Source organism: Nycticebus coucang, chromosome 24 (genome assembly GCF_027406575.1).
Source record: "Nycticebus coucang isolate mNycCou1 chromosome 24, mNycCou1.pri, whole genome shotgun sequence".
NCBI lineage: Eukaryota > Metazoa > Chordata > Mammalia > Primates > Lorisidae > Nycticebus > Nycticebus coucang.
In genome coordinates, this window is record NC_069803.1 from 117,190 (window position 1) to 261,368 (window position 144,179).

At 41.6% G+C, this 144,179-nt stretch overlaps 4 pseudogenes across 1 annotated transcript; 2 read left to right on the plus strand and 2 right to left on the minus strand.

Moving 5' to 3' along the window:
* Window positions 1-42,086: 42,086 nt before the first annotated feature.
* Window positions 42,087-43,349, minus strand: LOC128576578 (cyclin-dependent kinase 16-like; annotated as a pseudogene). The gene has a single exon (XR_008377434.1). The product of XR_008377434.1 is annotated as a cyclin-dependent kinase 16-like (transcript).
* A 3,805-nt stretch (window positions 43,350-47,154) lies between these two features.
* Window positions 47,155-48,803, plus strand: LOC128576579 (serine/threonine-protein kinase RIO2-like; annotated as a pseudogene).
* Window positions 48,804-66,378: 17,575 nt separating this feature from the next.
* LOC128576580 (forkhead box protein K2-like) lies at window positions 66,379-108,079 on the minus strand (annotated as a pseudogene).
* Window positions 108,080-131,621: 23,542 nt separating this feature from the next.
* LOC128576418 (pantothenate kinase 3-like) lies at window positions 131,622-132,858 on the plus strand (annotated as a pseudogene).
* Window positions 132,859-144,179: the final 11,321 nt, after the last annotated feature.

The following is a 144,179-nucleotide window of genomic DNA, read 5'->3' on the forward strand; positions in this document are numbered from 1 at the left end:
CGTGAGCTTTGATGTCTGAAAGTTTCCAAGAAACAGTAAATAGGAGCGTTTCATATTCTTTGTTGTTTCCTTTAAAATGGGAACAAATTGATACATAAATGGGAAAAAGTGTTTCTTTACAACAAGTAGATAAACTCTACTTAGCAAAATAAAATATTTTGACCTGGTTGCTTATACCCTCACATTAACCTGAAATAAATTTACTTTAAAAAATTAAAAAGTAAAAAAAAAAAATTAAAAAGTAATAAATTCTATATTGTCTGATTATAAAAAAATACTTTATACCCCCAAATTGTAGTTAATTAGTATAAAAATAGCATCAAAATTATTTAAAGAGGGATTGTGTTTTTCTAAGCAATGCATGTTAATTTGGAGGGGCCACAAATATCAAGCACAAATACATATTTTTATTTCTTTCCTGTTGCTTTCATTTTGCCTTCATAAAAATGTATTTTCATTTTTAATTATTTTTAATAAGGCTTTGGTTGTGTTCATATGGTTGTGCAAGGTTGTAGTTGTGTGATTGATATGGATATGGACTATCTATGTGTATGGTCATTTAAAGTATAGTTGCCATCATCACCACCACGTTATTAACCCAACAATAGTTCCTGTGGGAGACAGAAGAAAGACAGCATGCAATGGCATTATGAACACCGAAGAGATTCTCTTTGCTTACCACTAAGCCATGCTTCAGCTAGAAATTGGCAAAGAAATAAAATATGGGTCTTCATATATTTATCACCAAATATAATGGGCATAAAAGCCACAGTGCTTTTTATATGACACATTTCTTCCAGTTGGTACAAAATCAGAAAAGCTAAAAGAGCATCTTACCTCTTACACACTTACAAAATTTTGTCAGCAGTATGATTTCTTTGTGAAAAGCTTTAGTAAAGGCTTACTTTACTAAGCCTTGGAGTTAATTCAATATAAAGTTCTTATCTTAAAACATTCCATAAGGAAACTTTTCACATTGAGAAGCATGATCAGAGAACTCTTGATAAAGTCATGCATCACAGAAATGGTTATCTTACATGATGACTTGGGTAAGAGGGAGAAAACTGAAACTATAGCCCTGTCCTGGAGACTTTCCTCCCCATTGGGTGTGTCATCGGCAATTTTGAAGCAGGCCATAGAGACACTGCACCATTTTCCCTACACAGACAACTGGATGGAATTGCTGATAAAGTTCAGGTTTGGTTTTCATCTGTCATATACACGTACACATGCTCAGAGACAGATTCCTCTTTTGTTTTCACCTTTTAGCAAATTGGTAAAAACATTGATACCTTCAAAATGATATTAAATGTATTTCCAAAACAGTTCTTATGTATAGAAAGTATACTTATAATAATTAACAACATATCTGATTTTGCTCCTTTGGATGGAAAACTCATAGAGACTCATTGTCTTTTGCATTTGGCATATATTAATATTTAAGATTCTGCGGACAAATCTGAAAGAAGCCTTGCCAACTACTAAAAGAATTACTGTCAACTTCATCAGACCTAGGGGCTGGGCCATCAGAGAGCAAACAGAAAACTGAAACTACTTTGGCCACAACCCTACTGTGGAAAAAAGAGATTAAAGAAAATCAATTGTAATTATCAAGAGGGCAGTTCACAAATGTTTGTTTTTTCCAAAAATGTAAAATTGTGACTCCCCTTCTTGTGGAACTGTTGGGCTTTGCCCATTAAATATCATCAGTGCCTTTATGATCCTTGGCATACTTCACCACCTTCTATTTCTTTCTCGCATGAAAGTTGCTAGTCCTGGAATCTGCCAGCATGATGCGGTTGTCCAGCAGACTCCCCCATACATCCAAGATGGACAAGAGCAAAAAAGAAACCTTTATTCCCATTATCACAGCATAATCTAGCTTTTCCTGACTGATACAAGGATGATGCCAGCTTTTTTTTTTTTTTTACTAAAGGAAGTCCTTATACAAGGAGAACTCTGAAGACAATCAGAAATGTCACGGAACTCTTTTTAATAAGGTCCTTCAACTCAATAACCCTGCAAACAGAAATGTAGATTTGTAATCATGGTCTTGATGCCATAGAAAGTACCAATGATAACAATCTTGCCATGATGAACTCTCTGCTTTAAGAACAAAGGAAGCAATACAACATCAACGGAATGTAAGAGGCTTTGAGAAACCGAGGATTTTTTTTTTGTTGTTGTTGTTGGGGATTCATTGAGGGTACAATAAGCCAGGTTACACTGATTGCAATTGTTAGGTAAAGTCCCTCTTGCAATCATGTCTTGCCCCCATAAAGTGTGACACACACCAAGGCCCCACCCCCATCCCTCCTTCCTGCTATCTGCTTCCCTCCAATAACCATAATTGTCATTAATTGTCCTCATATCAAAATTGAGTACATAGGATTCATGCTTCTCCATTCTTGTGATGCTTTACTAAGAATAATGTCTTCCACTTCCATCCAGGTTAATACGAAGGATGTAAAGTCTCCATTTTTTTTTAATGGCTGAATAGTATTCCATGGTATACATATACCACAGCTTGTTAATCCATTCCTGGGTTGGTGGGCATTTAGGCTGTTTCCACATTTTGGCGATTGTAAATTGAGCTGCAATAAACAGTCTAGTACAAGTGTCCTTATGATAAAAGGATTTTTTTCCTTCTGGGTAGATGCCCAGGTATGGGATTGCAGGATCAAATGGGAGGTCTAGCTTGAGTGCTTTGAGGTTTCTCCATACTTCCTTCCAGAAAGGTTGTACTAGTTTGCAGTCCCACCAGCAGTGTAAAAGTATTCCCTTCTCTCCACCTCCACGCCAGCATCTGCAGTTTTGAGATTTTGTGATGTGGGCCATTCTCACTGGGGTTAGATGCTATCTCAGGGTTGTTTTGATTTGCATTTCTCTAATATATAGAGATGATGAACATTTTTTCATGTGTTTGTTAGCCATTCGTCTGTCGCCTTTAGAGAAAGTTCTATTCATGTCTCTTGCCCATTGATATATGGGATTGTTGGCTTTTTTCATGTGGATTAATTTGAGTTCTCTATAGATCCTAGTTATCAAGCTTTTGTCTGATTGAAAATATGCAAATATCCTTTCCCATTGTGTAGGTTGTCTCTTTGCTTTGGTTATTGTCTCCTTAGCTGTACAGAAGCTTTTCAGTTTAGTGAAGTCCCATTTGTTTATTTTTGTTGTTGCAATTGCCGTGGCAGTCTTCTTCATGAAGTCTTTCCCAAGGCCAATATCTTCCAGTGTTTTTCCTATGCTTTCTTTGAGGATTTTTATTGTTTCATGCCTTAAATTTAAGTCCTTTATCCATCTTGAATCAATTTTTGTGAGTGGGGAAAGGTGTGGGTCCAGTTTCAGTCTTTTACATGTAGACATCCAGTTCTCTCAACACCATTTATTGAATAGAGAGTCTTTCCCCAAGGTATGTTCTTGTTTGGTTTATCGAAGATTAGGTGGTTGTAAAATGTTAGTGTCATTTCTTGGTTTTCAATTCAATTCCAAGTGTCTATGTCTCTGTTTTTGTGCCAGTACCATACTGTCTTGAGCACTATGGCTTTGTAGTACAGACTAAAATCTGGTATGCTGATGCCCCCAGCTTTATTTTTGTTACAGAGAACTGCCTTAGATATACGGGGTTTTTTTCCAGTTCCATACAAAATGCAGAATCATTTTTTCCAAATCTTGAAAGTACGATGTTGGTATTTTGATAGGAATGGCATTGAATAGGTAGATTGCTTTGGGAAGTATACACTTTTTTTTTTTAATTTTTTTATTAAATCATAAGTGTATACAATGATATGATTATGGGGCATCATACACTCACTTCATAAACCATTTGACACATTTTTATCCCAGTGGTTAACATAGCCTTTCCGGCGTTATCTCAGTTACTGTGCCAAAACATTTATATTCTACATTTACCAAGTTTCGCAAATACCCCTGTAATATGCACCACAGGTGTGATCCCACCGATTCCCCTCCCTCTACCCACCCCCCCTTTCCCACTTCCCCCTATTGTTAAGTTGTAGCTGGGTTATAGCTTTCATGTGAGAGTCCCAAATTAGTTTCATAGTAGGGCTGTGTACATTGGGTATTTTTTCTTCCATTCTTGGGATACTTTACTAAGAAGAATATGTTCCAGCTCCATCCATGTAAACACGAAAGAGGTAAAGTCTCCATCTTTCTTTAAGGCTGCATAGTATTCCATGGTATACATATACCACAATTTATTAATCCATTCGTGGATCGATGGGCACTTCGGCTTTTTCCATGACTTAGCAATTATGAATTGGGCTGCAATAAACATTCTGGTACAAATATCTTTGTTATGTTGTGATTTTTGGTCTTCTGGGTATATGCCCAGCAGAGGAATTACAGGATTGAATGGCAGATCTATTTTTAGATCTCTGAGTGTTCTCCATATATCCCTCCAAAAGGAATGTATTAATTTGCATTCCCACCAGCAGTGCAGAAGTGTTCCCTTTTCTCCGCATCCACGCCAACATCTCTGGTCTTGAGATTTTGTGATATAGGCTAGTCTCATTGGAGTTAGATGATATCTCAAAGTAGTTTTGATTTGCATTTCTCTGATGATTAAAGATGATGAGCATTTTTTCATATGTCTGAAGGCCGCGCGCCTGTCTTCTTCAGAGAAGTTTCTCTTCAAATCCCTTGCCCAGCCTGCGATGGGATCCCTTGTTTTTTTCTTGCTGATGCGTTTGAGTTCTCTGTGGATTCTGGTTATTAAACCTTTGTCAGAGTTATACCCTGCAAATATCTTCTCCCATTCTGAGGGCTGTCTGCTTGCTCTGCTTACTGTGTTCTTAGCTGTGCAGAAGCTTTTTAGTTTGATCAAGTCCCAGTAGTGTATTTTTGAAGCTGCTTCAATTGCCCGGGGGGTTCTCCTCATGAAATACTCACCCAGACCAATTTCTTCAAGGGTTTTCCCTGCATTCTCCTCTAGTATTTTTATAGTTTCATGTCTTAAGTTTAAATCTTTAATCCAATGAGAGTCTATCTTAGTTAATGGTGAAAGGTGTGGGTCTAATTTCAGTCTTCTGCAGGTTGCCAGCCAGTTCACCCAGCACCATTTGTTAAATAGGGAATCTTTTCCCCACTGAATGTTTTTAATTGGCTTGTCAAAAATCAAATAGCGGTAAGTAGCTGGATTCATCTCTTGGTTCTCTATTCTATTCCAGATATCTACTTCTCTGTTTTTGTGCCAATACCATGCTGTTTTGATCACTATCGATTTGTAGTAAAGTCTGAGGTCTGGTAGTGTGATTCCTCCTGTTTTGTTTTTATTTCTGAGTAATGTCTTGGCTATTCGAGGTTTTTTCTGATTCCATATAAAACGAAGTAATGTTTTTTCAAGATCTTTAAAATATGACAGTGGAGCTTTAATAGGGAGTGCGTTGAAAGTATATATTGCTTTGGGTAGTATGGACATTTTGATAATGTTGATTCTTCCTAGCCATGAGCATGGTATGTTTTTCCATTTGTTAACATTTTCAGCTATTTCTTTTCTTAGAGTTTCATAGTTCTCTTTATAGAGATCTTTCACGTCTTTTGTTAGGTAAATTCCCAAATATTTCATCTTCTTTGGCACTACTGTGAATGGGATAGAGTCCTTAACTGCTTTTTCAATTTGACTGTTGTTGGTGTATATAAAGGCTACCGATTTATGAATGTTGATTTTGTAACCTGAGACGCTGCTGTATTCCTTGATCACTTCTAGGAGTTTTGTAGTAGAGTCCCTAGTGTTTTCCAGATACACAATCATATCATCTGCGAAGAGCGAGAGTTTGATCTCTTCTGACCCTATATGGATACCCTTGATCGCCTTTTCTTCCCTAATTGCGGTGGCTAAAACTTCCATTACAATGTTGAAAAGCAATGGAGACAATGGGCAGCCTTGTCTGGTTCCTGATCTGAGTGGAAATGATTCCAATTTAACTCCATTCAATATGATATTGGCTGTGGGTTTGCTGTAGATAGCCTCTATCAGTTTAAGAAAAGTCCCTTCTAGACCAATTTTCTTGAGTGTTCTGATCATGAAGGGATGCTGGATATTATCAAAAGCTTTTTCTGCATCAATTGAGAGAATCATATGGTCTTTGTTTTTTAATTTGTTTATGTGCTGAATTACATTTATAGATTTACGTATATTGAACCAGCCTTGAGACCCTGGGATAAAACCAACTTGGTCAGGATGTATAAGTTGTTTGATGTGTTGCTGGATTCTGTTTGTTAGGATCTTGTTGAATATTTTTGCATCTATATTCATTAGTGATATTGGTCTATAATTTTCTTTTCTTGTTGGGTCTTTTCCTGGTTTGGGGATCAGGGTGATATTTGCTTCATAGATCGTGTTGGGTAGTCTTCCTTCTTTTTCTACATTTTGGAACAGGTTGAGTAATATAGGTACTAATTCCTCTTTAAAGGTTTGGTAGAATTCTGACGTGAAACCATCTGGTCCCGGGCTTTTCTTTTTAGGGAGGTTTTGTATAGTTGATGCTATTTCTGAACTTGATATGGGTCTGTTCAACATTTCCACTTGATTCTGGTTAAGTCTTGGAAGGTGGCGTGCTTCCAAGTATCGGTCTATTTCCTTCAGATTTTCATATTTCTGAGAATAAAGTTTCTTGTAATATTCATTAAGGATTTTTTGGATTTCTGATGAGTCTGTGGTTATTTTGTCTTTGTTGTTTCTGATTGATGATATTAGAGATTTTACTCTTTTTTTCCTGATTAGGTTGGCCAGAGGTTTATCTATTTTATTGACCTTTTCAAAAAACCAGCTGTTTGATTTATTGATCTGTTGTATTATTCTTTTGTTTTCAATTTCATTTAATTCTGCTCTAATTTTGGTTATTTCTTTTCTTCTACTGGGTTTGGGGTTGGAATGTTCTTCCTTTTCCAGTTGCGTGAGATGTCCCATTAAGTTGTTAACTTCCTCTCTTTCCGTTCTCTTGAGGAAGGCTTGCAGTGCTATAAATTTCCCTCTTAGAACTGCCTTTGCAGTGTCCCAGAGGTTCTGATAGCTTGTGTCTTCATTGTCATTTTGTTCCAAAAAATTGGTGATTTCTTTCTTAATCTCATCTCTGACCCAGCTATCATTCAGCATAAGGTTATTTAACTTCCATGTTTTTGTATGGGTATGCAGATTCCTGTTGTTACTCAATTCAAGTTTTATTCCATGATGGTCCGAGAAGATGCATGGAATAATTTCTATTCCTTTAAATTGACTGAGGTTAGACTTGTGACCTAAAATGTGATCAATTTTGGAGTAAGTTCCGTGGGCTGATGAGAAGTATGTGTATTCAGTTTTGTTGGGATGAAATGTTCTGTAGATGTCTGCTAAATCTAAATACTGGATGGTTAGGTTTAAATCTAAGATTTCTTTGCTCTCTTCTGACCCTATATGGATACCCTTGATCGCCTTTTCTTCCCTAATTGCGGTGGCTAAAACTTCCATTACAATGTTGAAAAGCAATGGAGACAATGGGCAGCCTTGTCTGGTTCCTGATCTGAGTGGAAATGATTCCAATTTAACTCCATTCAATATGATATTGGCTGTGGGTTTGCTGTAGATAGCCTCTATCAGTTTAAGAAAAGTCCCTTCTAGACCAATTTTCTTGAGTGTTCTGATCATGAAGGGATGCTGGATATTATCAAAAGCTTTTTCTGCATCAATTGAGAGAATCATATGGTCTTTGTTTTTTAATTTGTTTATGTGCTGAATTACATTTCTAGATTTACGTATATTGAACCAGCCTTGAGACCCTGGGATAAAACCAACTTGGTCATGATGTATAATTTGTTTGATGTGTTGCTGGATTCTGTTTGTTAGGATCTTCTTGAATATTTTTGCATCTATATTCATTAGTGATATTGGTCTATAATTTTCTTTTCTTGTTGGGTCTTTTCCTGGTTTGGGGATCAGGGTGATATTTGCTTCATAGAACGTGTTGGGTAGTCTTCCTTCTTTTTCTACATTTTGGAACAGTTTGAGTAATATAGGTACTAATTCCTCTTTAAAGGTTTGGTAGAATTCTGACGTGAAACCATCTGGTCCCGGGCTTTTCTTTTTAGGGAGGTTTTGTATAGTTGATGCTATTTCTGAACTTGATATGGGTCTGTTCAACATTTCCACTTGATTCTGGTTAAGTCTTGGAAGGTGGCGTGCTTCCAAGTATCGGTCTATTTCCTTCAGATTTTCATATTTCTGAGAATAAAGTTTCTTGTAATATTCATTAAGGATTTTTTGGATTTCTGATGAGTCTGTGGTTATTTTGTCTTTGTTGTTTCTGATTGATGATATTAGAGATTTTACTCTTTTTTTCCTGATTAGGTTGGCCAGAGGTTTATCTATTTTATTGACCTTTTCAAAAAACCAGCTTTTTGATTTATTGATCTGTTGTATTATTCTTTTGTTTTCAATTTCATTTAATTCTGCTCTAATTTTGGTTATTTCTTTTCTTCTACTGGGTTTGGGGTTGGAATGTTCTTCCTTTTCCAGTTGCGTGAGATGTCCCATTAAGTTGTTAACTTCCTCTCTTTCCGTTCTCTTGAGGAAGGCTTGCAGTGCTATAAATTTCCCTCTTAGAACTGCCTTTGCAGTGTCCCAGAGGTTCTGATAGCTTGTGTCTTCATTGTCATTTTGTTCCAAAAAATTGGTGATTTCTTTCTTAATCTCATCTCTGACCCAGCTATCATTCAGCATAAGGTTATTTAACTTCCATGTTTTTGTATGGGTATGCAGATTCCTGTTGTTACTCAATTCAAGTTTTATTCCATGATGGTCCGAGAAGATGCATGGAATAATTTCTATTCCTTTAAATTGACTGAGGTTAGACTTGTGACCTAAAATGTGATCAATTTTGGAGTAAGTTCCGTGGGCTGATGAGAAGTATGTGTATTCAGTTTTGTTGGGATGAAATGTTCTGTAGATGTCTGCTAAATCTAAATACTGGATGGTTAGGTTTAAATCTAAGATTTCTTTGCTCAGCTTCTTTCTGGAGGATCGATCCAACACTGCCAAGGGAGTGTTGAAATCTCCAACGATTATGGAGCTGGAGGAAATCAAGTTACTCATGTCTGTTAGAGTTTCTCTTATAAATTGAGGTGCATTCTGGTTGGGTGCATAGATATTAATAATTGAGATCTCGTCATATTGAGTATTACCCTTAACAAATATGAAGTGACCATTCTTGTCCTTCCTTACTTTTGATGGTTTAAAGCCTACTGTATCTGCAAATAAAATTGCAACACCTGCTTTTTTCTGATTACCATTTGCCTGAAATATGGATGACCATCCTTTCACCCTGAGTCTGTATTTGTCTTTTAAGTTGAGATGTGACTCTTGTATGCAACAAATATCTGGCTTGAGTTTTTGTATCCAGTCAGCTAACCTATGCCTCTTTAGAGAACTGTTTAAGCCATTCACATTGATGGAGAGTAAGGATAAGTCTGGTGGAATTTTGGGTATCGAGTTTTTCAAAGGTCCAGTGGACATTTTTAATCCTTTCGCCAGTGTGGAAGTTGGAGTTTGATCCGAAGTTTCTGAGTGAGTTTACTTTTGTGGTATAGGATTGGGTTGGTCATTGTGGAGGATAGGTCTGAGAACATCCTGAAGAGCTGGTTTACTTATGGCAAATTTTTTCAACATATGAATGTCATTGAAGTATTTAATTTCTCCATCATAGATGAAACTCAGTTTAGCTGGATAGAAGATCCTGGGTTGAAAGTTTTTTTGCTTTAGGAGATTAAAAGTTGATGACCAGCCTCTTCTTGCTTGAAAAGTTTCAGCAGAGAGATCTGCAGTTATTCTAATATTCTTACCTTTGTACGTTATAGTTTTCTTTCGCCGGGCTGCTTTGAGAATCTTCTCTTTCATGTTAACTTTAGTGAAGCTAATTATGATATGTCTGGGAGATGGCTTTTTGGGGTTGAATCGTGCTGGGGTTCTGAAGCTGTCTGCTATCTGAATTTCAGATTCTCTAGGCATGTCTGGAAAATTTTCTTTCATAATTTCATGTAGAAGGGCCTCTGTGCCCTTGGCTGCCACGTCATCAGCCTCCGAAATTCCTATAACCCTTATGTTATTTTTTTTCGAATTATCTGAGAGCTCTCTGAGTGAGTGATCCGTTTTTGCTCTCCATTTCTCTTCCTCTTTGAGAGATTGGGAGCGTTCGAAGACTTTATCTTCAATGTCAGAAATCCTTTCTTCTGCTTGCTCCATTCTGTTACTGAGGGATTCTACTGTATTTTTCATATCTTTGAGGGCTGTAAGTTCTTGTTTCAGTGTGTCTAAGTCTTTGGTGGTTTTGTCTTTAAATTCGTTAAATTCTTGAGACAGTTTTTGAATTTCTCCTCGAATTCCTAATTCCATTTTATTAATCTTGTCTGCAAACCAAATTCTGAATTCGACTTCTGACATCTCAGCCAGTTGTTTATGAATGGGATCTTCAATCACATCTGCCGTATCTTTTCTTGGGGGGGGTTGATCTATTCTGGTTATTCATGTTACCAGAGTTTTTCCGCTGATTCCGCCCCATGGTTTACTCCCTTTGGTTTTTCCCCTGGGGTTTTATCGAGGGCCCGTACAGTGTTGTGGCCTGAGAAACTGGGGCCCTGTCTGGTGTGGTGGAGCAAAGTGGTTCTGTCTTGTTTTCAGCTGGTTTCTGTTCGATCCTATTGCAACTTCTACTCTGGCTTGAAGTCTCAGCTGTGTGAAAAAATCAGCAATTAAGTCACCCCGCCTGCCCACCTCTGGCCCCAGTTGGAAAAGGAGAATCAAACCTTCCTACAATCGCACACCCAGGGCACCACCTGAAAAGTCCTCAGTCTATTAGCCCAGTTCAGAAGGTCCGAATCAACTGTCTCATTCGGCACTTGTCTCAGGTGGAAGGGTTCAAGAGGTCTCTGGGAACTGGATCACAGGGGCCTGGTGACTCCTCTGAGACAGCTCACCCCAGTGCAGCGTGGAGTCAGGAGGAGCCACCCCGCAAACAGAGCAGTCTGGAAAGGTTGACGTCTCCTTCCCCACTTTGCCCCTCCGTTGGACCCAGTCACTGGTATCTCTGCAGATGGCTAACCCAGTTGCCTGCAGTGAACAGACACTCCAGGGGTTTGCACCTGCCTGAATCGCGAGGAAGTCTGCCAGGCCCCCGCAGACTGCCGCTATCTAGCAGGAGGAGATGGGGCCTGACATCTTTGAGTGTTTGATGCAGGTGATGGGAAGGAGGTGTTCACTCAGGCTTAGCCCCGTCCCTGATGGATGCTGCTAACAGAACAGAACAGAACAGACAACTTTGTGAGGTTCTGTCTCTGTTCCTGTCGTCGCCTACAGGAGACGGGCTGTTTTGAGTTCAAACGTCTTTGCTGCTGGAGAATTGCGTCTGAACACCTCTCTGGGTCGGCCCCGCCCTGGAGGCTTCTGGGTTTGTGAGCCGTGACACCGGTGGCCTCCTCTGGTTGCCCAGGGAGACAGGGGGTGTGGCCTCAGAATATCCAGAAGTGAGCGTTCTGCCGTTAAAGAAAATACGGCTGTTGATCTACCTCCAGGGAACTGCTGCTCTGGTGTGGGCACTCAGGTGACCCTTTACTCCTCTGTCCCGCGCCCCAGAGTCAGCACTGAGCGGCCGCAGTTTGTGCTGGGTCCACACCCCTTAAGAGATCCCCCAAGAATCAGAACTCTTGGGGGATGGGCCCCCAGACCCGGATTGGGAGTGGGGCGGGGGGAAGCTAGAGTTTCATTCAGTTTCACGCAATACTACGGTCCGGGGAGGGCTCCTGCACTGCACCGCAGGGAAGTGCCGCCAAGGCTTGATTTTCCCTCAGCAGAGTGCCCTCTCCTCGCTCACGTATCCCAGAGTCAGCGCTGACCTGACGCAGCTCAGGCACTGTGCACTCCCCTCGAGAAATCACCCAAGGAGCCGAACTCCTGGGGGATAGGCCCTCAGACCCCGAGTGAGAGTAGGGGTTCTCAGCTCTCAGGGGGGAGGCCAGAGTCTTATTCAGTCTTGGGCCCCGTATGCCCGGGGAGGGTTGGTGCACTGCACCGCAGGGAAGTGCCGCGAGGCGTGACTCCCCCTCAGCCCGGTGCCCTCTCCTCACTCGGCGCGCCTCAGAGTCAATGCTGACCAGTCGCAACTCGGGGACTGTCCACTCCCCTTGAGAAATCACCCAAGGATCCGAAGTCCTGGGGGACAGGCCTCCAGACCTCAGTGGGCGGGAGGGGAGCGCCGGGGATTCAGGGTTGCCGGCAAAGGATTCCCAAAGTTTTATTCAGCCCTATGTCCGGCAGGAGAACGCCACGGCACCCCAGTAGGGGAGGTAGGTCCAGTTTTTAGAAGGTCTCTCCCGTGGAGTGTAGTGGGAGGGCCTTTAATTTCTGCCCGCTTGTTCAATTGTGGGGCTCCAGAGCCGGTCTCATGGGGGAGGGGGACTCCCGTCCGCTTGGTGGTGGATTTTGTACCTTTTGTTTGCGTCCTTGTGATCACAACTTGCCTCAGCGGTGTTGATGTGCGTTCTTCAGCCTTCTCTCTTGGTGAGGCTCAAGTCCACCAGGATACTTACTAAATTCCTGTCCCTTAACTCTCCTTCTGGACGGGAGCCTTTGTTGAAAGCTGGCTTCAGTCCGCCATCTTGTCTCCCCTTTATCATTTCTGATTGAGGTTACTAGAGATTTTACTTTTCTATTCCTCGTTAGTCTGGCCAATGGTTTATCTATTTTATTTATTTTTTCAAAGAACCAACTCCTTCTTTCATTGATTTTCTGAATGATTCTTTTGTTTTCAATTTCATTGATCTCTGATTTGATTTTGGATATTTCTTTTCTTCTACTGAGTTTAGGCTTAGATTGTTCTTCTTTTTCCAATTACATAAGATCTTTTGTGAGTTTGTTGATGTGCTCTCTTTCTGTTTTTCGAATGTAGGCAACTAAAGTGATAAATTTTCCTCTCAAAACTGCTTTTGCAGTATTCCACAGGTTTTGGTAGCTTGTGTCTTCATTGTTGTTATGCTCAAGGAAGTTAATGATTTCCTGTGTTATTTCTTCCTTCACCCATCTGTTATTCAACAGAAGATTGTTTAATTTCCATGCCTTTGGGTGGGGTCGAGCATTTTTGTTAGAGATGAGTTCCACCTTTAGTGCCTTATGGTCTGAGAAGATACAAGGTAAAATTTCAATTCTTTTGATTCTTTTGATATTTGTTTTGTGTCCCAGGATATGATCAATTTTGGAGAATGTTCCATGGGGTGATGAGAAGAATGTATATTCTTTATTTTTGGGATGGAGTGTTCTATATGCATCTATCAAGCACAGTTGTTCTAGCGTCTCATTTAAATCTCTGATATCTTTGTTTAATTTCTGTTTAGAGGATCTGTCCAGCTCTGTAAGACGAGTGTTAAAGTCCCCTGTTATTATGGTATTATCAGATATCATGTTGCTCAGACTGAGTAAGGTCTGTTTCAAGAATCTGGGAGCATTTAAATTGGGTGCATAAATATTTAGAATTGAAATGTCTTCTTGTTGTATTTTTCCCTTGACCAATATAAAGTGACCATCTTTGTCTTTTTTGGCTTTAGTTGCTTTAAATCCACATGTATCTGAAAATAAGATCGCAACTCCTCATTTCTTCTGAATTCCATTTGCCTGAAAAATTGTCTTCCAACCCTTGACTTGGAGCTTTAATTTGTCTTTTGAAGCCAGGTGTATTTCTTGCAGACAGCAAATGGATGGCTTGTGTTTTTTAATCCAGTCAACCAATCTATGTCTCTTCCGTGGGGAATTCAAGCCATTAACATTTATTGAGATAATTGATAAGTGTGGTAGTATTCTTTTTTTTTAAAATAAATATAGGATTTTATTATTATGTATTAGTAGGAAAATAGTGTTCAAGCTTCGTTGTAAATATTTGCTTGTTTTCTTTACTGATTTGGTCTAGCAAACATTTATCATAATAATACTATTTGAAGAATCTTCATTTCCTGGTTAACCTACCCCTGAGAAGAGAAGATGTTACTTATTATTTTATATACATTTTAATTATATCCTGAAATAATTTTATTTTTCTTGAAACATTTATCATTTCATGGTACATTGCAAGGATCAGAAAATATTGGAATAGTAAATTTTGCTGAGAGAGATTTTTCAATGGCTGTTTTTGTTCTTTGTTTTTTTTTTTTTTTTTTTTTTTTTTATTAAACCATAGCTGTGTACATTAGTATGATCGTGGGGCACCATACACTTGGTTCATAGATTGTGAGACACATTTTCATCACATTAGTTAACATAGCTTTTGTAGCATTTTCTTAGTTATTTTGCTAAGACCTTTACATTCCACATTTACTAGGATTCACATATACCCTTGTAAGATGCACCGCAGGTGTAATGCCATTAATCCCCCTCCTTCCCCCTCTGTCCCTCCTCCCTCCCCTCCCTTTCCCCTTTCTCCCTATTCTGAGGTTATAACTGGGATATAGCTTTCATGTGAAGGTCCTACATTAGTTTCATAATAAGGGTGAGTACATTGGGTAGTTTTTCTTCCATTCTTGAGACACTTTACTAAGAAGAATATGTTCCAGCTCCATCCATGTAAATGTGAAAGACGTAAAGTCTCCATCTTTCTTTAAGGCTGCATAATATTCCATGGTTTACATATACCACAATTTATTGATCCATTCGTGGATCGATGGGCACTTGGGCTTTTTCCATAACTTAGCAATTATGAATAGGGCTGCAATAAATATTCTGATACAAATATCTTTGTTATGGTGTGATTTTTGGTCTTGTGGGTATATGCCCCGTAGGGGGATTACAGGATTGAATGGCAGATCTATTTTTAGATCTCTAAGTGTTCTCCATATCTCTTTCCAAAAGGAATGTATTAATTTGCATTCCCACCAGCAGTGCAAAAGTGTTCCCTTTTCTTCACATCCACGCCAACATCTCTGGTCTTTGGATTTTGTGATATAGGCTAGTCTCACTGGAGTTAGATGATATCTCAAAGTAGTTTTGATATGCATTTCTCTGATGATTAAAGATGATGAGCATTTTTTCATATGTCTGAAGGCCATGCGCCTGTCTTCTTCAGAGAAGTTTCTCTTCAAGTCCCTTGCCCAGCCTGCAATGGGATCCCTTGTTCTTTTCTTGCTAATGCGTTTGAGTTCTCTGTGGATTCTGGTTATTACACCTTTGTCGGAGACATAACCTGCAAATATATTCTCCCATTCTGTGGGCTGTTTGCTTGCTTTACTTACTGTGTTCTTGGCTGTGCAGAAGCTTTTTAGTTTGATCAAGTCCCAATAGTGTATTTTTGAAGCAGCTTCAATTGCCCAGGGGGTCCTTCTCATAAAAAACTCGTCCAACCCAATTTCTTCAAGGGTTTTCCCTACACTCTCTTCTAGTATTTTTATAGTTTCATGTCTTAGGTTTAAATCTTTAATCCAGTGAGAGTCTATCTTGGTTAATGGTGAGAGGTGTGGGTCCAGTTTCAGTCTTCTACAGGTTGCCAGCCAGTTCACCCAGCACCATTTGTTAAATAGGGAATCTTTTCCCCACTGAATGTTTTTAATTGGCTTGTCAAAGATTAAATAACGGCAAGTAGCTGGATTCATCTCTTGGTTCTCTATTCTGTTCCACACATCTACTTCTCTGTTTTTGTGCCAGTACCATGCTGTTTTGATCACTATTGATTTGTAGTATAGTCTGAGGTCTGTTAGTGTGATTTCTCCTGCTTTGTTTTTATTTTTGAGTAATGTCTTGGCTAGTGGAGGTTTTTTCTGATTCCATATAAAACGAAGAATTATTTTTTCAAGATCTTTAAAGTATGACAGTGGAGCTTTAATAGGGATTGCATTAAAATTGTATATTGCTTTGGGTAGTATGGACATTTTAACCATGTTGATTCTTCCCAGCCATGAGCATGGTACGTTTTTCCATTTGTTGATATTTTCAGCTATTTCTTAGAGTTTCATAGTTCGCTTTATAGAGATCTTTCACGTCCTTGGTTAGATAAACTCCCAAATATTTCATCTTCTTTGGCACTACTGTGAATGGGATAGAGTCCTTAACTCTTTTTCCAACTTGACTGTTGTTGGTATATATAAAGGCTACCGATTTATGAATGTTGATTTTGTAACCTGAGACACTGCTGTATTCCTTGATCACTTCTAAGAGTTTTGTAGTACAGTCCCTAGTGTTTTCCAGATATACTATCACATCATCTGCGAAGAGCAAAAGTTTGATCTCTTCTGACCCTATATGGATACCCTTGATTGCCTTTTCTTCCCTAATTGCAGTGGCTAAAACTTCCATTACAATGTTAAAAAGCAATGGAGACAATGGGCAGCCTTGTCTGGTTCCAGATCTAAGTGGAAATGATTCCAGTTTAACTCCATTCAATATGATATTGGCTGTGGGTTTGCTGTAGATGGCCTGTATCAGTTTAAGAAATGTCCCTTCTAGACCAATTTTCTTAAGTGTTCTGATCATGAAGGATGTTGGATGTTATCAAAAGCTTTTTCTGCATCGATTGAGAGAATCATATGGTCTTTGTTTTTTAATTTGTTTGTGTGCTGTATTACATTTATAGATTTACGTGTATTGAACCAGTCTTGAGACCCTGGGATAAAACCGACTTGGTCATGATGTATGATTTGTTTGATATGTTGCTGGATTATGTTTGTTAGAATCTTGTTGAATATTTTTGCATCTATATTCATTAGTGATATTGGTCTATAATTTTCTTTTCTTGTTGGGTCTTTTCCTGGTTTGGGGATCAGGGTGATGTTTGCTTCATAGAAGTAGTCTTCCTTCTTTTTCTACCTTTTGGAACAGGTTGAGTAGTATAGGTATTAATTCCTCTTTAAAGGTTTGGTAGAATTCTGACGTGAAACCATCTGGTCCCGGGCTTTTCTTTTTGGGGAGATTTTGTATGGTTGATGATATTTCTGAACTTGATATGGGCCTGTTCAGCATTTCCACTTGTCTTTGATTAAGTCTTGGAAGGTGACGTGCTTCCAAGTAATGGTCAATTTCCTGTAGATTTTCGTATTTCTGAGAGTAAAGTTTCTTGTAATATTCATTAAGGATTTTTTGGATTTCTGAGGAGTCTGTTGTTATTTCGTCTTTGTTATTTCTGATTGATGATATTAGAGATTTTACTCTTTTTTTCCTGATTAGGTTGGCGAAAGGTTTATCTATTTTGTTGACGTTTTCAAAAAACCAGCTTTTTGATTTATTGATCTGTTGTATTATTCTTTTGTTTTCAATTTCATTTAGTTCTGCTCTGATTTTGGTTATTTCTTTTCTTTTACTGGATTTGGGGTTGGAGTGTTCTTCCATTTCCAGTCTCTTGAGATGTCCCATTAAGTTGCTTACTTCCTCTCTTTCTGTTCTCCTGAGGAAGGCTTGCAGTGCTATAAATTTCCCTCTTAGAACTGCCTTTACTGTGTCCCAGAGGTTCTGATAGTTCGTGTCTTCATTGTCGTTTTGTTCCAGAAATTTGGCAATTTCCTTCTTGATCTCATCTCTGACCCAGCTATCATTCAGCATAAGGTTATTTAACTTCCATGTTTTTGTATGTGTATGCAGATTCCTGTTGTTACTCATCTCAAGTTTTATTCCATGATGGTCCGAGAAGATGCATGGAATAATTTCTATTCCTTTAAATTTACTGAGGTTAGACTTGTGACCTAAGATGTGATCGATTCTGGAGTAAGTTCCGTGGGCTGATGAGAAGTATGTGTATTCCGTTTTGTTGGGATGAAATGTTCTGTAGATGTCTGCTAAATCTAAATGCTGGATGGTTAGATTTAAATCTAGAATTTTTTTACTCAGCTTTTTGTTGGAGGATCGATCCATCACTGCCAAAGGAGTGTTAAAATCTCCGACTGTTATAGAGTTGGAGGAAATGAAGTTGCTCATGTCTGTTAGAGTTTCTCTTATAAATTGAGGTGCATTCTGGTTGGGTGCATAGATATTAATAATTGAAATCTCATTATATTGAGTCTTACCCTTAACAAATATGAAGTGACCATTCTTGTCCATTTTTACTTTTGTTGGTTTAAAGCCTATTGTGTCTGCAAATAAAATTGCAACTCCTGTTTTTTCTGGTTACCATTTTCCTGAAATATGGATGACCATCTTTTCACCCTGAGTCTGTATTTGTCTTTTAAGTTAAGATGTGACTCTTGTATGCAAAAAATGTCTGGCTTGAGTTTTTGTATCCAGTCAGCTAACCTATGTCTCTTTAGAGGGCAGTTTAAGCCATTCACATTAATGGAGAGTATTGATAAGTTTGATGAAATTTGGGGTATTGAGTTTTTTGAAAGTCCAGTGGGCATTTTTAATCCTTTTGCCATTGTGGAAGTTGGAGTTTGATCAGAAGTTTCTGAGTGAGTTTACTTTTGTAGTAGAGGATTGGGTTGGTTACTATGGCGGATACGTCCGAGAATATCCTGAAGAGCTGGTTTGGTTATGGCAAATTTCTTTACCATATGTATGTCATTAAAGTATTTAATTTCTCCGTCATAAATGAAACTCAGTTTAGCTGGGTACAAGATCTGGGGTTGAAAGTTATTTTGCTTGAGGAGATTAAACGTTGATGACCACCCTCTTCTGGCTTGAAAAGTTTCAGCAGAGAGATCTGCAGTCATTCTAATGTTCTTCCCTTTGAAGGTAATAGATTTCTTTTGCCTGGCCGCTTTGGGAATTTTCTCCTTCATATTAACTTTAGTGAAGTTAATTATGATATGCCTGGGGGATGTCTTATTGGGGTTGAGTCGTGCTGGGGTTCTGAAGCTATCTGCTATCTGAATTTCAGGTTCTCTAGGCATGTCTGGAAAATTCTCTTTCATGATTTCATGCAGAAGGGCCTCTGCGCCCAGTGAGGCCACTTCATCTGTTTCAGGAATTCCTATGAGACGGATATTTGCCTTCTTTGAGTTATCCCAGAGCTCTCTGAGTGAGTGATCCATTTTTGCTCTCCATTTCTCTTCCTCTTTGAGAGTTTGGGAGTGTTCAAAGGCTTTATCTTCGATGTCGGAGATCCTTTCTTCTTCTTGGTGCATTCTGTTTCTAAGGGATTCTACTGTATTTTTCATATCTTTGAGGGCTGCAAATTCTTGTTTCAGTGTGTCTAAGTCTTTCGTGGTTTTGTCTTTAAATTCGTTAAATTCTTGAGACAGCTTTTGAATTTCTCCACGAATTCCTAATTCCATTTTGTTAATCTTGTTTGCCATCCAAATTCTGAATTTGATTTCTGACATCTCAGCCAGTTGTTTGTGAATGGGATCTTCAATTACATCTGCCGTATCTTTCCTTGGGGGTGTTGATCTATTCTGGTTATTCATGTTACCAGAGTTTTTCCGCTGATTCCGCCCCATGATTGTTTTACTCCCTTTGATTTTCCTCTGGTGTTCTGTCAAGGATCCGTACAGTGCTGTGGCCTGAGAAACTGGGGCCCTGTTTGGTGTAGAGGGGCTAAGTGGTTCTGACTTGATTTCAGCTGGTTTCTATGTGACCCTAGTGAGACAGCTACTCTGGGTGGAAGTCTCAGCTGTGGAGAAATATCAGCAATTAAGTCACCCCACCCACCACAGGCAATAAATGGAAAAGGAAAATCAAACCTTCCTACAACCACACACCCAGGGCACCACCTGGATAGTCCCCAGGTGAGTGACTCAGTTCAAAAGGTCCAAGTCAATTGTCTCAGTCAGCAGCTGCCTCAGTTGGGAGAGTTCAAGAGGTCCCTGGGAACTGGATCACAGGGGTCTGGTGACTGCTCTAAAATGGCTTGCTCCAGTGCTGCATATAATCAGGAAGAACCATCAGTAAATAGATCAGTCTGGGAAGATTGATGCCTCCTTCCCCACCTTGCAGCTCTGTCACACCCAGTCGCTGCTAGCCCCACAGGGCTGTGACCCAGTCAGTTGTCTGCAGTAAGCAGATACTCCAGAGGTTTGCACCTACCTAAGTCACAGGGGAATTTTTGTCTGCTCAACTAGGCCGCTATTCTCTGTCTTTATCCTGCAGGGAGTGGTGTGGCCTGTCAACCTCGGGCACTTGATGGAGGCTGGAGGTGTTCACTCAGTTCCAGCCCCACCCTTAGTTTATGTTACTGGGTGAAGGGAACAACCGTGTGGGAGTTTGTTTCTGACCTTGCCAGATACCTCTGCAGAGGAGAGGCTGATTTGAGTTCCCAGAACCTGTGTCTCAGGCCCTGTCTTTAGTCCTGCGGGTTTGTATTCACAGCACGATCAATTGTTGACTGTAGCCTATTGGCCTCCTTTGTCTATAGGCTGGTGATCCCCTAAGGGCATGATTGCCCTTAAAAAAAAAATCTCTGGACAAAGAGATTCTGTGCTTTGGAAGAAAAGTGTGAAAATATCCAGGAAACACTTAGAAAAAAAAGAGAAAATAGCCAGTCGTTGTGGCGGGCACCTGTATTCCCAGCTACGTGAGAGGGTGAGGTAAGAGAATCGCTTAATCCCAAGAATTTGAGGTTGCTGTGAGACTCTGTCTAAAGTCAAAATAATAATAAAATAAATAAATAAATATAAGGAAAGAAAAAAGAACAAAAAAGAAACAAGAAGGAAACGATGCAACAAATAGAAAATAGCAAAATGGCAGCTTTTAATACAACTATATCAGTACTCATTTTAAATATGGTCTTTCAACAAATCAGTTGAAAGTTATAGACTATTAAATCTGATCAAGCAAAACCAACTATTTGCTGTCTACCAAAAATATTTACTCGAAATAGAAAAAGTTAGGCCAAAAGTGGTGATGGAACATATATCATATAAATAGCAATCAAAGGAAAGCTGGAATACCTGTCTTACTTAATTTCAGACAGAGCAGACTTCAGAATATGAACAATGTCAGAAATAAAAAGGAATTTTTTGTGTATGTGTGGAGACAGTCTCACTTAGTTGCCCTTGGTAGAGTGCCGTGGCATCATATCTCACAGCAACCTCAAATTCTTGGGCTCAAGCGATCCTCTTGCCTCAGCCTCCCAAGTAGCTGGGACTCCGGGTACCAGCCACAATGCATGACTATTTATAGGGATGGGGTCTCACTTTTTCTCAGGCTGGTCTCTAACCAGTGAGCTCAGGCAATCCACCCACCTCAGCCTCCCATGGTGCTGGGATTATAGGCATGAGCCACCACACCTGGCCGAATAAAAAGGAATTTTATATAATTGTCTCTCTTGGAGACCTACCTCCCCTACTGGGGTGCCGTGGCGTTCTCCTGCCAGGCATAAAACTGAATAAAACTTTAAAAATCCTTTGCCGGCAACCCTGAATCCCCAACACTCCCCTCCCGCCCACTGAGGTCTGGAGGCCTGTCCCCCAGGAGTTCGGATTCTTGAGTGATTTCTCAAGGGGAGTGGACAGTCCCCGAGTTGCGACTGGTCAGCATTGACTCTGAGGCACGCGAGTGAGGAGAGGGCACCAGGCTGAGGGGGAGGCACGCCTCGGCGGCACTTCCCTGTCGTGCGGTGCAGCAGCCCTCCCCGTGCAGCCAGGCATAAAACTGAATGAAACTCTAGTTTCCCCCCACTCTCACTCGGGGTCTGGGGGCCTGTCCCCCAGGAGTTTGGATCCTTGGGTGATTTCTCGAGGGGAGTGCACAGTGCCCGAGCTGCGACTGGTCAGTGCTGACTCTGAGACACACGAGCGAGGAGAGGGCACCGGGCTGAGGGGGAGTCACGCCTCAGCGGCACTTCCCTGCGATGCGGTGCAGTAGCCCTCCCCAGGCAACATTAAAACTGAATAAAACTCCAGCTTCCCCGCTGAGTTTCCCTACTCTCACTCGGGGTCTGGAGGCCTATCCCCCAGGAGTTCGGATCCTTGGGTGATTTCTCGAGGGGAGTGCACAGTGCCTGAGCTGCGTCAGGTCAGCACTGACTGTGAGACACGTGAGCGAGGAGAGGGCACTCTGCTGAGGGGAAATCAAGCCTTAGTGGCACTTCCCTGCGGTGCGGTGCAGGAGCCGTCCCCGGGTGGGCAACAGTACGGCCGGGCATAAAACTGAATGAAACTCTAGCTTCCCCCCCACTCCCACTCGGGGTCTGGGGGCCTGTCCCCCAAGAGGTCGGATTCTTGGGGGATCTCTCGAGGAGTGTGGACCCAGCATAAACTGCGGCTGCTCAGTGCTGACTCTGGGGCACGAGACAGAGGAGAAAAGGGTCGGCTGAGTGCCCACACCAGAGCGGCAGTTCACTGGAGGCAGAGTAACAGCCGTTTTTTCTTTAACAGCAGAACGGCTCACTTCTGGATATTCTGAGGCCACACCCCCTGTCTCCCTGGGCAACCAGAGGAGGCCACCAGTGAGCGGGGGATTTCCTGACACTGCTCACAAACTCGGGAAGCTTCAAGGGCGGGGCCAACCCAGAGAGGTGATCGGATGCAAGCTTTCAGCAGCAAAGAGGACACAAACCTCCAGCAGCAAAGACGTTTGAACTCAGAACAGCCCGTCTTCTGTAGGCGATTTTGGCAGGAACAGAGACAGAACCCCGCAAAGTTGTCTGTTCTGTTCTGTTAACAGCACCCATCAGGAACGGGGCTAAGCCTGAATGAACACCTCCTTCCCATCACCTGCATCAAGCACTCAAAGATGTCAGGCCCCATCTCTTCCTGCTAAATAGCGGCAGCCTGCGGGGTCCTGGCAGACTTCCTTGCGATTCAGGCAGGTGCAAACCCCTGGAGTGTCTGTTCACTGCAGGCAACTGGGTTAGCCATCTGCAGAGATACCAGTGACTGGATCCGACGGAGGGGCAAAGTGGGGAAGGAGACGTCAACCTTCCCAGACTGCTCTGTTTGCTGGGTGGCTTCTCCTGACTCCACGCTGCACTGGGGTGAGCCGTGTCAGAGGAGTCACCAGGCCCCTGTGATCCAGTTCCCAGAGACCTCTTGAAATCTCCCACCCGAGACAGGTGCCGATTGAGACAGTTCATTTGGACCTTTTGAACTGGGCTAATAGACTGAGGACTTTTCAGGCGGTGCCCTGGGTGTGCGGATGTAGGAAGGTTTGATTCTCCTTTTCCAACTGGGGCCAAAGGGGGGCAGGCGGGGTGACTTAATTGCTGATTTTTCCACACAGCTTAGACTTCAAGCCAGAGTAGAAGTTGCAAAAGGATCGAACAGAAACCAGCTGAAAACAAGACAGAACCACTTTGCTCCACCACACCAGACAGGGCCCCAGTTTCTCAGGCCACAACCCTGTATGGGCCCTTGATAAAGCCCCAGGGGAAAAATCAAAGGGAGTAAAATAACCATGGGGCGGAATCAGTGGAAAAACTCTGGTAACATGAATAACCAGAATAGATCAACCCCCCCAAGAAAAGATACAGTAGATGTGATTGAAGATTCCATTCATAAACAACTGGCTGAGATGTCAGAAATCGAATTCAGAATTTGGATTGCAGACAAGATTAATAAAATGGAATTAGGAATTCGAGGAGAAATTCAAAAGTTGTCTCAAGAATTTAACGAATTTAAAGACAAAACCACCAAAGACTTAGACACACTGAAGCAAGAATTTACAGCCCTCAAAGATATGAAAAATACAGTAGAATCCCTCAGCAACAGAATGGAGCAAGCAGAAGAAAGGATTTCTGACATTGAAGATAAAGTCTTCAAACGCTCCCAATCCCTCAAAGAGGAAGAGAAATGGAGAGCAAAAATGGATCACTCACTCAGAGAGCTCTCAGATAATTTGAAAAAGAGCAATATATGAATTATTGGGATTTTTGAGAATGATGAAGTGACCTCGAAGGGCACAGAGGCCCTTCTGCATGAAATTATGAAAGAAAATTTTCCAGAGAAAATTGCCTAGACAATCTGAAATTCAGATAGCAGACAGCTTCAGAACCCCAGCACGATTCAACCCCAATAAGTCATCCCCCAGACATATCATAATTAGCTTCACTAAAGTTAACATGAAAGAGAAGATTCTCAAAGCAGCCTGGCGAAAGAAAACTATTACGTACAAAGGTAAGAATATTAGAATAACTGCAGATCTCTCTGCTGAAACTTTTCAAGCCAGAAGAGAGTGGTCATCAACTTTTAATCTCCTAAAGCAAAATAACTTTCAACCCAGGATCTTGTATCCAGCTAAACTGAGTTTCATCTATGATGGAGAAATTAAATACTTCAATGACATTCATATGTTGAAAAAATTTGCCATAAGTAAACCAGCTCTTCAGGATATTCTCAGACCTATCCTCCACAATGACCAACCCAATCCTATACCACAAAAGTAAACTCACTCAGAAACTTCGGATCACACTCCAACTTCCACACTGGCAAAAGGATTAAAAATGTCCACTGGACCTTTGAAAAACTCGATACCCAAAATTCCACCAGACTTATCAATACTCTCCATCAGTGTGAATGGTTTAAACTGTCCTCTAAAGAGGCATAGGTTAGCTGACTGGATACAAAAACTCAAGCCAGATATTTGTTGCATACAAGAGTCACATCTTAACTTAAAAGACAAATACAGACTCAGGGTGAAAGGATGGTCATCCATATTTCAGGCAAATGGTAATCAGAAAAAAGCAGGTGTTTCAATTTTATTTGCAGATACAGTAGGCTTTAAACCATCAAAAGTAAGGAAGGACAAGAATGGTCACTTCATATTTGTTAAGGGTAATACTCAACATGATGAGATCTCAATTATTAATATCTATGCACCCAACCAGAATGCACCTCAATTTATAAGAGAAACTCTAACAGACATGAGCAACTTGATTTCCTCCAGCTCCATAATTGTCGGAGATTTCAACACTCCTTTGGCAATGTCGGATGGATGCTCCAGCAAGAAGTTGAGCAAAGAAATCTTAGATTTAAACCTAACCATCCAATATTTAGATTTAGCAGACATCTACAGAACATTTCATCCCAACAAAACTGAATACACATACTTCTCATCAGCCCACGGAACTTAGTCCAAAATTGACCACATTTTAGGTCACAAGTCTAACCTCAGTAAATTTAAAGAAATAGAAATTCTTCCATGCATCTTCTCGGACCATCATGGAATAAAACTTGAATTGAGTAACAACAGGCATCTGCATACTCATACAAAAACATGGAAGTTAAATAACCTTATGCTGAATGATAGCTGGGTCAGAGATGAGATTAAGAAAGAAATCGCCAATTTTTTGGAATAAAACGACAATGAAGACACAAAATATCAGAACCTCTGGGACACCGCAAAGGGACTTCTAAGAGGGAAATTTATAGCACTGCAAGCCTTCCTCAAGAGAACAGAAAGAGAGGAAGTTAACAACTTAATGGGACATCTCAAGCAACTGGAAAAGGAAGAACATTCCAACCCCAAACCCAGTAGAAGAAAAGAAATAACCAAAATTAGAGCAGGATTAAATGAAATTGAAAACAAAAGAATAATACAACAGATCAATAAATCAAAAAGCTGGTTTTTTGAAAAGGTCAATAAAATAGATAAACCTCTGGCCAACCTAATCAGAAAAAAAAGAGTAAAATCTCTAATATCATCAATCAGAAACAACAAAGACGAAATAATAACAAACTCATCAGAAATCCAAAAAATCCTTAATAAATATTACAAGAAACTTTATTCTCAGAAATATGAAAATCTGAAGGAAATAGACCGATACTTGGAAGCACGCCACCTTCCAAGACTTAACCAGAATCAAGTGGAAATGTTGAACAGACCCATATCAAGTTCAGAAATAGCATGAACTATACAAAACCTCCCTAAAAAGAAAAGCCGGGGACCAGATGCTGTCACGTCACAATTCTACGAAACCTTTAAAGAGGAATTAGTACCTATATTACTCAACCTGATCCAAAATGTAGAAAAAGGAAGACTACCCAACACGTTCTAGGAAGCAAACATCACCCTGATCCCCAAACCAGGAAAAAACCCAACAAGTAAAGAAAATTATAGACCAATATCACTAATGAATATAGATGCAAAAATATTCAACAAGATCCTAACAAACAGAATCCAGCAACACATCAAACAAATTATACATCATGACCAAGTTGGTTTTATCCCAGGGTGTCAAGGCTGGTTCAATATACGTAAATCTATAAATGTAATTCAGCACATAAACAAATTAAAAAACAAAGACCATATGATTCTCTCAATTGATGCAGAAAAAGCTTTTGATAATATCCAGCATCCCTTCATGATCAGAACACTCAAGAAAATTGGTCTAGAAGGGACTTTTCTTAAACTGATAGAGGCCATCTACAGCAAACCCACAGCCAATATCATATTGAATGGAGTTAAATTGGAATCATTTCCACTCAGATCAGGAACCAGACAAGGCTGCCCATTGTCTCCATTGCTTTTCAACATTGTAATGGAAGTTTTAGCCACCGCAATTAGGGAAGAAAAGGCGATCAAGGGTATCCATATAGGGTCAGAAGAGATCAAACTTTCGCTCTTCGCAGATGATTAGATTGTGTATCTGGAAAACACTAGGGACTCTACTACAAAACTCCTAGAAGTGATCAAGGAATACAGCAGCATTTCAGGTTACAAAATCAACATCCATAAATTGGTAGCCTTTATATACACCAACAACAGTCAAGTTGAAAAAGCAGTTAAGGACTCTATCCCATTCACAGTAGTGCCAAAGAAGATGAAATATTTGGGAATTTACCTAACAAAAGACGTGAAAGATCTCTATAAAGAGAACTATGAAACTCTAAGAAAAGAAATAGCTGAAAATGTTAGCAAATGGAAAAACATACCATGCTCATGGCTGGGAAGAATCAACATTGTCAAAATGTCCATACTACCCAAAGCAATATATAATTTCAATGCGCTCCCTATTAAAGTTCCACTGTCATATTTTATAGATCTTGAAAAAACAATACTTCGTTTTATATGGAATCAGAAAAAACCTCGAATAGCCAAGACATTACTCAGAAATAAAAACAAAACAGGAGGAATCACACTACCAGACCTCAGACTTTACTACAAATTGATAGTGATCAAAACAGCATGGTATTGGCACAAAAACAGAGAAGTAGATATCTGGAACAGAATAGAGAACCAAGAGATGAATCCAGCTACTTACCGCTATTTGATTTTTGACAAGCCAATTAAAAACATTCAATGGGGAAAAGATTCCCTATTTAACAAATGGTGCTGGGTGAACTGGCTGGCAACCTGCAGAAGACTGAAATTGGACCCACACCTTTCACCATTAACTAAGATAGACTCTCATTGGATTAAAGATTTAAACTTAGGACATGAAAGTATAAAAATACTAGAGGAGAATGCAGGGAAAACCCTTGAAGAAATTGGTCTGGGTGAGTATTTCATGAGGAGAACCCCCCGGGCAATTGAAGCAGCTTCAAAAATACACTACTGGGACTTGATCAAACTAAAAAGCTTCTGCACAGCTAAGAACACAGTAAGTAAAGCAAGCAAAGAGCCCTCAGAATGGGAGAAGATATTTGCAGGGTACATCTCTGACAAAGGTTTAGTAACCAGAATCCACAGAGAACTCAAACGCATCAGCAAGAAAAAAACAAGGGATCCCATCGCAGGCTGGGCAAGGGATTTGAAGAGAAACTTCTCTGAAGAAGGCAGGTGCACGGCCTTCAGACATATGAAAAAATGCTCATCATCTTTAATCATCAGAGAAATGCAAATCAAAACTACTTTGAGATATCATCTAACTCCAATGAGACTAGCCTATATCACAAAATCTCAAGACCAGAGATATTGGCGTGGATGCGGAGAAAAGGGAACACTTCTGCACTGCTGGTGGGAATGCAAATTAATACATTCCTTTTGGAAAGATATATGGAGAACACTCAGAGATCTAAAAATAGATCTGCCATTCAATCCTGTAATCCCTCTGCTGGGCATATACCCAGAAGACCAAAAATCACAACATAACAAAGATATTTGTACCAGAATGTTTATTGCAGCCCAATTCATAATAGCTAAGTCATGGAAAAAGCCCAAGTGCCCATCAATCCATGAATGGATTTATAAATTGTGGTATATGTACACCATGGAATACTATGCAGTCTTAAAGAAAGATGGAGACTTTACCTCTTTCATGTTTACATGAATGGAGCTGGAACATATTCTTCTTAGTAAAGTATCTCAAGAATGGAAGAAAAAGTACCCAATGTACACAGCCCTACTATGAAACTAATTTGGGGTTCTCACATGAAAGCTATAACCCAGTTACAACCTAACAATAGGGGGAAGTGGTAAAGGGAGGGGTGGATAGAGGGAGGGGGATTGGTGGGATCACACCTGTGGTGCATCTTACAGGGGTATTTGCGAAACTTGGTAAATGTAGAATGTAAATATTTTGGCACAGTAACTGAGATAACGCCGGAAAGGCTATGTTAACCATTGTGATAAAAATGTGTCAAATGGTTTATGAAGTGAGTGTATGATGCCCCATGATCATATCAATGTATACAGTTATGATTTAATAACAAAGAGGAAGAAAAATACCTATGTATTCAACTATTTATAAGATTTAAATTGTCTTTGTTCAAATAATAATGTGCAACTTTATGATGTTGTTACTATAATAAAATATGTTCTCTATATTTAGCCAATTTATTAATTTGCTTTGTTCATTAAATATTTACTAAGAAAAAAAAAAAGAAAAATAGCTGGGAGTTGTGGCGGGCGCCTGTAGTCCCAGCTGCTTGGGAGGCTGAGGGAAGAGAATCGCTTAAGCCCAAGAGTTAGGGCACTCTACCTGACGGCAGTACAGTGAGACTCTGTCTCTACAAAAAAAAAAAAAGAATAATGGCTGTAAAAGGTTAAAACATATCAAATATATTAAAGCTGATCGATTTGTACAAATTTCATAGGCTTCCTTTGAGTCATGCTATGTAAGCAATGCGTTCCTCTGAAAACTTGTCAATAAAGAGGAACAATATAGCACCCAGCCATTTGTCCTGAAGGAACCATATCTTGGTTCAACAGGGTAATTAACAGAGATTATACGGTAATCTTGGTTACCATAAATTCTCAACTAATAAAATGAAGAAGAAATGATAGAATTAAAATATCAGTATTTTGCAATCCCTAACGAAATAAGCCCTGTGGATATTAATGACTGCTTAAACCAGTTGATCAAAAGCTAACAGTGAACACTATAATTAATAGGGTAACCATAACTGAACCCACTGATTTTTTCTTTTTGAGACAGAGTCTCACTTTATCACCCTCAGTAAAGTGCTGTGACATCATAGCTCACAGCAACCTCAAACACTTGTGCTCAAGTGATTCTCTTGCCTCAGCCTCCCAAGTAGCTGGGACTACAGGTGCTTGCCACAATGTCCAGGTATTTTTAGAGATGGGGTCTCACTTTTGTTCAGGCTGGTCTTGAACCCAGGCGATCCACCCACCTCAGGCTCCCAGAGCGCTAGGATTACAGGTGTGAGCCACTGCACCTGGCTGAACCCACTGATTAATTTGACACAAGCAGACATTATGTGCTTTCAGTACCACCCATGAAATATTCTTGCTAAAATATTGAACCTGAATTAGATCAAGCTTTTCGATATAACCAGAAGATATGAGGCTGGGTACAGTGGCATGTACCTGCAGTCTAAGCTACTGAGGAGGCTGAGGAAGGAGGACTGCTCAAGCCCAGGAGTTTGAGGCTGCAGTGAGTTATGATTATGCCATTGCATTTCAGCCTGGGCAACAGAGCAAGATCCTATCTCAAACAACAGAAGAAGAAAATACAGCATAGAGATGCAATTGACTACATCCAGAATTTAAGATATTCAATAGAGACCTGGTTTCTTCAACAAAAAAAAAGTTTCCTTTAATTTTTTTTTTTTTTTTTTTTTTTAGGTAGAGTTACACTTCATAATGCTTATTAGGCTGCCCGTGGCATCATACCTCACAGCAACCTCAAACTCTTGGCTTCAAGTGATCCACTTGCCTCAGCCTCCCAAGTAGCTGGGACTACAGGTGCCTTCCACAACTCCTGGCTACTTTTTAGAGATGGGGTTTCACTCTGGCTCAGGCTGGTCTCGAACCTTTGAACTCAGGCAATCCACCCACCTCGGTCTCTCAAGTGCTAGGATTTTAGGCTTCAGCCACCACATCTGGCCAACAATAAAAGTTTTTTAAAGAGAAAAAATATTAGGAAAGATACCTATAGATCAAGAGAGACTTTTTTAAAAAGAGAGAGAGACTGAAGACTAGAAGGTGTTAAGTCCTAGTTTGCCTGAGAAGATCCTTGTTGTGTTGGGCCCCTTTCACTCTAAAATGTTTGGATGACAAACTAGTCAGCTACTTAAGACTTAACAATCAAATCTAGTGATGAATTCTGGTTCAAACAAACCAAATTAACACACATTTGAGACAATCAGTTAACCTTGAACACTGACTAGGCAATTGACATGAAGGAATCAGTGTGAAAAGTTTTAGATGTGATAGTGGTCTCTTTTGTGTGTGTGTGTGGAGACAGAGTCTCACTTGGTTACCCTCAGTACAGTGCTATGGCATCACAGCTCACAGCAACCTCCAGCTCTTGGGCTTAGGCAATTCTCTTGCCTAAGCCTCCCGAGTAACTGGGACTACAGGCACCCGCCACAATGCCCTTTTTGTTGTTGCTGTTTGGCCAGGGCCTGGTTCGAACCCGGCACCCTCGGTATATGGTGTCAGTGCCCTACTCACCGAGCTGTAGGCACCGCTTGGTCTCTTTCTTTCTTTCTTTTTCTTTTTTTTTTTTTGAGACAGAATCTCAAGCTGTGGCCCTGGGCAGAGTGCTGTGGAGTCGCAGCTCACGGCAACCTCAAACTCTTGGGCTTAAGGCTTAAGTGATTGTCTTGCCTCTGCCTCCCAAGTCACTGGGACTACAGGTGCCCACCACAATGCCTGGCTACTTTTTTATTGTACTTGTCACTGTTGTTTGGCAGGCCTGGGCTGGATTCGAACTCACCAGCTCCAGTGTGTGTTGCTAGTGCCCTAGCCTCTGAGCTACAGGTGCCAAGCCAATAATGGTCTTCAATGCTCTTAACTCTAAGAGATATATGCTGAAGTGAATGGAAATGAAATGATATTGGATTTACTTCCAACTAATACTGGGTCTGAGGAGGAAGTGGCCAATCTGGTTTGATTTGTACCCTACATGTTGGTAAATGTGCTGGGTAAAACAAGGGGCTGATTATACTGTTCTCTTTACTTTTGTATGTGTTTTTAAAATTTTTATTAGGGAAAATTCCAAAGTAAAGAAAAATGACATTTACAAAATTGTTTTGTGGAGACAGAGTCTCACTCCTTTGCCCATGCTCAGATTCCACCATTTCAGCCTAGCTCATAGCAACCTTAACCTCCTGGGTTCAAGCATTCTTCCAAGTAGCTGGGACTACAGGTGTCCACCACAATGCCCAGCTAATTTTTCTTTTCCTATTTCTTTCTTTCTTTCTTTCTTTTTTTTTTTTTTTTGAGTTATGGTCTGACTCTGTCTCCCTGGGTAGAGTGCTGTGGCATTATCATAGCTCATAGCATCCTTAAGCTCTTGGGCCTAAGTGATCCTCTTGCCTCAGCCTCCAAGTGGCTATGACTATAGGGGCCTGCCATGACGGCCCACTAGGTTTTCTATTTTATTTTATTTTATTTTTTTTTTTTTGAGACAGAATCTCACTATGTTACCCTCAGTAGAGTAGCATCACAACTCACAGCAACCTCAAACTCTTGGGTTCAAGTGATTCTCTTGCCTCAGCCTCCCACGTAGCTGGGACTACAGGCACCAGCCACAGTGCCTGGCTATTTTTGTTGTTGTTGTTGTTATTGTTGCTTAACTGGCCCAGGCTGGGCTCGAACCCACCAGCCTCAGTTCATGTGGCTGGCACCATAACCACTGTGCTATGGGTGCTAAGCCCAGTTTTTCTATTTTTAGTAGAGACAGGGTCTTACTGTTGCTCAGGCTGGTCTTGAACTCCTTAGCTCAAGCAATCTGCCTGCCTTGGCTTTCCATAGTGCTTGGATTACAAGTATGAGCTACCACGCCTGGCCAAAAAATCACATATTGAATAAAGCATCGACGACTTTTAGTACTGAGAAAACTTAATGTATCACAAAATCTAGCACTTAATGAAACTATAAAAGTTGAGATGGTTTGACTAGGCTTAATTGCTTTTTGCAACAGGATCTGAAAGTGGATATTTCAACAAGTACTTTAAAAGGGAAATAAAATTGTTAAATTTTTTGAAGTTCAATTTAACCCTGTACAGCATTGATTTTCAACTGGTGCGCTATGGCACACCATTGGGCACAAGATCTTCGGTGTGCCACAAAAAAATTTTGAAGATCATTAGTAAAATTATTGTCAAAAGAAATTCAAAGCACAGTAAGTATAATCGTCTTATTATTATTTTTTGATCAACATAAGTGTGCCTCAAAAGTTTAACTATAGGCTCAAGTGTGCTATGAGATAAAAAAGTTTGGAGAACGCTGCTGGACAGTGTCAGATGTTCCGACAAAGTAGGTCCTGATGCTGCCTGATGGAAATTTGCCATCTCATTATGTAATCACTCAAATATGAAAATATGGGAACCCCAAAATAGTTTAAATCAAGATTAGGTGTAACAATAGAAGTGATAATGTACTCCTAGAAATGTAGACTTTACAATTCAGTTAAATTTCATAAACATTTACAGCACTGACTTCGTTAAGAAAGAACATTTTCAAAACAAAAACTGACCATCTGCCCAACGCGGTCTGTAACAGGGCATTTTATTTTTTATTTTATTTTGTATTTGTTTGAGACAGAGTTTTTGTCACCCTCGGTAGAGTGCCATGGCATTATAGCTCACAGCGACCTCAAACTCTTAGTCTCCTGAGTAGCTGGGACTACAGGTGCCTGCCACAACGCCTGGCTATTTTTAGAGATGGATTCTCACTCTTACTCAGGCTGGTCTCAAACTCCTGAACTCAAGCAGTCCACGAGGATGAGCCTCTCATGGTGCTTAGGATTACAAGCAGGAGTCACCTCACCCAGACTCTGTAATAGGGCTTTTTAGTGCCAAAAATGTTGGAAGGATATAATTGACTAAATGTAGTGTAATGAAAAGTTTACCACATTGTGTCCCTCTCATTTTGTTGTGGACATTTACAAATCACTAATTTGAGCAATCTGTACATGGTACAGATGAGGATAGGCCATGATGATTGAGGAAAGTTTTCATGAAAGACGCTGTTTTACACAGAATGAATAATTGGGTTTGCCATCGGATTGTGGTGATAGTTGGATACTTTGTAAATTCACGAAAAATTATTGATTTGTACTCGCAAAATGAGTGAATTTAAATTATACTTCAAATCTTTTTTTTTTTTTTTTTTTTTGCATTTTTTGGCTGGGGCTGGGTTTGAACCCACCACCTCCAGTATATGGGGCTGGCACCCTACTCCTTGAGCCACAGGCACTGCCCAAATCTGTTTTCTTTTAAAAGCAATTATTAAAAGGAGATAGTACTACAGAATGCTTCATTTTTTCCAAGAGACGTATAGGAGTTATTGTCCTCTTTTAAATGAAATTGGCAATATAAATGTTGATTGAAAAGGGAAATCCTTATAAATTATTAAAGCTTGAGTTCATGTTAAAGAAATTAAACTGATTTAACCACCCAACCATATTTATAGTGAAATAATTACTCCTATCAAAGTAAGCATATTAGGAAATCTCTACTCATCCCAGTTATAACACATCTTTTGTACATTTTCAGAGATGGAAAACTTCATGTTTAGGGAATAGGCTGGATGTTGAAAATAGCCAAGTCTATTTAAGGTCAGATTAGAGAATACAGGATATCCCAAAGGTCTCTAATAAAGTCACCATATATAGGAAAAATGGGAAATGTAACAGGTAACAAGACTAATTCTTGTATATAGTAATTGTTATATTTCTGGAAGACATTTGTAAATACAAGTTTTAACATTAAAAAATTCTTAATTATATCCCAGATTAATCTTTCCCACTTAACTAATGTCTACTAAAGGTACAACACCACAGAGGAAAAATTACTTCTACCCATCAACACTGGTGAGAACAGAACCACGTGAACATCTTCTTGGTCAGTTGTAAAGGAAACAGCCTGAACTGTTAATGATGCTAAACTGTTAAGGAAACTACAAAGAAGAGACCAGTCAGGTAAAATTTAAAGCAGCATAATTTTATAACTCTCCTGTTATTATTTTTGTTTTACTCCATTGCCCCGGGTAGAGTGCCTAGGCCTCATAGCTCACAGCAACCTCAAACTCCTAGCCTTGAGCGATCCTCTTATCTCAGCCTCCCGAGTAGCTGGGACTACACATGCCCACAACATTGCCTCGCTCTCTCTCTTGCTCAGGCTGGTCTCAAATTTCTGAGCTAAGCAATCTACCTGCCTCGGCCTCCCAGAGTGCTAGGATTACAGGTGTGAGCCACTGTACCTGGCATCACCTATACATTTTTGACATGGTCAATTTTATGTGAAGAATATTTAACTGTCTGACCTTCAGTCTTACTTTCCCTCTCATTTATTGTTGCCTATACTTAGGTTTGTTTATTCTAATATTATCAGTTTTTCAATGATTAGACTAGTAGATAATTAGTCATGTTTACATTGTGCTCATCACTATTCTAGAATAACTGAAATGTTATCTTATTAACATTTTACAGAGTAGAAGAATTGTTTGTAGATTTTCTGCTCCTTTTGTTGAGGTTTAACTTTTATATGTTATATTAAAGAAGAAAACTTCCTTGAGGGAAATTTATAGCACTGCAATCCTTCCTCAAGAGAACGGAAAGAGGGGAAGGAGCAAGATGGCGGCCGAGTAACAGCTTCTTTGCAACTGGGCCTGGTGAGACTGAGGAGAGAAGACTCCAGACATTTCTGGTTGGTGGGATCTGCCCAGAAACACCCCCTTTCAGGACACAGGGAGTCAGTGAGAGACTTCTGGACCGCATGAGGAGAACAAAGGCAGTGGAGAACTGGCAAGTGGTTGCATGTGTTCATTTGGTCTTATCCACCCAGCAGCTGTAAGTACAGTGGCAGTAAGATTGCAAACTGGAAAGGCCTTACCTGTGAGCTGGTTTTGTTTTCTGTTTTTTTTTTTTTCTTTTTTTAGGACTTGGCACTCAGTTGTATCATCTTGGGAGAACTTGGGCAAGATTGCAGAGGACTTTAGCATTGTTTTAGGTCCCCAGACTGAGCAGTGAGCCATCCGGAGCTAATACTGTTTGGCTATGGGCCGCGCGGAGCCATTGTGGGAGAACTTCACCGACAAGCTCTTCCCTCAGGGTCACAGAGCAAGGATCGGGCAGGAAACCTTAGGTGAGTAATCTAATGACTGAGCAGCCTAAAGGAGGGGACTAAAACGCCTTACAGCCTTGGCCCTCAGGGGCATAGAGTGAGACCCTTTTGACACACTGGGTAAGTGGACAGCCACTTCAGGAGTGATCCCAGCGACAAGTGCTTTCCTGGGAAAGCTTTTGCTTAGCCCAGGTTAAGCAGTTTAAAGCAGGCTGAGGAGAGATTTATGCTCTCCACCCTGCAGGTTTCAGAAATCAGCTGTGGCCTCCAGTCTCCCTCTCATATAGCCGTGTCAGCATTGTGATTGACATCTCATACCCCAGAAGATCACCTGTTGCCCAGATAATATTCAGCAAGATATATATACTGCTTTGTTTATGTTTATGTTTTTTTTAATTTCAACATTTTCCCTCTAGATTTTTCCCATTCATTTTTCTTTCTTTTCTTTCTTCATTTTTCTAGTTTAAATATAATTTTCCATTGTTGCCTTCTTTACCAATTAGAACTTCATTTTTGCTAGTGTTTCTACCCATATTATTTGGTTTTCCCCCCAATTTTATCCCATAAAATTTTCTGTTTGCTTGTTATGGTTTGATTTGTAGCATTTTTGTCTTTCCGGTCTACTTGCTGGAGGTGGGTTGCTGTGTCCAGTCTAGCAAAGAGCTGCTGACTTCAAGGGAACTACCAAACCCAGCACCCCCTGAGGTTGGAGGGTTTTAAGGTTTGTTCAAAGTACCCTACTGTACACCTATACTGCTCCTGTCTCCCTCTTTCTGTGCCTCTCTTATTTTGTCAATATTCCCTTTTACTCAACCCCTTCTTTTTCTCCTGTCTTTTTTTCTTCTCTTTTTTCCCTTCTTGGTCTTCAATCTTCTCATCCTTCTGGTCCTGAAAGCCACAGTGCAAACCCCCCAGCCCTCACTTTTCCCATGTGAAGAAATTGACATGGACATTCAAATAGCCTTCCAGACCTGCTTAGTGGATATACTGATCAAATGTCTGTCAGGGGGACTGAGAAAGACCAAAAGACTAAAGCCAGGCTAGAAGGCCATGGGCTTGGGCTGAGTTATTGCACTGGGGCCAGAAGATCACACCACAGGAATCTCTCAACTAACGTCCCTCACCTGCAGCCTAAACTGACTTGTTTGTCTGCCCTTCCGAGAAATCAGGACATTACCAAAATTCAGCCCTTGTCCTCCAGGCTACCACATCACGATTAAGAAGTCAAGTGGTTTGAGTAGAAGGAAACAGGACCTTAGGAATTAATTTCTTCATTTGAGGAGGATGGAGACCACTGTCTAAATGCCATCATTGTCCACATAAGCAGGAAGATAGAGCTTTCAAAGGGAGAGCTTAACAGTTCCAGGCTGTTGACATTTGACTATACAATTAATAATTGTATCATCCTGAGGAAGGAGAAATAAATAAATAAATCTTATACTTCTTAATGATCCTGAGAAAGCAGGAGGCAGCTTCAGAAAAACTCCTCCTCCAAAGATAAGAAGAAACTTTATACTGAGCTAAAATAATCTTAGAAAAAAACTGTGGAACAACAGCACCTTGGTTTCTTGAGAATTACAATCATTAACTCTTTGTACCCTTTGTTGTAACTGTAACTATGAAGCTGATACTGAGCTGTATAAAAAAGTCATGAGTTGGAGACTAGCCTGAGCCAGAGCCAGACCACATGTCTAAAGTTAAAGCCAGGCGTTGTGGTGGGCACCCATAGTCCCAACTACTTGGGAGGCTGAGGCAAGCGAATCACTCGAGCCCAAGAGTTGGAGGTTGCTATGAGTTGTGATACCACGACACTTTACTGAGGGTCATAAAGTGAGACTCTGTTTAAATAAATAAATAAATAGAAAAAATAGTAAATAAATAGAAAAAAGAAAGAACTTTTTCCCTGGAACTCATCATTTTATGCCCTGAGGCACCTGAGTTCACCCCAGCAGTTAAAGGTTCCTTCCTCTATACTGTTGGTATAAGTGTCTGCCAGATTTAATTCACCATTTTTCCAGCAACAACAATACCATCTCCATGAGCTATAACCCCGTGACCTCCACCCACCAGAGAGGCCCAGACCTTTGCCCATCTGGCCTCCATGCAGACAGTTCAGATGAGCACTTCAGCTGCTGTGAGCTTTAAGTACACGACACTCTACCAAAGACGACAATGTGAGACTCTGCCTCAGAAAAGAAAAAGAAAAAAATAACAAGAAAATAAATATATACGATGAATCATAAACAAAGTCTGTTAAGAAAAAGACATACATATATTATCTGTAATATACATATGCCCAACACTTTGATTGAACCTTACATTGACTTAAAGTGTATATATAGAGTTACACATTCTTACCTAACAATCTAAAACATAGATAAAGCAGATACACAATAAACTGATGTTAAGGAAACAGACCTAACAAGAACCACAATAATAAGGAGTTATAAAACAAGAATATTAGAAACTTTAGCCCGTGAATTCTGTATGGAAATTAATATAACACTAAAAAAGAATGTTTTTCTAGATAAGTAGAAGGTTCAACTATGACCTATGATCCCTATGTATCTATAGAGAGCAGATATTTTCAATCACTGGCACATGGTGTATGAAAATACAATTTCACAGAAAATACATTATAATCAATAATAAAAGCCTCAGGTAAGAATATTTTAATGCATAGCACTTAAAAGGCTTTAAAAATAACAGGTTTTGCCTGGATGCTGTGGCTCATGCCTGTAATCTCAGCACTCTGGGAGGATGGGGTGAGTGGACTGACTGACCTCAGGAGCTCAAGATCAGCCAGAGACAGAGTGAGACCCCAATCTCTACAAATGGCCAGGCATTGTGGAGGGCACCTTTAGTCCCAGCTACTTAGGAGGCTGAGGCAAGAGAATCACTTGAGCCCAAGAGTTTTACATTGCTGTGAGCTTTGACACTACTGCACTCTACTGTGAGTGACAAAGGGAGACTGTCTCAAAAAAAAAAAAAAAGAAAAGAAAAAAGAAAAACCACAAAGTAGCTGGGACTACAGGCATGTATCCATTGAGAATTTTCACTCTCCAGAAGCTGCTCTGGTGAACATATGGCCCCTCTCACCCCCACTAAATTACTCAGTGAACACCCAGCTATTTACATACACTTGGAAAAAGAAATTCCTCCTTGAATTCACAGAGCTTGAGCTAGAACTAAGGACACAGTAATACATGTAAATATGATGAAAGTGCGGTTTGTTAAATATTTTCTTAACTATGACATTTTATAATTAAATATCTGTAACTACTGTATTTTATCTAATCCTGAGCAATATTCTCTTCTTGATTCTAGAAATATTTGATGATGCAGAAACAGTAGAAATATCCAGTGACGTATTTCAAATCAAGAATGGAACCTCTGCTTGTTGTCAACAGATCAGTTTTGTATCTTTTTCATTTCGGGGTACACCATGTCTCTCCTATGACTTATTTTAAGAAACAGAGAATACAATGTGGGGGATTGGGGTTTAGTTTTTCAGATAAACTACTTCAACTTCGATGACACTTTTGCACATGTGAAAGCCCACTTGCCTGCAGAGCAGCAGTTGGACCTCACAGTGTGGATTGTGCCTTCACTGGGAAGGTTCTGTGACGCCCATCACCGTGGTGACGTGAGAGTATATATGTTGGCCCCACCTGCTGCCACTTGCCATTCAATATGGGAAACCTGAAAAGCCAATTCAAAGGTATGTTCATACTGACCTGTGGGATGCTCTGCTCTTTCACAGTGACTAGTCAGAGTATTTCTCACAATATTTTACTTACAAAATTATCCTCTGCATTTTCCCATGGGTGGTTATAGTGTGTTTCTGGTTTTGTTTGATTCCCCAATTTATAGTTGATACTCCTGTCAAGCAGGTTGCCCTAAAGTTTATCTCCTCCTTTCAAAAATAGATTCTTTTTTCTTATATCCTGTGATCCTCAAACATTGCTCAATTAGATGTCCCCTAAATTGGAAAATATGGGAACATCTATTTCCATGTCATTTTAACTTAACTGAGTACCTGCTAAAACCATTCATTTCAAAAATTTGGAGGAAATCCAGAAGGCAGGAGATGACTTTGTGGGTTTTTACATGTTAAACTCTATGTTTCACACGTCTTTTCTTTTTCCTGAAATGTGTGCTGAGTTCAGTCAACTTCTGGCCTGTCATTTCTGTTCATATGTAAATTTAGAAAAACAACAAATCTCAGTGTGTGCTCCCTGGTGTCACTATATAAAACAAAACACGCATTGACTTTAATTCTATTGAGGCTGTTCAGATAAGTAGACAAGGAGGCTACTAGTTTATCTCAATAAACTACCAAACCACCAGCCCAGATGGCTACTCTTCCAGTGAATTCTCCCTACCTGCTTACTCGGGTTTAATGAGTGGTAGGAAAGGTTATTGTTTGTGAAAACATTATGAGGCAGCTTTTCACAATGTCCTACAGTCTGAGCACACTTGGGGGACAAGCAGACACTGGTCATTCAGTGTGGTCACATGAGGGGCAGCTCACAGCATGACAGTACTGGGGGAGAAAGGCCACAGATGTGATGCCAAGACCCTCAGAGGATTTCCTTCAGAGGAAACAGGACCACATTAGGGACGGAAGATGTGTATGGTAGAGGAGAGAGGATGTGTCGTGATCAGGGCATGGCACCTCCTTATCCAGGAATGTCCTCCGGGGCATCAACTTGGATTCCCCTTGAACAATGGGTAGGAATGTTGGAGAAAGAGTCAGGGGAGCTCTTGAATCAGGAGTCCAGGATATGGTGGAGAGGTCCCAGTCATCAGAGTTCTGTGCCTCCCCATGGAACCATGTACCCTTCCCATGCCAGATCCATCACTCATTCATAATGTGATGCTAAAAGCCACTTAGCTTCCCTCAATGTCACAACCACTCAGTAGAGAACAGGAGGTACAGCACCTGCTCTGCCCACCCAGGGGCCGATGTGGGGATCACAGGTCATAATGCCAGACGTTCCCTGACAGCTGCAGAGCATCATACCCACAGAAGGGATGAGGAATCACCCTCCTGCCCTGCAGTGGTGCAAGCACACTACCTGGTGTCCTGTTTGTTCCCCCTGCCATTTAGGAAACACGGAAGACGACTAAGAGACCAGTCCTCTTCCTCACGATTCACCTGGATTGAGTCATTTCAGTCTCCTCATGTCGTAACAACAAATAAGCCTATTACCATTGTCATATGACAGTGCAGAGAACTGAGGACAGAGGGACCTCATGACCTCAGGTGTGGGTGCCCGTCAATGGACTTGGACCCCGTCCCTAACTCTGCACCACCAGCACCCTGCTGTCTGTCTCTCTGCTCTGCTGTTTTTCTGTGTGGTCTCATCTCCATGAAGGCACAGCCCTCACAGGCTCCCTGAACCCCACAATGTCCCTGAAACCCAGCTTTCATCAGATGGCTCTGCTTGGAACTCAGTAAACAATGGGATCAGATGTTCAAACTCAGAATCCAATTTTACTAGTTCTCTCTGGACTTCTGTCAGGAAGATGCTTACAGTCGTCCCTACTGGGAAGGCACTAACCATGTTCTTTGCTGACAGCGCTGACCCCTATGCCACCCCCCAAGAGCAGAGCATTGTACTGCATCACTTTTGGTCACCTGAAAAACTTACTGTGACCGTGAAGGTTATTTAGAATAGTGACTGGGTATTACTTGGTGTCCCAGATGTAATACAAACCTATGAAGAGTGTAAGCTGTGTTTTTCATGCAGCAATATTTTAATTTTCCTAGTCATAAGTGCTGCTGCAACCACAGAATTCAACATACATTTTCAAGTCAGGATTGGTTCACATTCGATGGCAGACAATAATTTAAGCTCGTGTCTAGATACTACCTGGTTATTGACCATTGGCATAAAAATATCTCACTGGAGCATGCTTGGTGGGTGAGGACTGTCATTCTTGCCCTTTGGAAGGCTGATGCAGGAGGATCACTGGAGCACAGGATTTTGAGGTTGCAGTGAGCTATGATGACACCACCCACACTCTAGCTTTCAATCCAGGGAGGCAGAGTGAGACCCTGTCCTGCCCCGACCCCTGAAAATATCTGCCTGAAAGAATGGTGCTAAATGATGATTTTTAATAAAGGCATCATCTCATCTAGAAGAGTTTGGGGTTGACATAAAAATGGATCCATGTTCCCCTATCAATCATTCCTCTCTCCCTCATGTCCTATTTGCAACGATCAATAACATCTTCACTTACTGGGATACATTTGTTACAATTAATCTAAAACTTAGCATCTGAGTCTCTAAAGTTAGTCATTTCCATTCAGGTTCACTCTTTCCACTGGGCATTTCTGTCAGTTGTGACACCTTCAAAGCCGTGTTGCCCATTGTGTCCTCACGTGGTGCCCTCTCCCTGCCCTCAAAGGCCCCTTACCCTTTGTTGGTCCACAAACCCTGGCAACTATTGAGATTTGCACTGTTTTTATATTTTCACGTTTCCAGAATGTCATGCAGTTGGAATGATAAATAATGGAGTTGTTTTATTATTATCTTTTTTTGAAGGAGTGATGAGAGCTTTGTTAGCACCCAGCAGACGGGCCAATGGGTGGGTTGACAGGCCAATGTTCGGGTGTTCAGGTGGGCAGCAGGGGACAAGTGGGCAGGTGAACATGGCTCAGGCAGGTAGGCAGGCAGAAAGCAGGGAGGATGCAGTTGGGGGCTGTCCTGTGAGGGGTGTGGCATCCCTTCAGCTGCTGCCTGCTGGGGCCTTGGTCTGTGGCTTAGAACTCACAACTCGGTGTCCACCACGTGGAAAGCTGGTCTGCCTGAGTCAGGCATTGATGAAGACCAAAGGCTGGCCTCCTTTTGTAGCTGAATATGGAAGCTGAATATGGAAGTAGTGTCAGGAAGTTTGTGGATACACTCCCCCAGACTGAAGAAGAATGGATGTTTCATGGCATCCTCTGCAGAGATCCCATTTCGACCTCTGTAGCAGAGGAGGTCAAACTGTAGCAGCTTAGAGAGGAGGTCAGCCCCGTTGGGGTGCATGGCTCAAAAGGGCCTCGGCTCGGTACTTGGGATAGTTGTATGTCTTAAACTCCTCATTGGACAGGATGCCTGGCCACGTGTCCTCAGTTGGGGTTCCTAAGATGCCGAAGATGAAGTGCAGCTGTTCTTCCACTGTGGAGCCCATGAAGAGGGGTCGGCCATCTCATAGAAGATGCAGCCCACACCCAACATGTCAATCTGAGTGGAGTAGTCTGTGGACCCAAGCAGGATGTCAGGTGGCCGGTACCACAGTGTCACCACCTCATTAGAGTATGTCTTTGTTGGGATTGACTTGGCCCGGGGCCAGGCCAAAGTCAGCTAGCTTGAGCTCTCGCCTCTCGTTGATAAGCAGGTTCTGGGGCTTGAGGTCTCGGTGTAGCACCTTCTGCCGGTGGCAGTAGGCCAGGCCACGGAGCAGCTGGAACAGGAACAGTTTCACGTTGTGCATGTTGATTACATTCCCACAGTCATCCAGGTACTGCTTCAGGTCCTTGTCCAGGTACTCAAAGACAAGGGTGAGGGATTTCTCCGTGTGCATAATGTCATGTAGCCTAACAATGTTGGCATGTTTGAGGTCCTTGAGCAGAGACACTTCCCGGATGGCAGTGCAGGGTGCCCCCTCTTCGTGTTCCAGTCTGATCTCCTTGAGTGCTACAAGGTTGTCTGTAAGCTTGCTTTTGCCTTTGTATACCGTGGCATAGGTACCCTCGCCCAGTTTGTCCATCTTGATGTAGGTCTCTAGTTTTCCAAAGCCAATCTGGGACAGGCTGACACGACGGAGGCGGAGGCTGAGGGGCTTGTCAAAAATGGGACTATTTAGGGTCAGCTTCTCAAGGTAACCCTCAGGCAGACGGATGTCAGCTGGTAGTGACAGGCGCTTGTTAATGTCCTCAGAGAAGATCTTGTGTGGGGGATGGTTGCGCATGCCGCACCCTCACTGGAGACTGCACCTCATCCTAGGATGTGGCTGAAGCCTGGTCACTCTCCCCATCAGACCCCATCTTCAAGGACTGCTGGGACCTGTGCCTGCGGCGAACAGGAGGAGAAAGAGGTCGCGCGGCCTCAGCCTGGGCTGCCGCGCCAGCCCCGCGGCTCTGAGGCAGCTCGCGCGCCCCCGCCGGTCGCCATGGATCGGATGAAGAAGATCAAACGGCAGCTGTCCATGGCACTCTGAGGTGGCCGAGGCATAGATAAAACCAATGGTGCCTCTGAGCAGATAGGCCTGGATGAGACTGGCTGTGGTGGTGGCAGTGTCCCTGGGCAACCTCGATCTATATGCGGCCCACTCAGCTCTGCACCAGAGATTGTGCAGGAGGACTTGAAAATGGAGTTGTTTTAGACTAACATTTCACTCATCCGTATATATTGAATGTTCCTTCATCTCTGTGATGGCTTGTGTAGATCTAACATTTCATCTGGCTTTTTATCCCTTTTGTTTCAGCAAAGCAATGTTTCTCCCGCTCCTGCTGCCCTTCAGTCATCCCACGTGTCTCACCCGTCCCTCTCTATCCCCAGCTTGTACCCCGGACCCCACTTATGCCACCTCCTCACCTCTGGTGCCCCCTGGACCTATTTAGGTCATCAACCCCTTCTCGGACATGGTCCCTGCCTGCCCCTGCCACTTCATGTCCCCTTTCTCGCCCCCGGTCCCTACCCACCCTCACTGTTGCATGGTCCCTCCCCAGCCCCCTGTTTTTGCCTGGTCACCTCCATCCACAGTCCCCTCCCAGCCCCCTGTTCCTGCCTGGTCACCCTCCTCCACAGCCTCCTCCCAACCCCCTGTTCTTGGCGGGCCATGCCCCACCACAGCCCTCTCCAAGTCCCGAGCCCCTGCCCACCTGCAATTGTCTTCGGTCCCTCTTCTGCTGGAGATCCAACAGAATTGCCCCAGAGTGACCAGCCAGGCAACCCTCGCCACCTGCACACTGCCCACTTCGCAGGCTTCGTTGGTGGCGGTAGCCCCGTTACAAGTCCAGGAAGAACCAGGATGTGGGGCCACCAGTCATTGCCTGGAGTGGACTGGCCATGGACTAGAAGCACAGGCAAGGACTTTACTCTGCAGCATGCCTTTTTCTCAGTTGAAGTGAAAGATACCCCTCAACAAAATGGGTCTTTTTCCCTGGGACCCAACATCATGGGTTTCTGTGGCCTCTGATGCTGCTGTGACAAGAGGCCTGTCCCTAGCCCAGGTCGACTTCCCCATGAACTTGTGCCTCCTCCTCTGAGGTATTCTTTCTCTTTGGAAGGTGGACTGCAGGCTAGCATCACTACCTTGTTTACGTTATAACCTTGTCAATGGCCACCACACCCAGCCATTGAAAAGGTTATAACATAAATTTTGAGGGGACAGAAACAGTGTGACTATAGGAGAAGTAATGGTAGAAAGACTCACCTTCACATTATTTGTTCTCCAGGAATTTGTTTTGGTGTTTCTCTTACCATTAGTGTGAAATTGACTTTTGGTCAGCCCTACAAATGCTATGGAGTCATTTCCATTCTCGTTAGCATTTTCTGCGCTGCATACGGAAGAGGGAACACAGAGCAGTAAAGCAACGCTGTTGAAAGAGTAAGGACATGAACTCTAGGAGCAGACACGGTGGGTGCATCTGACAAACGTGACAGTGGAGGTGCTGGTGTTTTATGCACATCAGTTCTCACTTACCATTGATAGGTCCTTGGAAACTGCATCTTTAAGCAAAATGACATTCTTTATTCCATGGAAATTTAGCACTTTTTTCAATTCACCTATGGTAAAATTGCTTTCCTTAATAAGTACATCATTTTGCTTGAAGTCACAGTTGCTTTGAACGTATCAATGACATTAAATCAGGACTTACTACGTGTGTATATATGCATATAAGAATTTAATATATACGCATACACATTATATTTGTTATTTGGCTTAAATAATGCTGATGCAGTGTGTGTGTGTGTGTGTGTGTGTGTGTGTGCGCGCGCGCATACCTGCATACAATGAGTATATACACTGAGGCATTATATCGGGTGTCCATAATGTTTGGCTGTAATTGCGCACAAAATTTATAGACACCGTGTATACTGAGGCATCATATCAGTAAATACCTATATAATGCTAAAACTGTATATTTTTAAAACAATGTTATTGAATATTTATTTAAACAAGTGAAATAAACATCTGTGATAATAAAGATTTTAAATTTGAAATAGAAAAATAAAAATTAATACATTAGGATAATTCTATTTGATGACTATTTTCACGTGTGGGTAATAATTTTAAAATGACACATTTTGTGTCAAAATATACATACCATTTATGGTCTCAATTTCCATCGTAATGTATAAAAAAGAATTCAAACTTGAATCCCTTAATTAAAAGCCATATTTTTTATATTCTTTTTTATTTCATAATTGAAAACAGCTGGTTTTAAATTTCATAAGTCCTTAACCCCAAATAATACTTAAAAAATAATTTTTCTATTTCATGCAATCACACACTGGATATTTATGGAAATATAAAATTCTTTTTTTGGAACTGAAAATTCCATTAATGAAATCAAATACATTGTGCAAGTGGGATAAAAATGTACATACCACATCAGCCTTCCCTGTGCAGCTGTATTTTAATCATTTCTATCACATAGGAAGAGTTAATCATGGAGAGAAAAAAGCCTTATGGTGGTGATAATTTTGACTATAAAAGAACACTGATAATGTCTGTTGATGTTTTCAGATATACAACTATTTTGCCTTTAGTACAACAATGAACTTATTTTTCATTTATGCTACCATCTAAAACTGTATATTTTTACAAACTGGTATTGGAATCTCAGCCAACACCTTTCTCCTCCTCTTCTGCATCTGATCACAGGGTGAAACCCACGGACCTGACCATCTGACACTCGGCCTTTGTTCATGTGTGAAGTTCACCATGCTATTATTGGGGTCTCCAGAACTCTTTGGGTCATTGAACTTTCAGAATGACCTTAAATGCGAGGCATTTTTCTACTTGAGCAGAGGAATCAAGGATCTCTCCATCTGCACCACCAGCCTCCTGAGCATGCTCCAGGACATCACTGTCAGCCCCAGCACCTCCTGGCTGGCCAGATTTAAACGTGAGTCCACAGATTACATCATCCATGTTTTATTCTTTTTGTGGTCCTGCACCTTGTCTTTTAATCATAGCATGATATTCTACACCGTAGCTACTTATAATTTCACCAGACAAATCTACTGAAGATAAACACTTCTCACTTTCTCCCATGAATCCCATCATCAGGGGACTTCTTTTTGCTCTGTCATCTTCTTTTGCTCTATCCAGGCGTGTCTCCTCTGTAGGAATCACGCTGCTCTCAAGTGCTTACGTGGTGATCCTCCTGCTCGGGGAGCAGAGACGCTCCCAGCACCTTCACAGCGCCAGACTCTCCTCTAAAGCCTTCCCAGAGAAGAGGGCCACTCAGACCATCCTGCTGCTAGTGAGTTGCTTTGCGGTTATGTAGTGGGTGGATTTTATTATTTCATTCTCCTCAACCTTGTTTTGGGCATATGGCTCAGTCATCCGGAATGTCCAGAAGATGCCACATTTGATCCTTTGGTGCTAGTCAGTTCAAACAAAAGAATAATGTTCGCCAAAATATACAAAATAAGTGGCATAAAATAAAATTAATTCTCTGAAGAGTAGGTTTTTCTCTCCTCAGTTAACTTTTCACATAGAAGATACTTTGTTTGATTTAATTACCATGTATAAAAATTATACTCTTATTATATATCAGTTATTTAAGAACTGATGCTGCTTAAAAGCTTCATGATTGGACTTCCATCTGCTGCCTCCATGGGGAAGGTGAATGTGGCCAAGTTGCGCTACCTGAGCCGGGATGGCTTCAGGGTTTTGACCGGGGTTGAAATGGACATGAAGAACCATGAGATAGTTCCCTGCAATTTGATCACCTCTATAGCTGGCTGTAATGAAGTTTTAAGAGAATTAGTGAAACATAAACTCATAGCTTGGGAGCGTACCAAGACTGTCCGGGGCTATTGATTGACAAATGCAGGCTATGATTATGGCTTTGAAAACACTTTGTTCCTGACAAGTAGTTGAGTCTGTTGGAAACCAGGTGGGTGTTGGCAAAGAATCAGATATTTACATTGTTGCAAATAAAGAAGGACAGCAATTTGCATTAAAGGTTCACAGACTAGGAAGAACCTCCTTTTGAAATCTGAAAAACAAGCATGATTACCATAAACACAGGCATGATGTGTCTTAGCTTTATTTATCTCCTCTCTCTGTGGTGAAGGAATTTACCTATATGAAGGTGTTATATGAGAGGAAATTTCCAGTTCCAAAGATAGTTGATTACAATCGCCATGCAGTGGTCATGGAGATCATAAATGGTTATCCTCTATGTCAGATACACCATGTTGAAGATCCTGCCTCAGTCTATGATGAAGCTATGGAACTAACTGTAAGACTTGGGAATCATGGGCTGATTCATGGAGATTTCAATGAATTCAATCTCATTTTGGATGGAAATGATCGTATCACCATGGATCGATTTCCCACAGATGATCTCAACTTCTCATCCCAGTGCTGAAGGGTATTTCGACAGAGATGTCAAGAGCATTAAAGATTTCTTCATGAAGTGTTTTGGCTATGAAAGTGAGCTTTATCCAACCTTTAGTGATATTAGGACGGAAGGCTCTCTTGATGTGGAGGTTTCTTCAAGCAGCTACACAAGGGAGCTGCAGGCTGGTGACCACCTGCTGCAGCCAGTGGGCCCAGATGAGAGGGACACTGAGACAGAAGAGGGACCTCGGTTTTCGTTTTCTGATGGAAAAGTGTCAGAAAAATCAGAGGTTTGTAGTTCCAAAGATGAAAGAGAACAGAACTGTGTGGACCAGTCGGGTGGCTACAGATCATTCGAAGACCTGGAACAGATCAAGGAGGACAGTTCATCAGAGCAGAGTGCTGGCGTGCACCACTTTGAAATGACTGACTTCAGCCAGATTTAGAAGAAATGAAAGGGCAGGTGGTTGACAAAAATTCCATACCTGAATTTTCTGAGGAGAAAAACAGAAATGAAAATTACCTGAGACAGGGTGGTCAGACACATCCAGGAGAAGCCTCTGTTGGCTCTGAGGAGTGTGTGGACGAATGCTCTCATCTAACTGCCTGTCGTCACTGAGTAAAGAATCCCTGCCTCTCAGAGATGAAAAACATATGGGAGACATTAATTGGTGTAGAACAAGAACTCTGAGTATTACTTCTTCTACAGGCAGTGTTGAGAGCTGTTCAACAATTCCTCCCGAACTCGTGAAACAGAAGGTGAAACGTCAGTTGACAAAACAGCAAAAATCAACAGTCACACAGTGATTACAGAAAACAGAAGCGAATGTGTTTACCAAGCAATGAAGGGAAAACATGTAAAGTATTAAATCAAGTTGGAAGCAGCTAGCTTTGGGGGAGAAAATATATATTTTTGATGTTTTTTTAAAGTTACTCTATTCACCTTTTAAGTCACTTTTAGTCTTCTTTTGCATCAAGGCCAATATATAAAAAGATGAATAAATCCGATTTCATTTATAAAAAAATGAAATGATGGCGAGTAGAAGGCATATGTTCCACTGGCTTCTGATTATGATGCTCTGCATGTTGCCAACAAAATTGGGATCATTTAAACCAAGTCGAGGTGGCTCATTCTAAATATATAACTTCTCATCATAAAAAAAACAAACAAGAAATTTGTTATCTTTTAATTTGCTTCCCTGAACTTTATATCAGAAAACTTCTCTATCTAAAGAAGCTCCTATTGGTAATAAAATTTATCAATATTTTACATTACTCATGTATTTTTTATTTTCAAAAAAAATGTTACCCTTATTTTGTAAAGACATTTTAGGTAGGTATCCAATTATAGCATGGACACTAATTTCTCTCAGCACTCTTTATTTCCCTGTTTTCTGTACTACACAGGCTCTAGAGATGAACTTCTCACCTTGCTTCATACTCCATAAGAAATTACAATTTGAAAATAATTTGGTTTGCACATTTGAAAAAATTTACATTTGGGATAAGTTCATTTAGAAATGTTCCTGATTTAGTCAAAAAGGATAAGTTGAGAAGTCCCCAAAGCCTTGAGGTCCACATGGTTATAAAGTTTCTGAAGAAAAACTGACTTGTTGGTTTGATTACTCCTATGAATTCTTCTTTTAATTTACTTGGGCTCTTCGAAAGTACCCATATTTTCTGATTCAATTTGTTAAGTAATTTATGAATAATGATAACATTTGAGTATTTTTAGATGTCTTCACCAAATAGTATTTATGAATATCCTTTTGCCCAAAACATGAACTATAAAGTGGCATCTTCCACTTTAATGTATGAGACCTGATTACAGCCAGACTTACTGTTGTTCAGTCCCCTAAATTCAGTATTGATAGAATTAATTATGTAAATGCAGGTCCTTTGGCTCCAGTGAAAATGCTTTCTTCTTATCAATACTTGAACTCTGGGGGTGCCCGTAGCTCAGTGGTTAGGGCACCAGCCACATGCTCCAGGGCGGGTGGTTTGGAAGCCACCCAGGCCTGCTAAACCAAAATAATATAGCCAAGCATTGTGGTGGGCACCTATGTTCCCAGCTACTAGGGCAGCTAGGCAACAGAATCATTTGAGCCCAAGAGTTTGATGCTGCTGTCATGCCACGGCACTCTACCGAGAGTGACAAAGTGAGGCTGTCTCAAAAAAAGAAAAAATAATACTTGAAGTCTCCTAAAGTAATGTTGGTTTAAATTTTCTCCAGTAGTTATTTAAAATTATCTTAGAGGAAATGTGCATGTGGTTATTTACATATTACTTATGGGTTATGCTGTAATTGATGGTTTCTACTGTCATTTCACAGTACTTATAAAAATCTTTTCTATAGGATTTAAAAATTATTTTATCTTCTGTTTAGTATCAAAAATGATGTTTATGTGTGTACCTAATTACCAAATCAAACTTTTTAAACAAAATTACTTAACACTTTTTGTGTTCATTAATTTGTTTTGTACCAGAACAGTTGATTTCTATGATGCTTTTAAATCACCCAAATGATTATAAATATGTCCTCACTCTGAGCTATATGCCAAACTTATTATCAGTAAATATATATACATAAACACATAGGAGTTGTGTCAAAAAACAGGTATAATCTAGGTATTAACAAATCTGCTTTGTCAGGGTTTTATCTCTTTGTATCATTCTTTATTTACTGTGTCATTTTCTATTTTTATTCAAATTTATATTTGTCCACCTAAATATTGATGAGGAGAGATAGGCTCTGATATATATATATATCTATATATGTGTATATCTATATCTATATATATATATATATATATTTTTTGGCCGCAGTCAGGTTTAAACCCACCACCTTTGTTATATGGGGCTGGTGCCCTACTCCCTTGAGACACAGGCACCGCCCATGGCTTGGATTTTTATTTTGAGTGCAATTAGAACATTCTTCAAATTTCCATAGATTATATGCCACCATTTATCCCATGTAGTAAATATAGGAATTAAATACAAGAAGTATAATTATGGCCTCCTCCTGCCCACAGGAGATCCTGAGACATTGAGGAAACTTTGCTAAAAACCTTTATTTTTGCATATTACTTTTTAAAATTTTGATCTCAACTGCCTTAAAATCTAGAAATGTGCAATACGATAAATTAGAAATAAATCCCTATACAATCTCTACAAATTAATATAATAAAATCAGGCAAAAATTAAAATATTAAATTCATTTGAAACTGTTCCATATACAGAGCCAAGATGCAAGCTAATTCACTGAGAAACTCTATCAAATACTTAAGGCAACAAAAAAATAGCCAGGCGTTGTTGTGGGCACCTGTAGTCCCAGCTACTTGGGAGGCTGAGGCAAGAGAATCGCCTAAGCCCAGGAGTTGGAAGTTGCTGTGAGCTGTGACACCATAGCACTCTACCGAGGGCAATAAAGTAAGACTCTGTCTCTAAAAAGAAAAAAAAGAAAGAAAGAAAGAAAGGAAGAAAGAAAGCAGCATTATTGGAGGTAAAATGACACTTCATGAATTATGATCATTGGGTAAATGTAAAATCATGTACTGTAAAATCATCAACTACTGCAAAAAATATATATATCTGTACCATGGGAACTTAAATCTAGATGCTGATCGGTCTTTTTATATTCCGCTGTGGTTGATGTGAAGACTGCCCCTTTGTGATAATAACATGTATGTTAAAAAAAAAAAAAACAGGAGGGAGACAAGATGGCGGACTGAAGCCAGCTTTCAACAAAGGCTCCCGTCCAGAAGGAGAGTTAAGGGACAGGAATTTAGAAAGTATCCTGGTGGACTTGAGCCTCACCAAGAGAGAAGGCTGAAGAACGCACATCAACACCGCTGAGGCAAGTTGTGATCACAAGGACGCAAACAAAAGGTACAAAATCCACCACCAAGCGGACGGGAGTCCCCCCATGAGACCGGCTCTAGAGCCCCAAAATTGAACAAGTGGGCAGAAATTAAAGGCCCTCCCACTACACTCCACGGGAGAGACCTTCTAAAAACTGGACCTACCTCCCCTACTGGGGTGCCGTGGCGTTCTCCTGCCGGACATAGGGCTGAATAAAACTTTGGGAATCCTTTGCCGGCAACCCTGAATCCCCGGCCCTCCCCTCCCGCCCACTGAGGTCTGGAGGCCTGTCCCCCAGGACTTCGGATCCTTGGGTGATTTCTCAAGGGGAGTGGACAGTCCCCGAGTTGCGACTGGTCAGCATTGACTCTGAGGCGCGCGAGTGAGGAGAGGGCACCGGGCTGAGGGGGAGTCACGCCTCGTGGCACTTCCCTGCGGTGCGGTGCACCAACCCTCCCCGGGCATACGGGGCCCAAGACTGAATCAGACTCTGGCCTCCCCGTTGAGAGCTGAGAACCCCTACTCTCACTCGGGGTCTGAGGGCCTATCCCCCAGGAGTTCGGCTCCTTGGGTGATTTCTCGAGGGGAGTGCACAGTGCCTGAGCTGCGTCAGGTCAGCGCTGACTCTGGGATACGTGAGCGAGGAGAGGGCACTCTGCTGAGGGGAAATCAAGCCTTGGCGGCACTTCCCAGCGGTGCAGTGCAGGAGCCCTCCCCGGACCGTAGTATTGGGTGAAACTGAATGAAACTCTAGCTTCCCCCCGCCCCACTCCCAATCGGGGTCTGGGGGCCCATCCCCCAAGAGTTCTGATTCTTGGGGGATCTCTTAAGGGGTGTGGACCCAGCACAAACTGCGGCCGCTCAGTGCTGACTCTGGGGCGTGGGACAGAGGAGAAAAGGGTCGCCTGAGTGCCCACACGAGAGCAGCAGTTCCCTGGAGGTAGATCAACAGCCGTTTTTTCTTTAACGGCAGAACGCTCACTTCTGGATATTCTGAGGCCACACCCCCTGTCTCCCTGGGCAACCAGAGGAGGCCACCGGTGACACGGCTCACAAACCCGGAAGCCTGCAGGGCGGGGCCGACCCAGAGAGGTGTTCAGACGCAATTCTCCAGCAGCAAAGACGTTTGAACTCAAAACAGCCCGTCTCCTGTAGGCGACGACAGGAACAGAGACAGAACCTCACAAAGTTGTCTGTTCTGTTCTGTTCTGTTAGCAGCATCCATCAGAGACGGGGCTAAGCCTGAGTGAACACCTCCTTCCCATCACCTGCATCAAACACTCAAAGATGTCAGGCCCCATCTCCTCCTGCTAGATAGCGGCAGTCTGCGGGGGCCTGGCAGACTTCCTTGCGATTCAGGCAGTGCAAACCCCTGGAGTGTCTGTACACTGCAGGCAACTGGGTTAGCCATCTGCAGAGATACCAGTGACTGGGTCCGACAGAGGGGCAAAGTGGGGAAGGAGACGTCAACCTTCCCAGACTGCTCTGTTTGCTGGGTGGCTCCTCCTGACTCCACGCTGCACTGGGGTGAGCTGTGTCAGAGGATTCACCAGGCCCCTGTGATCCAGTTCCCAGAGACCTCTTGAACCCTTCCACCCAAGACAAGTGCCGATTGAGACAGTTGATTCGGACCTTTTGAACTGGGCTAATAGACTGAGGACTTTTGAGGCGGTGCCCTGGGTGTGCGATTGTAGGAAGGTTTGATTCTCCTTTTCCAACTGGGGCCAGAGGTGGGCAGGCGGGGTGACTTAATTGCTGATTTTTCCACACAGCTGAGACTTCAAGCCAGAGTAGAAGTTGCAATAGGACCGAACAGAAACCAGCTGAAAACAAGACAGAACCACTTTGCTCCACCACACCAGACAGGGCCCCAGTTTCTCAGGCCACAACACTGTACGGGCCCTCGATAAAACCCCAGGGGAAAAATCAAAGGGAGTAAACCATGGGGCGGAATCAGCGGAAAAACTCTGGTAACATGAATAACCAGAATAGATCAACCCCCCCAAGAAAAGATACGGCAGATGTGATTGAAGATCCCATTCATAAACAACTGGCTGAGATGTCAGAAGTCGAATTCAGAATTTGGTTTGCAGACAAGATTAATAAAATGGAATTAGGAATTCGAGGAGAAATTCAAAAACTGTCTCAAGAATTTAACGAATTTAAAGACAAAACCACCAAAGACTTAGACACACTGAAACAAGAACTTACAGCCCTCAAAGATATGAAAAATACAGTAGAATCCCTCAGTAACAGAATGGAGCAAGCAGAAGAAAGGATTTCTGACATTGAAGATAAAGTCTTCGAACGCTCCCAATCTCTCAAAGAGGAAGAGAAATGGAGAGCAAAAACGGATCACTCACTCAGAGAGCTCTCAGATAATTCGAAAAAAAAACAACATAAGGGTTATAGGAATTTCGGAGACTGATGAAGTGGCTGCCAAGGGCACAGAGGCCCTTCTACATGAAATTACGAAAGAAAATTTTCCAGACATGCCTAGAGAATCTGAAATTCAGATAGCAGACAGCTTCAGAACCCCAGCACGATTCAACCCCAAAAAGCCATCTCCCAGACATATCATAATTAGCTTCACTAAAGTTAACATGAAAGAGAAGATTCTCAAAGCAGCCCAGCGAAAGAAAACTATAACGTACAAAGGTAAGAATATTAGAATAACTGCAGATCTCTCTGCTGAAACTTTTCAAGCAAGAAGAGGCTGGTCATCAACTTTTAATCTCCTAAAGCAAAAAAACTTTCAACCCAGGATCTTGTATCCAGCTAAACTGAGTTTCATCTATGATGGAGAAATTAAATACTTCAATGACATTCATATGTTGAAAAAATTTGCCATAAGTAAACCAGCTCTTCAGGATATTCTCAGACCTATCCTCCACAATGACCAACCCAATCCTATACCACAAAAGTAAACTCACTCAGAAACTTCGGATCAAACTCCAACTTCCACACTGGCAAAAGGATTAAAAATGTCCACTGGACCTTTGAAAAACTCGATACCCAAAATTGCACCAGACTTATCAATACTCTCCATCAATGTGAATGGCTTAAACTGTCCTCTAAAGAGGCATAGGTTAGCTGACTGGATACAAAAATTCAAGCCAGATATTTGTTGCATACAAGAGTCACATCTCAACTTAAAAGACAAATACAGACTCAGGGTGAAAGGATGGTCATCCATATTTCAGGCAAATGGTAATCAGAAAAAAGCAGGTGTTGCAATTTTATTTGCAGATACAGTAGGCTTTAAACCATCAAAAGTAAGGAAGGACAAGAATGGTCACTTCATATTTGTTAAGGGTAATACTCAATATGACGAGATCTCAATTATTAATATCTATGCACCCAACCAGAATGCACCTCAATTTATAAGAGAAACTCTAACAGACATGAGTAACTTGATTTCCTCCAGCTCCATAATCGTTGGAGATTTCAACACTCCCTTGGCAGTGTTGGATCGATCCTCCAGAAAGAAGCTGAGCAAAGAAATCTTAGATTTAAACCTAACCATCCAATATTTAGATTTAGCAGACATCTACAGAACATTTCATCCCAACAAAACTGAATACACATACTTCTCATCAGCCCACGGAACTTACTCCAAAATTGACCACATTTTAGGTCACAAGTCTAACCTCAGTAAATTTAAAGGAATAGAAATTATTCCATGCATCTTCTCGGACCATCATGGAATAAAACTTGAATTGAGTAACAACAGGAATCTGCATACCCATACAAAAACATGGAAGTTAAATAACCTTATGCTGAATGATAGCTGGGTCAGAGATGAGATTAAGAAAGAAATCACCAATTTTTTGGAACAAAATGACAATGAAGACACAAAATATCAGAACCTCTGGGACACTGCAAAGGCAGTTCTAAGAGGGAAATTTATAGCACTGCAAGCCTTCCTCAAGAGAACGGAAAGAGAGGAATTTAACAACTTAATGGGACATCTCACGCAACTGGAAAAGGAAGAACATTCCAACCCCAAACCCAGTAGAAGAAAAGAAATAACCAAAATTAGAGCAGAATTAAATGAAATTGAAAACAAAAGAATAATACAACAGATCAATAAATCAAAAAGCTGGTTTTTTGAAAAGGTCAATAAAATAGATAAAGCTCTGGCCAACCTAATCAGGAAAAAAGAGTAAAATCTCTAATATCATCAATCAGAAACAACAAAGATGAAATAACCACAGACTCATCAGAAATCCAAAAAATCCTTAATGAATATTACAAGAAACTTTATTCTCGGAAATATGAAAATCTGAAGGAAATAGACCGATACTTGGAAGCACACCAGCTTCCAACACTTAACCAGAATCAAGTGGAAATGTTGAACAGACCCATATCAAGTTCAGAAATAGCATCAACTATACAAAACCTCCCTAAAAAGAAAAGCCCGGGACCAGATGGTTTCACGTCAGAATTCTACCAAACCTTTAAAGAGGAATTAGTACCTATATTACTCAACCTGTTCCAAAATGTAGAAAAAGAAGGAAGACTACCCAACACGTTCTATGAAGCAAATATCACCCTGATCCCCAAACCAGGAAAAGACCCAACAAGAAAAGAAAATTATAGACCAATATCACTAATGAATATAGATGCAAAAATATTCAAGAAGATCCTAACAAACAGAATCCAGCAACACATCAAACAAATTATACATCATGACCAAGTTGGTTTTATCCTAGGGTGTCAAGGCTGGTTCAATATACGTAAATCTAGAAATGTAATTCAGCACATAAACAAATTAAAAAACAAAGACCATATGATTCTCTCAATCGATGCAGAAAAAGCTTTTGATAATATCCAGCATCCCTTCATGATCAGAACACTCAAGAAAATTGGTCTAGAAGGGACTTTTCTTAAACTGATAGAGGCTATCTACAGCAAACCCACAGCCAATATCATATTGAATGGAGTTAAATTGGAATCATTTCCACTCAGATCAGGAACCAGACAAGGCTGCCCATTGTCTCCATTGCTTTTCAACATTGTAATGGAAGTTTTAGCCACCGCAATTAGGGAAGAAAAGGCGATCAAGGGTATCCATATAGGGTCAGAAGAGATCAAACTCTCGCTCTTCGCAGATAATATGATTGTGTATCTGGAAAACACTAGGGACTCTACTACAAAACTCCTAGAAGTGATCAAGGAATACAGCAGAGTCTCAGGTTACAAAATCAACATTCATAAATCGGTAGCCTTTATATACACCAACAACAGTCAAATTGAAAAAACAGTTAAGGACTCTATCCCATTCACAGTAGTGCCAAAGAAGATGAAATATTTGGGAATTTACCTAACAAAAGACGTGAAAGATCTCTATAAAGAGAACTATGAAACTCTAAGAAAAGAAATAGCTGAAAATATCAACAAATTGAAAAACATACCATGCTCATGGCTAGGAAGAATCAACATTATCAAAATGTCCATACTACCCAAAGCAATATATAATTTCAACGCACTCCCTATTAAAGCTCCACTGTCATATTTTAAAGATCTTGAAAAAACATTACTTCGTTTTACATGGAATCAAAAAAAACCTCGAATAGCCAAGACATTACTCAGAAATAAAAACAAAACAGGAGGAATCACACTACCAGACCTCAGACTTTACTACAAATCGATAGTGATCAAAACAGCATGGTATTGGCACAAAAACAGAGAAATAGATATCTGGAATAGAATAGAGAACCAAGAGATGAATCCAGCTACTTACCGCTATTTGATTTTTGACAAGCCAATTAAAAACATTCAGTGGGGAAAAGATTCCCTATTTAACAAATGGTGCTGGGTGAACTGGCTGGCAACCTGCAGAAGACTGAAATTGGACCCACACCTTTCACCATTAACTAAGATAGACTCTCATTGGATTAAAGATTTAAACTTAAGACATGAAACTATAAAAATACTAGAGGAGAATGCAGGGAAAACCCTTGAAGAAATTGGTCTGGGTGAGTATTTCATGAGGAGAACCCCCCGGGCAATTGAAGCAGCTTCAAGAATACACTACTGGGACTTGATCAAACTAAAAAGCTTCTGTACAGCTAAGAACACAGTAAGCAGAGCAAGCAGACAGCCCTCAGAATGGGAGAAGATATTTGCAGGGTATAACTCTGAGAAAGGTTTAATAACCAGAATCCACAGAGAACTCAAACGCATCAGCAAGAAAAAAACAAGGGATCCCATCGCAGGCTGGGCAAGGGATTTGAAGAGAAACTTCTCTGAAGAAGACAGGCGCACGGCCTTCAGACATATGAAAAAATGCTCATCATCTTTAATCATCAGAGAAATGCAAATCAAAACTACTTTGAGATATCATCTAACTCCACTGAGACTAGCCTATATCACAAAATCTCAAGACCAGAGATGTTGGCGTGGATGTGGAGAAAAGGGAACACTTCTGCACTGCTGGTGGTAATGCAAATTAATACATTCCTTTTGGAAAGATATATGGAGAACACTCAGAGATCTAAAAATAGATCTGCCATTCAATCCTGTAATTCCTCTGCTGGGCATATACCCAGAAGACCAAAAATCACAACATAACAAAGATATTTGTACCAGAATGTTTATTGCAGCCCAATTCATAATAGCTAAGTCATGGAAAAAGCCCAAATGCCCATCGATACACGAATGGATTAATAAATTGTGGTATATGTATACCATGGAATACTATGCAGCCTTAAAGAAAGATGGAGACTTTACCTCTTTCATGTTTACATGGATGGAGCTGGAACATGTTCTTCTTAGTAAAGTATCCCAAGAATGGAAGAAAAAATACCCAATGTACACAGCCCTACTATGAAACTAATTTGGGATTCTCACATGAGAGCTATAACCCAGCTACAACTTAACAATAGGGGGAAGTGGGAAAGGGGTGGGTGGGTAGAGGGAGGGGGATCGGTGGGATCACACCTGTGGTGCATATTACAGGGGTATTTGCGAAGCTTAGTAAATGTAGAATGTAAATGTTTTGGCACAGTAACTGAGATAACGCCGGAAAGGCTATGTTGACCACTGTGATAAAAGTGTGTCAAATGGTTTATGTAGTGAGTGTATGATGCCCCATAATCATATCAGTGTATACAGTTATGATTTAATAAAAAAATAAAAAAAAAAAGTTTACACCCATAAAAAAAAAAAAAAACACCCAACAACACAGAGAACGTATATCATAGGAAACTTTAATGAACTGTATTGACTGAACTATGCCTTGTATCATCTTTTGTATTATTAAAGCTATTGTCGGGGCGGCGCCTGTGGCTCAGTGAGTAGGGTGCCGGCCCCATATGCCGAGGGTGGCGGGTTCAAACCCAGCCCTGGCCAAATTGCAACAAAAATATAGCCGGGCGTTGTGGCGGGCGCCTGTACTCCCAGCTGCTCGGGAGGCTGAGGCAAGAGAATCGCGTAAGCCCAAGAGTTAGAGATTGCTGTGAGCTGTGTGATGCCACGGCACTCTACCTGAGGGCGGTACAGTGAGACTCTGTCTCTACAAAAAAAAAAAAAAAAAAAAAAAAAAAAAGCTATTGTCATATATCATTTTCATTAGCAAACCATCCCATGACAATGGATTGTGTAGAGAAGAACATTAAGAAAAGAAAATATAATGAGGATTTTTTACAGTATGGTTTTACCTCAATAATTATAGCAGAATTGAGAAACCACAATGTGTTATTTGTTGTGAAGTTGTATCAGCCGAATGTATAAAACCAAACAAACTAAAATGCCATTTTGATAGCAAGCATCCTAACTTTGCCAGCAAGGATACCAAGTATTTTAGAAGCAAAGCTGATGGATTCAAGCCAGACTTGACACTGGTGGCAAGTACCGCAAACAAAACGTAGCAGCCATTGAAGCTTCATATTGCGTGGCACTCAGAATCGCCAGAGCTATGAGACCTCACACCACTGCTGAGGATTTATTGTTGCCAGTGGCCAAAGACATTGTTGAAGTTATGATCAGAGGAGAATTTGTTATGAAATTGAGTGCAACTTCCTTATCTAACAACACTGTCGGCAGAAGAATAGATGATATGTCTGCTGATATTCTTGATCAGGTAATCCAGGAAATTATATCTGCTCCACTTCCAATATTTAGTATCCAGCTTGATGAATCTATGGATGTTGCAAACTGTTCACAGTTACTGGTTTACGTGATGATGGCAACTTTCAAGGAAATTCATTGTTTGTCAGCATCATAACACTCATAAGGACAAGTATCTTAAATTAGAGGGAGAGATATGAAAGGTTGTATTGCAGAAATCAAATGTATAAGGCAAAAGCAAATATATACGTTAATCAACTATTTTGGATGAATTAACTCATACTGCCAACTCAGCATAGGCTTACCCTTCATTCTGATCAAAAGGGAAGATTTTCTTTGCTACCAAGAGTTACTTACTTTGAGCACTCTTGCAAACATAATGCGGGAACAGATATCTTCAACAATTTTCAAGACACAAATGTACTTGAGTAGAATCTGGTTTAAAAATAACAGTTCAGAGGGTGGTGCCTGGGTCTCAAAGGGGTAGGGCACCGGCCCCATATGCCAGAGGTGGAGGGTTCAAACCCAGCCCCAGCCCAAAACTGCAAAAAACAAACAAACAAACAAACAAACAAACAAACAAAAAACAACACAAAAAACAGTTCAGAGGTTTATTATGAATGATGCAGAGATGAGGAGCAGGCCACGTTGTGGTCTGCCAAATAGTACTATTGATATTTGGAAAAACATGTCAAAAGAAAGCAAAATTCAAGAGAAAATCACTTTCATTACATTGATATTTTCCTTCCAGAGACACTTGGGAAATTATATGGTTTCAATTTCTCAGGAAAGGTAGCACTCTATGTCTTAGGAACTGTTTTGTGCATTAGTGAACCAAAGGAAATCAATAATGAACAAATGAACAGGAAAAACTGGCCAACTTTTCCTGAATGCTCTGATTGTGAAATGGGTGTACTAGTCAGGGTTCTCTAGAGGTGGGAAAAACAGTTTACCTGTATATATAGTTCCACTGTAATCTTTGGGGCCGTCTATGTGCTGAATAATGGTGTTTTAGTTAACAACGGACCAAATATACAAGGATGGTCTCAAAAGACTGTACTGGAGCTGCTCAGTATAGCGATCCAATTTTTTTATTCTATTTATTTATTTATTTATTTATTTATTTTTAGGGCAAGTTCTCATTCTGTTGTACAGGCAGGAGTTCGGTGGCATGATCACAGATCATTGTAACCTTGAACTCCTGAGTTCAAGAAATCCTCCTGGTTAGCTTCCCAAGAAACTGGGACTACAGACCACCATGTGTAGATAATTTTTTGTTTGTTTTTGTTTTTGTAAAGACAGGTCCTCCCTATGTTTCCCAGGCTGTTCTCAAACTCTTGGCCTCAAAGCAATTCTCCTGTCTTGGCCTCCCAAAATGCTGGGATTATAGGCATGAAACTCTATGTCCAGCCAATTTTTAAAATCTTGTCTACTGTCATTTCATGGTACTTTTTCTATATCTAGATATACAAATACTTACCTCTGTGCTATGATTTCCTAGAGTGTTCAGTACAGTAACATACTTTACAAATTTTTAGCCTAGAAGCAATAGGCTATACCATATAGCCTAGGTATATAATAGGATAACCCATCTAGTGCTGTATCCGTTACAGCCTGTAAAGATAGACTCAGACCCCACTATGGTAAAATCAGATGGTGATTTTATTACACCTGTGCAGGGGACGGCTGCTCTCAAAGGCAGGCGGCCCTGAAGTGGAAGGCAGGTTGACTTTTGTGCCACGTGGCAAGCAAGTTAGTACAGAAGCAGAATATTGCGGCTAGCTCAGGGCGGGGTTACAGCTTGAGAAACACAGCTTGAGTAAGTTTCTACTATTGGTTGTTCACGGGAACCTATAGCTTGAGAAACACAGCTTGAGTAAGTTTTCGCTATTGTTTGCTCACTGGGAACTAGGGGAGGTTTCGGGAACTTGGGGACTTTGTGCTTTCTCGTTCTGAAGCCCTTTCTCGGAATCTACGGGGGTTGGGGGGGACGTGCTGAGGTTTTAGGAGCTAACAGGCTTTTACACTAGGTTTGTGTAAGCATACTCAGTAGCAGTCTCACAATGATACAATTACCTAGGAATGCTTTTCTCAGAATGTAGTTTCATCATTGAGCAAGGCATGACCCTATAGGCATAAATCTACATCCAAACACATACATATCTTGATCTATCTAACTGAAGTATTAGGAATTGACTTACATGATTTTAGAGACTGACAATTCTAAAATCTGAAAGGTAGACCAGTAGGCTGTTGACTCAGGGATGAGCTGATGTTGCAGTCTCCAGTGTGAAGGCTGACTGGAGGCAGAAATAATTCCTCCTCAAGGTAGGGTAGTCTTCACTCTAAAACATTTAGTTGATTGCACAAAGCCCAATCACCTCATGGAAAAGAATCTGATTAACTCAAGTCTATTGAAATGTTAATCACATCTTAAAAACTGTCTGCACAGGGACATTTAGACTGGCTTTCGATGAAAACCTGGGTGCCGTGGAGCATTGGTGTGGCTCATCCCTGGCAACACTAGGTCAAAATAGGAGGCAAAGTTGGAAGGTGAAGCTAGTGCTGGGTGCTCTGATCCTCGAGTGAAACCCACATCAATAGATTAGTACCTCCATCAGGGGTGAGTGAGGTGTAGCTCTTTTGAGAATAGACTCCCTCCAGAGAAAGTGCGTTGTTAAAAAGAGGCTAGTTCCCTAGGTTTCCCTCTCTTGCTTCCTCTGTGGCCACGTGATCTCTTAGGACATGCTCACTGCCTGTGTGAGTAGAAGCAGCCTGGTGGCCTCACTAGATGCAGCTGCCCAATCCTGGACTTTCCAGCCATTAGAATTGGGAGCAAATTAATTTCCTTATAAATTGTCGAGACTTGTGTTCTGTTATGGCATCATTAAACAGACTAAAACATGTGACCTAGCCAAATTAATACATAAAATTTAACATCACAGCAGAGCAGACAGACAATAAGAGTATAAGAATAGGATTATTGTTAACAAAATTCTTCGTTCTGTTTCGTTTTGTAGTGTTAACATTTACTGATCTAATCTTCTGGAGTGTCTAATCTCTCATTAATCCCAGTCAATGCATTTTTCCTTTCAGAAGTTGTAGATTTTATCTCTGTAATTTAAATTTGTTTTTTATGCTTTCCATATCCCTACTTTATCTGAACAGCTGAAGTATGGTTATTTTAAATGCTCTAATGTCCTCATCTGCTAGCTCTAATATCTGTGTCAGTTCTGGTTTTGAATGACCACTTTTCCTCCTTTTGACTGGCCTTCTTTTTCTGCCCCCTTGCGTTATTGATACTTTTTATTGTATTCCAGATATTGTGAACCTTGTGGGGGGGTGTTGCATAGTTTTATATTCTTTGTAATATTTTTCAGTGCTATTTGGAATCACTGTTAAATAGTTTGGAAATAGTTGAATGTTTTAAGATCTTCCTTTTAAGATAGAATAGCCTAAACTGGAGAAAGATTCAATCTGAAGATAATTATTCCCCACTGCTGACGCAAATCTTTTCTGTGTATTCTACCCATCCTCCTGGAGGATACTTCTGATTAGTTCTGAATAATACATATTGTTTTATTAACAAGTATTTATTTCTGTACCTCATTTAGGAAGAGATGCTCCTAAAATTATTGTAAACCAAGGAATGAACAAAAGGCTTTGGGAGCCTTTGTAAAATCATGGGTCTCAGGAGAGAATAGTCATGCTTTTGAAATTCACAACCATTTTTCAGAACACGATGGCTGAAGCTTAATCACCTTCTGAACATAAACTATACATGGATCACTATAGAAGTTTTGAGACAGACTGTGTTATGGTCCATTATTTCATGTCTACTTAACACGGTCAACAGTGTCTTTTCACATTCACCCTGCCAGTTTCAACTTGCTAGGTTCATTGGTGTTGCGGGGAGGGCTTCATCTGTTTTTGTCTGCATGGATTATATGTGTTGTGATTTTTGTGTCTCTCAAAAGTTTCAACCTACCTATATGAGTGTGCTATGGGAGGTCTAAGACCAGGTAATAATTCTTGTTCCTTTAAAGATAATTTTTTTCTTTAAGCAAAACATCCCAAACCTATCATCAACTCTTTATAGTCACCTGAATCCTTAGGTGGGGAATGCTTCAGGAAAGGGAGACATCCAGATTCAATTATTAACTTTTACTAGAGTTTTGATAGAAATAATTCATTACAAATAAGGTCTATCATTGTTCTTAGTAAAGTATCTCAAGAATGGAAGAAAAAGTATCCAATGTACTCAGCCCTACTATGAAACTAATTTATGGCTTTCATATGAAAGCTATAACCCAGTGATAACCTAAGAATATGGGAAAGAGGGAGAGGGAGGGGAGGGAGGAGGGAGGATGGGCAGAGGGAAGGTGATTGGTGGGATTACACCTGCGGTGCATCTCACAAGGGTACATGTGAAACTTAGTAAATGTAGAATATAATTGTCTTAACACAATAACTAAGAAAATGCCAGGAAGGCTATGTTAACCAGTGTGATGAAAATGTGTCAAACGGTCTAAAAAACCAGTGTATGGTGCCGCATGATTGCATTGATATACACAGCTATGATTTAATATTAATTAAAAAAATGAGCTCTATCACTTTTCCACTATAGTAGATTTTCTGTTACAATGATTTATGAACTAAGTAGTAAAAGAAGACATAGAAAGCAATTTTCAAGGAAACTGGCTTGGGAACAAGCCCCAGGCTGGGAAGAGGTGGGTGTTAAAAGAACCTCTCAGTGAGACTTTTTCACAGATATCTTCTCGTATTTGTGAAACTGGAGCAGGAAAACAAATTGAGGCACACATACCAAATGCCCAAATGTTCAAAATGTGTAACTATAGCTATCTAACTGTCAATACACATCTTTTATGCTTCTGATCTGAGAAATAGTTTATACCTTTGTAACATAGAAGGCTGGATTGGAATTTAGAATGGTCAGACCTATGTATGGAGCCAATGTGCTGTCTGCTCTGGAAAAACAAACCAGGAGAACAATCAGAGCAGCTCCTGGTTCAGACAGTCAATTTTGGATTTAGAAATCCTAGAGAGACTCTAGGAACCAGAAGTCCTCACAGACGTCTCTGTCAGTTGGGTGACGCTGAGTGCTTTTGGAGGAACCATAGAAAAGTGCTCTGCTCTATAGGCCCCAGAGCACTTGGAGTACCTTGTTTCTGAAACTAAGAGGGTGCTCAGTGCAGTGAACAGTAAAAGCTACAGTAGTATTTTACTTCCTTTTGTTGTAAGCAGTGTAGAATTGCTGTAAGAAAGCCACCTGTAAGAAAGACTCGGACCCCACTTCAGGTATAAATCAGAAGGTGATTTATTGCACCTGCGCAGGGGGATGTTGCTGGGATAGCAAACAGCCGAAGTGAGGGGCAGGTGGACTTTTATCCATTTGCGCCATGGAAGGAAGCAGAAACAAAAGCAGAACGTGGCAGTTAGCTAGAGGCAGAGTTACAGTCAGGGGCCCTATAGCCTGATGACTGCATGGCCTACATCGTCATGGTTGGCACGGAGACAGCGTGGGCGATACAGTGGCTTGGGAACTTGTGTAGGTAATTTTTCCACCATTGTTTAGCCATTGCTAGGGGGTTGGGGAAACTGGGAGAAATTTCCTGTTTTATTCTGAAACCTGCCTTTGAGATTAAACGGGGGAACATGTGTGGGACTAAGGCTGAAACAGGCTGAGACAAACCTGGGTCTTTTAGGGGGCTGCTCTTTATCACACCTTCTCCCATGTTTCCCCAGGCTTCCACTATCACAGGATCCGTCCACTGGTGATGGGGTCAGGGGAGTTCTGGAACTTTCAGGTTCTGCAAAGTTATCCCTACTCTACCTCCACTGTGCCCCAAGCATCCAGGAATCTGCTCAGCAGGTCCCCTTCCTTTAGGGATTCTCCATCCCAAGTCCCTGCTTTAGGCCCCTAGAATCAAACCTCTTGTCACATCCCTGGATGGCCTCATCCAAGGGAAAACCCAGATCTCAGAGGACACCAGGAAAGACCTCAAGGTGAAATCATCCATTGTTGCCCATGCTCAAAATGAGGCATCCTAGAAGACAGGGGCTTCCTCAACTTCATTTTCCTTCCTTGCTATCGTTATTATTTTCTTTGTTTAGGAGACTGGTTGTGCTTAGAGTGAAAATATTTTGCCAGGGACAAAGTTAACACAAAGAAACAAACAATAAGAAATACCAAGAAAGAGAACAGTTAAGTGCAGCTGGACGAGCCCCGACAGCTCTTTTGTACAACAGGCTCATCCCTCGACCCTCACATGTGCCTGCACCTGTGGCTGCAGCGCCGCTTGTCTGTCCCACCCACCGAGACCAAGGTGCTGAAATCCTTCAGGCAACTGCTCCACCAGGGGACATTTGCAGCTGTCACAGAGTAGCTCCCTCTGAACTTTAACAAGACAGACAAAAGTAAATCATTCCATGGGCTGGGCTAGGCCAGAGGATGCGCTCTGAGCATAGGTGAGAGGCAATGTCTCCTTTTGGCACCACAAAGTTGGTATCTTTGAAGTCAGAAAACTCTCCCAGACGCTAGTTTTGGATGCCCTTCTCCCTCGCAGCTGCCGGTGGCGTGTCCATGCTCCGGGCCATGACGATACTCTCGCTGTCCTCCGTTTTCAGCCGCTGCTGCTCTGGCTGCTCTGGCTGGTGGCCATTCTGGCGCTTTGTGGACGGGGCTGGGAGGCTGATGCTGACGCGTGGGCTGCCAGCAAGCGCAGAGGGCTCACTGCCCCACGTCCACCTGGCCGTGGACTGCGCTGGGGATTGGTACCACGTGAGTACCATTTTGTGTTACAGATTTTATTGGTTGCTGGTGTTGACCTAGAGGCGCCTGTTGTACTATGTTGACCGTCTGGACAGGGGTGGTCTGTGAGGGCTGAATGATCCAGCTGGCAGTGCCTAATGTGGCATGGCTAGTTGCGGGAATAGATTCTACTTTTACTTCCCTGTGACGGCCATTCTCCCCCGGCTCGGACTTCGTGGGGGACAGCACAGCCACCTGAGTGACCACAGCTTGTCCCGCAACAGTGTAAGTGTTTGCTAAGGCCAGTCCAGCCACACTGGTGACCAACACTGCTGGTAACTGGTGGACGACGTGAACCTGGGAGGTCGGAGTGGTCACTGGGGCTGCAACCGTGTAAGGGGCGGGCTTAAATGGTCTGTGGCAGCTGTCGCTGAACACCAACGAGGACTGGCTGGCTGGGCAGAGGTGACCCTGGTGGCTCTGGGCACACGGAGCTTCCTGGATAACAGCGAGTTTGGGCTGTGAGGCGCCAGGCTCAGGCTCCAGGGTGTGGGCGAACCTTCCCTGGACAGGCTCCAGGGGTCTGGGTGCCACTGGAGTGAGCAGACAGCGCCCAGTGTAACTGGGAGAGGCCGGGCGCTGCTAGAAGAGAGCGGTGTCAGGGGGGGTTCTAAAGCAAGGCACGCACCTAGGCCATCTTTTCCTAAAAGCCTACTCTATTAATTTGCTTTCAGAGGCAGGATCTATCCTCCACTGGTTCTTCCTGGGAAGGTGGTACTTTGATGAAGTAATGATTCAGAAAGAGATTGTGGCGAATTGAATTCTGGCAGCCCTTGTCTGCAGTCCTGTACTGGGGGTAACTTTTTGTGATATGTGTGTAAATTCCCTTTAGGGTAAGTTGTTTATCAGGAACATCGTAATTGCTTGTACTACTAACTGTGCACAGGAATAAGGTGGCTTTGAGCCATCCTTTGGGCTGTCTCCTCCAGAAGCTTCCTTCTCATGTTCTGGCTGCGAGTTTTCTGCCATTAAATTGAGGTCAGGTGGCATCACTCGGCCCACTTTGTACCCTGAAGACCCTGCTCCCGGGGGGCTGGATGGGCAGGAGTTGGCAGCACTGATGGTCCCCGTGGGGGAGGGGAGGGGCCACGGTGTCTGGAATGTTGATGGTCAGAAGCGAGATGGGCGGCTGAACGGCCTTCACCGGGGACTCATGGTTTCCTGCTTCTCCCTCTTGTCCCTGCACAGGGCAGTGAATGTGATCTTGATGTTTGTGCTCTGAAACCTGAACCTGTACACGCGAGGCAGCTGCCGCCAGCGCCCTGTGCCTCTGGAACAGCAGTCCACGCACACGCAGTTCTTGCAGAGGCAGCGCAGGTAGAAGTAGCTGCCAGTCTGCCAGTGTCCAGCCTGGGCTGCCCGGCCAGCAACTCGGGGTGTGAAGATCTCTAGGAGGCACCGGGAGATGAAGCTCCAGCGCCCCGTACTCACGTCCACCAAGCCCTACCCTGAGTTGCACCAGAGGGTCACGGAGCTCTCCTTCATCAGATACTCGAACTCGCGGCCCTCAAGTCGTGCCACGGCCCAGCCGCCGGTGGAGACCTGCCACCCCAGCTGCGCAGCCCCAGAGTGCTACCGCGGCTGCAGCCATGGGCCTTCGTGAGGGCCCCTCCGCTTGGCACGGGTGCGGGTGGCGGCGGAGGCCCAGGCCAGAGGTCGGGCGCTGAGTTCCACAGCGAGGCCTCTGGTCAGCGAGGCAGAGCCAGGCCTTCCTTCCTCTAGGTCCTCAGAGCTTTGGTGTATCATCCCACTGTCCCAATTTTCTCTGTGAAACCAAGGCAGTTGCCTAAAAACTCTTGTGCACAGATCTGAGATGCTGCTTCAGAATCTAGTTTGGCTCTCTCAGACAACATGGAAGATGTTTGGAGGGAATTGTCAGGAGAAGGGTTTTCCTTAAGACTCCAATGTGTCATCTCTTCCCACCCCACAAGCAGTGAACTAAATGAGTTGGGGAAAAGGCTCCCATCATAATTATATTCTGGGGTAGAAATAAATTCTGATTAACCTCCACATAACTTCTCTCCCCTGCTCAGACTCAGGGGCACCCTGCTTCTGGCTTCCCAGCAATTTCCCCGCATTCCCTCTGACATGGGGTTGGGGGGCGCCTGGCAAAGAATTCTGTGTTATGCTCTGGGGAGAAACCCTTAGGCAACATTATCTGGAGTTTCAGGAGCAGGAGAAATCTGTGTTCTGAAGTAAGGGCCAAAATTGTTCTCACATTACATTTTTACAATACAAAAATAAATCAATATAATAAATAAAACACTTCCTACAGTAACAAATACATGTAAAGTCACCCTCAGGCACATCATCGCCAACGTTTCTTAGACATTTGACAAAACTACTAACTTGAATTTTTTTTTTTTTTACCGTTTTTTGTTATAAGTTAATAATTAAAGCTACCAATCCAGAAATAGTTTTTTAGATACTAAATCACCAGTAGGGAGTTTATTTGTTGCAAAAATATGTGATTCTTGATGAGATAATGTTGGTAGAAATTTGTTTCCGGAGCTATCCAAGGTGATAAATCAGTCTTTCCTTTTGTCTCCGGGAAACCTAATCGCCCATACTAACACCCACCCATCTGATGAGTAGTAATCACTTTGATAATCACTTTGACATTATGGGTGTGGTCCTCAGAGGTCCTATAAATTAGAGACTGTCAAGGAGTCAAGCTCATTCTTCTCCATAACAGAGTTGAGTTGGGAGCTCACTTGGCCTCGCACAATTCTGAAAGCTACTACCCCTACCCTGTGAGGTCCTGATCCTAACCTGACTTCATACTGCTCCAGCAAGCACTGGTGAGGTCACAGATATAGCCATTAGGTGAGTACCCGATCTGCACGAGTCCCTACTACTTTCTATCACTGAAATAAATAGTGTCATTTTAATTTGCAGATCAGTCAATTGAAATTGTTTTTATGGAGTGATTTTGCTCAGTTAGTAAAAAAGACTCCTATACTCTAGTTGAAAGATAAGCTATTTTATAAAGTCATCTTACTAATTTTTAATTCATATGATTTTTCTGTATTATTTTATGTATGTCTTCATTGTTTACCTGGTAATATTCAAAGATAGGTTGCCAGATGACTTATAATTTTGTACTTTTTGTAGATTCTACAAATTGGCTAGGAATATTTTTTCCTTTTTTCTTTTTCTTTCTTTCTTTCTTTTTTTTTTGAGATAGACTCTCACTATGTCACCCTTGGTAGAGTCCTGTGGTGTTGCAGCTCACAGCAACGTCAAACTCTTGGGCTTAAGCGATTCTCTTGCTTCAGCCTCCCAAGTAGCTGGGACTACAGGCACCTGCCTTTCTTTTTTTTTTTTTTCCTGCTGTTGTCATTTTTGTTTTAGTAGGCTCGGGCCATGTTTAAACCCACTTGCCCAGGTGCATGTGGCCAGTACCCTAAACTCTGAGCTATGTTTGTGGAGACTGGCCAGGAACATTTTATTCTATAAATATGTTACACATGCATACATACATTACATACTACTTTATAAGTGGTGCTTCATGTAGACACAGAAGAGATATGCAAATACCTGATTATTAGGAAAACATTGCTCTTAACAGTTTCAATATTTTCACTTTAGAAGCTTCCATTTATAAACTTAAATACTAAACAATGAGTAAATGTTTCGGCATTGAAAAATATGATATTAGTGATCATGAAGGAAACTCAGTAATGAGAATGCTATCTGTATTTATCTACTATAGAAACGAGAACCCCAGTTTTATTGTGCTTTGACATATAAAGCACATGTTCAGACATTCTGGGGCTTAGATTATGAACATTTTTGAGGGCTCTTATTTTGTCTACAGAAGATGCTGATCCATTTCAAGATAATGACACCTGAATCACATGCTCTCATTCATTCGTTTGTATCTGCAGTATGCTGGGGCCTAAATGCTGTCCAACAATTAATCTACATTCTATTCATCATCTCTCTCTTCCATTCCCACTCCCTGTGAAACTCCACTCTGTACAACTTGCCCACCTCACAGTTTCTACCTTTAATCTCAATAGATAACTTAGCCCCCTACTTCACAGAGAAATTCACAAGCCACCAGGTAAGACATGCTGAGAGTATGGACTAGGACTAGGTAGCTACTAAAGAGAGGGCGGGTAAAGAATTCTCTGAAAGGATGACATCCAAACTGAGACATGAACACAAGTAGGACCTGTCAGGAGAAGGTGGATGGTGGACACAGTGGACCATTGCTCAACAGAGGGGATTTTTTCAAACCTATGTGTTTTCATGCAGGAACACCCATCCTTTTATTTCCTCTCTTCGGCTTCTAGATTAGTACTCTTCAAACATGGTAGGCCCCCAGAAATACATGAAGACTTTCCAATGGGATCTTGAGCAAGTTTGTTTCCAGCAATCCTGTTGCTGACCTTCAACTTCCACAGGTACTCTTCTCTAAAATTGCTCTCAGAATAAACTTCAAGTTCAAGGTATTCTTTTCTTTCCTATCCCTCCTTTCATAATTTCCCCTTTCTTTCTTTTTTGGGAAAGACAGCATGGTTCTCACTCAACCTAAATCTTAATATGTTGCTTTGTCCTCAGGGTATAAAAACGTCTGGCATGCCCAAATAAGAGACAAGTCTACATATTTGTGGCGGTGTTGAGAAAGCCAATGTGAAAATTAACAAAGAACACAGAAATGAGAACAGAGAAACAGAGGCCGCTTATTCAGAATTTGCCATAATAAGGGAGTCAGCTACCATCACTTCCCTTTGGCGGAAACTTAAAGGTAAGTTGGGAGATGGGGGAAGTTTTATAGTGGAAAGAAGAAAGGGCTCCAGCAGTACTCTGCTTGGAGTCTATTGACATAGGGTCTCGTATGGGACTGGTTTCAGGAGTCTATTTGGCTCTCTCTGGTTGATCCTGAGTTGGAAGGGAGCAGGAGAGGAGAGAGTATAGGAAACTGGTAGTCATTGACCACTGACTATAGTCCTGACTATTCTGAGCCCTCTGTGGCAGAGGTGGTGATGTGGTTGGCATCCTTGGACTGGTTACTGCAGAGGCAAAGTTCCGTTGTCTGGACATTGCCAGAAAAATTCTGATAGCTACAAAGACTGAGTAGCAAATCCTGTTGCAAGTCAGGTTATTTTTACTTCTTTGCTTTTGATAGGATTGCAAGAAGGAATCTAGATCACTAACCATTTTTGATGATAGATCATTGTATGCTATTTTGGAATATAACCTGGAAGGAGTTAAGAGAATTTTTAAAAATTTTGAAAAATTGCTTCAGTAAAACTCCTTTCATTCCTTCGTCTTATCATAGCAACAATTATGTTTTCCTTTAAAAAAATTTTAATAAAATGAAAAATATGAATAGAATTTAGGCTTAAACTTCTCTAATTTTATTAAGATACAATATTCATTCACAGATACCTGAACTACATTTTAAAAACCCTGATTATCTTCTTAGGAAATATTTAATATAGTTCAAGAATATTTTATATTTATTAGTTATAAAAATTATAAAGATTGTTATATTGTCTTTATCAATTATGTACTAAAATAGTTATGATTAAATCTATTATATTTGTATCTTTGTTTCAGATAAGCATGATTGATTAATATATTATAGGGTAAAATTATCTTAGAAAAAAGGTAAGTGTTCAAGGAATGAAGGTATTTTATTAAAGTTCTGTTTAAAAACGAGTCTGTTTATCTTTTTCAATGTGTGGTAGTGGGTACAAATTGCCAGTGTATTTTGATTTTGCTAAATGTACTTAAAAGACTCAATATCTTTTATTATGCTGGAAATTACATCTTTTGCACCTATTTATACTTCAAGAGAAAACCTTTAGATGTCAAATTTAAGATGTGTGGATGATACGTGTTTTTTCAAACATTTTTTAGGGTACTATGGAAAAGAGTTTGAAGACCCGGATGCTAGAACATTGGTTTTCAATGTTTGGTGTTCTACCTAAGTGTGCATAGAATCACTGGGAGAAGTTGCTAAAACCCAGCTTGCTGATGTCTGCCTGCAAAGTTTCTCATTCTCTAGAACTGGGAGGAGGTTAGGGCTGAGAATTTGCATTTCTCACCAGCTCCCAAGTGCCACTGCTGCTCTATCTTCTTTTGAAAACCTTCTTTTCACGTCTTTTGCCTGCTTTTTAATGGGGTTATTTGTTTCTTGCTGTTTGTGTTCCTCGTAGATTCTTGATGTTAGTCCTTTGTGGGATGCATAGTTTGTGAATATTTTCTCCCTGTCTGGTGGTTGTCTGTTTACTCTGTTGATTATTTCCTTTGCTGTGCAGGAGATCTTCAATTTAATCAAGTCCTGTTTATTTATTTCTGTGGTTGCTATACTATGTGTTTGCCTTTGGGATCTTAGTCATAAATTCTTTGCTTAGGTTGATGTCTCTAAGAGTTTTTCTTCTACCTTTTGCTCTAGAAGTTTTATGTCTTCATGGCTTATGCTCTACAATTATTAGCTTCCATTCAGTTGACTAAAGTAAAAATAGGAATGTCATTTTTTTTTTTTTTGAGACATAGTCTCACTGTGTCACCCTGGGTAGAGTGCTGTGGCATCATCATAGCTTACAGCAACCTCAAACTTTTGACCTCAAGCGATCCTTTTGTCCCAGACTCCTGAGGAGCTGGGACTATAGGAAGGCGTATTCTTGACCCTCCTCCTTTTCCCACACCTGTCACACTTGTCACACTTGCCAAACATCAAGCCAGTGCAGCCACTTCAGTTCATCCCCTCACTGTTACCCTAGGATGAATTCTCTTGCTCTTTCCTGGGTGACTCCACTTTCTTCCATGGTGCAGTCAAAAGCCCCTTCCAAAGCGCAGCCACAAAAATGTCACATACCTTCTCAGAAACTCCAGTTATCCTCAGTCATACTCTTGATGCAAACTTCTTCTTGTGTCTCTCGGGCACTGCTCATCTTCATATTTGGATAACACAGTCCCTCATTTTCCAAGCTCCAACTTCTGGCACCCCACTTCTGTTAGACCCGCCCAAGGTAAAGAGGGACTTATGTATTGTCCTTTCAGGGTGCTATTTCTCACCTCTGGGATTACATAAAAGTGGTCTGGAAAACTTCTCTGCTTCCCTTCCGCTGTTGTATACTGTGATGAGCCCCACCCCTTTTCAGATTACAGAAGTCACCTCATGTAAGAGCTCATCTGGACTTGTGTGTGAGTGTGTATGCATACATGCGTGTGTGTGTGTGTGTCTGTGCACGTCCACGCATGTGTGTATGGGCAGGGTCTTACTCTTTTACCTGGTCTGGAGTGCCATGCCCTCAACCCAGTTTGCAGGAATCTCAAATTCTTGGGGTCAAGTGATCCTTTTGTGTCAGCCTCCGAATTAGCTGGAACTAGAGGGATCCAACACTTTTATTTTGTGTAGAGACGGGTGTCTCATTCTTGCTCAGGCTGGTCTTGAATTCCTGAACTCAAGGAAGATCCTCCTACCTTGGCTTCCCAGAGTGTTAGGATTACTGGCCTGAGCGACCTCGCTCAGCCTTTACCTTGAACTTTAAAACATCAGATCAAGTTCCTCCCAGTGTGTTCTTAGGACCTCTAATTTTGGCTTCGGTGATTACACTTATGTGTTAGGGGTCAGAAACCAATACTTCAAAACATGGCACTTTGACATGCTGAACTGAAGAATAAGCCTTAAGATCTTTCTGACTCCTGCCCCCCCCATCTACCCACATCTACTGTCTCCCAGTCTCTCAGTCCTCCTTCTCTCCCAAAGCACAGCATGGAGTTGTTCTCTGAGTTTCCCTATCTTTCCAAAGTCCAGACCTACCAAACAAGAAGACAATCACCTCTGGTCCCTTCCCTGAGTTTTCAGAAACTGAAGTCATATCACAGGAAGAAAGGTTGAAGTCTGTCAACACACTAGGACAAAGTTTTGTTTGTCCTGGGGGTCCCAAGCCATTGTATTTTCTTCGAGTCAATTGAATTCTCTTAAAATCATTTATTCACCCCCTATAATCGTCCACATTCCCCATCTTCCTTTTTCCCTAAGATGTAACCATCTGTACCATTCATGGTGGAGTGGTCACTCATTTGCCCACCATTTCTCCTATTAATCTGTCTGTGGTCAGTTGATTTTCAGCAAACCTTCAGAGGATGAAGGGGAAATTTTCTGCTAGCTCCCACACACATTTTATGGTACTTGCCTATTTGCTTGCATTGCTCTCTCCCAGTAGATTTCTGTTCTCTGAGCGCAAGACAGGACCTTTCTTATTTACCATGCCTGCAATGAATTTTCATTCTATTAATGCTGAAGAGACAAGAAAGGTTTTATTTTTATTTTATTATTTTTTTTTTTTTTTGAGGGAGAGAAAGTCTCACTATGTAGCCCTCGGTAGAGTACCCTGGCGTCACAGCTCATAGCAACCTCAAACACTTGGGTTTAAGTGATTCTCTTGCTTCAGCCTCCCAGTAGCTGAGACTACAGGCACCTGCCACACTGCCTGGCTATTTTTTGTTGCAGTTGTCATTGTCGTTTTAGTAGGCCCACGCTGGATTTGAACACACCAGCCTCAGTGTATGTGGCTGGTGCCATAACCACTGTGCTACAGGTACCAAACCAACAAGACTCTGTGATTCCTGACACTAGCAATTCTACATAATAATGTGTCAGGAAGACAAACACACAAAGAAAGAAAAGATGGTATGATCGACTGTGACGATAAGTGACACGTGATCTAAGCTCAATAGAAGTTTAGCCTGTGCACAGTGGCTCCTGCCTATCATCCCAGCACTTGGTAGGCTGAGACGAGAGGACTTGAACTCAAAAGTTCTAGACCAGCCTGGACAACAGAGTGAGACCCCATTTATATAGAATTGTGTAAAAAATTTAGCTGGGCATCATAGCATAATCCAGTAGGCCTACATATTCTTTAGGCTAAGGTGGGAAGATCACTTAAACTTGTTACTTTAAGGCTGCAGTGAGCTATGACAGCACCACTACACTCCAGCCTGTGTAACAGGGCCAGGTTATGTCCCTGAACAAAACAAAAAGGCAAAAAAAAAAAAAAAAAGCAATGGAAGTTTGTGGGGGGGGGGGTGTCATAGTGCTTAACGGAATGATTGGAGAAGACCAAATTATGAGGACATTGAACCTCCACATTTTCTCTTCACTATTTTTACAGTTCTGGACAAGGGCTTTTTTTTTTTGATCCCTTAGGCAAGACAGTCAATGATTTGTGTCAATCTTTTCTCATGCTGGAAGCCATCACAGAAAGAAGAGGTTGGCAGTCTGCCATATAACCTTCATTTGCAATGAGTCTACTGTTTGCTATTGATTATTATTATTTTTGCATTTCATTTATATCTGATCACAATGGATGTAAGATTCTCTGATCACAGAGAATTTAAGATTTTCAAAACTGCATAGAAGCCTTATTGCAACAAGTAAATGACATAGAATGCCCCCACAAGCTAGCTTGGTAATTTCTCTAGTGGAAAAATATATAAAAGTGTCTGCTTTCAAAGTGATTTAAAGGCATCCAGTTTCATTCAAGTTATATACTATGCAGATTGAAAACTACTCAAAGATTCTAAGAATCGGATATTCTTAATGTCTAGAATAAAGACAGTTTTAAAAAACATGTTAGTCACCCTGGCACTTTTATTAAAAATTTCAAAATTCCTGATATCAGTAGTTATTAAAATACTATAGCAAAGATGTAAGTTTCCAAGTGTGAAGAACAATTTTCATTCTATCATCACTATTGCATACGGATATCAGGCAATAGTACTATTTCTGCTCAGATCTTTGCTTTATTTACTTAAAAATTATATGTGCTTATTTAACAGATATCAATGCAGATTTCCTCATTACGCCTATGTTTTTGAAAAGTACCCAGAAAAAAATTAAAGCACCAACTAAAAATTTTTCAGGGAAGAAAGAAAAGTGAATTACTATACCCAGGCTGGAACAACTCAGAGTGTAACATGCAGACAGAACGCAGAAACCCAGAGTAGAAAGCTCTTCTGGGAAAGTGCATTGAGGGAGAGTGGTAAGGAGATTTATGAATGTTCATGGGAGGCAGTTCCGAGCATAAAGGTCAATAAAAAACAAGGGATGGAGTTTAGGTGTAGGCGAGGGAGACAAAGGGTGCAGTTAGAAGATGGGCTTGGGCAGAGTAGCCAGGGAGCTGGGTATAGGTGGGTGGAGGGTCAGAAATGTACCCAGATACCAACTGAATCAGATCTGTATAAAGCAGAGGGATGCCAAGAAAAGGATGCAAATAAGAATGTAGCCCCAGCGGAGCCCATAGCTCAGTGGCTAGGGCACCAGCCACAAACACTGAGGCTGGTGAGTACGAACCTGGCCCAGGCCAGATAAAACAACAATGAGAACTGCAACAAAAAATAGCTGGGTGTTGTGGCAGGTACCTGTAGTCCCAGCTACTTGGGAGGCTGAGGCAAGAGAATTGCTTAAGCCCAAGAATTTGAAGTTGCTGTGAGCTGTGACGCCACAACACTCTACCCAGGGCAAAATAGTAAGACTTTGTTTAAAAAAAAAAAAAAGGTAGCCCCAGAAGGGTGAGATGCTTGGAGCAGTTGGTCTCTGGCTAAAAAGAAAGAAGCATGAGCGGCGCCTGTGGCTCAGTGAGTAGGGCGCCGGCCCCATATGCACAGTGTGGTGGGTTCAAACCCAGCCCCGGCCAAACTGCAACAAAAACATAGCTGGGCGTTGTGGCGGGCGCCTGTAGTCCCAGCTGCTCGGGAGGCTGAGGCAAGAGAATCGTGTAAGTCCAAGTGTAAAGAGCTTGCTGTGAGCTGTGTGACATCATGGCACACTACCTGAGGGCAGTACTGTGAGACTCTGTCTCTATAAAAAAAAAAAAAAGAAAAAGAAAGAAGCAGAGGTGAAGAGGATACAGTGGGGACCATGTCATAATACTTACTTTTACTTTTTTTACTCCTGAAAAAATGAACTGTGTACACTTCTTGTGTGAAAGCTGTATGTGTTTTAGAGAAATTACTTATAGGGTTCGAGAGGAGCCGTCAGCCAACTTGTAATGCTACAGAAAAAATTACGAAGTTTGCAAACAATAAACACAAATGCTATGTTTTTTATTTTTTTTTTTGGGCCGGGGCTGGGTTTGAACTCACCACCTCCGGTATATGTGGCCAGCACCCTACTCCTTGAGCCACAGGTGCTGCCCCACAAAGATTATCTTTTAATGTCATTGATAGCTTGGATAGCTTGAAGGAGTTACTCATAATGGAAAATAACCCATACGAAGAGAGAAAAAGGCTTTCCTATCAATGAATCAGAGAAACAAGGTAACACATGCTATGTAGAAATTTGGAGTACATAAAATGTATTAATTTAACAGAAACTGCTAAAATTACAGTTATTTTGCATACAGGTGCAGCGCACATTTAGATTTAACCAATATAGTATAGGAATATTAAATATATTTTGGAATCAAAAAAGTGCCCATTACAGTTAATTGAATGCGTCCTCCTACAAATTATAGCAGCCCATCTGCTATACTTCTTCAAAGCCTTGACTGAAAGATCATATGCAGATAACTCCTGTTTAAAATCTCAAATGAAGCCTCCTAAGTAGATAAACAGAGAAGTAAATATAACCTTTCCCCCTCAATTTATTCACTGAGAAGGAATGAGCCTGAAAATGTTGAATGTGCATTCAAAGGAAATTAGTTGAAGAGCCTAGTGATTGAAAAAAATATATTTACTGGTAACAGAAGTGTTCTTTGGTTGGAAAATGTACGTCATGATTTATAAAAAAAAAATCTTAGGTTGTTTGTTTTACAATGCTGTGAACGCTTCCACTCAGTTGATAAAGTTCAAATGTCATTTTCTTGCATCCTGGTGTGCTGGTAATGTTGGCAAATTTCATGAGAATCGTTCAAATGAAGCCAATTTTAAAATGACAGATAAATTATTGTGAATTCTTGGACACTCTGTTTTGAGAGGAAGCTACGTGTTTTAAGTCCCTTCAGTTAGCTGTCCGTGCAGCAGCTCTGTTTCTATCTTTGTGTTACGGACACAGAAGCTGAAGCAAAACTATGGTTAATGACCTTATTCAAGATCACTGAATAAATCAGCTGCAGTCCTGGGGTAGACCTCTAACCACAGTCATTATATGCAGCCTGTCACCTGAGCCATGTTGCCATTAAGTGACCCTGTAAATACTCTGGGTTTTCAAATCTGGCTTAAAAATCTAATGTGATGAAACCATAAAAATGGCATCTTAAGTGCACGTGCACGCAGTTTATTTTGCAGCATTGTTCCGTGCTGGTTAAAAACCTAGACGCCTTCACATATCAGACGAACCCAGCTCGTGGAAATGTGTTACTTGTCCAACAGAGTCTTGCAGTTTTGAAAACTTTGGTTTTATTTTAGTTGACAGTTTTCAGAAATTAGTTATTTTGTGTAGCTGTCGTCCTGGCTTCTTTTTTTTTTTTTAAAGGATTCAAAAACATAGATGTTTATTATACATGAAAATATAATTGTTACAGCTAATAAACACGTCCTGGCTTCTTTTAAAAAATTTACAGATCTAGGTATATTGGCCTGTATCCCCCATGGTAAAATCATCCTGGAGCTGGGTGGCGCAACCTGTTTTAATGGACATAGTTCATCACCGCCTCCACGTGGCTTCCTTATGATTTACATGAAGAAACTGGCCTCTGCAGGCACGTGAGACAGAGAACCTTGCTGTAATTACGCGACCAGATTAGAAATGTTCAGTAGTTTCCAGGCTGTTGTCTGCTCATGCTGTTGAAAGCCTTTATGAGTCACCGTCAGCTCAGCTTTCTGTCTTTCTCTACTCCTTGCTTCAGTCTGCCTCTTTCCATTCCAAACATGAAACTCTCTCAGAATGTAAAGTACATTATTCTCTATCTCAAGTACTCATTGTGCCCTACCCACAATGTGTCCATGCTGGTCTTCATGGTCTCGTGGGTATGCCTGGTTTCTCTTGCTTAAAAGGCTTTCCCTACCCCTACATGCCAGGGCAACATCCTACTGAATTTCCTATCAGCTCCGATATCACTTCCTAAGTGCAGACTTGCTATCTCCATCCCCTCTTAGTTGTCTGTGGGAGCAAAGTTGGGGTCAAGACCACTGTCAGTGCCGCCCTGCATTTAGCTGGATTAGTGCAAAGAATTTTTTGCAGAATGGACTCTTGCTTAAAAGGAATGTATGTATCTTTTTTGATTCTTGACTTTCCCTAATGTGGAAAAAGTGGGTTAAGACATGGGTATAGTAGAGTTGCTAGGTACCAGACCTCATATGACATTCTAGAAGGCACAGGACAGCCAGGTAGCACAACTGTATCATTTTAATTTGATTAAAATTTTTTTTTATCATTTTAATGTTAAAAGGGATATAGATTTCTGGTTCAAGAGACATCAATATTGCTTCTGGGAGATGCCATAATGTGTTGATCATGAGGAATTAGGGACCCTGCTATAGATTTTAATGAACCCCAATCCATAATCAAAGTGATGTGTTCTGATTTATAGCCAAGGCTTGCCTTTAAATCTTTACTGAGGTGGATTATGGGGGCCCTAACATGTCGCTAAAAGGACCCTCCTATCTCTTCTTCCTTTTCTCCTCCTAAAAAAAGAAACACAAATGATCTAGTTAGCCCATTCCCTAAATGTGCCAAGGGACCGTAACCCACCAAGCTCTCTGGGCAGTCTGGGGAATTGGCCCACGCTCTATGGCCCAATAGAAAAGGGGTCACTAACTGCCCCAGGGACAGACACTATCCTTGCCCTGCCTAGGAGGTCTGTGACTCCTTTCAATAAACCTGTCCTGAACATTTCTGCTCCAGCCCTGTTCAGGGCACTGCTGCACCTCTTTGCATAGAGAAACTGACGTGTTGTGTAGACCAGATCCTAGTCAGTGGGCCCAGCACTCAACCCAAAGCACTCAACCTGTAACTGGCTCATGGACAAATATATATATATATATATATATATATATATATATATATATATATATATATATATAACCCTCTCCCTGAACTAACTTGACTTTTTGAGTTGTTTCCCAGAAATGGTGGATTTTCTGGGAAACACAGGAGCTGAGATTCTTTTTTTTTTTTTTTTTTATCAGTTTTTAGCCATGCCTGGGTTTGAACCTGCCACCTCCAGTATATGGGGCTGGAGCCCTACTCCTTGAGCCACAGGCACCGCCCAGGAGCTGAGATTCTGATAGCTCCTGTGTAGACTTCCTAATGCCAAGACCCACTGTTTCCCTACAAGCTGACCCCCAGGCACCCACCTACCACCTTGTTAGTTATACCATAACGTACCCCAAAGCATGTGGTACCTCCTTTAAAAGCCTGTGATGTCCCTTAGTCGGGGAGATAGATGGATTTGTGGCAGCAGCTCCCGTTCCCCCAACAAGATGTTTGTCACATTAAAAATTCCTTTCCTGCATTGGGAACCCTCATTGTATGAATAACTTGATCATTGTGTTTTGAGTAAATGGACCTAGACTAAGACCCCCTTGCAATTTTGACAACAAATCCAGGTGTACAACACTTATGGCAAAGAAAATCAACCTTCCCTACACACACCACATCTCGAATTCACAATCTGCTCATTTAGGGGCCCTGTATTTTGGTGCTTCCCTGACTCCATGCTTTCTGAGGAAGTGCGCACTGCCATGTAAAGCCACAGGGGCTGCCCTCAGTTCTTCAGATCTGCTATAACACACCTCCACCCCCTATCTTGGAATATTGACCAAATACAATATTCATTAGAAGAACGTTCCTGACCAGAAATGCAAGGAATTACCATCATACTGGAAGTACAGCAGCACATTCGACCTTATAGACAAGATTTGTAACCAATGATCCTTTGAAAGTAGTACATTAGTTTCAGAACATAATTTTATGAAGAGTATCAGAATATGCAATTAAATGTAGTCAAAACTCCTGTAACAAACATTCAAGAGAAGGAATTCTAGGGTTGGTTAGATCAGAAGTGCAGCAGCATACCAAGGACTCAGGGGTCTTCTATATTCCCATTCTTCATCATTTCACTTGTCCCTGCATGATTTCAAGGTGGGTGTTACACATCTAGGGAACAAATAAAGACGGTGTCTTGCCAAAACAAATGGTAATTTTTTCATGGAGTTTGTTTGTTTGTTTTAACTAGGGAGGAAATAGGTTCCGATAAGTCTCCCAGTAATCCCAAAGCAGGTCATGTTGCCCATCATTGGATCTCATGTTTAACAAAAACTGGAAGAAAGACTGGGAATACAATATCTGGTTGCACAACTTTGTGAGTATACTAAACCTGTTTTCAGAAAATAGACTTAGCTAGAATGGAGGAGAGGAGTGGTGGTGTAGGAGGGATAAGGGGAGAGGGCTAATTTAAAGGTTACCCACCGTGTCTACCCATCCTCCAAGAATGCAAAGACTGAATCAATGCCCAAGAAACATTGTTCCTTGGTATCTCCCAGTGGACCACCTACATTCTTGATTAAGAATGCAAAAGACAGGCTGCACCTGTGGCTCAGTGAGTAGGGTGCTGGCCCCATATACCGAGGGTGGCGGGTTCAAAACCAGCCCCGGCCAAACTGCAACAAAAAAATAGCCGGGCGTTGTGGCGGGCGCCTGTAGTCCCAGCTGCTCGGGAGGCTGAGGCAAGAGAATCACGTAAGCCCAAGAGCTGGAGGTTGCTGTAAGCCATGTGACGCCATTCTACCAAGGGCAGTAAAGTGAGACTCTGTCTCTACAGAAAAAAAAAAAAATGCTAAAGACCTTTCACTAATGCCATTTAAATTAATCTCGTTTCGGGGTAGCGCCTGTGGCTCAAAGGAGTAGGGCACTGGCCCCATATGCTGGAAGTGGCAGGTTCAAACCCAGCTCTAGCCAAAAACTGCAAAATATCAGCAAGAAAAAAACAAGGGATCCCATCACAGGCTGGGCAAGGGATTTGAAGAGAAACTTCTCTGAAGAAGACAGGCGCAAGGCCTTCAGACATATGAAAAAATGCTCATCATTTTTAATCATCAGAGAAATGCAAATCAAAACTACTTTGAGATATCATCTAACTCCAATGAGACTAGCCTATATCACAAAATCTCAAGACCAGAGATGTTGGCGTGGATGCAGAGAAAAGGGAACACTTCTGCACTGCTGGTGGGAATGCAAATTAATACATTCCTTTTGGAAAGATATATGGAGAACACTTAGAGATCTAAAAATAGATGTGCCATTCAATCCTGTAATTCCTCTGCTTGGCATATACCCAAAAGACCAAAAATCACAACATAACAAAGATATTTGTACCAGAATGTTTATTGCAGCCCAATTCATAATAGCTAAGTCATGGAAAAAGCCCAAGTGCCCATCGATCCACAAATGGATTAATAAATTGTGGTATATGTATACCATGGAATACTATGCAGCCTTAAAGAAAGATGGAGACTTTACCTCTTTCATGTTTACATGGATGGAGCTGGAACATATTCTTCTTAGTAAAGTATCCCAAGAATGGAAGAAAAAGTACCCAATGTACACAGCCCTACTATGAAACTAATTTGGGACTCTCACATGAAAGCTATAACCCAGCTACAACTTAACAATAGGGGGAAGTGGGAAAGGGGGTGTGGGTAGAGGGAGGGGGATCGGTGGGATCACACCTGTGGTTCATATTACAGGGGTATTTGCGAAACTTGGTAAATGTAGAATGTAAATGTTTTGGCACAGTAACTGAGATAACGCCGGAAAGGCTATGTTAACCACTGTGATAAAAATGTGTCAAATGGTTTATGAAGTGAGTGTATGATGCCCCATAATCATATCAATGTATACAGTTATGATTTAATAATAAAAAAAAAACAAAAAAACCCCTGCAAAATAAATAAATAAATAAATCCAGTAAGATTAAAAAAATAAATTAATCTCGTTTCTTAAGTACTCTTCCTATGGTTTCTGTCTAACTTTAAATATGAGACCCCACACCCTGACTCCAGTCTTGCTTTCGTCCATTTCTACTTGATGTTTGAACTACTGTTTTCACTCTTTCTTACATACTTTCTTTTTTTCTTTGTCTTTTTTTTGTGGAGACAGAGTCTCACTTTATCGCCCTTGGTAGAGTGCTATGGCGTCACACAGTTCACAGCAACCTCCAACTCCTGGGATTAGGCGATTCTCCTGCCTCAGCCTCCCGAGTAGCTGGGACCAATAGGCGCCCGCCACAACGCCTGGCTATTTTTTTTGTTGTTGTTGCAGTTTGGCCAGGGCCGGGCCTGAACCCGCCACCCTCGGTATATTGGGCCGGCGCCCTACCCACTGAGCCACAGGCACTGCCCATTACACATTTTCAACATAGGCTTATATATATAGCTTTTACCCATATAACATTACCTTAATGGGTGATTTAGGCTGCTGGTGATCACAGAGGCAGCCAAGCCTGAAAAGAGCAGATGAACTTGGCATGCCTTCATATCCCCCACGTATCAGCACGAGCACACACTTTGTACCACAAGAAACCAGCTGGAAAACATTATAAAGAATCAGCCAGGGCCGCGCCTGTGGCTCAGTGAGTAGGTCGCCAGCCCCATATGCCGAGGGTGGCGGGTTCAAACCCAGCCCCGGCCAAACTGCAACAAAAAAAAAGCCGGGCGTTGTGGCGGGCGCCTGTAGTCCCAGCTCCTCGGGAGGCAGAGGGAGGAGAATCGCGAAAGCCGAAGAGTTAGAGGTTGCTGTGAGGCGTGTGACGCCACGGCACTCTACCACGAGGGCGGTACAGTGAGACTCTGTCTCTACCGAAAAAAAAAAAAAAAAGAATCAGCCAGAAACTATCCTCCCTTCTATTACCACCTGGGACAGGAATTAGGGATATAACACTTAGGGAGAAAAGGATTCCAAATGTTATAAGACAAGAAAATGACAATAAGGGCGGCGCCTGTGGCTCAGTCGGTAGAGCGCCGGCCCCATATAACGAGGGTAGAGGCTTCAAACCCGGCCCTGGCCAAACTGCAACAAAAAAATAGCCAGGCATCGTGCGGGTGCCTGTAGCCCCAGCTACTCAGGAGGCTGAGGCAGGAGAATCACTTAAGCCCAGGAGTTGGAGGTTGCTGTGAGCTGTGTGAGGTCACAGCACTCTACCGAGGGCCATAAAGTGAGACTCTGTCTCTACTAAAAAAAAAAAAAAAAACAACAACCTCATAATAATAGAAAAGCAGGCCACTGCACTTTTTCTACAACTTCCTTCAAAATAAGGTCTTATGTATTCTATTATTGTATTTATATAAAAAATTTACTGATTACGAGAATCTACAAAGTAGAAAGATTAGTGGTTGCTGTGAGCTGGAAATAGTTTGGTGGTGAATGGGGAGTGATTGTTCATGGGTATAAGTTTTGGGGGGGTGACGAAAATGTTCTAAAAATTATGGTCATAGTGGTTGCACAACTCTGTGAATACACTAAAACCTACTGAATTATACACTTTACATGGGTGAATTGTATAGTGTATGAAATATATCTCAATAAAACTGTTTTTAAAAATAACTTATGCAAGATTTTTTTAATATGTCATTCATTAGTTTACAATGGTATGATTACAGCCTCATAACCACTTGATTGGCCTGCCAATTCCTCACAAGTTATAAAAGAGAAAATGAGAACTTGCTGATACTTCAATGCTATAGAAGTATTTTTGTTCTTCAATGTTCAAAGCAAGAACTGTGCATCAGGTGCATAAGTAGGAAAAGCAGAAGACACAATATTTTTCAGTAGATGCTGTCTTCAGCAGAAATTCACATACCATTGTCCTACAGATCTTTGGTTGTTGTCGATGTGATCGCCAAAACAAAAGAAAGTATTCAAATTAACCCTCCTTTTCTGGACAAAGTCAATGGTTGTATATCATTATCACTGAGATATAATCCATTAAGTGCTTAATTTGTACCATATTAACAGATTTGTACACTGAGAGATTTTGGCTTATGACAAAACAGGAAAAATAGCACTTTTGTAAATGTCTGGGAAATGTTTCAATCTTGTTTTTGGATGTGAACATCATGGGAAAATTTCCTATCTTCTTTCCTAACAGATACCACTGTCTTCACTGTGTAAAGGTTAGTGTTATTACTGGGGATGCACTGATTCCCCAGGGCTTCCCAGACTCTCAACAATCATCCTGGCTAAGTATCATTGGATATCTACAACGGCACCTTCAAGCTTCAAAGCTTTAATTGTTCTGATAGTTTTAAATTTCTTTGCAATAAAATGGAAAAATGTTAAATTGTCACTGCATAGAGTTCCTTCTTTATTTTTTATATTCTCTATTAAATTATAATAATTCCAAATAATTTACTAATCCTATACATTCGAAATAAATTTGGGAAGGAGAGATTATAAAGAACAGCCTTGAATATTTTGCTTCATTTTATCTCTCCCAGAAACTTCCTTAAAAAATTATTGTTCTGTTTTGTTTTGTTTTTAGACAGAGTCTCAAGTTGTCACCCTGGGTAGAGTGCCAGGGCATTATCATAGCTCTCAGCAACCTCCGACTCTTGGGCTCAAGCGATCCTCTTGCCTCACTTTTTCTATTATTTTTGTTTTTATTTTTACTGAGACAGGATATCACTCTTGCTGAGGCTGATGTCATGAGCTCAAGCAATCCACCTACCTCAGCCTCCCAGGGTTTAAGGATTATAGGTATGAGCCACCGTGCCCAGCCAAAACATTAAAATTATTTTTTAAATTAAAAAAATTATCCCAGATTTCAAAGCACAGCAACAAAAACAAAAATAGACCAATGGGACTACTAAAATAAGAATGTTTCTACACAGCAAATAATTAACAGAGTGAAAAGACAATGTATAGAATGGGAGAAAATATTTGCAAACAATTCATCTGATAAGGGACTAATAGCCAGAATATGAAAGGAACTCAAACAACTTAATAATAAAAGATCCAAATAATCCCATTAAAAATGAGAAAAGGACCCGAACAGACATGGCTCGAAAGGAGATGTGCAAATAGCCAACAAATACATAAAAAGAAAAATGCTCCTCATCACTAATCATCATGGAAATGCAAATTAAAATCACAATGAGAAATCAGTTGATCCTTGCTAGAATGACTATTATCAGAAAGACAAAAAGATAACAAATACTGGTGAGGATGCAGAGGAAAAGGAACTTTTATGCACTGTCAATGGGAATGTAAATTGATAGAGCTATTACGGAATGCATTGTGATGGTTTTTCAAAAAAACTAAAATAGAACTACCATATGATCTAGCATTTCTGCTACTGGATATTTATCACCCTTTCAAAAAAGGAAATTAGTGTATGTGTGTCAAAGGTATACATTTACCTTCCTATTTATTGCAGTAAATTAGTATATGTGTATCAAAGGTATGCATTTACCTTCCTATTGATTGCAGTAGTATTCACAATGCCTAAGATATAGAATCAACAGATTAATACATAAAGAAAAAAATAATATATACACAACGAAATGCTATCCAGCTATAAAAGAAAATAAGGTCAAATGTCGTGGCTCATGCATATAATCTCAGCCAATTGGGAGGCCAAGGTGGGAAGACTGCTTGAGGCTCAGAGTTAGAGACCAGACTAGACAATAGAGTGAGAATTCTTCTGTACAAAAATATTAATAAATAAGTGAAAACAACAATAAAAAGACCCTCTTTTTTTTTTTTGTAGAGACAGAGTTTCACTTTATTGCCCTCGGTAGAGTGCCGTGGCCTCACACAGCTCACAGCAACTTCCTACTCCTGGGCTTAGGCGATCCTCCTGCCTCAGCCTCCTAAGTAGCTGGGACTACAGGCGCCCGCCACAACGCCCGGCTATTTTTCTGTTGCAGTTTGGCCGGGGCTGGGTTTGAACCCGCCACCCTCGGTATATGGGGCCAGCGCCCTGCTCACTGAGCCACAGGCGAATGAAATCCTGTCACTCATGGCACCATGGGTGAGATTGAAAGGCTTAAACAAAATAAGTCAGATGCAGAAAAATCAATATATTATTTATATATGAGAGCTGAAGAAAAATAGAGCACATGGAAATAGAAAGTAGAATTGCGGGTATTAGAGGCTGAAGAGGGGAGGGGGTGGGGAGAATGTGGAGAGGTTGGTCAACAGAGGCAAAATTACAGCTAGTTAGAAGGTATGAGTTCCAGTGATCTGCAGCAATATGGGGTGAACATGGCTAATTATAACTCATTACATAGTTTCAAAAAGCTTGAAGAGAGAATTTTTAATGTTCACAGTATATATAAATGATCAGAATTTGGCGTGATGGGCATCCCAATTACCCTGATTTAATCATTGTCAATCATAGGTATGTATCAAAAGATCACTCTGTATCTCATAAATGTGTACACTTATGAGTCAACTAAAAATAAAAGGAAAAAAGTTAGATGTGTAAGGTATGAAAAGAGGAGTATTTAAATGAAGAATTGCCACGGACCACCCTGTCGGTGGGCTCCAGTCCGAGGGAAAGCAGGGAGAAGGAACGAGGAAAGTTGAGAGGTCGGTGCAGGAATGACAGTCTGGCACACTACGGGTTAAAGTATGCAGCTGCAAATTTTACTGAGAGTATATGTTGGTATTTATACATTTTCTTTCTAAGGTTCAAACAATGTAATCTTCATTCTGCTTATGCTTGTAAATTATCTTTGTGTCTGCATATGCGGTTTATCATGCATTACATGTTTTCAAGGTTTTGCTCTCCGGAGGGAGGTGGTTTATCAGTAACACCTGCTTACTTCCTCTTTAGGAATGTCAAGGCTTACAACTCTTCTCAGTCCTGTAACTCTTTTCAGTTTCTTATGATCTTATTTTTAAAATAGCTGGACATATTCTTTTATGTATAATGCTTGACTACTTTTATATATATTTTCTATATATTTTTACTTTTATTAGTAACTATACTTTGATTCATAATTGATTGTTTGTTAAACATTAAACTACTCTATTGATTTGTATTACATATGAAAATTAGTGAAGCAAGATGTTTGAACAAATCCTTATTGTGGGAGGTCATGTCTTGTAAAAGTTCTGCTTATGCATTCATTCTGTTTTTTCTGTCTTCACTGATATTTATGGTGGGAAAAACTTCTTTGTGTGTTCATTAGTAGTGCCACTGAGTCTAGCAAGCTCATGAGGTGGTGTTATATTTGGATCAACAGTGTATTGTGTTCATTCTTAAGAAAGTACATATTGATAGTTTATCAGAACAAACAGACTTCTGGTACAGAATGACAAACACATGAATAGATGCCACAATCTTTAAACTTAAGCGGGTAACTGAGTATGCTAGGCAACATTTCTGATGCTGTGCATACTGGGGGTGCTGGGGGCTAAGCTCCGTGGAGCACAATCCACCTTCCCGTCGTTCTAGAACGCGGACAGCGCCGCCTCACTACGGCTATGGTGCCGTGGGTGCGGCAAAGAATAAAACAAAAATTTTAAAAGGGTAGTCTAGAAGAAAAGAAGAGGTGGCAACACAAAGAAAATTAGGTGTTAGGGAAAGACTGCTACAAGACTACTACAAGAATTGGGAAATTAAAGTTGTTTTTTTTGGTTTTTGGCCGGGGCTAGGTTTGAACCTGCCACCTCTGGCATATGGGACCGGCACCCTACTCCTTGAGCCCCAGGCGCCACCCGGGAAATTAAAGTTCTTTAAATAAATCACAGATTACCAGAATCATAAAGATGGGACAAAAATCTGTCATATTTTGAATAAAGAAACAAAGACCCAGCAAGTTTGATAGCTTTCCAGAACTAACAGGCTAAAATTTGATTTGTGATTCAGAAATAATGCTCAGTTTAATACCATCTCTTCATCCAGTTTAATGCAGCCGTTTCATCAAGTCTTTAGACGAGATCATAGCCAGCTTGAGAGCATGATTGCAGCCTCATAAGACATCTTGAGCCAAAGGCAGTCAGCTAGGTTCATGCAGATCACTGCCCCGCAGAAATGGTGAGATAATGTCTATTGTGTTAAGCCCTGAATTTTGGACTAATTTGTTCTACATGAATAGAAGACTAATACACATTCCACCAATTTTGAAAATGCAATTGAAATCACAATTTAAATATCCCATGCAAACACTAAAACCGGAAAATATTAATGGAACAAACAACAATTTACACTAGGTCTGTCCCTCCTATGGTCTGCATTAACTCAACCATCTGCTTCCTGGTTGTTTGGTCAGCCTAAGGAAGCAATGGAACCATGCTAGTTTTACCGTATTGTTTCTAAACCCATCCAGTATGTTACATCTCAGTCCTTTTAATATTCAACTGTTGGCTTCTTTTTTCATTTTTGTCGACAGTATTCAAACTCTTTCCATCTCTCTTCCAGGATTCTCCCCACGTCTATCTTCCTTATTCACAATGGCTTCCAATCAAAGTCATTGAGTGTTGGTTTATTCCCCTTTCATCTCACGGTCGCTATTTCTTCTCTCAAGAATCATTTGCTGACAACTATAATACATCACCTCTAAACTGTTTAAAGAAGTGGGGTTTTCTTCCCCCTCTCCTGATTATTTGTCTAATTCTTCTAGGGCATTTGCCTTTTACCTACTAAGTTTCTTTTACAAAGTCTACCTTCTTCAAATCTGTCCCCCTTTTGGCTTTATAATTGAATTTCTTTAAAAAATGTTCCCCTCCTGGTTCTATTATCCTGGTTCTCCAGCTCTTTAGGAGGCAAAAATCACCAGCAGGGCCAATACTAAGGACTGATCACAGGAGCAATATCACATAAGTAACTCCTTATTATACAACGGAGCTAGTCTTTCTCCAGAAGTGGGGAAGAGACAGACAGACTGACTCATCTCCTTACTTGCTGACTCTCTTGGGTTGTTTTCTTTTATTGGCCCAGACTTGCGAAGTGTAGGATGGTAGTAAATAATCAACAGGTGTCCTCAATTCCATCTGTATATACACACTCTGCCTCTGAAAGTCCACCAGGAGGACATGAGGAGAATTCCCAGTTTGATAAAGCATTCCCTCCTGTCACAGCCTTGAAAGTAGCTTGGACTACAGGCTTGTGTCTCAAGGCCTGGATACGTTTCTATTTTTTTGTGGAGATAGGGTCCTGCTGTGTTTGTCAGGTTGAACTCACACTCCTGGCCTCAAGCAATCCTCCTTCCTTGGTCTCCTAAAGTGCTGAGATTACAAACCTCTGTACCTAGCCCATACTTCACTTTTTAATTTAAATTTACAATCTTTCTGTATTTTTTTTTGAGACAGAGTCTCACTATGTCACCCTCGGTATGTGCTGTGGAGTCACAGCTCACAGCAACTTCAAACTCTTGGGCTTAAGTGATTCTCTTGCCTCAGTCTCCTAACTAGCTGAGACTACAGGCACCCGCCACAATCCCCAGGTATTTTTTTTCTTATTGTTGTAGTTGTCATTGTTATTTTTAGCAGGTCCGGACTGGGTTCAAACCTGCCAGCCCCAGTGTATGTGGCAAGCTCCCTAACCACTGAGCAATGAGCACAAGACTATCTTTCTGTACCTTGTCTTCTTAAATTTGGATTATGGGCCATTGGCACTTTTCTAGAATATTCAGATATTACTCTAATCATTCCAAGGAATATTGATTTATAATGTAAAGATTATAAAGATTTGTTATAGGAACCTACATTTAGAATATTTTTACACAGAACTTTATTATTTTACGTTTTTAAAAAGTATTGTTATAGGAAGAGAAATTGCTCATCAATGTTGTGATAGTTAACCATATTATCACTTCATGGTCTTGATAATAAAACCAATCAGAGGGCGGCGCCTGTGGCTCAGTGGTAGGGTGCTGGCCTCATCTACGGAGGGTAGCAGGTTTGAACGCGGCCCGGGCCAAACTGCAACAACAACAAAATAATAGCTGAGTTTTGGGGCCGGTGCCTGTAGTCCCAGCTACTCGGGAGGCTGAGGCAAGAGAATCGCCTCAAATCAGGAGTTGGAATTTGCTGTGAGCTGTGATACCATGACACCGTGGCACTCTACTGAAGGCAATAAAGTGAGACTCTGTCTCTAACAATAAATAAATAAATAAATAAATAAATAAATAAATAAATAAATAAATAAATAAAATAAAACCAATCACTGAAAAAGCTATGTAGATTTTCTTAGAGATATCATTTCTACTCTTTTTCTATATTCTTTTAGGAACTACAGGCTTACCTTGGAGATATTTCGGGAGCAATTCTAGACCATTAGAAGGCAGTGAATATTTTCATAAAGCAAATCTTGCAATAAAGTGAATATCACAGTACAGTTTGTCTCACAAGTTTTTTGGTTTCCTGGAGCATATATAAGTTATACTATGCTGCTATAGTCTATTAAGCATGAAATAGCATTGTCTACAAAAATCATATAAACCTTGATTAAAAATACTTTATTGCTAACAAATTCTAACACAGATACACAAAGTAAGCCCCTGGTGTTGGCCATAGAGGATGGCCACAAACCGTTCGTTTGTAAAAACCACAATCTCTGCAAAGTGCAGTAAAGTGAAACACAATCAAATGAGGCTTGCTTGCTTACCAGACTGGCAACATTCCCTAAATATATTGCACAGTATCTCTCTGTGCCTTTGCCCATGTTTCCCGCTCCTAAAATGATTTTATCCCCCTCCCCAAACTATTGTACACTTAGCATTATCTGTAATCTTGATAGCAAGCTCACACCCTCAATTATAGTAATCCCTACAGTACTGCCATAGTTCATGCCACCTGTTGTAACAGAACAGCCTGGGTGGCTTATAAACAGCAGAAATTTCTTTTTCATAGTTCTGGAGGCTGGGGAGTCTCACATCAAGGCGTCAGAGGATTTGATGTCTGGTGAAGGCCCACTTCCGGGTTCATCCTGCTGCGTCCACATGTGGGGGAAGGATTGAGGGAGCTCACCTAGGTTTCTTTTATGAGGGCTTCACCTTTATGACCTAATCACACAAAGACTCTACTTCCGAATACCAACATGTTGGGATCAGGCTTCAACATAGAAATTTTGCAAAGATGCATATGTCTGATCCTAGCAGATACTGAGATTATTAATTGCTCCTGAGTTTCCAGACTGTGAAAGACTCGTGCATGGTGGAGAGAGTTACTTAGATTATCTCAACAGAGCTCTCCACATGGTCCTTATATTTCCTTAATTTAAAAATCATCAGATCTGGGCGGCGCCTGTAGCTCAGTGAGTAGGGCGCCGGCCCCATATGCCTGAGGGTGGCGGGTTCGCACCCAGCCCCGGCCAAACTGCAACAGAAAAAAATAGCCGGGCGTTGTGGCAGGCGCCTGTAGTCCCAGCTGCTCGGGAGGCTGAGGCAGGAGAATTGCCTAAGCCCAGGAGTTGGAGGTTGCTGTGAGCCGTGTAACGCCACGGCACTCTACCCGAGGGCGGTGCAGTGAGACTCTGTCTCTACAAAAAAAAAAAAAAAAATCATCAGATCTCCAGGCGGTGCCTGTGGCTCAAAGGGGAAGGGCACCAGTCCCATATGCCGGAGGTGGTGGGTTCAAACCCAGCCCCGGCCAAAAACCACACACACACACACACACACACAAAAAAAAAATAAATAAATTAATTAATTAAATAAAATCTAAAAAAATAAAAGCAAAATGGCAAAAATTAAAAAAAAAATCATCAGATCTCCATTTCTCTGTCTTAAGGGGCTGCTTGGAGGATACTTTTGTGAAGGAAACATCAGGAGTACTTCAGAATGTTCTTTTAGTGGACCACAGTCAGAAAAGATGGGGATGGAAATCCTGAGTAAAATGGACAGGTGCTGCATCTCTAGCAAGTTTAGGTAAAATGGGCCTTGAATGAACATGTGATTTGTAAAGCTTTGGAAGTCCTGTAACATTCTGTGTATAGCCTTTGGAATAGCAGAGCACTATTTTAATAGCTAAAGGTTAATCACTCCTGCTTTCAATCATACAATTTTGAGTGAACTCATTTCCTAAAAACCATGAAAGTTTTAGAGGGAGACATTTGGACCATAGAATGGTTCTCTTTCATTCCTCCAACCACTTCCTCTGTACTTTCTTCTGCTGTTAAGATCAAGGGTCAACAGTTTTTCTGGGAAGGGTCAGATAGCAAAGCAGGCTTTGTGGCCATATGGTCTCTGTCTAAGCTACTCAACTCCACTATTGTAGTGCAAGAGCAGGCTGAGCCAATATGCAAATGAATGGCAGGGCTGTACACCAACATCACTGTATTACAAAAATAGGCAGCCAACTTGTCATAGCCTACTGACTTCCAGCTTAGAACTAGAAATTCTGGGTTCAGTTGTTTTTGTTTTTTTATAATAGTATTTATTTCATGTACAAAAAATATGGGCAGGAAAAAATATTTTCTTCCTCTGAGCTCTGGTCATACAGGCATTTTAACTTTGTTAAAGTTCAACAAGTTCACATTTATAATTTGTATATTTTTCTGTATTTGTGCTATATTTTAATTAATAGTGCTTTTAAAAATTTTGGCGGCGCCTGTGGCTCAGTGAGCAGGGCGCCGGCCCCATATGCCGAGGGTGGCGAGTTCAAACCCGGCCCCGGCCAAACTGCAACAAAAAAATAGCCGGGCGTTGTGGCGGGCGCCTGTAGTCCCAGCTACTCGGGAGGCTGAGGCAGGAGAATCGCCTAAGCCCAGGAGTTGGAGGTTGCTGTGAGCTGTGTGATGCCACGGCACTCTACCGAGGGCAATAAAGTGAAACTCTGTCTCTACAAAAAAAAAAAAAAAAAATTTAATACTGCTCTATTTCTTTGATTCCAAACATTTCTATAGGACCACAACCCTAACCAAAGTTATTTTCTAGACATAGTTCTTAAGGCTTTTTATTTCTTTGCTTCCTGGTGTCTTGGCTGGTCTTTACACAAAATTCTCCACGGTCTCTACTGGAAGAGATGCATGACCCTCCCGAGAGCAGCTTTCTTTCCGGCTGTCATGTCTCACCAGAAATTTCACAACTGCCTACCTTCCCACACACTCTGAAAAGGTCCTTACCATGTTTTTCTGTCTTGGGACTTGGAGTAAACACACAATGCCAAGCCATACAAGAACTCTGCTATGCCCCCCCCGGCCCCCGCCCCCAACAAAACCAAAACAAAAAACAAAAAAGGGCGCAAAAACCCATACTCTGGTGTTTGAGAAATTTCAAATTGGCTGGTGAGATACAGTATGAAATTTTAGCAGAAAATGATTCATCAGAATTTTATTTTTAGTAGAAGAAAGAATCTCTTTAATGCCACATATTATGCTGGGGCCTGATACTGTTTAAAATTTTTACCGTCCTTAATTTGAATCTGAGTATGTTTTTAGCTAGAAGAGTAGATGTGCATCGTTTTCAATCTCTGCTGTTAACATTTTTAGAAATTGAAACAGAAGATTTATTTTCTTTTATTCTATTTGATTGCATTTTATTCAGACAGAGTCTCACTATGTTGCCCCCAGTAGAATGTCATGATGTCATAGCTCACAGCAACCTCAAACGCTTAGGCTGAAGCAATTCTCTTGCCTCGGGCTCCCTAGTAGCTGGGACTACAGGCATCTGCCACCACACCCATCTACTTCTTATTTTTGTTTAGCAGGCCTGGGCCAGGTTTGAACCCACCAGTCCCAGTGCATGTGGCCTTTGCCCTAACCAGGCCAAGATTTTGGAGCTTTTGTTTTAGTCACCTTGAAGAAAACAGAGTAGCATGTATCAAAATCTTAAGATGTGTACATACCACTTATTTCTAAAATTCATTACTAGGAATTTATCACTCCCTAATCAGAGAATTGTTCCTAGATGTTGTGCAGTGATAGCTATCAAAGATAGAGTAGGGAGATGTTGGGAATAACACAAACATCCAAAAACTGAGGCTTATTTAGGTAAATTGGAGACTATTCCTGTATTGGACGGTGGCAGCATCTCCTCCCGGGGGTGATGTGCTCCTGTGTCTACTCACACATTGGTCCTGTATTTCCTCACCTGTCAGGACTCCAGATTTGCAATAACTCTAAAGCCAAAATCAGACATGTTTTGGACCCATGTATTCTGACCAAGTGATACCTCTTAGTATTAGACTCCTATGAAATAATACCATATACTTGTTATCTATTTAAGATACATGCAGCGTCATGTGGGACATCTAACCTTGCAAGGTATTGTCTGTTAATTGACCTGTACCCGAGTTTTCAAATAACTGCTCCAACTTTTCACAATATAATGATGTGATGTATACAATTCCAGTCAGTCTCTTGAGTTTTCATTACCCCGTTTTTGTTGATAGTAATCAGTGTTTCTGGAAAACTTGGATTATCTAAATTATTAGTAAATCCATCATAATACAGGGAGATAGTAAACAAGGATAATCAGTTCCAGAGTAAGGGTGTTTGGTAAGCATAAAAAATTTTTCTCTTTCATTATGGAAGGAGCCCATATAATGAGCCTCCTACCAGGTAATTGATATCTTTGCATTCTGAGAATCGTTTCAAATATCTTTGCTTCAAAGATCTTCAGTCCTCCAATTTTTCTCCTTGCAGCCAAACCATTAAATACTCTCCATAAATCTATTTAGATTCAGGCTATTTGGATGTGAGATGCTTTCAAACCTTTGTCATCTGTGGGAATGTCTCTTCTACGTTTGCTACGGTTTGAATACTCTTGTTCCCTCCAAAGCTCACACTGAAATTTGATCCCAATACAACAGTGTTGCGAGGTGGGGCCTAACGGAAGGTGTTTAGATCATGAAGGCTCCACCTTCATGGATAAATTAATGCCACTATAGAAGGGGGTTACGGGATTAAGTTCCCTGTCTTCTGCTCTCCTGCAGCTGGAGGACATAGCAAGGAGACACAATCTTGGAACCAGAGACCTAATCTGCTGGTACCTTGATCTTGGACTTCCAAGACTCCAGAACTGTGAGTGAATAAATTCCTTTCCTTTGTTAATTACACAGCCTCAGGTATTCTATTATAGCAGTACAAAACAGACTGAGACAATGTTCCATCAGAGAGAATAGAGTCTATAAAGCAATAATGCCGTTGGGATCTTTTTCATTCAAGTCAACAAATGTTTACTGACTTACTACTCTATGCACAGAAACTCAGACTGTAACATGTGTATCTTGCAGAGTCACATTGAAATCTTTCCTCCTTGGTATTTTTGTTTGTTTGTTTGTTGCAGTTTTTGGCCAGGGCCGGGACTGAACCTGCCATCTCCGGTATATGGGTCAGCGCGCCACTCCATGAGGCACTGGCACCACCCACATCCTTGGTATTTTTTAATAGGTTGCAGTGTATGACAGCATGAAGGCAGTTTCAGGGACAGGCGTAATGGGTTGTGAACCACTTGCTCAATAGACTTCCTGAAACCTGGTTTGACAAATACAATTTGCTTTCAAAGCCATGTGGTAAGATAGTGCTAGTTTATAACGTACTCCTTGAGTTGGATGAGCAATTATTTTGTGGTTACATGTTTATTATCTTCCAAGGTCTAGCAGGAAGCCAAGATATTCAGTAAAAGGATAATATCAGCAAGAGGCATATTTTTGCTTTACACTATTGTGCTTTCCCTGTAATTTTGCCATAAGCTCCATCTCTTCTGATCCATTACAGATTCTTTGACCATCATTGGATGTAGCAGATCAAGAAGCAAATTTGCTGTTACTATTTCCTGACCCAGCTGGATAAGATTTTCTTGTGCTAGGTCTGGCTTAAAGCTGTAGGACTTTCAGAGATATGGGTAAATGATTCCAGGCAGCAAACTCTAGTGTAGTAAATATTGCCTCCAAAAATTGAAGGGACTCATTTGCAATAGAAGAAATAGATTTGATATCCCAACATGAACCAGACCACTGGACCCCCAGAAAATGTTCTGAAGTGTTCCCTGTGTTTTCATGGCCTTTATCTTCCTCTAGCATATATGATCCCACAACAGAATTGAAAGTACTTGTTCCTGCTTGCCTTTCAAGTGTTAATCTCCTATTATTGACAATGAAATGAGAACGCTAATATGGCTCTTATTTGAGTTATGTGAAGAAAGAATAATGGCTTCAATAAAAGATAAATAATTTCATTAGGTATCTGTTAAAGTCTTGTTTGAATAAAGAAAGAAGTTTGTGTGGGGAGGGGTTGGAATATTGAAGTTCTTGGAATCTTTTGTATATTTCAATAAATTTATATTATGTATTATTGGAATTATTCTCTATCCTTTTCCAGATCTTAAGTTTATCTGAGGGAGGACCTATAAATTCAGTTACATAATTAGGGACATCTGGTTCTAAATTTCAGTTTAGTTTTTTAAGTACCCTACAGTACAGGAAATACTATTAAGGCAATCATAGGAAATTGCCAGATTTTTTTCTTTTTTGTAGAGACAGAGTCTCACTGTACTGCCCTCGGGTAAAGTGCCTTAGAGTCACATGGCTCACAGCAACCTCTAACTCTTGGGCTTAGCCGATTCTCTTGCCTCAGCCTCCCAAGCAGCTGGGACTACAGGCGCCCGCCACAACGCCCGGCTATTTTTTTTTGTTGTTGTTGCAGTTTAGCCGGAGATGGGTTTGAACCCGCCACCCTCAGCATATGGGGCTGGGGCCCTACTCACAGAGCCACAGGCGTCGCCCGGAAATTGCCAGATTTTTGTCTGTCTTAAGGGAGAATTTAAGGATTCGAGATTGTTATTCCCTTGGTATAATCTTTCTAGTTCTGTTATATTTAGACAAAACTCTGGCTTTGACTTCTTACCCTTCTGCCTGTTCTGTGGAATGTTCACCATGGTACCCTAAGGCATTGCCCTTAGAGATCATGTTTTTATTTAAAAAAAAAAAAGCTATAATTTAATTAGTTGTTTTGCCACCTTAGGCTCTGTGAACCAGCAGAGTCTCATGCCTGGTTTTTACTACCGTTAACCTCCAAGTAACTAGATAATGAAACCCAAATTCCCCTTCTGCTGTTGGCCACAACCCAGGCATTAGTCACACTTTTTGTGTCTCTTAACTCCTTAATTGCAAACAACAGAAAATGACTTTAGATATCTGATATGCAAATAAATTTATTGGAAATCTATCTGTAGCTCACAAAGTTGATGGTAAAATTGAAGAACTGAACTTTTTTTCTAAGTTTTTAAATTTTTACACATACATATGTTTATTAGGTTTCCATTTTTTTTGCCTTCACAAAATTAAAAAGGCTTAAAATTTAATAACAATAACAATGTTTAAGATAAGGACTAGAAACAAAAAAGAAAGGTTTAAAAAAAAAGTAGATGAGCTAAAAAATCTAGCTTTATGCCCAACAACCATCTAGCCATTCTGTCTGTGCTGTATACCACAACCACAGCCACATACTGCAGCCCTCTGAGGACTCAGCCACCAGAAATCTCATCTGACAGTATATATGTCTTCAAATTTCTCATGATTAAAAGTTCCAAACAGGAGCCTCAGACAGTGGCCATGCACCTGCAACTGCACCAGCTGAATGAAAAAATGTGACCTCTACTTCTTGGTTTTCACAGTGGGAGAAAACGTCAGGGTTCATGATGAGTCACGTGAAAGGGAATGCTAGTGCTCCCATCCTAGAGAAGGACTGGGAAGTACCCTCAGATAAAAACACAGTGATTTATTCTACCAACCTGTGGATATTTTGTGATGATGAAATAAGGAAATATATATAACAAAACTCTAAATGCTGTATATGTCACAGAAAAAGATCTAAAAATTTATTTAATTGTTAGTATCATTAATAGTTGGAAAGGTCAAGAGCATTTGAAATTTTAAACTGTGGTTATAGCTCAGAGTAATAGAGTGTGTAAAAATCACACGGATTATTGGGAATAGGGCAGGTGTCAAACAAAGGCCAATAAAGTTAAAAACAACAGCAATAACAACTCAAAACAAAAACCAAATGGAAGTTAATTAAAGGGTGTCCATAAGGTCTGTCAGCTATTGAAAATAGTTGTAACTTTATAGATAACTGTGATTTGACTCCACTGAATTTCTTTTTATGAGGACATGTGAAAACTAATGTTTGTTCAAGCAAATCTTGATCTTTAGATGATTTGCAAGCTTGGATAACTGGTATTGCTGAAAATCAGCTTCAAAATGTTTTTTCAGAACTACAGAACCATATTCTTTCTATTAGGAATTATGGTGGACATGTTGAAAAATAACAAGAGCAATAAAAACTGCCGGGCGTTGTGGCGGGCGCCTGTAGTCCCAGCTGCTAGGGAGGCTGAGGCAAGAGAATCGGCTAAGCCCAAGAGTTAGAGGTTGCTGTGAGCCGTGTGACGCCACGGCACTCTACCCGAGGGCGGTACAGTGAGACTCTGTTTCTACAAAAAAAAAAAAAAAGAAAAAGAACAATAAAAACTGTAAGTTTTTTTCCTTTCTGGTTCTTTTTACAGATTCTATCACATTTTAAACTGCACACGAACTTTATGGACACCCGACATATTCCTGGTCAAGAGAACCCAGAACAGTGGAGAAATTTACTCAACAGGTTACAGGAAGGAAGAGTCAATGTATTTTTCAGTTCTAATATCCCTTATGCAAAAATCTCAAGACCAGAAATGTTTTCTTTGTTTTTTTTTTTTTTTTTTTTGTAGAGACAGTGTCTTGCTTTACAGCACTCGGTACAGTGCCGTGGCCTCACACAGCTCACAGCAACCTCCAACTCCTGGGCTTAAGAGATTCTCTTGGCTCAGCCTCCCGAGTAGCTAAGACCAGAAATGTTTTCATATTTCAGATTGTTCATATTTTGGAATATTTTTGGTTTTTTCTACATTTTTTTGAAATCAGTTTTGTGGCATTTTATTCATATTGAGATATAGCAATGCCTATTCCTTAAAATTTCTGAATTGAATGTCTACGTTAAAATCTATAAATTATGCAAAAAAATGAATTCTATATTGTATAGACATGTATTAGCAGTTTCAGCATTCTGGTATATGGCCTCCTGGCTTCAACTAACTTTTTTTTTTTTATTAAATCATATCTGTGTACATTAATGCAGTCATGGGGCACCATGCACTGGTTTTATATACAATTTGAAATATTTTCATCAAACTGGTTAACATAGCCTTTCTGGCATTTTCTTAGTTATTGTGTTAAGACATTTATAGTCTACATTTTAAGTTTCACATGTACCCTTGTAAGATGCACCATAGGTGTGGTCCCACCAATTAACCTCCCTCTACTCATTCTTTACCCTCCCCTCTCCTCCCTTTCTCCATGTTCTTAGGTTATAATTGGGTTATAGCTTTCATATTTTTATATACAAAAGAAGATACTTAGGGGATGGGCCGAAATCCAAAATTCACCAATGTTTCATGTACATCTTATGCGCATAGTCTAAAGAGAATTTTGTACACTATTTTAAATAATTTTGCACATGAGACAAAGTTTGTGTACATGAACCATCAGAAAGCAAAGCTGTCATCATCTCAGGCACCCATGAGGACAATCTGTGGTTATCTGGCATCACCATCATTTCTGGCCCTGAATTTATTTATATGCTACGGGTAAGTGTCATTTCCTTATACTTAATACACACATAAGTACATAACAACAAAAAAAAAGAGACATGCCATCAAGACAGTGAAAAAACAATGTGTTTTAGCCGAGCGTTGTGGTGGGCGCCTGTAGTCCCAGCTACTTGGGAGGCTGAGGCAAGAGAATCGCTTAAGCCCAGGAGTTGGAGGTTGCTGTGAGCTGGGTGAGGCCATGACACTCTACCGAGGGCCATAAAGTAAGACTCTGTCTCTACAAAAAAAAAAAAAAATGTGTTTGATGTAACTAAGCAGCACACTTAACATCACTAGAATACCTGTATCAGGTGACACACAGTGGCAGGAAACAGGAGGCTTTCAGTCTTCACCTGTGATGCTGCGTGCACGTTGTATTATTATTATTTTTTTAGGTGAGAAGAAATATCAGCAGAATGTGAAGCACTAGGCAGTGGGTCTTCTGGGGATGAGGAAGTATTCTCCTGGGTGGCTTTTTATTTATTAATTAAATTAGGGACAGAGTCTCACTCTGTTGCCCACACTCGAGTACAGAGGCATTCTCATCGGTCACAGCAACCTCAAACTCCTGGGCTCCAGCGATTCTCCTGCTTTGGCCTTCCAGAGCTTTGGGATTCTAGGAATGAGCCATGGTCTGCAGCCAGTGGGTGGCTTTTTAAAATGATTCCTCCAAAGTCGTCTGCCTCAATAACACTGTGTTTTGTTTTTCTGTCTTAAAAAGTTTTTTTTTTTTAATATTATAACCACATCATTTCTTTTCCTGTTACAAATGCACACTGCTTTAGTCCTTCAATCAGACCATCATACATATATGTTGTGGATAGGTATTTTTTCTGGAATTGTCAAATTCATTGTCATTTTTACAATGATCACCTTGATTTAGAATCATTTCGGTTATTCCATCATTGGTCAGTGAATGAACAACTAGAGCCTAAAGATAGATGTTGAAAACGTTGATACCCACTTCTTCTGGCTTTACTAATGGACTCCAAAGGTATATATTTTTGCATCTGTGGGGAGGGCAGACATCTTTTTTTTTCTTACTTGACATATAGGATACTTTAAAGTCACCACCATGTTCATCATCATCACGGGACAAAGTTGCAGGCTTGCACAACTGCGTCTTTAGTCACAGACCACGTGTTGGCAACAGCATATAAAGCATCCATGGTAAACGCCTTTTGAAAACCCTCCACACCCAGGCCTATGTTCACTGCTGCTAGCATGCTGCTCAAGAAAGTGAGAAGCACTTATATTTTCTCTTTCTAGACCTAAGCATAACCTGCTCACGTGACTGAATTAATAAAGTCACTCCTGGGGGAGAGAATATGACATAAACATTATTTTTGTTGAGAATTTCAGTTGTAGGATAACCAGAACACTTGTAAAGAAATAACAACATCTTGTGGTTGTCATCTAGTCCAGCTTCCCTATAGTGACCATGAGCACTGGTACAAAGTGTTTGTAAAATCGATCAGAAGAGGTGTCCCCGGTGATCCATGCCTTTTTGTTAACATAATAACAGACTGGTAAGAAATTCATTCCTTGAAAACAGTGGCAATGTGAACTTTCGCCTTTCACAGCAATTTTGCACTTACACATCCTTGCTGCGTCAGCACACCCCAGCACAGGGAATCTGTCCATGGTAGCCTTAATTTGTACAGGGGTTGTGTCATCAGTTGTAGTCTGGCTCTTTCTGGAGCAATAATGAAGATGGTGTTTCATCAGCATTGCAGACTTATTCTGGCATCAGATTTTCAACAGCAATGACTATGGCAACCTCACCAGTAAATTTTTCTGCCACTTCACAAAGATCAGCAAGTCCTTTGTTACCACAATCTTTAAAAATGTAATGCTTTGCTTTTTCTTCAGTTCAGGCTGCTCATCTGCAATCAGCTCATCGAATAGTCACAGTTCCCTCTGATTTTCAGTTCGTCGTGATAGACCTTTGCTTATTTCAGATCCACATCCCATTCAGTGGCAGGTGTTCACTCTGATACTGATGGATGCACTTTTTCAATACACAAGGAGATCTTCACTGTGGCCTTTGTGTGGTGTTTTTCTATATTTCATTAATTTCTGTTCATCACTTGCAGTGGGCATTCCAACACCATACTCTTTAAGGTGTCTTACGTCATCGTCCAGCTTCTCCAACAGCTTCATTTTCTATGCAATGGTAAGCATAAATGCTTGCTCTCCCAGTTAGTTACCCATAAGGGTATCTGCAGCCCTTTTTGACATTTTCAACCATATCTTTGTATTACAAAGCAAGGAATAAGCAAAAAAACACCGTGAGTGATGCAAGTAGGTCTTGACCTAATGTGGGGCATTGTGGGGATCGTGGTCTTCACATGTGCCATTTTGTGACCCTGTGTGGGCATGCTTGCATGGGGAAATATGGGCACATATGAGACAGATACATCATAGCAGAAGATGTGCTGAAGAAACCGTGTGGTGTGCACCTGCATTTTGACTGCAACCCGTCACATGAGATCAGGTGTGAAATTGTAACTTGTGGCACCATATTAGCACTCAAAAAGTTTTCGATTTTGAAAGATTTCAGATTTGGGCTAAATCTAAAAGATTAGGGATGCTCAATTTGTGTGGCAACAGGCTCTTTAGATAGGGAGGCAGAGATCCATAGGTTTATTCAAAATTAGTTGAAGCGAGTCCAAAAAGATCCACCAAGTGTCTGGGGTGAAACAGAGGCTGAGTTCATGGCTCTTTAACAGCTTTATCTAGTTAGAATCATTGAACAGCACAGTTTTTGTATCTCCTTGGTAGATACAGAGGTAAGTGAAAAATCTTTCCTTATTACAGTGGGAAATTTCCTGCTATCTGCTAACCTATGGTTTATTTTGTCTGCTTTAGAAGTTTATTTGTTACTAGTTTGGTATTTGGGATACTGAGCTCCAGAAAAGTTAAGTCTGTGCAAAAGCTCAGTGTCAGGTGGGCTCTACCCTCTCTCCTAATCTTTCCCTACATCAAACTATATGCCAAAGAGTGGGAGAATACTGTGTGGTAGAAAGGGTTTGTTGAGGGCGGCACCTGTGGCTCAGTGAGTAGGGTGCCGGCCCCATATGCGGAGGGTGGCGGGTTCAGACCCAGCCCCGGCCAAACTGCAACAGAAAAATAGCCGGGCATTGTGGCGTGCGCCTGTAGTCCCAGCTGCTCGGGAGGCTGAGGCAAGAGAATCGTGTAAGCCCAAGAGTTAGAGGTTGCTGTGAGCCATGTGACGCCACGGCACTCTACCCGAGGGCGGTACAGTGAGACACTGTCTCTACAAAAAAAGAAAATAAATAAGAAAAGGGTTTGTTGAAAAATATTTATTAGAAATACATCAAACTGGGTGGCACTGTGGCTCAAAGTGGTAGGGCTCTGGTCCCATATGCCGGAGGTGGTGGGTTCAAACCCAGCCCCGGCCAAAAGAAGAACTGCAAAAAAAAAAAAAAAAAAAAAAAAAAAGAAAGAAATACATCAAACTGGGGTGGTATTTTACAACATTTGATGTAACAGAAAAGTAACTGGATTACACAAAATTCTATTTTGTTGAATAGAATTGATCTTCCAAATGTAGTTTCTTAAAAGGGATACTTCATATTAAATTCAAAACAGAACTCTAGAAGAGCAGAATGTTTGTGAATCATCTATTTTGCTAAGGTGCTTGGATTTTGGTTGTTAATAAGTTTTTAGTTTGTTTATTGCCATTCTGCAAAGGAACACCAGTGACTGCTCATTTTTAGATAGAAGTGGGACTTTAGCTACTATGGAGTGGCACACTGATTTTTCTTTGACTGAATAAATTCATATTCTTGTGAAAATCTCTGCCCAGTTTCATTACATTAGGTAAAACTATTTTTTTTAGAAATAACAAAGGCTTTATATAATCTCTGAAGTGGGCAGTGTCTGTGGCTCAGGAAGTAGGACGCCAGTCCCATATATCAAGGGTGGTGGGTTCGAACCCAGCCCTGGCCAAAAAACTGCAACAACAACAAAATCTCTGAAGTGATTTAATTTATCTCAGTTTTCTTTGATGTTTAAATAAGAAATTTAAACGTATCATGGCATAAGAATTGAGTTTAAAAAAGTAATAACTTTATCATTTTTAATAGTTACAGTCTCATACTCATATAATAATTGCTAATGGATATTAAGCACATATTTTTAATGTGAAAGATAATATGATAAGACTCATTTTTATTTATTATACACAACAGGAATTTTCAGATTTTGAAAATCACTCTTGGTGTAACTGATGTTCTCTAATTGATGTTGTAATTGATAGGAAAGGTAGTATATGTTGCATTTATAGAACTAACTTTGGAACATAAAATTTTTAATGAAGATGAAAATGAATACTATTTACAACCATGTAGGGTTTTTGTTTTATGCAGAATTCATCTTCTTAGCCCATATCCTTCTTGATCTCCTTGTGAAAAATTCAACCCTTAACCTTTAACAAATATGAAGTGATGGTAAACTAAAAATTAAATCAATCATTAAATTTAATTCTAGAATTACTAATTAATATACTTATCAGTTTATCAATGTTATATTAATAGAAAGCACAACACAAATCCCTTCTTCATTCACGTCTACACCTTGGTTCAAGCCCGGCCCCCGCCAGAACCAGAAAACAAACAAAGAAACAAACAAAAACATTTTCAGGAGCTCAACTCAGTGAGCTGAAGCGACCTGCCCACCTAGACCTCCCAAAGTGCTAAGATTACAAGCCTGAGCCACCTCAGGTCGCCCAGCCTAATTCGATTTAGTTAAATATCATTCTCCCATACCTGGTTTCACTGTATCTGGAGAGATGTATGTGTGGTGGGGTGAAGCTATTGTTAAGAATAGAAGAGATTGATCCTATTATAGCAAAAAAAAAAAAAAAAAAAAAAAGAATAGACGATAACTGGTGGCGCCTGTGGGTGAAAGGAGTAGGGTGCCAGCCCCATATCGGGAGGTGTTGGGTGGCGAAAAAACTGCCCCCTCCCCAAAATCATTTGGTTGAAAAAGTTCGCATCCGTGCACCACCACCCCCCAAACCCTCCACCCCAGCATGTGACGGAGGTGGCGGGTTCAAAACCAGCCCCTGGCAAAAACTGGAAAACAAAAAAAAACAAGAAACAAGCAAGGAAGGAAAGGAGGGAGGGAGGGAGGGAAGCAAGGAAAGGAGGGAGGGAGGCAGGAAGGGAGGGAAGGAAGGAAGGAAAGAAGGAAGGAAGGAAAATCAAAGAGTAAAAGTAGTTCAGTGCCTGTGGCTCAGAGGAGTAGGTCACCGGCCCGATATATCGGAGGTGGCGGGTTGAAACCCAGCCCCAGTCAACAACCGCAGAAGAAGAAAAATATTCAATAAATAATTAAATAAATAGGCTGGGGTGGTGTCGGGGATGGTGGTGCATAGCATAGTGGTTAAGGCACCAACCACATCCACCGAGGAGGCTGGCGGTTTCAAGCACGGCATGGCAAGTGAAAAAACTATGACAACTGTAACAAAGCAAAAATAGCCCAGTGTCGTGGCGGGCTCCTGTAGTCCCAGGTACTTGGGAGGCTGAGGCCAGAGAATCATTAACGCCAAACAGTTGGAGGTTGCTGTGAGCTGTGACACCACATCACAGCAATCTATGGAGGGTGACATAGTGAGAGTCTTCCTCACCAAAAAAAAAAAAAAAATCAAATACATTAAAAAATCAATAAATATTAAAATCAATCAAATAAAGAGGTACATGGTCACGTAGCACAGTTCCTGGAACAGAAACCCTTCCTCTCTCCCCACACCCGCTTTCCAGTCCAGTAAAAACCTTCAGTCCTCAGTTAAGTTTTTGAACTTTATTTCTGATCTGTACTGTTTTACGGGAGAGGTAAGTAGCCAAACACTGAGGCGCTGACCTGACCTGACCCCAGCCGAGGTTGAAGGGAAGAACTCCTAGGATTAGTCCCGGCCCTTACCCGCACCGCCTACCCACTGAGCTTTGAGAGGCTGGATCTGTCCTCCGTGGAACAGCTCCTTACACACACAAAGAAGTTAAGGGGCCAGGAGCAGTTGATCTCCACTGTAATGCCAGCATTCTGGAAGGCCGAGGCCGGTGGAGAACGGCGACGACCGCCCCCCCTCCCCACCGTAGTCCCAGCTTTTCGGGATTCTGAAGCAAAAAGCATCTCTGGAGCTCAAGAATAAGAGTTTGCTGTGACTTGTGACGGCGCCACAACGCTCTTCCCAGTGAAGGTGGAGTGAGAATGTATAGCCAAAAATAAATAAGTAAATAAATATATAATCCCACACACAGATACTGTCGTAGATGGTTGTGTAGACGTGAATGAATAAGTTTTTTTTTTTTTTGATAGAAATGACACACCCCATAGGCTCTTAGGCTACCGAGTTCGCTCCTTAGCTCTAGTAGTTACGCAGGAGGCAAGCAGTGCATATTGTCAGAATAAACGTTTCAGAAGAAAGGGAGAGAGAGAAAGGGGGAGGGGAGAGAGAGAGAGAGAACAAGAACACGAACACGAAAGAAGGAACACGGGTTGGGGACGGGCGAGGCAAGGCTCGGAGTCTCAGGGGGACCAGAACTTATACACGGCCGCCACCTGCTGGACAGCTTACGCCAAAGCACGCACAAGAGACATCTGGTCGACCGACAGGCGCCAAGGTGACAAGATCACCGGTCTTAAGTTCCCCACGGACGTCTGGTCAACAGCAGGACACTGTGGAGACCAAAGATACGTCAAACCCCAGGGTAAAAGTCCTTGGCGTAGTTGGCGTAGCCTTCGTTAAGGCTGCAGATGTTACCGTTCTTTCTGATCTTCACACCCTTGTCCACCAAAATGAACTCTTCAATGGCCTTCAGAGACACAGAAGAGATGACCAGCTGTCTCTCCCAGGCATGGACACATGTGCATTTCACTGTTCACTGTTCTAGGCTGGGGTCGTGGCCTTACCTCACCCTGGGGCATGAGTGACTTCTGCCAAATTCTCCAAGAATTGCAAATGGGGGAGGGAGAGAGAAAGTTGTGAGAACAAGTGACAAGGAGAGGGAGAGGGAGAGGATGCTGCAGAAACCATCGGGTGATAAAAAAGACTTTGACTTTGCAAGTGAGTTCAGTAAATCAAGAAAGAAACCACGCAGAAATAGGGAGTGCAAAACTGCAAAAAGGCGCAAGAATAAGGCCTGTGTGCCCAGAGCGATGGAGGATGTGTGAGCCAGTACGAAAATAGGCCGCGAGTTGGTCTGGACAGCAGGTGGCTGTCGGAGAGACGGGCGACTGCAGGACCAGCCTCCGAGTGACACCGGTGTCCAGGGCTGTTCTCAGCTTTACATTTCTATCCTGAGGCAAGTGTTCCCTTCTGTGTGTTGCCATAGAACAAAGTGGAACTCAGAGTTTGGGTCCCAGCACGTTTAGCTTCAGACCTATGCTCAGTGACCTGCAGTTTTCTCGGTGCGACTCCTCCCCCCACAAAGCCGCAGCGCTCAGCTTGTGTGGTTGGGGTCTGGGTTAGAGGTTTAGATTTGGGAAAGAAATGCTACATTACTGCAGCTCGTCTGGATTAAGGACTGTTCTTCGCCATGTCAGTAGATTTCAGAGTCCACGTTTTTCCTACAGGGGTGAAATGTAAACTTCTGAAATGATGTCTCCTGCAGCTCCCTGGTGGACTGCACTAAGGATTATCGTGGGCCCCTGTGTGTCACTGGTAAGAGGTCTAGCGGGGCTCCGTAGTGTGAGAGCTGAGAGGAAAGGGGGACCCAGCCACACATTCCCCGGCTATTTATTCCCACTGCCCAGATTGGTTCCTGCCCATATGCAGTATGCCAAAACCAGAAAGCAGCCATCTCACAACCGGGGCTGGTGCAGAGCCCGGGGAGCTGTCCAGATGCGCGGTTCCGGTACCCAGACCAGAGTCCCAGGTGTGAAGGAGAGAAGCCCTCCTGCTTATGGAGGTGAGAAGTAACTGCTCTTGGCGAGTTAAAGCCCTGTAGAGACGCAAGTAGGGCGGTGGTTGTGGTGAAGGAAAGTACTACCAAATCCAAAAAGGGGGGGGGACCAGCCATGTAGCAGCACCTATCGCCCCCTACCATAAGAATGTGACCTTTTGTAACTGTCCTAGGAAATAGCCCCGAGCTGAAGCAGATAACCAGTAACTGGTTCTGAGAGAAAAAAACTAAGCAAATGTTTAACTGCTGATCTTATCTTAGGACAGATGAGTAATGAACCAGAGTTCTTCTTATCTGGAAAAGCCCCTGCTATGTCTGCTACCCCGCCCTACTTTGTGGTTTTTGCCTTTATAAGCTTGTAAAACCTGCTGTTCAGGGCTTGACTCCTCGGCTCCTAAAAGAGTTGCGAGTTAAGCCCCAGCATGCTGGAATAAAATCCTCTTGCTGATTGCATCAAGTGCCGTCTCTTGCGGTTGATTGGGGTCGTCATCGCTCAGGGCAGAGTGGGGGGTCCTGCCCCAAGTCTTTCATTTGGGGGCTCTCCTGGGATTTGACGACCACCCCTCACCTGCAGAGTCGACCTTGGAGGTAAGAAAAGGGTACCCCGAAAACTGTCTGGTCTGTGTCTTCAGTCCTTTGTTTGACTTTGTGTGCATGCTTTCGGTATCGCAGCTGTTCGGCACCTCGTGAGAGTGGCCTGACAGTGGTCGGTAGACGTGCCCAGAGGAGCACAGGCTGAAATCCTGGTGGACGCCCCAGGAACTGAGGAGAACCAGGGACGCCTGGTTGTCTCCTGCTGTAAGGGCGCTGATCAACTCCGGTTGTTCGATCAAAAATTACAGGAAACACGCCCGTCTGATTCTGTTGTAGGCCTGTGAGGGACCAAGTGTGGTAGGTAGGTCCTTGTATATGTAATATTTCTGTTATTCCTGTTATTTGTGTTTCTGACATATCTACTGATGATGGGACAGACTGTGACAACCCCTCTGAGTTTGACTCTAGATCATTGGACTGAAGTGAAGAGAAGAGGTCGTGACCTGTCAGTAGAGGTTAAAAAAGGCCCATGGCAGACTTTCTGCTCCTTTGAGTGGCCTACTTTTAACGTCGGCTGGCCCTCAGGAGGAAACTTTGACTTATCTCTTATTTTTGCTATCAAAGAGAATGTTTTTCAGAGAGGACCGGGAGCCCATCCGGACCAACAACCTTACATCATAGTCTGGCAGGAACTGGTGCAGAATCCGCCCCCCTGGGTTCGGCCGTGGACTGCCACATCCAGGCCCCCGCCTAACCCTCAGGTGCTCGCTGTCCAATCTTCCGTTTCTAGAAAAGGGGGCGAGAGCTCGGACCCCCCTAAGAAGATCTACCTGGAAATTCACACTGATCATCTTCTTCTCGACCCTCCGCCCCTCCTCCCCCATACTCTCCCGCCTTGGATCCTGTCGGGGGGCAGGGAGGACCATCATCGGCAGATCCGGCGATTGCCCCCTCTGCACCCCCGGGGGAATCTTCACTGGGGCCCGTATAAGGTACCAGGAGTCACCGCTGGGGAAGAATGTCTCCCGACACTACTGTTGCCCTGTCCCTGAGGGCATACAGCCCCCCGCCGGTGGCAACACATGAGGGACCATCTCCTCTCCAGCCCCTCCAGTACTGGCCATTTTCTTCCGCAGACCTGTATAACTGGAAAACTAATCACCCCCCTTTTTCAGAAGACCCCCAACGCCTGACTGGGCTGGTAGTGTCCCTGATGTTCTCTCATCAGCTCACATGGGATGACTGCCAGCAGCTCATACAGACTCTCTTCACTACTGAAGAGAGGGAGAGGATTTTACTAGAAGCTAGGAAGAATGTACTCGGGGCGGACGGGCATCCTACCCACCTCCCCAACATCATAGAGGCTGCTTTTCCCCTCTCCAGACCTGACTGGGACTTCAACAGGGCAGAAGGTAGGGAGCGACTGACAGTCTATCACCAGGCTCTAGTGGCTGGCCTCCGTGGGGCGGCAAGACGCCCCACTAATTTGGCTAAGGTAAGAGAAGTAATACAGGGGGCCACGGAACTCCCCTCCGTGTTTCTTGAGCGCCTAATGGAAGCTTTTAGACGCTACACCCCATTTGACCCTGCCTCTGAAGGACAGAGGGCTTCCGTGGCTATGACTTTCATAGGGCAGTCAGCTGTAGACATTAAAAGAAAGCTGCAGAGGACTGAAGGATTGCAGGACTATACCTTGCAGGATTTAGATAACGAAGCTGAGAAAGTATACCATAAAAGAGAAACTGAGGAAGAAAAACAGCAGAGAAAGGAGAAAGAGAGAGAGGAAAGGGAAAATAAGAGAGACCGAAGACAGGAGAAAAACTTAACATGGTTTTTGACCGCAGTAGTAGGGGACAAGAGCCAAGAACAGACCCAAGGTAGAACTAAGAAGTCAGGTAGCCTGGGCAACCGCGTCCCGTTAGATAAGGAACAATGTGCCTACTGTAAGGAGAAGAGGCACTGGGCCAGGGAATGTCCAAAGAGAAATGAAAGAAAGAACTCTCCAAGAAAGTACTGGCCTTAGAGGGAGAAGAAGATTAGCAGGGACGGGGCTCAGAACCCCTCCACGAGCCCAGAGTAATACTTAAGGTGGAGGGGAAGCCAGTTGAGTTCCTAGCAGACACCGGAGCTCAACACTCAGTCCTACTCGAACCATCAGGACCCGTCTCCAAGAAAAAAATCCAGCGTTGTAGGGGCCACAGGGCATCAGCAGTACTCAGGGACTACCCGAAGATCACTAGATCTGGGAGTGGGACGGTAACCCACTCGTTCTTAATTATCCCTGAGTGCCCTGCCCCCCTCCTCGGGAGAGATTTACTCACCAAAATGGAAGCCCAGATCACTTTCACTCCTGATGGCCCAGAGGTAAGCCAGAATAAGAGAGTTACAGCCCTAACCATGCGTTTGGAGGATGAACATAGACTCTTTGAAAAGCAACGGGAGAAAGCGACTAGTCTCATACATGACTGGCTAGAAAAATATCCCGGGCCATGGGCCGAAACTGCCGGAATGGGACTGGCCGCAGAAAGGCCGCCTATAGTCATAGAACTCAAAGCTACTTCCACTCCTGTGGCAGTGCGCCAGTATCCTAGGACTAGGGAAGCTCGGGAAGGGATTAGGCCTCACATTCAGCGTCTCCTACAGCTGGGCATACTAGTAAAGTGCCAGTCACCATGGAACACCCTCTTATTACCCGTGAAGAAACCTGGTAAGGAGACTATCGCCCTGTGCAGGACTTGAGAGAAGTAAACAAGCAGGCGCAAGACATCCACCCCACCGTGCCTAACCCTTATAATCTGTTAAGCTCTCTCCCTCCGGACCATATCTGGTACACTGTCCTGAATTTGAAGGATGCCTTCTTCTGCCTCTGACTACACTCCTCTAGCAAGAACATCTTCGCATTTGAATGGAGAGACCCGGACTCTGGAACGACGTGGCAATTGACATGCACCCAAATTCCACAGGGGTTCAAGAACTCCCCAACCATTTTAATGAAGACCTGCACCAAGACCTAGCTCACTTTCACGCCAGCCACCCTCAGGTAACGCTCCTACAATATGTAGATGACTTACTACTAGCTGGAACGACAAAGGAAGAGTGCCATCGGGGCACAGAACTCTTACTGGAAGAACTAGCCCGCTTAGGATATCGAGCCTCCGCTAAGAAACCCCAGATATGCCAGAAAGAGGTAACATACCTGGGTTATACCCTTAGAGGACGGCAGAGATGGTTAACAGAACCCAGGAAGCATACTGTGATTCAGATTCCAGTTCCCCGCTCGCCCCGCCAGGTGCGAGAATTCTTAGGGACTGCGGGGTTCTGCCATTTATGGATACCGGGGTTTGCTACTCTGGCAGCCTCCCTCTACCCTTTGACCAAAGAAGGCACTCACTTCGAGTGGGGTGCCAGCCAACAGCGGGCCTTTGACAACATTAAAAAGACATTATTATCAGCCCCGGCCCTGGCTCTACCAGATGTAACAAAGCCCTTTGTCCTATACGTAGATGAGAAGAGAGGAGTGGCCCGAGGGGTGCTGACGCAGCCTTTTGGGCCATAGAAAAGACCGGTAGCATACCTCTCCAAGAAATTAGACCCCGTCGCTGGTGGTTGGCCAGCCTGTCTGAGGTTTGGGGCGGCAGTAGCGGTACTGGTAAAAGACGCAGACAAATTGACTATGGGGCAGAAGTTGACAGTCATTGCCCCCCATGCCTTAGAAAGCATCATCAGACAGCCCCCTGACCGGTGGCTGTCCAATGCCCGCATGACACATTACCAGAGTCTCCTATTAAATGAAGACAGAGTCCAGTTTGGCCCGCCTGTCATCCTCAACCCGGCTACCCTACTACCTGATACCTCTGTCCGGGAGGATATATTACACACATGCCAAGAACTACTGGCTGAGGACACTGGAACTTAGAGGGACCTCTGTGATCAGCCCCTGCCGGATGCCCAATTGACCTGGTTCACTGACGGGAGCAGCTCCCATAATACAAGGTAAAAGGGTGGCCGGGGCGGCTGTAGAGGACAATAAGCAGACCATCTGGGCAAGTAATCTGCCTGAAGGGATGTCGGCCCAGAAGGCCGAGCTGGTCGCCTTGACCCAGGCCTTACCTTTGGCAGAAGGAAAAAAGATTAACATATACACCGGTAGCAGGTATGCTTTTACTACAGTCCATCTCCATGGGGCCATTTACAGACAGCGAGGACTGTTAACTTCAGCAGGAAAAGAAATTAAACACAAGGAAGAAATCCTAAGTCTATTGGAGGCTGTTCACCTCCCTAAGAGAGTGGCCATAATCCACTGCCCTGAACATCAGAAAGGGGGGTCCACAGTTGCCGAGGGAAACCAAAGAGCCGACCGAGAAGCTAAGCGAGCGGCTCAAGGGCTCAACATCCTACCCCTATAGGAAAAAACTTTAAGGCCTAGCCTTAAAGAAATAGCACCCCCCATTATCAAAAACTTTAAATATTCGGAACGGGATCTCGAGAGGATGGACAGATTAGGCCTCCACCTAGAATCCCCAGAGGGGATCCGAGAAACCCTGGAAGGGAAAAACATCCTCCCTGAGGAGCAGGCAATCACCTTTCTCAGGCAACTTCATAAATTAACCCATCTGGGCCCCAAGCATCTAAAAAGCATTGTTCAGTCCTCTCCATACTATATTATAAAATTAAGTAAGCTCGTTAATGCAGCAGTAAAAGAGTGCAGACCTTGCCAATTAGTAAACACCCAGCCTAGCACACTACACCTCAGGGAAAACGACTCCGAGGGGACAGCCCTGAAAGTTACTGGGAAACAGATTTTACAGAGATTAAGCCGGGTAAGTACAGATACAAGTACTTGCAAGTGTTCATGGACACTTTCTCAGGATGGGTCGAAGCTTTTCCTACAAAGAGGGAGACTGCTCAAGTTGTGGCCAAAATAATATTAGAAGAGATTTTTCCAAGATTTGGGCTACCCAAAGTAATCGGATCCGACAACGGTCCCACTTTCGTTGCCCAGGTTAGTCAGGGTTTGGCCAAAATCCTGGAGCTTGAATGGAAAGTAGATTGTGCTTATCGGCCCCAGAGCTCAGGGAAGGTAGAGAGGATGACTAGAACCCTAAAAGAGGCCATGACTAAATTATCCTTAGAGACTGGCATTACTGACTGGACAGTCCTCCTTCGCTTTGCCCTGTTTCGTGTGCGCAACACCCCTAGTACACTCAAGCTGGCCCCCTTTGAAATCCTATATGGAGCTCACCCCCCGCTCGTTGCCATACAGCACCTCCCTTCCTTAGAATCTTACTCCTCTCAATCTCTATACACCAGATTAAAAGCCCTTGAAACTGTGCAAAAGGAAGTGTGGAGCCAGCTGATCGAAGCCTACAAGCCTGGAGATCTGCAAATACCTCACCAGTTCCAGGTTAGAGATTCGGTGTAAATCCGGCGCCACCGGACAGCCAACCTTGAAGCACGGTGGAAAGGACCATACCTAGTACTGCTCACAACCCCGACCGCAGTAAAAGTTGATGGCATCGCAGCCTGGATCCACGCGTCTCATGTCAAACCAGCACCGCTGCCAGACTCCGGGTGGAAAGTGGAACAGACGGACAAGCCCCTCAAGCTCTGCATCCGCCTCAGTAGCCCTGCTCCTGCTGATGCAACTCCCGGTGATAAGTAACTCTGGTCCCAATCCCCATGCCCCCCAGAGGTTAACCTGGCAGGTTCTCTCTCAGACTGGTAATGTAGTATGTAGTACTACAAAAGAAAACCCTCCTTGGACCTGGTGGCCATCCTTCACCCCAGATATTTGCGCCTTAATATCAGGGCTAGATAATTGGAATATCCCCAATGAGACCTTTGAGGAGGTTCCATCGAGCCTTGATCATCATGTGGCAAAGCGCTCGCTTACCCTAGGCTCCACATCCCAAGACCAGTACATTGCACACGCCCCTAGCTGTGGCAACTTGCCCGCCCAGCGCCGGATGCGACAAATGGAGTTCTATATCTGTCCCTGGGACGGGAGAATGAGAAGCCAGGCCAAAAGATACGGGGGGATAGAAAATTTCTATTGTAAGCAATGGGGATGTGAAACGACTGGGCAGGCCTCCTGGTACCCCATTTCCTCTTGGGACTTAATAACCGTAAAGAGAAGCAGTACCGGGGCAGGGTCAAACCCCCTAAATATTTCCTTCATGGAGAGAGGGAAGCAAGCCCGAGATTGGATAAAAGGAAGAACATGGAGATTCCATTTCTATATGTCAGGGTGAGATAAAAGATTTACCTTCTTTATCAAATTAAATATAGAGACCCCCATCGCTGTCCAGATAAGACCCGACATCGTACTCTCAGGACAGCAGCCGCCAGCCAGGCCGCCTATTTTCCCCCGTATGCCCCAGACCCCAGGGAGCACCCAATTAACTGAGGCCAGCAGAGCCCCATCGCCTGCGAAACTGTCTCCCCAGGTAACATCCCCGGAGACTCCAAGCAACGGGCAGAGACTCCTTAACTTAATACAGGGGGCTTTCAATGTCCTCAATACTTCCAATCCTAATCTTACGGAATCTTGCTGGTTGTGTCTAGACTCAGGCCCGCCCTATAATGAAGGGATCGCCTTCTCAGGTATCTTCCAAAATATCACCTCCCATAATTCCTGTGACTGGGGATCCAAGATCACCCTTACAGCAGTCTCCGGGCGAGGCATTTACCTAGGCACGATCCCCGAAAATCACCAGCATCGGTGTAATCAGACCATTAAAAGCCCGTCAACCACTACCAATTATTATCTAGTGCCCCCTAAAGGAGGATGGTGGTCTTGCAGGACTGGGCTAACCCCATGCATTTCCTCATCAGTGTTTAACTCCACTGCAGACTACTGTATCCTCGTACAGTTAATACCTAGAGTTATCTACCACGAGGCGAGTTCCTTTGAGGCAGAATTCGATCTCCGACCCCGTAGACAGAAGAGGGAACCAGTCTCTATTACCCTAGCTGTCCTAATGGGTATAGAGGTGGCGGCTGGAGTAGGAACAGGAACGGCTGGGCTTGCCAGACCCCACAGTATCTCGAAGAACTGTGAGCAGCCGTAGATGAGGACCTAAAAGCCATAGAACAATCAATCACAAAACTAGAAGAGTCACTGTCCTCCTTGTCTGAAGTAGTATTGCAGAATAGATGGGGACTCGATCTCCTTTTCCTAAAAGATGGAGGGTTATGCGCTACACTGAGAGAAGAATGGTGTTTCTATATAGATCACTGTGGCATAATAAAACACTCCATGTCTAAACTCAGGGAGAGACTGGAAAGAAGGCAACGAGACCGGGAGGCCCATCAAGGATAGTTTGAAAGTTTCCAGTTTAATAGGTCCCCTTATCATACTGCTTCTAATTCTTACCTTTGGGCCCTGCATTTTTAACCTTATAGTCACCTTCATCCGGGAGAAAGTAAGTGCTGTACAAGTGTTAATGCTCAGACAGCATTACCAGTCTCTCTGCCGGGACGATAGCCATGAGAATGAATACATAGAGCCAGAAGTTCCATGATTAGAACTTCCCAAAAAACAAATGGGGGAATGAAGGAAACTACTACCAAATCCAAAAAGGGGGGGGGTCCAGCCATGTAGCAGCACCTCTCGCCCCCTACCATAAGAATGTGACCTTTTGTAACTGTCCTAGGAAATAGCCCCAAGCTGAAGCAGATAACCGGTAACTGGTTCTGAGAGAAAAAAACTAAGCAAATGTTTAAATGCTGATCTTATCTTAAGACAGATGAGTAATGAACCAGAGTTCTTCTTATCTGGAAAAGCCCCTGCTATGTCTGCTACCTTTCCCTACTTTGTAGTTTTTGCCTTTATAAGCTTGTAAAACCTGCTGTTCAGGGCTTGACTCCTCGGCTCCTAAAAGAGTTGCAAGTTAAGCCCCAGCATGCTGGAATAAAATCCTCTTGCTGATTGCATCAAGTGCCGTCTCTTGCGGTTGATTGGGGTCGTCATCGCTCAGGGCAGAGTGGGGGGTCCTGCCCCAAGTCTTCCAGTGGTTTCAGCAGAAACCACTGGTCTGTTCTTGCAGCCCAAATGAAGACGAAGCATGTGTCATCTTCTGGGAGAGCCTTGCCTCTCCCAGCAGCAGCGAGCAGTGGGTGCCGGTGGGACCCTGGCAGGCCTGCACTGCTCTCGGATGGCAAAGACCACCAAACACACGGAAACTTACTCCAAGATACCGCCTGCAATCTTCAAACGAGAAGAGATTTCATTTTCCCTACACATTCATCAACTAAAGGTAGCAGAGAAAGCATCAGAAGAATGTCTGGGGTGGCAGGAAATGCCTGGTGAGGCACAAATCAGCAAATAAAACAGGTGCCTGAACCTGCCTCCTGGCCTCAGATGAAACTTTGCTCTGGATCCGCCATCAAGTCCCCTGAGGTCACCCCATTTGGAGACTTAAACTGCTGCTCTGACTCTACCCTGGTTTTATTTATTGAGCTCCCCAGGCTTCAAGGTAGGGGAGCGTCCAGCTGCGTAAGAGTGTCTGGGACTAAGGTCGCCTGTGTGCCACCTTTGACCTGCCCCACCTGCTGCTCACACCCAGACCTTACCGAATCAGCCCATCACCCACAAGGGTCCCCCTGGCTGCATCTTGCTCTCAGTTTGTCAGGCAGAAGTACCGTATGCATAGGGTGCCACATTAATGCCACCTGACAATACTGCTAACATTTAAAAAGGGCATAAATCTAATTCATTTCCCAAAAAACACATAATGAAGGTGTCAACGTATTAAAGATTATTCTCTGCAGTCTGTGTTGCAATGGTGGGCTGCTGTGAGCTGTGAGGTGACAGTACTCTACTGAGGGGGACAAAAAAAAAAAAAGAACTTTTTACTCATGTAAAAGAATCTCAAAAGCTATGTCTCTCCTCCCCCACTGCTCATTCCTTCTCCTCATGGTTTTCCTCTGGGTCGTTGATTAGTTAACTAGTTGGGTTGAGTTGAGTCATTTGATTTAGTTTGGTTTATATTATCAGTTAGTGCAGTGCAGCTAAGTAGATTCACACAAGATCAAAGCTTTGAGTTGTTTTCCCTAACCCTAAATTTGCCAATGCACAGTCTTGAAAAAATAAAACCAATGTATGAACCACTTGTCCAAGGGTCATTTTAATAACTATTAGCTTCCCCACTGGGCATCTAGCTATCCTCTCCCCCTACTGCAGGCTTTGGGTAACCAATTCTCCACCAAGAAAAGTGTCCCAGAGTTTCCCAACCATTCATGCCTGCCTGTGGTGAAAGTGCAAAAGTAAACAGCCTTTCCGTGAAATGAACTCACAAAATGCTCTTACACTCCCTTGTACAGGAATAAGAAACAGTAACACTGTCTAGAACCCACACACCCAGAAGAAAAAGAAAATATGCCAAGATGCGGTGGCTCATGCCTGTAATCCTGGCACTCTGAGAGGCCAAGAAAGGAGGATCACTTGAGGTCAGCACTTGTTACACCAGGGGCTTTATAGTATTTGCCACCCCTTGACCGTCTGGTTTGATAGATAAGATTTATTCATGGTGTTCTATAAAATACCCAGGTATCTTGGGTTATGTAGGCATAGCGGAAGAGCTAATGGATCTCTGGGACAAAATTCAAAAGCATGCCCTAGTCCACTCCATGAGTTTGAATTGCTTTTGACCTGTTTTCCTGATAGGAATGAGAAACTATACATTCGCCAGGTCAGTGGCCATAGCTGTCCACAGGTTACAAACAGGACGGGGGCTGTAGGCTTGTTTTCAAGTTGAATTTGTATGTGAGTTGGAACAGGGGCAGTTACCTATTACCTGGAATAGTCCCCATTTGTAAGTATGAGTCGCACATCATTGCTCAGATGTCTGTAACTCGTGGACTGCTTGTATACAGTGCAACTCTCCTACTATGGGCTCCTCAGAAAACAGTCTCTGACTTGTTTTCCTGCAGAGATTTCATTGGAAAAGGCCTACAAAGAAGAGAGGAAGAGGATGGCAAAGAGGGAGGAATTGATCTGCAACGGAGTTGTAGTGGAGATCTCAGGCTGGCCCACGTGGATTTGGAGAGCTGGGAAGTTTCTCCAGGCTGGTTACACATTGTGGCAGGGTCTCCGTTATACTCTTGCCACGAGCAGTTTTCTTATGTGGCCGCCCCTGGGTAAGGGTGTAATTTGGGGCAGATCAGTTCATTGAACCCTACCGGAGTTGTCAGAGAGTTACCAACACCTAATCTTCCTGGTAGCTGGAGGAAGGAGAGTCTTGGTCTTGAAGGAAAGAACTGAATATCACCATAGAGTTCAGGTTCCTGGAGGGAAAGGATAGGCAGGACTCTTTTCCTCCCAAGTATGTGGAGAGCACAGGGACAGGCAGGCCAAACATTTTCTCCTCTGGTTTTTCTAGAAGTCTTAAAACTTTTTTTTTTTTGAGACAGTCTCACTATATCGCCCTCAAGACAGTGCTTTGGGGTCACAGCTCACAGCAACCTCCAATTCTCAGGCTTAAACGATTCCCTTGCTTAGCCTCCCAAGTAGCTGGGACTACAGGCATCCGCCAGAATGCCTGGTTATTTTTTGGTTGTAGTCGTCATTGTTTGGCAGGTCCAGGCCAGGTTCAAACCTGTCAGCTCCAATGTATGTGGCTCCTGTCCTAGCTGCTGAGCGACAGGCATCGAGCTACAAGTCTTAAAATTTTAACTCTCCCATTTAGGGTTAGGACTATGACCATTTTGGATTAACTTTTATGTCTGGTGTGAGAAAGAAGCTAGGTTCATTTTTTTATGTGTATGTACAATTTTCCCCTCATCTTTTGTTGAAAAGATACCCTTTCTCCCATTGTCTTGCTTAGGTACTTCTGTTAAAAATCAGTTAACAATTAATGAAAATTGTTTTTTTTTTTTTGAAAAAATTATGTATCATGTTCTTTCGATTTCTATGTCTTTTGTTACACTCGTTCACAAGTTGCTGTGAGCTGTGATGCTACAGCACTCTACCTAGGGGGACAGCTTGAAACTCTGTCTCAAAAAAGAAGAAAAAACAAAGAAAAGCAAGCAATAAGCTGGACATAGGGGCTCCCACCAGTAATCCTAGCACTCTGGGAAGCCAAGGCAGGTGAATTGCTTGAGCTCAGCAGTTTGAAACCAGCCTGAGCAAGGAGACGTGTCTCTACTAAAATAGAAAAATTAGCCTGGCATTGTGACAGGTACCTCAAGCAAAGGGATCGCTCGAACTCAAGAGTTTGAGGTTGCTGTGAGCTGTGACACAAATAAATAAAAAAAGAAAGAAAGAAAAGCACGCAGTAGCTTGGGTTGGGTTCACATTGCAACCCAACTTCTTAGTTTGTAGCTCAAATCTCATTCAGGTCTTTCATCTTTATTTAAGCTTTGTGGGGACTGCCTACCCCACGCATGGTTCAGAAACGAGGTAGGCATTTAGGCAGAGATTATACACGAAACTTCAGGTCCCTCTGTGTGGTTGTCTTCCTTATGGGATCCCTTCCTTCCTTTCCAGTATGTGTCGTTTTTCTGAACTCTGTGGCTTTCTTCTTCAAGCCAGATACCCCGTACATTTTCTTTAGGAGTTTTTGCCATGCTAATTTATTTATTTATTTATTTTTTTCTTTAAATTAGGGTCTCTCTCTGATTACCAAGGCTGGAGTACAGTGGTTCGATCATAGCTCCCAGCAACCTCAAACTCCTGAGCTCTAGTGATCATTTTGCCTCAGCCTCCCAAGTAGCTGGGACCACAGATGCACGGCATGGCACTGTCCTGGCTATTTTCTCTTTAATTATTTTTTGCAGAGACAGGATTTCCCCATGTTGTTCTGGATAGTCTTGAACTCCTGACCTCAAGTGAACCTTCCTTCTCAGCCTCCCAAAGTTCTAGGTGCTGGGGTTACAGATGTGAGTCACCACATCCAGCCTTAGCCAGATTTTACTGATTCCAGTTTACAAGCCATAAAAATTGGGAAGCTCGGTTCCACCATACCCTTCTTCAAAGTATCACTTCCTATCCAGAATCTTCCCCACATTCTGGTTATTCAGATAGCTGCTTTCTAATATTTTATCCAGAAGGGATAGTTGATTTCTGAGTAAGGTTCTGTCCAAAAGGGGCTTGTGCAAACATACCCAAATAAGAGCTACTTTGACATTGAAAAGTAGACTCTGTAAGCCCAACACAACAGTGACGGTCATACTTCATTTACTAAGACTTTGTCAGATGTCCCCTGATAGGGGCGTGGGGAACGCAGCCACAGTTCTGCACGGTAAAGCAGGTGTTGCTGAGGTTATCTTCCTAAGGAGGAGGAATACTGGAAGAGAGCGAGAGTGCCTTCAACACACAGACAGAAAGGGAATGAGTTATTATCTTTGTTCAGCAGTTCAGTCTTTTTTTTTTTTTTTTCAGACAGTCTCAAGCTGTCGCCCTGGGTAGAGTGCTGTGGCATCACAGCTCACAGCAACCTCCAACTCTTGGGCTTAGGCAATTCTCTTGTCTCAGCCTTCCAAGTAGCTGGGACTATGGGTGCCTGCCACAATGCCCAGCTATTTTTCTTGTTGTAGTTGTTGTTGTTCTTGTCGTTGTTGTTTAGCAGCTCCTGGCTGGTTCGAACCCTCCGGCCTCAGGGTATGTGGCCGGCACCCTGACCACTGGGCTACAGGTGCTGAGCCACCCTGTGCTCTTTAAGCAGTCATTCCTCTTTCCCCCATCCTGCCGGTGCCTGACAGCCACTAATTTGTTTTTGTGTGTATGGAGTCACCTGCTCTGGATACTTAATACAAAGGGAACCAGACAAGATGTGGCCTTTGTGTCTGGCTTGTTACACTTTGCAGAACGTTTCCAAGACTTGTCCATCTCGTAGCCGTATCTGTGCTTGATTCTGGCTTAACCTTGGAATAGTGTTCTGTCGTATGGATATACTACATTCCTCATTTGTCTACTTATCACTTTACAGACATTTGGGCTTTTGGCTACTTTTTGGCTAATGTGAATATTGCTGCTAGGAATATTTGGGTACAGGTTTCTGTGTGAATACATGTTTCCACTGCTTTTGATTATACACTTAGGCATGCAATTGCTGGGTCATATAGTACCTCTATTTTTAATTCTTTTCTATTTCTTTATATTTTCTGCCATGCTGCTTTTCTTTTCTCTCTTTCTCATTTTTTTTGGTTTTTTTTTGTGAGACAGAGTCTCATTATATCACCCTCAGTAGAGTGCTGTGGCGTCATAGCTCACAGCAACCTCAAACTCTTGGTCTTAAGTGATCTTGTTTCAGCCTCTAGAGTAGCTGAGACCACAGGCTCCTGCCACATTGCCCGGCAAGTATTTTTTTTTTTTTTCGTGGATATGGGGGTCTCACTCTTGGTCTGGCTGGTCTAAGCTCAGGTGATCCACCCACCTTGGCCTCCCAGAGTGCTGGGGTTACAGGCATGAGACACCTTGCTAGCCTATTTGCATTTCTTGCAATGAATAATGATGCTGAGCATCTTTTCACATGTTCATTGTCCACTTGTGCATCTCTTTTGGAAAAATGTCCAGTCAACTCCTTTGACATTTTTTGTTGTTGAGTTGTAAGAGGTTTTGTATATATGTGTATGTATATTTCATATATATAAGTGCATACACATACATATATGTATATTCTGGGTACTGGACCATTATCATTTATATGATTTGCAAATATTTGAACCCATTTTGTGGGTATCTTATCACCTTTCCATGCTGTCCTTTGATGCATAAATGTGCTTTACTTTGAGGAAGTCCAATTTTATCTGTTTTTAATTTTATTGTTGACATGTGCACTTGGTGTAATATATAAGAAACCATTGTCAAATCCAAGGTAAATATACATATACTGTATGCTTTCATGAAAAAGGTTTATATTTTTAGCTCTTATACTGAGGTGTTTGATTCATTTGAAATTAATTTTTTTTTTTTTTTTTGTAGAGACAGAGTCTCCCTTTATGGCCCTCGGTAGAGTGCCATGGCATCACACAGCTCACAGCAACCTCCAACTCCTGGGCTTAGGCGATTCTCCTGCCTCAGCCTCCCGAGTAGTTGGGACTACAGGCGCCCGCCACAACGCCCGGCTATTTTTTGGTTGCAGTTTGGCCGGGACCGGGTTTGAACCCGTCACCCTCGGTATATGGGGCCGGCGCCTTACTGACTGAGCCACAGGCGCCGCCCTGAAATTAATTTTTATATATGGTATAAGGTAAGTGTCCAGTTTCATTTTTTTCCATATGAAATTTGGTTATCCCCGCACCATTACATGCTCTGGGGGCTCTGATAGATATTCAATTAACATGACATACGTTGGTTTATTTCTGGACTCTCAATTTTATTCCATTTTTCTATATTTTTACCTTCTGCCAGTGCTACACTATTTTGATAACTGTTACTTTGTAATAAGATAGCCTGTGGCAGGCCTCCTGCTTGGGAGAAGGGTCTCCTGAACTCTAGTTGATAGGCTTTGAACCTGTAATATGTCTTTTTTTTCCTTTTTCTTTTCTTTACTTTTATTTTTTTGTGGAGACAGAGTTTCACTTTATTGCACTTGGTAGAGTGCCATGGCATCTCTCAGCTCACAGCAACCTCCAACTCCAGGGCTTAGGCGATTATCTTGCCTCAGCCTCCCAAGTAGCTGGGACTACAGGCTCCCACCATAACGCCAGGCTATATTTTTGGTGCAGTTTGGCTGGGGATGGGTTTGAACCCACCACCCTTGGTATATTGAGCCAGTGCCCTACTCACTGAGCCACAGGCACCATCTGTAATTTGTTTTCTTAATTGCTCTTCCTTGGATTTACAGCTTGCCAAACTTTCTTGACTCAGCTTCCCACCTTTGGAGTCTGATTCCATCCAGTTTTTCTTCCACTGCTCAGGAGCCTCTGACAAGCATTGCTACCAGATGCCCATCTTTCCAGAATGGTAGGTTTTATACTTTTCTTTTTTTTTTTTGAGACATTGTGTCACTATGTTGCCCTCAGTAGAGTTCTGTAACATCTCAGCTCACAGCAACCTCAGGCTCTTGGGCTTAATCAATTCTCTTGCCTCAGCCTCCAGAGTAGCTAGGAATAGAGGCTCCCACTACAATGGCTGGCTCTATTTTGTTCCAGTTGTGATTGTTGTATAGTAGAGGCCTGGGCTGAGATTCAAAACTGCCAGCCTCCTCTTAAAAAAAAAAAAGAAAGAAAGAAAGGAAAGATAATCACTGTCCTTTTGTGTTGCAGTGGGCGCCTGTAATCCCAGTTCCTTGAGAGGATGAGACAAGAGCATCATTTAAACCCGACTATGAAGTTGCTGTGACCTCTGACACCACAACACTATACCGAGGGTGACATAGTGAGACTCTGTTTCAAAAAAAAAAAAAAGAAAAGAAAATCAGTGTCCGGGAGTGGTAGGATTTCAGGTGTGAGATACCACACCACTCACCTAAAACTTTTCTATTGTTTTGTTAATCATACCCTTGTGGGTGTGAAGTGATAGCTAACCCTTGTTTTTATGTGAATTTTCTTAATGATTAATGCTGTTAAGCATCTGTGTGTGTGTTTATTGGCCATTTGTGTATCTTCTTTGTATAAATGAGAGAGGATACCTGGGAAGGTGAAGTCTAGGAGAACAGAGGTCTTCTCCAGGAGACCAGAAGATACACCCGAAGGGTCCTCTCCATGGTTACTCAGGTCTTAGGAATTTGTAGACCTAACTTCCTGGGACCTGGAAATTTCCGCTTCTGTGAAATCCTGTAGTTCTGTGGGGCAAGAACAGCTTCTCCTGCTTGATTGAAACTGACCAATGAGAAATGTACCCGTGGGTTGGAACTTTTTGACTAGAGATAAAAAGGGAAAGAGCAAGCCAGTTGGGAAGTGTAGCCATTTTGAATTCCTCTATGCCGTTCGCCTCACCAGCTGAAATAAAGTCCTTCCTCTTATAAACAGGGTGTTTGGGTGCTCGTTCTCGCCTTTGGGCCTTGTCTTTCTAAAACACAGCTATCTGGACAAGTCCTTTGCCTCTGTTGTTGAGATGTAGGAATTTTTTTTTTTTTTTTTTTTGAGACAGAGCCTCAAGCTGTCACCCTAGGAAGAGTGCCGTTGCATCACAGCTCACAGCAACCTCAAACTCTGGGGCTCAAGTGAGTCTCATGCTTCCGCCTCCCAAGTAGCTGGGACTACAGGTGCCCACCACAATGCCTGGCTATTTTTTGGTTGTAACCATCATTGTTGTTTGGTGGGCCCAGGCTGGATTCGAACCCACCAGCTCATGTGTATGTGGCTAGCACCTCAGCTGCTTGAGCCACAGGCACCGGGCCAAGATGGAGGAATTCTTTATATAGCTTGATGGAGAAGCATGGTGTTTCTAGGAAGTCACTGAAATAATTGAAATAAGTAGGAGGTTAGCAAGAGAAATTTTGTTAATGAGCTATATAACAGGCCAGCCCATGCTAATGACTGCATGCTCTATAAAAAACACTGCTTTTAGATTTTATGCATAATTCCAAGGAAGTATCGTCTGTTTGGAAATTCTCCTATTTTTTACTATTTTTCTGATTGGCCTATCCCCCATCTTGATCAACCCTATTTCTGGAACAGCCCAGGTCAACGTGACCATGTCTGTCTGTACTAGAAAGTGTCAAGGGCACTGATCAACCTCTTTCTCAGAATAGTCCAACTGTAGGGTCTTAATGAGCCCCATTCCTGGGTCAGCTGGACCTCCTCGCCCTGCTATGTCTAGCTAACTGCCTAACAAGCCCAGATGTTGTGTCCCTTCTCAGATACATCAACATTGAATAATAAGATTCAAAAAATATGATTATATCAAATGGCGCCTGTGGTTCAGTGAGTAAGACGTTGGCCCCATATACCAATGGTGGTGGGTTCAAACCTTCAAACCTGGTCCCAGCTAAACTGCAACAAAAAATAGCTGGACACTGTGGTGGGCACTTGTAGTCGTAGATACTTGGGAGGCTGAGGCAAGAGAATCACATAAGCCCACGAGCTGGACGTTGCTGTGAGCTGTGACACCATGGCATTCTACCAATGGTGACAAAGTGAAAATCTGTCTCAAAAAAAGAAAAAAGTATATATATATATATATTTTATATAGAATTTATTCATGCCCCAAAGTTAACGATGGTGACCTGTGAGCATAGATTCAAGAGGCCCTGCATATACACTCCTGTTGGAAGCTGTTAGAAGTGGGTTTTTAAGGCAGAATTAAGAAGACATTCCTAAATTGTTTACCAATAATTTATATTAAAGTAAAATAAGCTATTAATTGGTTATGCATTGTTACTTGTAATCACAGATTCCAAATACATGAAGAAGACAGGTGAGGCAGCTAGCTAGTTTGGAACAAAACTGCTTTTGAACAATTGCCTTTGGCGTGGGGGCAAGTAGTGGGAGGGTGGTGTGACTGAAGTCCCATACTCTTGTCCTTCTGGGCTTGATAAATTTTATATACTTCACAAAGCTCTTTTAGCTCTGTGCTGTTTTCTTCCCTTTTTAAAATTTTTCTTTTCTCATAAAGATTTGTAAATATTTTCTCCCATTTCGTACATTGCCTTTTACTCTGCTGACAGTGTTCTTTGATAAACACAAGGTTTTAATTTTGAAGCCACTTTCTTTTCTTTTATCTCTCTCTTTATTCATTTCTTTCTCCCTTCCATCCTTGCTTACTTCCTTTTTTCTTTCTTTCTCTTCTTCCTTCCCCCCCCCTTTTTTGTGCCTGTACTTTTGGTGTCATTTAAAAAAAAAATGTTTGCCAAATCCAGAGCTGTGAAGACTTTCCCAAATATTTTATTTATATTTTTTGTGGAAACAGGATCTTGCTCTGTTTCCTGTACAATGTACAGTAGCATCATCAAAGCTAGCTGCAGGTGCTGGGAAAACTGAATACCACATGCAGACAAATTTAACAGGATGTGATACTGTCAAATAAAGTGGGCCCACCCAAATAGAATGTGCCCACCCCCGTCCTTCCACATGTTCCACCCAGAAAAGGGGATGTGCCAACCCCCACCCTTCCCACCTTCAAAAGCCCTGTCCACCATTACCCATGTGCTGACTTCCTTCTCAAACTCAGATCACCTTCACCAGGGTGCAAATAAAGGCTTCTGTTGCCCACATAGAAACTGAAATCCATTATCCTTTCATTTCTCATCTCAGAATGATTTTTATTTTGGTCTTTGACCTCTCAGGATTCACATCTCTCATCACTCACAGAAGTCAATTCAAGATGGTAAAGGACTTAAATATAAGGCATGAAACCACAGAATTCTAGAAGAAAATATTGAACAAGTTGAAAAAACTTGTTTAAGTATTGGCCTAGGCAAAGAATTGATGAAGAAGACCCCAAAGGCGATCATAGCAACAACAAAAATAAATGAATGGGACTTAAATTAATGAGCTTCCGCACAGCAAAGGAAGTAATTAACAGAGCAAATAGACAAACAACATAATAGGAGAAATAATTTGTAAGCTATACATCTTATAAAAGACTAATAACTAGAATCTACAGAAGACTTGAAGAAGCTAAGGAAAATTTACCCCAAAATATGACTACTTAACATAAAGAATATTTGAATTAAAGGCTGTTCACAATCAGAAAGCATTGGAAAGGGCTTCACTTTGTCTTCATGAAACCAGACTGACCTGATCAGGGGCTCAAAGGGTGCCACTGACTTCCTTTTCTCCTCCTGAATGCCATCAGACCTGGCCTAAATCATTTAAAACACAATACCTGTCTGTCTCTCAGGTGAATTTATAAGTCAATCTGTTTCCCCATCTATTCATCCTCCCTAGCAACCGCTTGCTGCACCCATACTCCACTTTCTCCCGCCTCCCTTTAAAAGTCATCTATAAATGTATCTGACCATCTTTGAGATATTGGGTGAGTATTCTTATGGTTCCCCGCGTGCATTGTATTTGGAAATACACTTTTTTGTGTGTGTGAGACAAGTGTCTCACTTTTTAGCCCTCAGTTGATTGCTGTGTCAGTCACAGCTCACAGCAACCTCAATCTCTTAAGCTTAAGCAATTCTCTTCCCTCAGCCTCCCAAGTAGCTGGGACTATAGGCACCCTCCACAACACCCAGCTATTTTTTAGAGACGGTGTCTCACTGTTGCTCAGGCTTATCTGACATCTGTGAGCTCAGGCGATATACCTGCCTGGGCCTCCCAAGTGCTGAGATTACAGTTTGAGCCACCATGCCTTGCCCAAACCTTTCTCTTATTAATCTATTGTAATTGTGCGTTGATCTTTCAGTGAACCAACCAAAGTAAAAAGGGGTAGTTCTGCCATGATCACTACACACTCAAGCAAATCAGCAAGCAAAAGTCAAACAGGGCCATTAATGTACCCTATAAATACATTACTGTACACATGATCTTTTTTAATTAAAAAAAGTGGGCAAAAGAAATAAAGAGATGCTTCTGAAAACAAGATAGACAATGGCCAATAAACATATGAAAAAATGTTCGATGTCACTAATCATCAGGGAAATGAGAATCAAAACCACTAGGAGATATCACTTTACCCCAGGCAGAATGGCTTTTATTAAGAAATTCTGTCTCAGCTCCTATAGCTCAGTTGTTAGGGTGCTGGGCACATAGACAGCGGCTGGCAGGTTTGAGCCTGGCCTGGGCCTGCTAAACAAAAATGACAACTGCAACAACAATAGAATAGCTGGGCATTGTGGTGGGCACCTGTAGTTCCAGCCACTTGGAAGGCTGAGGCAAGAGAATCTCTTGAGCTCAAGAGTCTGAGGTTGCTGCAAGCTGTGATGCTACAGCACTCCACCAAAAAAGTCCTTGCATGGATGCAGAGAAAAAGAAACCTTTATGCATTGTGGGTGGGACTGCAATTTAGTGCAACTTCCATGGAAAAAAGTTTGCAGATTTCCTAATGAACTAAAAGTCAACCTACAGTTTGATCCAGCCATCCCTCTGCTGGATACCCACAAAGGAAAAGAAGTCATTTAAAAAATGTTATGCCAGGAGTTCCCCAAGGACACCACCACCAGAGAAGTCAGACTAAAAAGGGGTCCTTTATTGAGGAGCTGAACAGGGACTGCCTCAGCGACCCAACACAGGGTTTCTGAGAGCAACCCTGAGCTGTTTGAGACTCTGGCTTTTACAAGGCAAAATATTTCCAGGGGGCAAATAAATATAATAGGCATAGTCATAAAAGCAAAAGCAGCAGTTAGGGGAGAACACAAGGGTAGGGCAGTTGGTTTACACAATGCTATAATCTGGAGAGCAATTAGCACTTTTTCCTTAACAAAGCAGGTACAATCTACAATATCCTAAGGAAATGTAGGTATGGGGGCTTATAGGTGGGGGTCATAAAGCAATAATCACCAGGGACATAATCACAAGTGCTGTCAGTAATTTACACCGCTAACAATTTTAGTTGAATTTAATCACCATTCTACAATGGGAGGGCAAGCAAGGAGGAACCAATTTTGAAGGTAATGAAATGTTACAGAAAAGGAGTCAAAACAACAGAATGGAATCAGGCCAGTTTTGCCACTCCACTGACTCTCAGGAACAGGAATTATAACAACATTGAGTGAGGCTTGCTTCTCTTTCACTTTAACGAAAAGACACCTGCAGACAAATGTTTATTACAGCACATTTCACAATTGCAAAGATGTGAAATCAACCCAAATGCCCTCCAATTAATGAGTGGATTAACAAAATGTGGCATATGTATACCATGGAATACCGCTCAGGCACAAAGGATGACTTAATGCCTTTGGCAACAATTTGGGTGGAACTGGAGACCATTATCCTAAATGAAGCATCTAAAAAATGTAAGAAACAAATACAAATGTACTCACCATTAAAGTGGAATTAATTGATGAGCACGCATGTGCATAGAGGGAAGTCAATCTCAAAAGAAATTACCTCTTTCATGTTTACATGGATGGAGCTGGAACATATTCTTCTTAGTAAAGTATCCCAAGAATGGAAGAAAAAATATCCAATGTACACAGCCCTACTATGAAACTAATTTGGGACTCTCACATGAAAGCTATAACCCAACTACAACTTAACAATAGGGGGAAGTGGGAAAGGGGGGGTGGGTAGAGGGAGGGGAATCGGTGGGATCACACCTGTGGTGCATATTACAGGGGTATTTGCGAAACTTGGTAAATGTAGAATATAAATGTTTTGGCACAGTAACTGAGATAACGCCGGAAAGGCTATGTTAACCACTGGGATAAAAATGTGTCAAATGGTTTATGAAGTGAGTGTATGATGCCCCATAATCATATCATTGTATACACTTATGATTTAATAAAAAAATTAAAAAAAAAAAAAATAAAGAAAAAAAAAAAAAAAAAAAAGAAATCAAGGAAGGGGTGGAGGTGGAGGAGACTGGTGAAAACCTACTTAAAACGAACACTATCTGGGTGACAGGCATAGTTTTAAGCCTGACTTGACCATTAAGTGATTCATGTAATCAAAACCTTTTGTATCCCTGTAATACTTTGAAATAATCACATAATAAAAGCTTCCTCAACCTCAGATGCCCAGGCTGCAGTGATTTTCCTGCTTCAGCCTCCCAAGCAGCTGGCTAGTTTTTCTATTTTTTATACAGACGGGATCTTGCTCTTGCTCAGGCCGGTCTTCCCACTTCATCCTCCCAGAGTGCTAGGATTATGGGTGTGTACCACTGCGCCTGGCTTCTTAATGTTTTATTCTCAGATCTTTATAGATTTATGTCCCTAACTCACTTTGAGATTTTTTTTTTTTTTAAATCTGACGTAAGGTCTTTTGTTTGCAGAGGCTGCGGAAGCCCTGGAGCTGCGAGGCCGGCAGCCTTCCCCAGCTAGCTCTTCCTGGCTGCCCCTGGCGGGGGGTGAGTGGCCACCCCCCCCTCCGGGCCAGGCATTGCCCTAGGCGCCGCCACCCCGCCCTAGGCCCGCCCTGCCCAGCCTGAGGGGAGGAACCGCCGAGCCTGCACCGCGCGGCCCTAACACCCCCGGAGTGGCCTCCACTGCTCTCTATGCTCTGGTCTAGAGGCTGCTCCTCGCCCCTCAGCCGACGCCATGAAGACCAAGGATGCCAAGAAACCTTCTATCTTCTGCTGTTTTATCCTGTGATGAGATCAGGCGTCTTCAGGGAGGTATGGCGATGGACTGGTCCTTTCAAAAGCTTTCCCGTGGTTTGGCGTGGACATTGGGGGAACTCTAGTAAAGCTCTCATGTTTTGAGCTTATTGATATCACAGCAGAGGAAGAACAAGAAGAAGTTGAGAGCTCAAAAAGTATTCGGAAATATTGGACTTCTAATGTAGCGTACAGATCCACTGCCATCCACTTCAGTACGCCTTGAACTGAAGAATTCAACACTTTTTGTCCTAAGCGGAAACTTGCACTTTATCAGATTTCCAACCGAGGACCTGCCTACTTTTATCCAAATGGAAAGAGATAAAATCTTCTCAACATTACAAATGTTGCTATGTGTTACAGGAAGTGGTGCTTAGGAGTTCAAATTCGCGCGGTAGATTGGAAACCTCCACCTGCACAAACTGGATGAACTTGACTGCCTTGTAAAGGGCTCGCTGTACATAGGTTCTGACAGTTTCACTGGACAAGCAGAGTGCTATTATTTTGCTAATACCTCAGAACCTGAGCGATGCCAAAAGATGCCTTTTAACCTAGAGGATCCTTATCACTGCTGGTCGTTAATATTGGCTCAGGTGTCAGTATTTTCGCAGTCCATTCCAAGGACAACTATAAACGAGTGACTGGGACAAGCCTTGGAGGGGGTACCTTTCTGGGTTTGTGCAGTTTATTGACTGGCTTTGAAAGTTCTGAAGAGGCTCTTGAAATGGCATCCAAGGGTGACAGCACCCAAGCTGACAAGCTGGTCGGTGATATTTATGGAGGAGATTATGAAAGATTTGGTCTGCCAGGTTGAGCTGTAGCGTCTAGTTTTGGGAATATGATTTGTAAAGAGAGGCGAGAATCTGTCAGGAAAGAAGATCTGGCAAGAGCTACTTTAGTTACTATCACCAATAACATTGGTTGTGAGGCACGAATGTGTGCTGTTAATGAGAAAATAAACTGAGTTGTCTTTGTTGGAAATTTTTTACGTGTCAATACTCTTTCAATGAAATTTCTGGTGTATGCACTGGATTATTGTTAGAAAGGTCAACTGAAAGCATTGTTTCTAGAACATGAGGGATACTTTGGAGCAGTCGGTGCACTTTTTGGGCTGCCAAATTTCAGCTAAACCATCAGGTCTCTCTCTGTTAATAAATGTCATCCAAGAGGAGCTGAAACCAGAGGCATTATTATCTCTTTGTTTGTAACTGGGAACCAAAGGATAAAAGAGTATCATAAGCTGCTGAATATTGCCATATTAAGAGAGAACTCGGTAACATGAAGTATTTCTATTTGAAATATTTTCCCTATTGTATATAGCCACTGTTGAATTCTTAAATGCAATACAGCCTCTCACTGCTGAAAAAAAAAAAATGTGAGGTAAGCTTTCAAATTTTTCTTTTGCATGTGAATGTCCAGTTTCCCAGGACCTTTTGTTGAAAAAAGATTGTCCTTTTTCTTTCTTTCTTTCTTTTTTTTTTTAGAGACAGAGTCTCAATTTGTTGCCCTTGGTTGAGTGCTGTGGTGTCACAGCTCACAGCAACTTCCAGCTCTTGGGCTTAGGCATTCTCTTGCCTCAGCCTCCTGAGTAGCTGGGACTATAGGCACCCGCCACAACACCCAGATATTTTTTGTTGCAGTTTGGCTGGGGCCAATTTTGAATCCACCACCCTCGGTCTATGGGGTGAGCGCCCTACTCACTGAGCCACAGGCAACACCAAATATTGTCCTTTTTCTGTTGAATGACCTTGGCACTATTGTTGAAAATCATTTGACTCTATGTGTAAGGGTTTATTCCTAGGCTCTCAAATCTATTCCATTTGTGTATATGTCTGTCTTTATGTCAGTACTGTTCTGTTTTGATTACTGTTGGTTTGTAGTAGGTATTAAAAGCAGAAGTTTGATATGTTCAACACCTGTATTCTTGTACAAGATTACTGTGTCTATCTGGACACTCTCAAGATTGTGTGTGAATTTTGGGATACCTTTTTTTTTTCACTTTTGCAAAACATTTAGGATTTTGGTAGGGATTGCAATGGATCTATACATTGCTTTGGGTAGTATTGATATCTCAGTAATGTTAAGCTTTCCAATCCATGGACATGGGAGATATCTTTTCATTTATTTGTGTCTTGTTTCATTTGTTTCAGACATGTTTTGTAATTTTCAGTGTATACATTTTTCATTTCATTGTAAATTTATTCCTCAATATTATATTATTTTTCATGCTATTTATAAGTTGAATTATTTTCTTATGTTTTCTTTTTCAGTTGTGTATTTCTGTGTAGAAATCCAACAGTTTTTGCATATTGATTTTGTAACTTGAAACTTGCTGAATTCTTTTTATTTGTTTCATTAGATTTAGACGGTACAAGTGTTCTTTTTATTACATGGGTGAGTTGTATAGTGGTGATATCAGGGCTTTTAAAATCACCTGAGTAGCATGCACTGTACCCAACAGGTAATTTTCATCCCTTATCCCCTCCCACTCTCCCTACTTCTGAGTCTCCAATGTCCATTTTACCTCCCTGTATACCCATTGTTTAGCTCCCACGTATAAGTGAGAATATGCAGAATATATTTTTCCATTTCTGAGATAGTTCACTTAGGATAATGGCTTCCAGTTCCACCCAAGTTACTGTGAAAGAAATTGTTTCACTCTTTTTGTCATAATGACTTCTTTCACTATGAGTAGATAACAAATAATGGGATTACTGGATGGAATGGTAGGTCTACTTTTAGTGACTTGAGGAATCTCCATCTATTTTTTCATACAGGTTGTACTAATTTACATTCCCACCAACAGTGTATAAGCATTCTCCTTTCACTGTGTCCACATCAACATATACTGATTTTTGATTTGTTTTTAATAAGGGCTATTTTGACAGGGTTAATATGATATCGTATTGCGGTTTTAATTTTTATGTTTCTCAGCCATTTCTATATTGTCTTTTGAAAAGTATTCATGTACACCTATTTTGCTCACTTTTTAATAGGTGTATTTTTTTCCTTGCTGATTTGTTTGAGATTCTAGATATTTGTCCTTTATCAGATGTATAGCTTGCAAATATTTCCCCCTGCACTTTAGATTGTGTGTTTAGTCTATTTATTATTATTATTATTATTTTATATATTTTTTGAGACAGAGTCTCACTATGTCACCCTCAGTAGACAGCAACCTCCAACTCTTGGGCTTAAGTGATTCTCTTGCCTCAGCCTCCCAAGCAGGTGGGACTACAGGTGCCTGCCACAATGCCCAGCTGTTTTTTGTTGCAGTTGACATTGTCAGTTAGCTGGCCTGGGCCAGGTTCAAACCCAGCAGCCTCAGCGTATGCTACAGGCATCCAGGGTGTTGATTATTTTTATGATGTGCAGAATCTTTTTAGTTTAATTATGTACCATTTATTTTCATTTTTGTTGTATTTATGTTGGGGTCTTCTTTTTGAATTCTTTGCCTTGGACAATGTCCAGAATAGTTTCTTTTAGGGGGTGTGTGTGTGTGTGAGTGTGTGTGTGTGTGTATGTGTGTAGAATTATCTTTATTTCAGGTCTTACATTGGAATCTTAAATCCATTTTGATTTAATTTTTTAATTTTTTTTTTTAAGACAGAGTCTCATTCTATTGCCCAGGCTAGAGTGCTGTAGTGTCAGCCTACCTCATAGCAACTTCAAATGCCAGGGCCCAAGCCATCCTTCTCCTTCAGCCTCCCCAACATAATGCCAAGCTATTTTTTTTTCTATTTTTGTTAGAAATGGGTATCACTCTTGCTAAGGCTGGTCTCAAACTCTTAGCTCAAGGGATTGTCCTGCTTTGGCCTAGAGTTCTAGTGTTAGGGTAAAAGAGAAGCAAGACTAACTCCTTTTTGTTGTAGTTATTATTTCTGAGAATCAGTGGGGAGACAAAGCAGGCCTGGCTCCATTCTGTTGTTTTGTTATATTTTACTGCTTTAAGAAAAATCAGTTTCACTTGCATCTCTACACATTGCATGGTGTTTTAAGTGTATCTGGTTGGAATTGTTAGATTTATCAATACTGTGTAGAAATTCACTAACTACCCTTGAGACAGTAACCTTTGTGAATATATTAAGGTGGTCTTGATACCATCCATATATGATATTGAAATGTTAAAAGAACATCCTTGACTCCATTTTACTATTTACTCCCTTTTACCTTCAAAATTAGTTCCTCTTGTTTGCTCTCTCATGGTGTAACTGTAAATGCATTTGCTTATTGTGGCCCTAGTGATTATAGCTTTATGACCCTTACCTGTAAGTTCCCCTCCCTGCATTTCCCCCCAGGACACTGTGGTTTGTACCTGTTTTATAAGGAATAAAAATCACTAATCGCTCTGGTGATCATAATGACTAACTGCCCTACCTTTATGACTCCCCAAACCCCTTTAACTGCTATTTTCGGTTCTGTAATAACCGAATAAAATTTCATGTGTAATTTTCCTGAAATACAACCTTCCTGTAGACATTTAAAATTCCTTTCCTATTAAGTCATCTAAGGTGAGGTTTTTTGTTTGCAAACACAGGTGCTATTCCACGGCTGCTCTGTGAAGGGAACCAGGATGACCAATGAAGGATGCCGCAGACAGTGGCTGGTGTCAAAGGGCCAATGATGTCTAAGTCACCAAGGGGGACAGGCAGAGTGCCTGGATCCTTCCTAAGACATAGAAATTGCAAGGATATTGACACAACAAAATTTCTCCCAAACTCTACATGAGGGATCAGTGCAATAACTAGGGTAGAGAATGAATAGGGGTAGATACAAGACAGAATTTTGTGGAATCCCACAAGCATCAGATTTCTGAGGATATTAACAAAACGAGCACCTTCTGACCACTCAATGTGTACCAGATGTGTGTCACTACATCACCAAACTATCACGGCAGCTGTAAAATTGATCAACAAGGCCAATTGTGTTCTCCTGGCCCAGACAACATGCATAACTCGAGTGACTTCATGTGCACACAGGTTACACAGTGAACCTGGAGTCATTCCCCCTTGGATGGGAGCTCTTTGTGGCATTGGGTTGTATTTAGCCATGACAGCAGTGGTCAGCCTGACCCTGTCCCTAGAAACAAAGGTATCAGGAGGTCATGGTGACAAAAGAGAATGGAGATGAATCCCAGAACATCCAACACTGCTGTCTGGGGACTTTTGGTAACCAGGCACCACGGTCACCCCCAATGATCCAGGTACATCATGAGTTCCAGCCCTTGTAGACATTCATATGTTGAAGCAATTTGCCATAACCAAACCAGCTCTTCACGATATTCTCAGATCTATCCTCCATAATGACCAACACAATCCTCTACGACACAAGTAAAGTTACTCAGAAAGTTTTGATCAAACTCTAACTTCCACAATGGTGAAATGATTAAAAATGTCCACTGGACTTTTGAAAAACTCGATACCCAAAATATTACCAGAATTATCAATATTCTCCATTAATGTTAATGGCTCAAACTGTCCTCTAAAGAGGCACAGGTTAGCTGACTGGATACAAAAACTCCAGCCACATACTTGCTGCATACAAGAGTCACATTGTATCTTAGAAGACAAATACAGACTCAGGGTGAAAGTATGGTCATCCACATTTCAGGCAAACGGTAATCAGAAAAAAACAGGTGTTGCAATTCTATTTGCACATACAATAGACTTTAAACCAACAAAAGTAAGGAAGGATAAGTATGGTTACTTCATATTTGTTAAGGGTAATACTTAATACGATGAGATTTCAATTATTAATATCTATGCACCTAACCAGAATGCACCTCAATTTATAAGAGAAACTCTAACAGACCTGAGCAACTTGATTTCTTCCAGCTCCATGATAGTAGGTGATTTCAACACTCCTTTGGCAGTGGTGGATCGATCCTCCGATAAGAAGCTGAGCCAAGAAATTTCAGATTTAAACCAAACCATCCAACATTCGGATTTAGCAGACATCTACAGAACGTTTCATCCCAAAAAACTGAATACACATACTTCTCATCAGCCCAAGGAACATACTCCAATATCGATCACATGTTAGATCACAAGTCTCAACTCAGTAAATTTAAAAGAATAGAAATTATCCCTTGCATCTTCTCGGACCACCATGGAATAAAATTTGAACTCATTAACAACAGGAATCTGCATACTTATACAAAAAATGAAAGTTAAATAACCTTATGCTGAATGATAGCTGGGTCAGAGATGAGATCAAGAAGGAAATTGCCAAATATTTGCAACAAAATGACGATGAAGACATGAATTATCAGAACCTCTGAGATACCGCAAAGGCAGTCCTAAGAGGGAAATTTATAGCACTGCAAGCCTTCCTCAACACAAGGGAAAGAGAGGAAGTTAACAACTTACTGGGACATCTCAAGCAACTGGAAATGGAAGAACATCCCAACCCCAAACCCAGCAGAAGAAAAGAAATAACCAAAATTAGAGCAGGATTAAATGAAAATGAAAACAAAAGCATTATACAACAGATCAAGAAATCAAAAATTTGGTTTTTGAAAAGGTCAATAAAATAGATAAACCTTTGATTAACCTAAGAGGAAATAAGAGTAAAATCTCTAATCTCCTCACTCAGAAATGACAAAGACGAAATAACAACAGACTCCTCAAAATGTCAAAAAATCCTTAATGAATATTACAAGAAACTTTATTCTCAGAAATATGGAAATCTGAAGCAAATTGGCCAATACTTGGAAGCAGGTCACCTTCCAAGACTTAGCCAGAATCAAGTGGAAATGTTGAACAGGCCCATATCAAGTTCTGAAATAGCATCAACCATACAAAATCTCCCTAAAAAGAAAAACCCCGAACGAGATAGCTTCATGTCAGAATTCTACCAAGCCTTTAAAGAGGAATTAATAACTCTATTACTCAACCTGTTCCAAAATGTAGAAAAAGAAGGAAGACTACCCAACACATTCTATGAAGCAAACATCACCCTGATCCCGAAACCAGGAAAAGACCCAACAAGAAAAGAAAATTATAGACCAATATCACAAATGAATATAGATGCAAAAATATTCAACAAGATCCTAACAAACAGAATCCAGCAACACATCAAATAAATTATACAGCATAACCAAGTCGGTTTTATCCCAGGGTCTCAAGGCTGGTTCAATATATGTAAATCTATAAGTATAATTCAGCACATAAACAAATTAAAAAACAAAGACCATATGATTTTCTCAATTAATGCAGGAAAGGCTTTCGATAATATCCAGCATCCCTTCATGATCAGAACACTTAAGAAAATCGGTATAGAAGGGACATTTCTTAAACTGATAGAGGCTATCTACGGCAAACCCACAGCCAATATCACATTGAATGGAGTTAAATTGAAATCATTTGCACTCAGATCAGGAACCAGACAAGGCTGCCATTGTCTGCACTGCTCTTTTACACTGTAATGGAAGTTTTAGCCACCACAATTAGGGAAGAAAAGGCAATCAAGGGTACCCATATAGGGTTAGAAGGATTCAAACTTTCGTTCTTTGCAGATGATATGATTGTATATCTGAAATACTAGGGATTCAACTACAAAACTCTTAGAAGTGATCAAGGAATACAGCAGCGTGTCAGGTTACAAAATCAACATTCATAAACCGGTAGCCTTTATATATACCAACAATAGTTAAGCTGAAAAAACAGTTAAGGACTCTATCACATTCACAGTAGTGCCAAAGAAGATGAAATATTTGGGAGTTTATCTAACAAAGGACATGAAGATCTCTATAAAGTGAACTATGAAACTCTAAGAAAAGAAATACCTGTAAATGTTAACAAATGTTAACATACCATGCTCATGGCTAGAAATAATCAACATTGTTAAAATGTCCATACTACCCAAAGCAATAAACAATTTTAATGCAATCCCTATTAAAGATCCACTGTCATACTTTAAACATCTTGAAATAATAATACTTTTCTTTATATGGAATCATAATAAACCTTGAATAGGCAAGACATTACTCAGAAGTAAAAACAAAGCAGGAGGAATCATGCTACCAGACCTCAGACTATACTATAAATCAATAGTGATCAAAACAGCATGCCACTGGCACAAAAACAGAGAAGTAGATGTCTGGAACAGAATAGAGAACCAGGAGATGAATCCAGCTACTTACCGTTATTTGATCTTTCACAAGCCAATTAAAAATATTCAGTGGGGAAAAGATTCCCTATTCAACAAATGATGCTGGGCGAACTGGCTGGCAACCTGTAGACGACTGAAACTGGACCAACACTTTTCACCATTAACTAAGGTAGACTCTCACTGGATTAAACTTTTAAACTTAAGACATGAAACCATAAAAATACTAGAAGAGAGTGCAGGGAAAACCCTTGAATAAATCGGTCTGGGTGAATATTTTATGAAGAGGACCTCCCAGGCAATTGAAGCAGCTTCAAAAATACACTACTGGTACCTGATCAAACATAAAAGCTTCTGCACAGCCAAGAACACAGTAAGTAAAGAAACAAACAGCCCTAAGAATGATAGAAGATATTTACACGTGATGTCTCCAACAAAGATTTCATAAGCAGAATCCACAGAGAACTCAAACATATAAGCAAGAAAAGAACAAGTGATCCCATCACAGGCTGGGCAAGGGACTTGAAGAGAAACTTCTATGAAGAAGACAGGCACACGGCCTACAGACATATGAAAAAATGCTCATCATTTTTAATCATCAGAGAAAGGCAAATCAAAACTACTTTGAGATATCAACTAACTCCAGTAAGATTAGCCGATATCACAAAATCCCAAGACCACAGATGATGGCGTGGATTTGGAGAAAAGGGAACACTTCTATACTGCTGGTGGGAATGCAAATTAATACATTCCTTTTGGAAAGATGTTTGCAGAACACTTATGATATCTAAATATAGATCTGCCATTCAATCCTATAATTTCTCTACAAGGCATATACCCAGAAGACCAAAAATCACATCCTAACAAAGATATTTGTACTAGAATGTTTATTGCAACCCAATTCATAATTGCTAAGTCATGGAAAAAGCCCAAGTGCCCATCGATCCACGAATGGATTAATAAATGGTGGTATATGTACACTATGGAATACTATGCAGCCTTAAAGAAAGATGGAGACTTTACCTTGTCATATTACATGGATGGAGCTGGAACATATTCTTCTTAGTAAAGTATTTCAAGAGTGGAAGAGAAAGTATCCAATGTACTCAGCCCTACTATGAAACTAATTTATGGCTTTCACGTGAAAGCTATAACACAGTTACAACCTAAGAATAGGGGAAAGGGGAAATGGGAGGGGAGGGAGGGTGGAGGTGGGCAGAGGGAGGGTGATTGGTGGGATTACACCTGTGGTGCATCTTGCAAGTGTATATGTGAAACTTAGTAAATGTAGAATGTAAACGTCTTTACATGATAACTAAGAAAATGCCAGGAATCCTATGTTAACCAGTGTGATGAAAATGTGTCAAACGGTCTATAAAACCAGTGTATGGTGCACCATTATCGCATTAATGTACACAGCTATGATTTAATAATAATAAGAAGATAACGATAGCTAAAATCATCAATTAATAAAAAAAAAAAGATAGGGTCCAAGATCAGCAGCTTTTTTTCTAATTTTATCCCCAACAACATAGAAATCCTAGGTCTTGAATGACACCAGTTAAATCTGAAGAGATTATTATAATGTAATCTTTCTTTTTCCTTATAACTCTACTCTTTATCTTTTTGACATGATCCTGTTCATATCACTGAAAATTTCACTCTTGGAACTGGGTTCCCATTATCTCATGTCTGAGCATATTTCTATTGTCTTGTTTTCATGCCCAGGAGCAATAGATAAGAGCACGTGAACACCTAAATTATGTATGTATCAGTCGTCATGTCACGATCAAGGCAAAAGCAAAACAATTTCAGAATAAAAAATGGTGAATTGTCATTGATAATCTCTATAAATAGGTAAGAAAATTATGGGTTGGATCAATACCTCATTTTGGGGAAAAGTCATATAAACCATGGCAGGGCCCCTTTTGTGAGAATCCCATAAATCTAATTGAACAAGTATGCTGAATGAGTTAACTCCGCCCATACCTATAAGATCACTTCCATATGACTTTAGGAAATTTAAAAATGAAGAAAACTGAGGTTACAGATTATTATATAAATAATTCACAAATAAGTAGTAAATGCCAGAGTGATAATTTGAGCCTACATCTTTCTGATTTTCATGTGTGTGGTCTTAATAGTACACTTTATTGCCAGACTATGACTACTTATCAAATGGGAAAATAGTTGGATTAAAATAACTGGAACAAATACAAGAAAATGATGAAAACAGTGAGGCTAATTAAAAAACATACGTATCTTCACTTTAAAATTTGAATGTACTTTCAAATGATTACAAAAATGTACAATGATGTAAAATAAGTAATTACAATAATAAATAGTGTATTTACTATACCAAAGCTAATTCATTAGGGAAAAGATTATCTTTTAAGAAACAGTGCTGGAAAATTGGATAACAATATGCAAAATATAAAACGAATTACAGCCTTTACCAATTACCATAGATCAAATATATCTTGAAATGTATCATAAAGCAAAATATAAGAATCAAAATAACAAAACGTCTAAATGAAAACAAAAGAAAAAAATCTGTGACCTTGAGTTAGGCAAAGACTTCTCAGGACATGGAAAGCACAAACCAAAGTGGAAATTTCATAACTTGGACTACATCAAATACGTAGTAAATGCCAGAGTGATAATTTATTTTATTGCTCAGAAATTATATCTACATAAACCTGCATTTTTATAGAAGTACTTACTTTAAATATACTGTGTTAGTTTATAAGTCACAGGTATGCAAAGAAGAAAGCAATAAAATCCTCCACCTCAAAGAAATATAGTTTAATGATTACTATCTGGATAAACAATAAATACAAAATGATATGTTCAAAGCCATAATACAGGTATATAATACGGTCTGGAGAAACTCACTATCTGTTTTGCCACACAAAAAAGTATAGAAATGGAGCAAAATGCTTCTAGGAATTTAATATTTGAGAAGATGACATCGTGCATATCAATGATGAAAAGATAAATTATTTAATAACAATAAAATAGCTATCCCTTTTTAAATTCTCACAGTGTACAAGGTATCGTTTTAAGTGTTTTCTTTTTTTTTTTTTCTTTTTTTTTTTTTTAGGTTTTTGTTTTTTTTTATTGTTGGGGATTCATTGAGGGTACAATAAGCCAGGTTACACTGATTGCAATTGTTAGGTAAAGTCCCTCTTGCAATCATGTCTTGCCTCCATAAAGTGTGACACACACCAAGGCCCCACCCCCCTCCCTCCTTCCCTCTTTCTGTTTCCCCTCCCATAACCATAATTGTCATTAATTGTCCTCATATCAAAATTGAGTACATAGGATTCATGCTTCTCCATTTTTGTGATGCTTTACTAAGAATAATGTCTTCCACTTCCATCCAGGTTAATACGAAGGATGTAAAGTCTCCATTTTTTTTAATGGCTGAATAGTATTCCATGGTATACATATACCACAGCTTGTTAATCCATTCCTGGGTTGGTGGGCATTTAGGCTGTTTCCACATTTTGGCGATTGTAAATTGAGCTGCAATAAACAGTCTAGTACAAGTGTCCTTATGATAAAAGGATTTTTTTCCTTCTGGGGGGATGCCCAGTAATGGGATTGCAGGATCAAATGGGAGGTCTAGCTTGAGTGCTTTGAGGTTTCTCCATACTTCCTTCCAGAAAGGTTGTACTAGTTTGCAGTCCCACCAGCAGTGTAAAAGTGTTCCCTTCTCTCCACATCCATGCCAGCATCTGCAGTTTTGAGATTTTGTGATGTGGGCCATTCTCACTGGGGTTAGATGATATCTCAGGGTTGTTTTGATTTGCATTTCTCTAATATATAGAGATGATGAACATTTTTTCATGTGTTTGTTAGCCATTCGTCTGTCGTCTTTAGAGAAAGTTCTATTCATGTCTCTTGCCCATTGATATAAGGGATTGTTGGCTTTTTTCATGTGGATTAATTTGAGTTCTCTATAGATCCTAGTTATCAAGCTTTTGTCTGATTGAAAATATGCAAGTATCCTTTCCCATTGTGTAGGTTGTCTCTTTGCTTTGGTTATTGTCTCCTTAGCTGTACAGAAGCTTTTCAGTTTAATGAAGTCCCATTTGTTTATTTTTGTTGTTGTTGCAATTGCCATGGCAGTCTTCTTCATGAAGTCTTTCCCCAGGCCAATATCTTCCAGTGTTTTTCCTATGCTTTCTTGGAGGATTTTTATTGTTTCATGCCTTAAGTTTAAGTCCTTTATCCATCTTGAATCAATTTTTGTGAGTGGGGAAAGGTGTGGGTCCAGTTTCAGTCTTTTACATGTAGACATCCAGTTCTCCCAACACCATTTATTGAATAGGGAGTCTTTCCCCCAAGGTATGTTCTTGTTTGGTTTATCAAAGATTAGGTGATT